At 42.6% G+C, this 144179-nt stretch overlaps 1 protein-coding gene and 1 non-coding gene across 2 annotated transcripts; one reads left to right on the forward strand and one right to left on the reverse strand.

Annotated features, from left to right (window-relative positions):
• Positions 1-955: 955 nt before the first annotated feature.
• PDCD6IP (programmed cell death 6 interacting protein) lies at positions 956-71284 on the forward strand. Its single transcript, XM_061127707.1, has 18 exons — positions 956-1312; positions 16067-16121; positions 17462-17531; positions 26567-26694; positions 28938-29091; positions 30274-30374; positions 32666-32782; positions 40258-40480; positions 41777-41900; positions 47662-47839; positions 53078-53189; positions 54029-54198; positions 58344-58592; positions 58956-59090; positions 60176-60270; positions 65321-65444; positions 66590-66798; positions 67772-71284. The coding sequence occupies exons 1-18, from the start codon at positions 1104-1106 to the stop codon at positions 67944-67946; spliced, it is 2628 nt and encodes an 875-aa protein (XP_060983690.1). The 5' UTR covers positions 956-1103; the 3' UTR covers positions 67947-71284.
• On the reverse strand, positions 37847-37919 carry TRNAE-UUC (transfer RNA glutamic acid (anticodon UUC)). Its single transcript has one exon. It is a non-coding gene; the product is annotated as a tRNA-Glu (tRNA).
• Positions 71285-144179: the final 72895 nt, after the last annotated feature.

A 144179-nucleotide genomic window follows, 5' to 3' on the forward strand; every position in this document is an offset into this window, starting at 1 on the left:
TCCAATTTAATTTCAACCAATCTCTACTTGCTTTTTAAAATTTTTGCCAGGCTGCTTCCACTCCCTGAACATGGGAAGTGAAAGTGCTTGCCTTCTAGGGCCTTTGCCCCTTGGTCTGGGAGACTCTCCCCAGCCACTGCTTTCTCTGCTTCTCTTCCTTTCTCTTAAGGTCAAGCATCTTATCAGACTACAGGCCTTTTTTTTTTTTTTTAAATGTACTTTATGTAACTATTATTAACTTTTTTTGCCACTTGGCTTGGCATCTTCCATCCAACCTGAGCCCTCTGCAGTGGAAGCATGCAGTCTTAGCCACTGGCCCACCAGGGAAGTCCCTCAAACTGCAGGTCTTTTAAAGTTCACTTCCTCAGAAAAGCTGTCTCTATTTAATAATTGTAATTATTTAAACTAGCTTCGCTGGAGGGACCCTCATACCCTACATCCCAAGCACCCTGCTTTTTGTACCAAGATACTTGTTTCGCATTGGCAGGTGATTCTTTGCCACTAGCGCCACCTGGGAAGACCCCCAAGATGCTTTTTTGGTCCACCTTAGCATCTGTGTCCATACCTGACAGTAAGCGGCACAAGAGCAAGGGCCTGGTGTGTTCGACTCACTGTGAACACAGCATTTGTGCACAGCACCCCGCCGAATCAATCACCACAGGTCACAATAACCCTGAAGCATCCAAGTCTTGGGCAGGTGGCTGCTACCTCGCGCCAGTGCCAGTGACAGGAGTACCTCCCTGGGACATTGTTCAAGTGCAGGAAGTTATTTTTACGCAAGTGCTCGGCCCAACTGCCGAAGCAGTAGAAGGAAAAGAGAAAATTCCACACAGTGGAGCTGGCTAGCACCTCAAGGTTTAGCCCAGGATGAATGGGGCCCAGGTGAGCAGCGCCGGCTCCCTGACTCCCTCACGTGACCGCGGGCGGCGCGCCGAGTGCGCCTGCGCCGGGGCTCCCGGAAGTGGCCGGACCCGAAGCGCAAGCGGAGCGCACGTCCGTCAGCCCCTCAGTCCGCCCGTCCGCCGGCCCGGTACTCTGCGCGCCTCGGCCCTCGTCGCCGTCCCGTGGTGTCTTTGGCCCGAAGGGAGGCCGAGGCGCTCGCCATGGCGGCGTTCATCTCAGTACAGCTGAAAAAGACCTCGGAGGTGGACCTGGCCAAGCCGCTGGTGAAGTTCATCCAGCAGACGTACCCGAGCGGCGGGGAGGAGCAGGCCCAGTACTGCCGCGCGGCGGAGGAGCTCAGCAAGCTGCGGCGCGCCGCGCTCGGCCGCCCGCTGGACAAGCACGAGGGCGCGCTCGAGACGCTGCTGAGGTGGGCCTGGGGCCGGGTAGGGGGAGGCTGGCGGCGGCCTGCCGCTTGCCTTGCTTCCTTCTCCCTTCCTGACTCCTTCCCACCCACGGCCGGGCCGGCCGCCCCACCCCGGCTTGGCCCGGCGCGTAGGTGTGGCCTGCATTCCTTCCTGCGGCAGGCCCCGGTGACCCTACCCGCTTCCCCTGGCTGCCCGCCGCCGTCCTCCGGGCCCGGTCGACCGGCCACCTGGGAGGAACGGTCCACCACGTATTCGATCTCTTACCTCATTTACCCAGAACTAGTTTTCTTCACTTTTTTTTTTTTTTGAGGGGCGGGGGGCGGTCTGTGAGACTCCTCCCTTCTTCCATTTTTGCATCACCGCAAAACTTTGTTGGCCAGGTTGGGATTTCATAGTAGAAATTGCTTGAGGGAAGTGGCAGAATTGGGGCCCTGGAACTCATGTTTCTTACTTACTCCATACCGTCCACTTTGAAAGGAGCCGTTTTCCTAAGTTCATCGCAACCTAAAGACAGGTGGAGAATTCCATTGGTTTAGGAGCTGCCATTATTTAAAATTAAACTTGAGTGACAGAACGTTCCAGATAGGTTGCTTTTAATCAGTTTGTTTGCAAACAGGTATGTACATAATGGAGTAAATTTGTTGTCTTAGTAAATGTTTATTGAACTCAGGATGTATTTAATGAGAGTTTCTTCTGTAGTACTTTCCAGTTAGGATGGCAGGACATTTTTATAGCACTTTATAGTTAAAAAAAATTCTTTCGCCCACCTTTTAAATCACATTTCCTGTGTCTAACGTAGTCTCGTTTCACAGGAAAAACACAGCTATATTAGGACACAAGTAGGAGCCGCTCAGGTTAAACTCAGTAACTGAAAAGGCAATGAATATTGCTTCTTTAACTTTAGGCATTTCTGGAGATGATTCTGCCTTCAGGATGTTTCCATTTTAGGAGAGCTTTGTTCCTGTAATCGGGAGAGATGGCCACTGGCTCTCCTGTAATTACAGTGGTCTTAACAGTCAGGATCTTACACAAGAGTGCTTTCCTCTTGCGCCCTGGCAAAAGTCCATGGAAGCCTCTGTTTGGATTGGCCTGTGCCCATGTGCAGTGGTGAGAAATGGCCTAATTGCCCTCCTCTGAGTCACTCTGCTGGTTTAACTTTCCCGTGCAGCATGGATTAAAGTAGTATTAGTATGGAATCAGTTTTCCAGAAGGAGGGTACTCAATAGATCGCTTAGATTATGACCCCTTGGTGTAAATTTTAAAGATAAGACTTGGGTTTCGAAGATCATTAGGTTGATACTTAGTATAAGCTTTTTAAAAAGTTAACCTATGAATACTTAGACATTCTTTAGAATTAACGTACTTAAAATTATTTCCAAAGCAATTCTTACGTAGACCTGAGTAGCGTTCAGTGAGGATTTTTCACTAGTATTAAAAAAGCATGGGTTATGGTATAATGAATACAAGAATACATTAGGTTTGGTCTCAACACTTAAGGAGCATTGGAGGCTTGAGACTTGGAAGAATAATGAATATCGGTAATGTGAGGTTTAAAACTTTTTTCATTTGTTCATTGTTTTAGTAGTTTCCCAGGCGTAAATGTGAGAACTGTTCTTAGGTTTTAGGGTTCTTTGAGAGATAGTTTCTTTGAAACTGTTTCTTTAGGCATCTCTGCATTATCCTCACGTTAGCATATTATTGCCTTTGGAGTTAGGGTAAGCTGATAGTAGTACATTTTATAATGTATAATTACATTATAATTACATTTTATAATTACATTTTAATACATAATTACATTATAATTACATTTTATAATGGAGGTGTGTACAAAAGTATCTTTGGTATGCCTCTTGTTATGGGGGGTTCATTCAATTATGCAGAATATTTTACTTTTAATAATTATATTTCTGTAATTGTATAAACTGAACATTAATTTACATATTTTAACTTAATGAACTTTTTGAAAAAGAAGATTTAAGTTAATTCCTAAAGAATAGAAACTAGCTTGATAAGTACTGGCACACAGCTCTGCATACATAGGTCCAGTGATGGACTTGCTTTTTTGTTTTTAGACGAACTCTTAAAATTTCCTAAAATACACATTTATGTGTTGTAATATTAAAAGTGAATGTTATCCTTTGTAAAGTGACTTTAAGTACAAATTGGTTAGGAGAGCCTCAGTAAGTATTGAATCTTACACTAGGTGATCAGATGGGATGGTTTTTTGGGCAGGGAAGCTCCAGATAACCAGGTTATACCAGTCTTTTGTGGTGATTAATTTCTTTGTAGAGAAAGCTTACAGTCTCCTTCCATGAAAAAGCCTGGTTGTCAGCTTTCTGAAATTTGATAGAAAAAATGGAGGGTGAGCAGTATTCATGTATGGAGTTTTCTATATCAGCCTATTTTAGCTTTAATATCATCTGTGTTGCTGTATGAGGGTTGAATTCAGCTGTATGTGGGAGATCTCAGTTTATCAGTGAGTTAAGTTATGATTTTAGTCTTGTGTAAAAAGTTGGTAGAGGGGTAGTTTAGATAGCTTAGGGATGGTATGGGCTTCCCGGGTAGTTCAGCAATGCAGGAGACCCCGGTTTGATTCCTGGGTTGGGAAGATCCCCTGGAGAAGGGATCGGCTACCCACTCCAGTATTCTTGGGCTTCCCAGGTGGCTCAGACAATACAGAATCCACCTGCAATGCAGGAGACTTGGTTTTGATCCTTGGGTTGGGAAGATCCCGCGGAGGAGGGCATGGCAACCTACTCCAGTATTCTTGCGTGGAGAATCCCCAAGAACAGAAGAGCCTGGCAGACTACAGTCCATGCGGTCACAAAGAGTCGGACACAACTGAACTGACTAAGTACAGCACAGCAAAGGAATGGCGCTGTGAAATTCATCAGGCTCAGGCTCCTTTCAGCTATCTGCTCTGTAAAAGCTAGAGTCCTCGTTCCCAGGGTCCAGATAGCAGTTAAACTCAACTTTTAGACAGGATGGAGGGAGGGAGACGAGAGGTAGAAGGCTTAGCCTTTAGGATGTTACCTGAAAACGGCCCCACAACACCCTGCTCATGTTATTAGCCATTATGTATGTCCACATCTCAGAAGGGTAGGAGAGGTAAAGGAATTTTTATTAAGGGCATGCATATACCCAGCTAAAATACGTGATTTTCTTAGGGAGGAGAGGTAATGATGTGGGTGATTAGCACCATCAGTAGGCTCTCTGGTGGCTTAGCTGGTAAAGAATCTGCCTGCAACATGGGAGACCTGGGTTCAGTCTGTGGGTCAGGAAGATCCCCTGGAGAAGGGAATGGCAACCCACTCCAGTATTCTTGCCTGGAGGATCCCATGGACAGAGAACCTAAGAGTTAGACATTTCTGAGAAACTAACTCTTTGACTTCACTTTCAGTAGGCTCTCAGTTCCCTTTGTCCCCACTCAGCTGTGCTCATTGCCCACCTGTGCTTGCTGTCCTGAACATTTTCCTGAGGGTGAGCCTGTCCTCATAGTGGAGGATCTGGGAGCCCCAAAATTTCTTCCAAAGGTCTTCAAATGACCAGGGATGGAACCCACATCCCCTGCAGTGGAGGCAAAGTCTTAACCACTGGACCACCAGGGAAGTCCCCTCAAGTTTCCTGTCTGGCTTCTTTGTGCAGTTTGCCTGCTTTCTCTCTAGTCAGTTAGATTTTCACCTTTTTCTGCTTCATTTATTCACTTTTCTTTCACCTTTTAGAAACTTTCATTGGAACTTCTTGTATGCTGTTGTGCTCTTTCCCATTCTTTTTGTCCTAGGGCAGTTATATCTTTTTAATTTTTATTGTCTTTCCAGTGGAAGTTTGAGAGGGAGCAGAGAAGAAGGTTGTTTATTCAGATCTCTTTGTTTAACAAATAGGGTATTTGCATTTTCAGCTTTCTTCTGTTTTTATATCAATTTGCATTCTCTTTGGCAAGTAATTTTTTTTTCCTCCACATCCTCAGAAATACTCACTGATTAATAATTTCAATAAGTTGCTCTTTGCTGAATGGATGGGTGCAAGATGGTACCCAGTTTTAGGTTGCATTGCCTTGATATCTCTGAGGTCCAGCATTTTTTGTTTGCTGGCTGGCCACTTTCTTTTTGTGTAAATTGCATGGCCTTTTTTTTTTGCCTATTTTCTACATTGTGTTTTCCTTACTGATTTTTAAGAGTTCCGTACATTTTCTGGCAATTTATCCTTTTTTCTGTTATTTATAGTACAAATATCATCTTTAAATCTGTTTTTTGTCTCTTATGTTTATGGTATGTTTTGTCACACAAAACTCCTTGCAATTTTTTTTTTTCTTTGGTTTTGCCTCCTGTCACGTGGGATCTTAGTTCCCCAAACTGGGATCAACCCTCACCCACTGCAGTGGAAGCTCAGAGTTTTAACGAGTGATGAAATCTCGGAAAGTGTTTTATTCTCAAAATCTGTTGTTACAATTTTTTTCTTATTTCTGATGTTGCATATGATTACCCCCCACCCCCCAACCAGATCTCTTGAAAGTTCAGAGCCATCTTTTTTTTTTTTTTAAAACCAAGTCTGCTTAATTTTTTGGTTTTCTGCTGCCATTCACTTGTTTCTTTTTCCTCTTTTTGTACAGAATGATTAGCTTCTCATCTTTTTTTGTTTTTCTAATACATTTATTTTAGGACTATGTTTTCTCTGAATTTGCTTTCAGTTGCATCCAACTGGTTTTGGTATTTGGTATGTAGTATTCTTGTTGAGATTTTAAAAATAATTTGTAATTTCAGTTTTCTTTAACATGAGTCTTTAATATAGATTTTGTAAAATTTCTAAATTTGTGTGTCACTTTTTTGTTGGTTAATATTTAGTTTGCTGCATTATGGTACTGTCTTTTTCTTTGTAAAATAAAGTTGATGGAACTAGTTTCATAATTTCTGGAAATTTTCCCAAGCACTAGTGTTTTATAAATCAAGAAAGAAAATATTGCTGTTCCATTTACTTCTCAGCTGTTGCTTACATTCTGATTGGTGGTGAAGATATTGAGATAATATTAGCCTTAATGACATTGCTACAATTTGTTAATCAAAAGAGTATGGTGGATATAAAGATAATTAATACTTGACCTTTGATCTCAAGGCGTACCTGTAGTTGCCAGACCTTAGTTTGGCTGAGTTAATTTTATTTATTCTACATAAATGAATAAACAAATTTAACAGGAAGAGTTAAAATCTTTGTTTGATAAATAAAATGACTTGTCAGGACTTGTCAGGTCTTCATTCTTTGTAATCCTAGAGGGAATTTGCTGCCATACTCTACTGCAGCACTGCTTCTGTGAGTGATTCTTCATGAGATAGATTGGGCAAAGAAGAAAGTGTGAAAATCAGGTGCAGGAGGCATCTACTGACTAATCAATATCTGGCCCAGCTCTCTGGTCTACTGTGTCTCTGGTTGGTGGGCTTGGAGTTGACCAGCTCTAGTACTGACTGGAACTGGATGGCTTATGTGAGTTTGTGTTGCAGTATCACTCTCCTAATGTGGATTGGTTGTTCTTGGTCTCCATACCATCCCCCTAAAAATTTTTTTTTAATTAGAATTTTTGGAGAAGACTCTTGAGAGTCCCTTGGCCTGCAAGGAGATCCAACCAGTCCATCCTAAAGGAGATCAGTCCTGGGTGTTCATTGGAAGGACTGATGTTGAAGCTGAAACTCCAATACTTTGGCCATCTGATGTGAAGAGCTGACTCATTGGAAAAGACCCTGATGCTAGCAAATTGAAGGCAGGAGGAGAAGGGGAATAACAGATGAGATGGTTGGATGGCATCACTGACTCAATGGACATGAGTTTGAGTAAACTCTGGAAGTTGGTGATGGACAGGGAGGCCTGGTGTGCTGCAGTCAATGGGGTCGCAAAGAGTCGGACACGACTGAGCGACTGAACTGAACTGAATGGAAATTTGTTTTATCTTTGGTATATTAAAAGAAATATATTCGTTTGCTATTTTTTTTCCCCCATGAGATTTAAAAAGTTGAGTTCTTAGATATTTGTTCTAAGCCATTGAGTTTTTAAAGTCCTGGAGAATATAAAAACACTTCTGCATGTTTGCAAAATAAGAATCCGTAGCTCCCGTTTTTCCAACATGTGCTGTGTGTCTGGAACCGTTTGTCTCAGGCTGGGACTGGAACCCGTGTGCTCGGCCTTGAACCCAGCCAGAACCCACACTGCCTGGTGTCAGTGCCTGTTGAAGCTGAGAGAATACAGTGAGAGACAGAGTGATCGGTAAGAGATGGACTCACTGGGATTCAGAGAGAAACACGCTCCACAGACAGAGTGTGGGCCATGGATGAGAGCAAGTGCTGCAAAATGTGGCGTGGTTAGTTTTTATAGGCTGGGTGATTTCATATCCTAAAAGATGATGCTGTCAAAGTGCTGCACTCAATATGCCAGCAAATTTGGAAAACTCAGCAGTGGCCACAGGACTGGAAAAGGTCAGTTTTCATTTCAATCCCAAAGAAAGGCAATGCTAAAGAATGCTCAAACTAACACACATTTGCACTCATCTCATACGCTAGCAAAGTAACACTCAAAATTCTCCAAGTGAGGCTCCAGCAATACGTGAACTGAGAACTTCCAGACATTCAAGTTGAATTTAGAAAAGGCAGAGGAAGCAGAGATCAAATTGCCAACATCCATTGGATCATAGAAGAAGCAAAGGAATTCCAAAAAAACATGTACTTCTGTGTTATTGACTACACCAAAACTTTTGTGTGGAGCACAACAAACTGTGGAAAATTCTGAAAGAGATGGGAATACCAGGCCACGTTACCTGCCTCCTGAGAAATCTGTAGTCAGGTCAAGAAGCAACAGTTAGAACTAGACATGGAACAACAGTCTGGTTCCAAATAGGGAAAGGAATACATCAAGGCTGTATATTGTCACCCTGCTTATCTAACTTATATGCAGAGTACATCATGAGAAATGCTCAACTGAATGAAGCACAAGCTGGAATCAAGATTGCTGGGAGAAATCAGTAACCTCAGATATGCACATGACACCACCCTTATGGCAGAAAGTGAAGAAAAACTTTAGAGCCTCTTGATGAAAATGAATGGGGAGAGTGAAAAAGTTGGCTTGAAACTCAACATTCAGAAAACTAAGATCATGGCTTCCAGTCCCATCACTTCATGGCAAATAGATGGGGAAACAATGGAAACAGAGATTTTATTTTTTTGGGCTCCAAATCACTGCAGATGGTGACTGCAGCCATGAAATTAAAAGACACTTGCACCTTGGAAGAAAAGTTATGACCAACCTAGATAGCATATTAGAAAGCAGAGACATTACTTTGCCAACAAAGGTCCATCTAGTCAAAGCTATGGTTTTTCCACTAGTCATGGATGGATGTGAGAGTTGGACCATAAAGAAAGCTGAGCGTCGAAGAATTGATGCTTTTGAGCTGTGGTGTTGGACAAGACTCTTGAGAGTCCCTTGGACTGCAAGGAGATCCAAGCAGTCCATCCTAAAGGAAATCAGTCCTGAATATTCATTTGAAGGACTGATTTTGAGCTGAAACTCCAATAGTTTGGCCACCTGATGTGAAGAACTGACTCATTTGAATAGACCCTGATGTTGGGAGGGATTGAAGGCGGAGGAGAAGGGGATAACAGAGGATGAGATGGTTGGATGGCATCACCAAGTCAATGGACATGAGTGTGAGTAAGCTCCGGGCTTTGGTGATGGACAGGGAAGCCTGGCGTGCTGCAGTCCTTGGGGTCCCAAAGAGTCGGACTGAGCAACTGAACTGAACCTGTGGTTAGCAATGTCTCCTTTCTTTTGAAAAGAGTTTCTTTGTGTAGTTTACTCCATACTATAAAATCAGGTATTAATGATTTCCAGTGAGTACTGTACTTATGTTTCATTTTTTCATACTTATATTTCATGTTACCTAACCTATCCTAAAGTGAAAGTTGCTCAGTCATGTCCGACTCTTTGTGACCCCATGGACTATACAGTCCATGGAATTCTCCAGGCCAGAATACTGAAGTGGGTAGATCTCCAGGGGATCTCCCCAACCCAGGGATCGAACCCAGGTCTCCGCATTACAGGTGGATTCTTTATCGGCTGAGCCACTAGGGAAGCCCTTCCTCCCTTGCCAGAGAGTCCAGCCATCTCAACCTGGACAGCTGGCAGGAGATAAGGCAACTTTCTGAGTCACCAATTCCTGGTTTGTGTCAGGGCCATGTCACTCTTTGTGACACCATGGACTGTATCTCGCCAGGCTCCTCTGTCCGTGGAATTCTCTAAACAAGAAAACTGGAATGGATTGCCATTTCCTTCTCCCGGGGATCTTCCCGACCCGAGGATCGAACCTGGGTCTCCTGTATTGCAGGCAGATTTCTTTACCGTCTCAATCACAAAGGAAGCCAACCTATCCTAAGACACTTACTTTACTTTGAGAATTGCATCACGTAGCTTTTAGACATTTAAATGTAGGATATAAATGTACTGTTACCCACACAAATCAAATTTTGAGAGTTAACCCCAAAAGCTTTGGAGTAAATAGGATAGATATAAAAAAATTTGGTACGTTCTGTATACCCTTTCTTTTTTCCTTGATCCATTTTCAGAGCGAGTATTTTCATCTCCTACTTCCTTCCGGTTTAAAGCAGAGGTCAGCAAACGAAGGCCTGCCTAGCTGCCTGTTTCTGTATGGTCTGGGGCACTCTCTAGCGGGTTGGCGCTGGGAGCCTTGGAGAGCTGGCTAGGGTGCTTCCCTCTGCCCCGTCTTCCCTTTTATCTTCTGTGTCTGCCTCCCTGGCCGGTAGCCAGGCCTCACTGCTGCCCAGGACTTGCTTAGGTGTCTCTACACATTGGGTGTTCTGCTTGCCAGTGACTTGGCAGTGAACGATATAATCTGGAACCAGGAACTGGTGACTCAGCAAGTCGCCTTATCTCTTGCCAGCTGTCCAGGTTGAGATGGCTGGACTCTCTGGCAAGGGAGGAAGGTGTGCCGGAATTTGAGCGTCACTGGGGCAGAGAGCGAAACTGACTGCATTGACCACCGCCCACCTCTGCCTCTTGGGCTTCTCACCGCCTGACTGAATAGTCTTCCTTCAGAGAACTTCAGCTGATGGTAGTTAGATAACTGTCCCTAGAGTTCACATCATCTGAGGTGGCCCAAACAGGTAAGAAGGGTGCAGGGCAGGGCAGATGTTTTCTCTTTTGTTAGGCTATAAGAGGTACTTGCATGTTATCCTTGATTTTTGCCTTTTTCTGGCAAGGCCTAGGATGTGCTCAGTCATGTCCAACTCTTTGCAACCCTGTGGACTGTAGCCCGCCACATTCCTCTGTGGAATTCTCCAGGCAAGAATACCAGAGAGGGTTGCCATTTCCTCCTCCAGGGGATCTTCCCGACCCAGGGATTGAACCCATGTCTCCTGCACTGGCAGGTAGATTCTTCACTACTGAGCCACCTGGGAAGCCCAAAGGCCAAGTGTGGGAATCCCAGCTCTGTAGCCCTGTGACCCCCTTGCTATGCTGGCTTGCCCTTAGGGGCTGTGTGGCCTCAGAGTCTCTCTACTTGCTTGTCTCTCTTTATGGACACTTTCTTTAGTAGTTCGTATTTGTTCTCAAAACAGAATCTCAGGTTTTACTTTTCAGAGATAAAAAAGCTGCTTTTTAAAAACTTTGCATTTTGCTGATTCGTTTGTTTGGAGCTAGCAGTGAATTTTAGCATATAAGACCCAGTTCCTGCTCTCAGGGAGTTTAGAACCAGCTAATACATGACTGACTGTGGTAAGTTGTGAAGGGAAAATCAGGGGCCTAAGAGATTGTAATGGAGAGGCATTTAGAAAAGGCATAACACTGCCTCTGCTGTAACTTGTGCCACCACCGTGCAGCACCTCCAGACTGGATCCGTGTAGTAGCTTTCGGACTTCTCTGGACTTCTGCCCTTTGCACACCTGTGAGTCAGTTTTCTACAGAGCATCCGGGGTGACTCTGAAAATAGATTTGCTCGTGTTAATCTTGTCCAGACCCTTTGGTGGTTCCTCCTTTTGCCCAGTAGTAGAAGCCGCAAGTGTTACAGATTGCACTTGAGGCATCATTACTTCTTTGATTTCATCTCCTGCTGTTTTCTCCTATGCTTGCCCTCCAGCCATATCCTCCTTATTGTGCAGAGGTATTTTCAGGCATACATTTGTCTCGGATTCCTGGCACTTGTTCTCCCCTTGACTGGTGATGCTTTTCCCCACATCCCATCACTTCCTTCATGCTCTCTCTATTATATATGACATTAAATTTTTGTTGTTGTTGTCTTACTTTCATGTAGTCCAATGACCATGTTATTAAAAAAAAAAAAACTATGCCTTTTCACATCACCCTATACACATGACCTTATCCCTCTCACCTCTATTTTCCCCATTGCATTTAGCAGTATCTCCTATTCTGCATTTTTACTTAATTTTGTTTTGCCTCTACCTCTAAAAGTAAGCTTGACAAGGGTGCAGATTTTTAAATATTTATATACTGCTGAATTCCTGTGTTGTAGAACTGTGTTTGTTGCATAGCAGACTGTTAGTATGGGCTTCCCAGGTAGTGCTAGTGGTAAAGAACCTGCTTGCCAATACAGGTGTCATAAGAGACTCAGGTTTGGTCCCTGGGTTGGGAAGATCCCCTGGAGGAGGGCATGGCAATCCACTCGAGGAAGAGTTGGACACAACTCAAGCGACTTAGCATGCATGCAAACCATTAGTATGTCTTTGTTGAAAGAGTAAATGAATATGGCCCAGCAATCCCACTCCTGGGCATACACACTGAGGAAACCAGATCTGAAAGAGACATGTGTACCCCAGTGTTCGTTGCAGCACTGTTTATAATAGCCAGGACATGGGAGCAACCTAGATGCCCATCTGCAGACGAATGGCTAAGAAAGCTGTGGTACATATACACAATGGAATATTACTCACATTAAAAAGAATTCATTTGAATCAGTTCTAATGAGGTGGATGAAACGAATCCATTATACAGAGTGAAGTAAGCCAGAAAGAAAAACACCAATACAGTATACTAATGCACGTATATGGAATTTAGAAAGATGGTAACAATAACCCTATATGCAAGACAGAAAAAGAGACACAGATGTACAGAACAGACTTTTGGACTCTGGGAGAACGCGAGGGTGGGATGATCTGAGAGAACAGCATTGAAACATGTATATTATCAAGTGTGAAACAGATCACAAGTCTAGGTTGGATGCATGAGACAAGTGCTCGGGCCTGGTGCACTGGGAAGACCCAGAGGGATGGGGTGGGGGTGGGGGGGAGGTGGGAGGGGGGATCAGGATGGGGAACACATGTAAATCCATGGCTGATTCATGTCAATGTATGACAAAAACCACTACAGTATTGTAAAGTAATTAGCCTCCAACTAATAAAAATAATTGGGGAAAAAAAAATCAGTACATACATTAAAAAAAAAGGTAAGGAAAATAAAAAAGAGTAAATGAATGAGGACAAGAAATATGGGAAATTTTGATGGGAAAGTTTCTGGGTGAAGGAGAAAAAAATGGGTGAATGCCCTGAGCCAGGAGAGAGCACAGAATCTTAATGCCTACAGTGTGTAGTGAATATTCTTAGTTGAGGCTGGAGAATTGGGTAATGAATGATACCACAATTTTTGAATGGAATTATAAGTATAGTGGGAATCCAAGAATACGCACCTATATAACCACAGTACAGCTTTCAAAGTCAGGAAATTGACATTGATTGAATAATACCAGTTAATCTGTTGTACTCATTCAAATTTTGCTGACTTTCCCATTAATGTTTACAAGTCCAGTATCTAATCCCAGATCTTGCATTGCATTTAATTGCCTTTTTAGTCTCCTTCAATCTGGAACAGTTCATCAAATTTTCCTTGTTTTTCAAGATGGCAGTTTTGAAGAGTAGGTACAAGCTGCTTACTTTGTAGAATGTCCCTTAGTAAAAGGGCTTGCCTCTATTTTCTTGGATTTTATGCATCTTGGGGCTGTAGTACGAACCCAAGTGATGCTGTGTTCTTTTTAATGCACATTAAGAAAAACATGAGGTTGATTTGTCCCATTGCTGGTAATGTTTGATGTTTATCACTTTGTTAAGATGGTGTCTGCCAAAGTTTTTGACCTTACAGTTAATAAGTTATACTAAGTAGTAAGTATTTTGTGGGGAGATACTTTGAGATTCTGTAATATCCTGTTTCCATCAAACTTATGTTTTAGCTTCTGTTAATGATTTTACCTGAATCAGATACTATATTATGAAAGGGGCCACGTCGTGATTTTCCTCACTTCATTGTTTCTTCTAGATTCATTAGTTGGCATCATGTCTTAGGGTAGAGTTTTCCCTGTTAGCTCGTTTTGTTTTGTTTACTTTAGAATGATCTTACTTTCCTCAGTGGATTATGATTTGCTATTTATTTGAATTATTCTGGACTTGGCTAGTGGGAGCTGCTTTCAGCTAGTTCCTGTATACTTTTGACATTTCCTCTTCATGTTTTAAGTACTTCCTTAACTTTCTGGGATAGCTGGACGTTTAGGCTTGACTTGAATTTTCACATTGTCAGCCGTGGGGTCCGTCATTTCTCTAAGGAACACTGACTCTGTTTATTTATTATTAATTAATTCATTTATTTATTGGCTATACCACACAGCTTATGGGATGTTAGTTCCTGGACCAGAGATGGAAACCGTGCCCCTGCAGTTTCGTGCAGAGTCCTAACCACTGGCCCACCAGGGAAGTCCCAACACTGGCTCCATTTAATGCAGAGCATTATTTATCTGGACTCTAGGTGTGCTTTTTGCTACTTAGTATTATTGTTGCTAGAACTTCTCAGCATATACATTTAGGAAATACGCATGCACATTTATACCACTTTTTGTATCTATATTACACTGTGTTAAAAATGAGTTCACACTGATACCTCCAGTTCCAGTCCAAAGCCAGTTTCTTCTAGCTGTCCACCATCCCATATTTGTAACTCTTTTTCCAAGATAGTTAGAAACCTGACTCCCATTATCTTCAGTGTATTTATTTAATTGTTCTGTTCTTCCTGTTTGTAACCAAACTTGTAGCCATGGCAGCCATAAACTTGATCTCTGATTTGTCCTGTTGCGCCCACCCCTCCTTCTGAAACTAGGCTTCGGAAATAACAATTGCAATTAGCCCTGATGACTCATGGGAGGGGATGGGCAGGGAGGTGATAAAGGGAGGAAGAAAGATTAGAGGCCAGTTAGAAGCCTTGTCCTTGGACACCCCCTAACCCCCACCTTGCTCGCTCAAAGGTCAGCGTGATAGGGGAGGGCTGCGTCACATTTCATGGTCATTCTGGCTGCTGTATGGAGAACAGATTGAAGAGAATGAGAAAGAAGAGACAGGGTGACCGGTTGGGGAACTTGTGGAGTAGTCTGCTTTCAGGGGAGAGGGGGGATGTTGACAACTGTGTAGCATTGGTGGAAATGGACATACTGAAATCACATTTGAAAGCTGGGAAGCCTGTTTTTAATCAGTAGTTTACCAGAGGTGTTAATTTGTCCAGTGGATGTAAACAATTACCGTAATAAGAAATAGTATTTTAAGAAATGCATTGGTTACCCAGGCAGAGGTTAGTTTGCTTTTAGCCAATAATAGTAGACAAATATTTTTCTTTGGTGCTAAGAGTTCTTTGTTAACAGTTTTTTCATTGCATGCATTTTAGCTACAGGTTTACACATTTAAAAGACTTGATTAATTTTAAAACGGTTGATTGAAATCTAATTTGTGGGCCACTCAAAATAAGCATGCATAATTTTAAGTATACTCTTAAGCCAGTTGTATTTATATAAATGTGTGTAATATTTAGCTTTGGTAATTTTAGGTTTTGACTGGTTTTTGTATGGATCAATTATTTTTTATCATTCCTTTTTTCCCCTGATTTATGGAGATGTAATTGACACTTAGCTCTGTATAAGTTTAAGGTGTAGTACAGCATAAGGATTTGATTTAAGTCATGAACTGGTGAGTACTGTAAGTTTAGTGAATATCCATCTTTTATAGACACAAAGTTACAGATGTAGAAAAGAAATCTTTTTCCTTGTGGTGAGAACGCTTAAGATTTACTGTCTTAACAACTTTCATATATAATATAATGCAGTGTTAATTATATGTATCATATTGTGTTTGACAGCCTGGTATCAGTACTTAGTTACCTTATGACTAGAAGTTTGCACCTTTTGACTGCCTTCATCCAGTTCTTCCTCCCCCCAGGTCCCCACCTCTGGTAACCGAAAATTGGATCTCCTTTTCTGTGTTTGTTTTTGAAGTAGAGTTGGCCCACAACACTGTTAGTTTCTGTCACACAGCACAGTGACGCAGTGTTTCTGTACATGTCAAAGTCATCCCAGTACGTGGAGATGCCATTCGTCACCATGCAAAGATGCTACATAACTATTGACCACATTGCCCACACTGTGCATTCCATATCTGTGGCTCATCTATTTCCTGTTAGACATTTGTACGCCTAATCTCCTATACAATAGGGAAAAGACAGCTTCTAAAGTAAATGGTGTTGGGAAAACTGGCCTACTTCTCACACCATGAACAAAAATAAATTCAAAATGGATTAAAGGCTTTCAGATGTAAGACCTGAAGCCATAAAACTTGTAGAAGAAAACAAAATACACTTGTTTGATATGAGTCTTAGTAATATCTTTTTATGTCTCCTCAGTCAAGGGAAACAAAAGCAAAAATAAACAAATTTGCTCTCTTTTTCAGATACTATGATCAGATCTGTTCCATTGAACCCAAATTTCCATTTTCTGAAAACCAGGTAAGTCATTAATTTTAAGTTGTTTTAAAGTTACAAGTGATAATGGTAAATCACCCATTTCCTTTTACCCATGGTATTTTATTAAAATAAATGGTGTCTCTTCACTATCTCTAGGTTTTTGTAATACTTTTAAAATGAGAAACTTTGAAACCCATCTGCTATGAACCTGTGCTGCTTTGAAGTGTCTGTTGGAAATTCTGTTCATGCCGTTCCTCAGTCACTTCTGTGATCATGTAGTGCATTGGATTGCATTTTTCTTCCTGCGTTTTTTATCTGTAGGAAGTATTGACCAAGATAATCTGTGATGTCCTTTCCTTTGGGTTTTACAAAATAAAGTAGGTAACTATATAATTCAGGATGTGTTTAGTTTCAGTTTATGTGCTTTAAAAATTATTTGCCCAAGTTGCATTTGCATATAAATTTTGCAAATACTGTTATAATTAGGTGTTACACTGTAAGAATGTCATTCTTTCTCTTAAAAGATAGATACTGAAAGTGGTGATGATTTCTTGCAGACTTGTTAAAAGTTTTTAATTTGTGTGACATTTCTAAATTTTAAAATAGTTTATACAAAATACTTTAAGCATAAAGTTTTTACAAGTCAAGTAATGTGGTGAGACTTGCTTTAAAATACTCCAGGAGAAAAAGTATGTGTGTGTTGGTGTTTAGGTTGGAAAGTGTGGGTAGATGAATGGAGGAGGGAGTGTGTGTATGGAAGTTCCTTGTGTTATTGTCTCTACTTTGAGGAGTATTGAAAATTTCTCTCAGCCATAGTTGAAAAGTTTTGTATTGGATTGCAATACATAATTTAAAAGAGGCTAAGTTCTTTTTAACCTTCACACTGTGGAATATTTTAGAGTGAGATGCAGTTTTTAATAAAGTAAACTTTTTATTCGTGTATAACACACACACAGAACAGTTAACAAACGGTGTATAGCTTGATTCATCACAAAGTGAATATACATGTCTAGCCATCACCCAAATCAAGAAATAAAATTTTATCTTGTCCTGGAAATTCTTCTACTTAAGTGCCTATTCTATTCAGGTCATTGTGTATTTGTAAAGATGAGCAAGACCATGTTTTCTGAAGAAGATAATATGTGTGTAATTACCGAGGAAGGAATGACATTGGAAGAATCCTAGTGCCAGTATTTTACTTTCAGAAAAGAAAATTTTATGGTTCACTAAAAGGAAAAGGAGTTGGTTGGTTAGAGAAGATAGTGTTTTAGACAGATTGACACTTTTGTCCTTTCCTTCACTGTGGATTTTTCTTTGAAAGACACTTAATGAGATTCAGGAAGGTAACATAATTTTCTTTTTTCCCCCGTCTTTCTATCAAGATCTGCTTGACATTTACCTGGAAGGATGCTTTTGATAAAGGTTCACTCTTTGGAGGATCTGTAAAATTGGGTATGTAATTTTTAAATAAAAATGACAGGAAATTTGTTCTAACTGTTTTGTATTGTTTAGTCTCCAAAATTGCTCTCCTAATGACTCTTTGTAAATAATGAAGATTTTTATGTTTCGTTTTCTTTTTCACTTCAACTTTTAATGCAATTTCCAAATACTTGTAGAGAGCCTACGTCTTGCCAGGCACTGTCCTAGTTTTAAAACTGAACAAGATAGTTGTGTTCAGTCTGGTTGTAAGATAACTGATCATTTTAAAGTATAGTGGGAAGTATATTAATCTCTGAAGAAACATATGGGCACTTAGACAAGGAAGTAGTTAATTCTGCTCTTGAATGCATGTGATGTTTGAATGAATCCTTGAAGGATGAATTTCGTTTTTCCAGGTAGAAAGTAATGTTACAGGTAGAATATCATAACCAAAAGTCAGAAGAGTGAAGGCTTTTTTAATTTACCAGCTCATCACGTTAACCTTTGTGTGTGTTAATTTTCTCATCTCTGAAGTAGGATTAGTACTATCAAGTTCTGTTTATTTCATTGGTTTCTTGTGTGGATTAAATGAGTGGAATACATGTAAAGTCCTTAGAACAAGGCTCAATAAATATTAGCTGCAATGAATAATATTACTATTACATATAACTATAATATATAATGTTTATGCATTATAGGATATATACTATATAATATTATATAACAGTGTCATATAGTATAAGTTACTATACTAATACATATTAATATGATTATTGGTAAGAGTTGAAACTGTGGGTGATTTGGGGATTTTGGAGGGTGAAGACATTGGAGAGCAGCTTGTGAAAAGTTGCAAGTGTGCTATCAATTTGTGTTCTTCCCTCATAGCTTATTCCACCTGGGTGCTGTGAAAGGGCTTTACACATATTATCTAACTAAATTCCCTCCTAGCACGGTGAGAAAAGGCATTCTTACTAAAACTGTTTTAGAAAGATAAGTGACTTTCTAAGATTAAATGAAACTGGATATGACTCAAAAAGCCTAAATCCAGAGACTAGAGAGAAACAGACCTGTTAAACTGGTGAGAGATGAAGAGATTAGAGCAAGTATCCTGTCTGTGGGTTGGGGAAAGGATGGTTTTGAGAGAGGATTCAGAGATGAAACTGATGGATCTGCTGGCTCTCTATCAGAAGGAGGAGTAGGAGTTGATGATTGACTTTAAGATTTGTAACTTGGTTTGACCTGTGGATAATTATTCCTTTCAACAGATAGGTCAAGTTTGACTTTTCTGTGTTATATCTAGGTAGAAATTTCTCTTTGGCATTTAGATGTAATGTATTTAAAGCTTAAAAGAGGTGGATACATAGATTTAGGAACAGTTTCCTTAAAAGATAATAAATTTATCTCCTCTGGTAGACTGTAGGTTGGGAAAAGTATGAAAGCCAAACTAGGGAGTATAACTCTCAGGGGAGATAAGAGGAAGAGTTTCCTGGGAATGAGGTTGAGAAAAGGCTTTCAGATCTCCAAAGAACCGGGGGAAAATAGAGATGGGATTGAATGCCAGAAGCGTTTCAGAGGTTGTGCAGAAGGGTTTCAGAGGTTGTGCAGTCCAGTGGTTCCCAAACCTGGCTGCACGTTGTAGTTACCTGGGGAAAACGTTAGAAATACTGATTGTATTTACAGACAAGGATACAGTATGCCAGATGTGAAAGGAGGACATCGCAGGGTGGGCCACTGGAATTCATCTCTTTGCCTGCATGTGACTGTGATGTTGGAACTTCGTTGACAGAGTCATTGTGGCAGAGGTCAAAGAAGGTTGTAAAGTTCGCCAGATTCCCGATAGCTCAGTTGATAAAGAATCCACCTTCAATGCTGGAGACCTGGGTTCGATCTCTGGGTTGGGAAGATCCCCTGGAGGAGGGCATGGCAACCCACTCCAGTATTCTTGCTTAGAGAATCCCCATGGACAGAGGAGCTTGGCGGGCTCCGGTCCATGGGATCACAAAGAGTCGGACATGACTGAGCGACTAAGCACAGCACAACACAGGAGGAGAAAGAAGTTTCCCTAGGGCAGGCTGAAGTCAGGTGGTGTTGGGTTGAGGAGTGGACCGTAAGTTAGGAAATGCAAATAGCACGTGTGGGTGCTGCGCAGCTCAGTTCAGAAAATATGCAGTGACGATTTGGGGACAAAGGGATCGTTATGCTGAGAGAGAGGCAAGATCAAGAAAAGGACTTCAGTGCTGCTGTGACAAGCAGATTCTGTGGCTAAGAATAAGGAGCAGGTATCGATAGAACCAGGAGACACTTAAGTGAGATAGGTAAAGTTGATGAACCGAGATCCTAGAGGAACTGGGACGGAAAAGAATTGGGCGCATATATAAAACAGGAGGTAGAAATCATCAAGGCATTTCTAATAGCAGTTATGGGGGATTAAATGTCCGTCAGTAATATTTAGGGTAAGTGAAGCATAGGCTGCCCGTTCCTTAGAATACTGTGTAATTTAAAGTATTAAGAATGATAATACAAATATCTATTTCTTGACATGTAGACCTGTGTCCACTGAATATCCAATAAAAGACATGTTACAGGTGAGAGCTGCTATATAATTTGGGGCCCCACCTTTTGTATAAAACCCAAGGTGATTGCTACTTCCTTGATGAGAAATATGTCAAAATAAAATGGCAGACTACAACCTGGGGGTGATAATGTTTATGGGAAATATAATAGGCTGGGATATATATTTTGTATATAAAAAGTTTACTTTTATCTGTTGCTTGGAGTGTATTTCATTTTTCTTGAAGTCTACTGACTATCATATATTGGATGAGCTGTTTTCATATTTACATTGTCACTTTCTTGTATGGCTCTGTGTGTGCGTTTACAAGTTTAATTGCTCCACCAACACATACATTCTGTGCTTTTATCATATTCTCAAGATTTTCCAAACTCTCAGTCTTATTATTTATCTCTCTCCACTCCCCTTTTCCCGAGTGACTCTTCTGTTCCCTTTGGCCTCTTCTGTTTCTTGAGTCTGAGCTGTTTGCTGTCTAAAGCTGCTCCATGACTATTATCCTTTAGGTTAGAATCATTGTTTTCTGAATATTGTGTGTTCCTCCTTCACTGGAATATATCTTTTTTTTTTTTAATTTTATTTTTAGTTTTGACTGCTGAGTCTTGCTGTGTGCGGGCTTTTTATAGTGTGGTGAGTGGGGCTACTCTCTAGTTGCCGTGCGCAGGCTTCTTGCTGTGGCTTCTCTCATTGTGGAGCACAGGTTCTAAGGGGTGCAGGCTGTAAGTAGTTGTGGCCCATGGGCTTAGTTGCCCCGTGGCAAGTGGGATCTTCCCAGACCAGGGATCAAACCCGTGTCCTTGGCACTGGCCGGTGGATTCCTAACCAGTGGACCACCAGGGAAGTCCCTGGAATATATTCTTAGACTAACTGTCCTAGAAAAGGTCAAATTTCTGCATCTCTTCTTGGGTGAAAATGTCTGTGGTTTGTTCTCACATGAATTTGGTTTGAAATCCTGGCACCTAGTGCTTAGGTCAAGAATCTTGGCATCATTCTTGATATTGTTTCACTTCATTCTGCACAGTCAGTGAATTCATCAGCAGATCCTATCAGATTTTCTATGACAGTTATTCAGAATACAGTCACTTCCCAGCACTTCTGCTGTTGCCCTGTGGTCAGAGCCACCATCACCCCTTGCCGCAGCTGACTGTCCTCATTTCTGGCTTCCACTGGTGCTGCTTCCTACAGCCTGCTGTCCCCTGGGCGGGCTGAGTGCATCTCTCTTCAAAAGTGTTTATTTACTTCCCGCCTCACTCAGAGTAAATGCTAAATCATTACAGCAAAAGTTGATTCTCTCACCTCCCTGGCAACATTGCCTGCCATTTTGTCCCTTGTTTCCCCTTTTTTCAGCTATACTGGCTTGATTACATATTAATATTTGTTGAATTAATTAGAATTATGTTTCTTCTTTGATAATCTCTTCATCTTTTCTTCTCTTCTCTTTGGAATACTGAATTAACCGAGCCTGCTTTTCTGAGCTACTCACTCAAAGCTTTCACATTTTCCCTTTCTTTCCCTCTTTATGGGCTGCCTAGATATTTTCTAACCTTTCTTTTGAAAAACTTTTAGTAATCAAATTTTCATTTCCAGGGACTTTTTCTTACTCATGGATTGTTCTTTTATAATAACATCCTGTACTTGTTTTATGGATGTACTATCTTTGCGTCTCTTTTAAGGATGCTCATGAGGATCTTGGAAATGTTGCTTTCTATTAATGGAATTGTTTTTGTTTATTCTTGGTTCAGATTTTCAGTTCACCTTGATCTTTATTTTTTTGCATGTTCTACTCCTGTTTATTGTAGATTGTTAATACATTTATTTAAGAAAGTAGGTTAGAGTATTCTTTAGTAATCTTGCCTTGAGAACCCCATGAACAGTATGAGAAGGCAAAAAAAAAAATGACACTGAAAGATGAACTCCTCAGGTCGTCAGGTGCCCAGTATGCTACTGGAGAAGAGTGGAGAAGTAACTCCAGAAAGAATGAAGAGACGGAGCTAAAGTGAAAAAAAAAAAAAAAAAACGCCCAGTTGTGGATGAGAGTGGTGATGGAAGTAAAGTCCAATGCTGTAAAGAACAATATTGCATAGGAACCTGGAATGTTAGGTCCATGAATCAAAGCAAATGGGAAGTGGTCAGACAGGAGATAGCAAGAGTAAATGTCGACATTCTAGGAATCAGCGAACTAAAATGGACTGGAATGGGAGAATTTAATTCAAATGACCGTTATATCTACTACTGTGGGCAAGAATCCCTTAGAAGAAATGAAGTAGCCCTCGTAGTCAATAAGAGTCCAAAATGCAGTACTTGGGTGCAGTCTCAAAAATGACAGAATGATCTCTGTTTGTTTTCAAGGCAAGCCATTCAATATCACAGTAATCCAAGTCTATGCCCCAACCACTAGTGGCAAGGAAGCTGAAGTTGAGTGGTTCTGTGAAGACCTACAAGATTTTCTAGAACTAACTCCCCAAAAAGATGTCCTTTTCATCATAGGGGACTGGAATGCAAAAGTAGAAAGTCAAGAGATACCTGGAGTAACAGGCAAGTTTGACCTTGGAGTACAAAATGGAGCAGGGAAAGGCTAACAGAGTTTTGCTGAGAGAATGCATGGGTCATAGCAAGCACCCTCTTCCAACAACACAGAAGAAGACTCTACACATGGACATCACCAGATGGTCAACACCGAAATCAGATTGATTATATTCTTTGAAGCCAAAAGATGGAGAAGCTCTATATGGTAAGCAAAAACAAGACTGGGAGCTGACTGTGACTCAGATCATGAACTCCTTATTGCCAAATTCAGACTTAAATTGAAGAAGGTAGGGAAAACCACTAAACCATTCAGATATGACCTAAAGCAAATCCCTTACAATTATACAGTGGAAGTGAGAAATAGATTCAAGGGATTAGATCTGATGGACAGAGTGCCTGAAGAACTATGGATGGAGGTTCGTGACACTGTACAGGAGACAGTGATCGAGACCATCCCCACAAAAAAGAAATGCAGAAAGGCAAAATGGTTGTCTGAGTAGGCCTTACAAATAGCTGAGAAAAGAAGAAAAGCTAAAGGCAAAGGAGAAAAGGAAAGATATACTTATCTGAATGCAGGGTTCCAGAGAATAGCAAGGAGAGATAAGAAAGCCTTTTTAAGTGAACAGTGCAAAGAAATAGAGGAAAGCAATAGAATGGGAAAGACTAGAGATCTCTTCAAGAAAATTAGAGATACCAAGGGAACATTTCATGTAAAGATGGGTACAATAAGGACAGAAGTGGTAGGGACCGAACAGAAGCAGAAGATTATTAAGAAGAGATGGCAAGAATACACAGAACTATACAAAAAAGATCTTCATGACCCAGATAACCACGTAATGGTGTGATCATTCACGTAGAGCCAGACATCCTGGAATGTGAAGTCAAGTGGGCCTTAGGAAGCATCACTATGAACAAAGCTAGTGGAGGTGATGGAATTCCAGTTGAGCTATTTCAAATCCTAAAAGTTGATGCTGTGAAAGTGCTGCACTCAATATGCCAGCAAATTTGGAAAACTCAGCAGTGGCGACAGGACTGGAAAAGGTCAGTTTTCATTCCGGTTCCAAAGAAAGGCAATGCCAAAGAATGCTCAAACTATCGCACAATTGCACTCATCTCACACACTAAGCAAAGTAATGTTCAGAATTCTCCAAGCCAGGCTTCAACAATACGTGAACTGTGAACTTGCAGATGTTCAAGCTGGATTTAGAAAAGGCAGAGGAACCAGAGATCAAATTGCCAACATCTGTTGAATCATCAAAAAAGTGAGAGAGTTCTAGAAAAACATCTATTTCTGTTTTATTGACTATGCCAAAGCCTTTGAATGTGTGAATCACAACAAACTGTGGCAGATTCTTAAAGAGATGGGAATACCAGACCACCTTACCTGCCTCCTGAGAAATCTGTATGCAGGTCAAGACGCTTGCTCCTTGGAAGAAGCGCTATGACCAACCTAGATAGCGTATTAAAAAGCAGAGACATTACCTTGCTGACAAAGGTCTGTCTAGTCAAAGGTATGGTTTTTCCAGTAGTCATGTCTGGATGTGAAAGTTGGACTATAAAGAAAGCCGAGTGTCGAAGAATTGATGCTTTTGAACTGTGGTGTTGGAGAAGACTTTTGAGAGCCCCTTGGACTGCAAGAAGATCCAACCAGTCCATCCTAAAGGAGATCAGTCCTGGGTGTTCATTGGAAGGACTGGTGCTGAAGCTGAAGCTCCAATACTTTGGCCACCTGATGCGAAGAACTGACTCATTGGAAAAGACCCTGATGCCGGGAAAGATTGAAGGTGAGAGGAGAAGGGGACGACAGAGGATGAGATGGTTGGATGGCAGCACTGACTCGATGGACATGGGTTTGAGTAAGCTCCAGGAGTTGGTGATCGACAGGAAAGTCTGGCGTGCTGCAGTCCGTGGGGTCCCAAAGAGTGGCCATGACTGAGCAACGGAACTGAACTGAGGTTAGAGTAGCTGGTGTGTATGTCTGCTTTATGCTGCAGAGGCTAAAATTAGGTTGGAGGCAAGCTAAAAGCTGGCTATAATTATAGGGGAGACTACTAAAGTGCTACGTAACCACGAGTGTTTTACTTTATGACACTTCTGTATGGCACAGACACACAGCTGCAATGTTCTTCTGATTTTCCTAGATGGTTTGTTCAGTGGTTTTGTCAGAAGCCTAATGATTATTTTGTTTGGTTTTCAATATCTGGCACATTATGTGAGATCTTGAATGTCATTATGATTGAATTTGTTCTTCTGTGTGTGTGTGTGTGTGTGTGTGTGTGTGTGTGTGTGTATGCATGTTTAAAAAAACCCGTAACATAAAATATACTATGTTAACCAATTAATAAAAAAAAATTTTTTCCCCACATTGCGTGGCTTGTGGGATCTTAGTTCCCTAGCTAGGGGCTGACTCTGGGCCCCAGCAGTGAAAGCACTGAGTCATAACCACTGGACTACCAGGGAATCCCCTGTCTTAATCAATGTTGAGTGTATAGTTCAGAGGTATGAGGTGTATTCACATTGTGAAACATCTCCTGAACCTTACTGATCTTGCAAATCTGAAACTTTATGCCCTTTAAATAACAACTTCCCTTTTCACCCTTTTCGCAGTACTTGGTGACCACCATTCTACCTCTGTTTCTGGAAGTTTGACTGCTTTAGACACCTCACATGGGTGGGATCATAGAGTGTTTGTCTTTTTATGACTAGCATGTTTTGCTTAGTTTAATGTCCTCAAGGTTCATCCATCTTATGGTATGTGATCGGATTTCTCTACTTTTTAAGCTGAATAATACTCCATTGTAAGTTTATACCATGTTTTGTTTCCGTTAATGAATCAGTGAATGGGTGAGTTGCTTCTACCTTTTGGCTACTGTGAATCATTCTGATATGAACATGGATGTACAGATATCCCTGAGACTAAACCCTCCTGCTTTCATTTCTTCTGGGTTTATACTCAGAAGTGGAATTGTTGGATTATGCAGTAATTTTATTTCTAATTTTTGGAGGGATCTTCATAGTGTTTTCCACATGGCTGCAACATTTTACATCTCCACCAACAGTACACAATGGCCCTGGTCTCTCCACATGCCTGCCGACAAATGTTACATTCAGTTTTGTTTCTCTTTACTTAATTTTGGTTGTGCTGGGTCTTTGTTGCCCAGAGAGGGCTTTCAGTAGTTGGGGCGAGTGGGGGCTACTCTGCATTGCAGTGAGTGGGCTTCTCGTCGCGGGGGCTTCTCTTGTGGGGCACAGGCTCCAGGTGCGTGGGCTTCAGGCGCCGCAGCCCTCAGGCTCAGTGGTGGTGGCTCATGGGCTTCGTTGCTCCACGCATGGCATGTGGAATCTTTCCGGACCAGGGATTGAACCTGTGTATTCTCTGCATTGGCAGGCGGATTCTTATCCACTGTACCGCTAGGGAAGTCCTCTATTTTGTTTGATAGTAGCTATCACAATTGATGTGAGAGGTGTAGATTTTTAGTCAGAGTTGTATTTTAACCAGATAGTCTTCTAGTCCTCTGAGAGATACATTATTGACATAAGGACGTGAGACACAGAAGGCCAGGTGGGAGGTACTTCAAATTGCCATAGGTTTGTAGCAAGTGAGAAACTGGTTTGAATGTCATGGGAAGGTATCATTTTGAGAGAGCTGATGGAAAAGTGGGAAGAATTTATTTGAATTGAATTTGAAGTGACTTGAGAATGACTTTTCATTTTGAATCTAATAGTGTGGATGTAAAGGGAAGGAAAGATGAATTTACTGATCCTTGAGTGTCAGGTGATGAGAATATTGTTGTGGGAATAGATGCCTGGCAGCGCAGCTAGAAATATGGGAGCAGATCATGGGTGAGAAAACAGGTCTGGAAATTTGTTTTTGTGAGAGCCAGTGGGATAGAGGTCATAGTATTTCTCTTTGAAACATTCATTTTCTTTAGAAAAATAATCTGATGAATTTTTCCTTCTCAATCTTTTACAGCTCTTGCAAGCTTAGGATATGAAAAGAGCTGTGTGTTGTTCAATTGTGCAGCCTTAGCTAGCCAGATTGCAGCAGAACAGAACCTGGATAATGATGAAGGATTGAAAATCGCTGCTAAACATTATCAGGTACGCAGAACGGTAGTCACTACCTAACTGTCCACACTGAGTTGGAGTGAATTGAAAATGATTTGCGTGTAGGGTTTATAAATGTTTCTTTACACACAGATGCTTCCTTGAAAAGGAATGTACTTTTTAATGAATTGATACGTCTTTTTGAAGTCCTGAGATAAAAGAACATACTTGTAAACCCAGCTCTTGTTTTTCCTCACCATTGTACACCCAGCACCTAGCACAGTGCCTGGCACATGATAAAGGCTCAATAAACGTTGGGAGAAAAAATGATTGAGATAAAATCTTTGGCGAGTCCCTTTTAAATGCATGACCTCATTTAAAATATTTGTACATTATTTTTTCATAATTTTTCTTAGCGAGATATAGTTAAAATTTCACCAGTGTCACAAAAATTAAGACCTTTGGCAAGAAAATTTTACCTCTGAGACTTGTGAAGAGGTCATAGTTAAATGTGGTCAGATACGTAATGTTCTTAACTAAATGTAGGTCTTACATTCAGTTGGTTACTAATATGGCATATTATTTGGTGATAGTGTATTGTTGACTCAGCTTCTTTTGCTTCAACTTAAGGAAAAATAAGTGAGAGTTGTTAAGTGGTAATCTATAATTATGTTTTCATGTTTTATATTGCTTTATCATTTACAGGGTACGTTCATGTTCTCTTGAAAACTTGGTGATGCATGCTGCATAATGTATTCTCGTTTTCCAGACAAGGGGACTAGAGGGCAGAAGTGTTAATACAGTGGTCCCCTGGGGTTTCAGGTCTTCTAAGTTTTAGGGACTCCCAAATGGTCCTTGCACTGTCTCTCATGCATGGTTCTGAAATTTGCTTGTTTCAGAGGTGGAGCTCGGTCTTTCCCATTGTTTAAGATGAGGGGAGTTGAGGAACGCTGTTCTGAGAAAGTGAGAGGAAAATGACTTGAAGCACACCGCATGCTCCCAGTTTTGGATGGGCACAGATGGCAGTCCTGATGCATAGACCTTTGCTTTATGAGGCTATAAGTGGCAAGTTTTTTAAAATGTGAAAATGAATTAAAATTTTATTTAGTTTCCTATGCATTGTAAACTCCAGTTGTTGGCATGTGAGATCTTAGAGGGCATCCTGAGTTATTGAGGACACATTCCACTCTTACTCACAGCAAGGTTCCTAGTGTGAGGGGAAGAGATTCTCAGTCTCTTTCCAAGCCACGTGCTGCCAAGACACTCTGTGCCCTTGGGTAAGTGCTTTAATCTCTGTAGCTGTTCAGTCCTTTTTTGTGAATGGGAGACCAGATCCCTTGCGTTTGTAGTGTGTGATTCTGTTAGTCTACTGAGCGTGTCAGCTGATCACTCCTTGGAGACATTCATCTAGTTTTATGGTGCTTTCTGGCTGCAGCAAATGTGATGTTCACTCCAGTACAGTTTAACCCTGAGTTAGCTCTCTGTAGCTTAACTACATAACCCAGAGCTCCTTTTGATCCCAGATCTGTCTTTTTCCCTGGGTTGGTTGTTTCATAAAAGCCAAGTTATTTTAGTGTTAGCCTCAGTGCAGTGCTTGGTTGTGTCTGACTCTGTGACCCCGTGGCCTGCAGCCCACCAGGCTCCTCTCTCTGTGGGATTCCCAGGCAAGAACACTGGAGCACGTAGCCATTTCCTTCTCCGGGGGATCTTCTGACCCAGGGGTGGGACCCAGGTGTCTTGTGCCTCCTGCATTGGCAGGTGGATTCTTTACCACTGTGCCACCTGGGAAGCTAAGCAAAATATAATTGAGAAGGAGAATCTGATGGGAAACGTTTTACCAGGGAGCTCCGAAAGCCAAATAAAAAATCCTTGGCCATGGATCATCCTGCTGTTCCCCAGAGGACTAGGTATCAGTACTCTTTAATTATTTGAGAGATGAATTTGGGACTGAAGCAAGAACACTTTAGGACTAAAAACATTTTAATACTATCCCTGCCTCTCTTCACATGTTGGATTTTGAGGAAGTATTTGCAAAAGTTGAATCAATTTGTCACATCAGTTTATTTTGTTGCTGTTGAATGTCGAATGCATGTTAAATCTTATTCTGTAGTGTTTTTAGAAAAATATTCTTACCGTTGGTAGGTGAGATGTCTTGGGTCTGTTTTTCATAATATAAAAACTTAAGTAGAGTAACTTGAACTGAGTTAACATTTAAAGTGCTTTTGTGTGTAATGGTAAAAAATTGTCTTGCTGAGTTCTTACAGATTTTAATGAAATTCTCCTTTTCCTCCCTCTAGTTTGCTAGTGGTGCCTTTTTACACATTAAAGAGACCGTTTTATCTGCCTTGAATAGAGAGCCCACTGTGGACATATCTCCAGACACTGTTGGGACCCTCAGCCTTATCATGCTGGCCCAGGCCCAAGAAGTGTTTTTTTTAAAAGCCACAAGAGGTAATTCCACTTTGTTCTCCATTTTGTTGCATGGGAAAAGAAGTGACAGGCTTTTAAAATAAGGTGATTATAATATGTTCAGTGTAGAACTTTCATCTTTGCATCTTTGACCTGTGGTTCATGGAAAAATTTCAACTTTCCTTTTCTGACCTTCAGGTGCTACAAACACACAGTTCAGAATGTAGGCTGTTTTTGAAGTCTTTTATGACTTGAAAAGTCATAAGATGTGTGTTATCATCTTAAAACACCAAACCCTGGAGTAGTAGTTATGTAGGTTTGTAACATCTAAAGTTCATTCATTCATGAAATATTGTAATTACTGGGTACAGCTGTATGTCGGTCCCTGTGATAGGCTCTAGATGGAGTCAGCAGACAGAGGAGATTTCTGTTTTTAGGAAGCTTGCAGTTTATTGTGGGGGAGATGATAAACAAGAAATTAAGTAGCCAAGGTAATTTTAGAGAGAGATAATTGCTATATGCAAAATAAGATGTGATGATGACTGGTGGTCTGGCTGTGGGATAAGGATGTAGGGGGAGTCATGATGTTTTTACATTCTTCAGTCAAGAAGAATTTCCTTGAAGAGGTCTTGTTTAAACTAGACTTATAACTAACAAGGAGGTGCCATCCCAGCAGAGTCCCTGGCCCTGTGAATGAGGGAATAAGGACACTTGTTCTAAGGCATGTAAGTTAGAATGAGAGATAAGAACAAGGACTGAATGTACAAGTATAGAGGAATTGAATATGAGAGCAGTCCAGCAGGTGGAAGCTGAACGAACTGGAAAAGTTTTTCTTTGAAAATAACAGCTTATACTGAGATAGAATTCGTATACAATAACATTTACGCTTTTAGCATATACAGTTCATTGGTTTTTAGTATATTCAGAGTTTGGCAACCATCCCTAACTATCTTATTTTAGAACATTGTCACCCCGGAAGAGATGCCACAGCTACTGTCAGTCACTCTCCACTCTGGCTTCTGACAACTGCTAGTTTATTCTAACTCTCTGGATCTGCCCATGGAATAGTTAAGTTGTACGCAGGAGAATCAGTTTTGTCAACAAGGATTTTGTAAGACAGATGTATAAACTTGTGATCTTCATGTCTTCACTGAGTTACCATGACATATCAGATTATTTTATATTTATTTTCATTAAAATGATCAATTTAATATTTTATTCCAGATAAAATGAAAGATGCCATCATAGCTAAATTGGCTAATCAGGCTGCAGATTATTTTGGTGATGCTTTTAAACAGTGTCAATACAAAGATACTCTCCCCAAGGTCAGTTATTGTTTTTTGTAAATACTTGGGTTGTTTTGCATGTGGAACTATTCGGACATTTTTGTGTCTTAAGCAAGTTGAAAATTATGATTTCTAAAGAAATTTGAAATTTAAGGGGAGGCATTTGAAGAGTATGTTTATAGAAATAGTTTTTAATTTAAGATGCATGACACTTTCTCTTTCTTATTTAGCAAATGCCTTTGCTTCTGTTCTTTACTAAATTTATTTTTCCAAGCTAAAACTCTTTCTGGAAAATTGTGAATATCTGTCTCCAGTAATTTTATCAGACCAGGGCATTGTTTTGAATCATTGGTCATTTGGTACAGCATGATACTTGAGCATGTTGATTATTCACCCTTTTAATTATTGTCCTGTTTTCTTAAAGATGAATCTTAAAGCACAAAAACAGACATAAAGACAAAAGGAAAAGGAAACTTAACAAATTCACCCCGTACTTTGATTAGAATTGAGTTTTGCCAACAGGGATAGAAACTTGGGCTGCTGTTGTACAGCTGAGGAAAACAGCCGTCTAAAACCACGTGTCACAGGAAGTATTAACTGTTTTAATGTTAACCTTTCTGAAGCAGCATTTGAAGAGACTAGTCAGTGATGAGCATTTGTAAATGATAAAGCAGATGATTAGACTGAGAAGTAAATTCAGTATGCTTAAAAACAGAAGCTTACAGATTGAAATGTCGTACGAGTCAACTGCTCTCTTTCAGAAATGTTCAAGGAATTCATTTTGTCTGTATGCTAGCAAATGGTATTTGTTACATGCTTTCTTTAAGGGAAAATGATTTATAAGTTTAGGAATCTTTATAAATTATGAAATTGCAGATAATTTTGTGGCAAAATAAAAAAGCATGAAAATACATCAACACATGAGTGTTGAGAATGAGCAGAATATGAGCACCAAGGAATTCGAAGTTTGCTGGAGATTAAAAATTCACCAAGAGATCAGTAGAAGAATTTGCCTAGGACTCTTGGGTAGTAATAAATAGTGTTGCTGTTAAGAGACTTGGGATCTCCTCTCACCTTTTTTTCATCTGAAAGACCTCGTGATCAGCTGCACAGTGTACTGTTAAATCCTGTGGGGCCGTTAGTTCAGTCCTGTCCTGGCGAGAAGACAGTGTCACCTACAAAGACTTGGAAACTACCTCTGCACCACTCCTGGTATTCCTTGAAAAGTCTCCTGTTTAAGTACTCAGTTGCTCCAGACTTAACCTTGAGAACTGGCATGAGTGCACTTTGAGAGTTTTAGATGTCTTTTACTTTTGCCTTTTGACTAATAAAGCTCATCAGGTATTTTCATATTCTAGTTATAAAACTGGAATATCTGCAAGTAGTGACCCAGGAAGCTAGGAAATTATTCCCTGGGAGACAGGAAAGCACACAAGGTAGTGATTCAGTTTTCATTTCTCTCATTATTATTTTTTTTGTCTAGACAGTGATTGTCTAGTATATTCCTTGGATATTATATGGCATGTACTTCCTAAAAACATTGAGCTTATAGGATAGGATTTGATATTTTGGAAGACCCTCTACTGCTTTTTTGGTTCATGTTTTTGGATCTTCTAAAATCAGTTTTGGCTGGAATTTTTTTCAAAACAAATTAGGGCAAAGTAACACTTTATCATATTAGTTATTAGCTCAGTGCCTTTGTCTGTCTGCTGTGTGTTTTTGAGTGTATGGTATTGAAATGTTAGTCTTTATGTGATGCTGGGTAATTTTTATATGGCTTAAAATCATTGTTATTAAAAGTCTCTTAGATTGTGAATTTAAGTGGGAACTTACTTCACTGTCTTTTGTCTTTTAAACATGATGAAACAGTCAGCTATAGAGCAGTTTCATTAGTATATGTGAGTAATGGTGTCCTAGTTAACTGAGAGCTGGGTAAGGGCTCACAAGAAAGCTGCTAAAGCCCGTGCTTGATGTTCCTCTGTGAATGTCCATTCTACTTCTCTTTCTAATGCATGCTTTCCTTTTTTCTTGGTAAACAAAATGTTGACTTCATGGCTTAAAGACAATTGTAAAAACTTAAATTGGCTACATTTAACAGTTAAAAAACCCAATTGTTAATTCTAATTGGAAGAAAAAACCCCTGAATTCATTGAATCCAGTCCACGCAAAATCATGTGGTCTTCTCTGTTTACACCTAATGACTAACCTATCTCTAAACTATTAATGGGGTGATTCTAATTTCTGTCTCCTTTTCCTTTTTCTTCCTGCATCCCATGTTGTCTGGTGGTTTGTGTGGTTGGACTCTCCCTGGTCAGTATTTTTATTTCCAGGAGGTGTTCCCTGTCTTGGCTGCAAAGCACTGTATCATGCAAGCCTATGCTGAGTACCACCAGTCTATCCTGGCAAAACAGCAGAAGAAATTTGGAGAAGAGATTGCACGGCTACAGGTGAGTTCCTGAGAAATAAATATTTAAGTCACTTCTTGAATACTTGGATTTCCTTTTTCTTCTTTTTTTTTAGTGAGATTCCAAAGTTTGCTCATAAAAAGCTTTCCCATTCATTTCACCTGTCCGTGAAGATGGGTGATTGTTTTTATTTTTTAGACTATGAAGGAAATGGCAACCCACTCCAGTGCTCTTGCCTGGGAAATCCCGTGGACAGAGGAGGCTGGTGGGCTGCAGTACATTGCGTCACAGAGTCTGATGTGACAGAGCGACTGAGCACAGGACAGCATACCTACTGTGTGCTTTTTGAAGTTTCCTATTGTATCTAAAAATTTCACGTTAACTTTGCATTCAGTTCTCTTTTATTTACTCATGTTTATTTTAGTATAAAATACTCTAAATTAATTTTCATGCTCCAGAAAGGATGTGGAGTGCTTAACTTGTGGCATAGCCTTGGTTGATATTGGGTCATAAATTCCATAGTTTGAGAAGTACAATGGTAATCTATGTAAATAGATCTTGTAATCAGCAGACTACCTTCTATGCTGTTGTATTTGCCCTAGGCATACGAGTAACTTGCTATGACATCTGGGACAGCTTTGCAGCAGGGGTGAGCGCTGTTATATGAATTGTTTGTATTTTGAGAGTTGGTCAGCAGATGGTAGGAAGAGGACTGTTAAGGAAATTTAAGTATGGACTAGTATTAGAAGATACAATGCAACTGTTACTTAGGAAGTTCAGTGTAATTAGTCTTTTCATGAGAAGAGAAACCCAAGTTTTATTGAAAAATAAAATACATGCTTGTGTTATACTCCACACTGACAAAATCAGAGAAAGGCACACTCAGATTATCAAACATTTATTTGTCCAGGGATTCACTTTGATTGTAGTAACTTAGCATCATATGAAAGCAGATGAAAACATATGCTTCTGAGAAAGGGGTTTCTGGGGGAAAGTTTTTTTCAGGGTAGTGTATTTAAAGTCTCAGGAGCATTGACTGAAAGAAAAGCACATAGCATAAGAGTTGGAGTGTAAGTTTGATTCAGGGACTTTACTGAGGACTGTGGCCTGAGGGGTGGCCTTTCAGTAGCTCCGAGGAACCCTTTCTGAAGAGGTAGGGGAGAAACCAGCTTATATTTGATTTTGATGAGACAGTACTGTCAGTCAGGCATACCTTTCAGTAAAAGATGACTGCTAGTCACAAAGAACAGATATCCCAGGTTAATGATTTTAATGCTTTTCTGTGTATGGGAAGATACAGGAATCTGGATTCATTAAAATTCTTCCTGAGATAGACATCTGTCTGAGGGGCCTGTTTTTCCAGAGTGTGAGGAGTGTCTCATCTTGTTTTTCATCCTGAATTCCTCTCAGGGTCCACTGTTGGTCAGCCACTTCAGTGGGTATTGACTAGATGGTAAATTGGTCTTTGTTTTACAGAAGTGTAGCTTCTTTATTTTGGGGGAATTCTGGAACTTTTATATTCAAAGGAGTATTCTCTATAAACCAGTTATGTAAGATCTCCTTTTGAAATGTTAATCTAATTTTTAAAACCTCTTTGGAAAAAGGAAGCTATTTCAGATTCACACAGGAGATAAGGACTTCTTTCACTTTTAGACACTTTTTTCAGCTATACACCTGAAGAGTATATAGCTTCAATTACACAGCTTTAGTCATAGGTCGGAAGTTAACAACATAAATACGTACTGATTCATGTCTCCAGGGGCTGTTCCTCTTTCCATTAGGCATGAGATATATTTTTTTACTTGATTTGAGCTCAGACATAGGCAAACAGAACAAAACAGACAAAAAAGATGAATGGTAAGTCATATTCTATGCAGTCTTTTGCTCAGAATGCCCCATGTTCCTGATGGTTGCACCGTTCAGTCAGTTTTGCAATCATTGTTAACAGTAATGGAGGAAAGCTTATTAGTCATGAGCAAGCCAGAAGTAAAAAACAAAATCACAGGACTCAGGAATATCACAGTAATTGGTAAGATAGCAAAGGGAAAATTGCTGTGGGTGATTCACTTCTGGGGCTCACACAGCTCATGAAGTGCATTTCTTGGACGATGTAGTTATTAGGCTCCAGGAGGTGGGTCTACTTGATCGTCCCAGCAAGTCTCTAAAGCTACCAAGGCTCAATTTTAAAAAAGACTTAAAGATACAGTTGACCCTTGAAGAACACAGATTTGAACTGTCCAAGTCAACTTATATGCAGGTGTATTTCAATGAATAAGTACTTGGCTCTCCATACTGGCAGCTTCTGAATTTGTGGATTCAGCCAACTGCTGGTCGTGTACTGTGTTTAATCTGCAGACACAGAATCTGTAGGTACGGAGGGCCAGCTGTAGGACTGGAGCTTTCAGATTTTAGTACCTGTGAGGAGTCCTGGAACTGATCCCCCACAGATACTAAGGGATGCCTCTATATAGATATAAAATTATGACTCAGATAAAATGGATACATACCAGATATTTGTTTAATTCATTAATGAGGAGTCTAATAGGGTGATAAAACTGATTTTATGAAAGTGTTGCCTTTTTCTTTGTTAGATACTAGTTTGTAGGTATTAAGGAGAGTGTCCTCATTAGATACGTGCTGAGATATTTAGGGATGAAGGGTTGTGATGTCTGAACTTCAGTTTCAAATAGTTATGTAAAAAGAAAAGGTCTGTGTATATGTGGGAAAGAGAGCAAATATGACAAAATTGGTAACAGTTGTTAAACTTACCAGAGGAGGTGTTTTTTCTCAATTGTTCTGTTCTTTTAATTTTTCTATGAACTTGAAAATTTTCAATATAAGATTTGGGGAAAACAGGTATACACTTAGCCGATCTCTACCTTTTCTCTTCTGTTTTATTCCCCATATCCTTTTCCCCCACTGCCTCATAAGTAATTTTCATTTATTTCTTGTTTAATCCTTTCAGTGTTTTTTTTTTTTTTTAAATTCTGTTTGAAAATATAAGCAGACGTGTACACACGTGCACGCACACTTGATGCACGTTCTCAACTTTCCTGTTCTTTATGAGAGCTCACATGCCTTGGGTGGCACACTGGTAAAGAACCCACCTGCCAGTGCAGGAGACACAAGAATCGCGGGTTTGATCTCTGGGTCGGGAAGATCCCTTGGAGTAGGAAATGCCAACCCACTCCAGCATTCTTGCCTGGGAAATCCCATGGACAGAGGAGCCTGGCAGGCTGAGTCAGACATGACTGAGCACATACATGCTATGTGCAGTGTTGTGCATCTTATTTTTCTCATATAGCATATTGAAGCCCTCTCCATTTTATACAGCAGCAAAGAGATCTTTCTCATTTCTCTTTAGAGCTGCATTGTACTTCATTATATAAACCACACGTTATTGCTGGATATTTGCGTGTTTCCGAGATTTGTTATTGCAAACCACACCGCAGTGATTAATTATGTGAATGTGGCATTTTGTACTTCAGTAGTTGTCTTTGCTCAGGCTTCCATAACAAAATACCATAGATTGGGTGGTTTAAACAACAGAAATTTATTTTCTCATAGTTCAGGAGGCTGGAATTCTGAGGGTGTCAGGATGGTTGGCTTACATGCTGCTAGCCTGACTTCTCGCTGTGTACTTTTATGGTAGGGAGAGACGGCATGCTTTCTGGGGTCTCTTCTTACAAGGGCACTAATCCCCACCCTCGTGACTTCTCTGTGATCTCCCAAAGGCTCCATGTCCAAGTACCATCTCTTGGGAAGTTAGAGCATCAACATATAAAATTTTGAGGGCGTGGGGCTGGGGACACAGTTCAGTCCATAGCAGCAGGTATATCTTAAATTCCTAGAAATGGGATTGCTGATATCAGAGTATAAGTACATCTGTAATTCATTGTATATTATATTCAGTGGATCAATCTTTGATCCACTTGGAGTTTATCCTGATAGCTGATGTGAAGGATGGATCCAATTTTAACTTTTTCAAATGGCTACCCAGTTGTCTTCAGATCATTTACTGCAATGACTTTCTTTACCTCATTGCATTGAGATTTTGACTTTATCACTTACTAAATCCTTCATATGTATTTGGGTCTATTTTGGAGCTTTTTATTCTGCTACATTGGCCTGTTTTATCTGTTCATGTTCCAGCTATACCATTTGAATATTGACACTTTAGAATGTTTTAATACCTAATTGGTATTGATCATCTCTCATTTCCTTAATTTTCTTGATTGTTCCTGCTTTTGCATCTGTATTAATTTTATTTAAGTATTATGGAAAGCTTCAAACATATATGTGTGTGTATATATATATATATGTATATAAATAAGAATCATCAAATATATATTACCCAGTTTCAATGATTATCAATATTTTCTGTGTCTCATCTGTTCCCCCTTCCTCTTATTTTTTTGATGTATTTACAGCTATCTCACGTATCATTTCATCCTTAATTTACTTCAGTATATGCCTCTAATAGATAAGACTTAAAGAAATTAAAACCATGGTGTCATCTTATCTAGTACAGTTAATACCAGTTCATAAGTTAGTAACCTAATATTACCCAGACCTAGTTTAGTTTGCTTTAATTTTTTCTAAAATGTGCTTTTTTTTTTATAGTTTGTTCAAATAAGGATTCATGTACCGTCCTCACATTGCATTTGGTTGATTTGTCTCTTGAATTTTCAGTTTGTAATGGCCTCTGCTCCCCAGCTGCCATGTTGAATTGTCCTTACTTTTTCTTGTTTTGTATGTTTCTTACAGTGGTTTCTGTGATACCTATTATCCCTTTCATGTTCCTTGCATAAATATTTCAGTCTTTTCTTAAATGATTCACATTTTTCTTCACTGAGTTCTTCGGGTCTCGTTTCACATTCTGTTGCTATCAGAATATCACCGACTGTTACCTGAGTTTTACCTGCTGTTATCTTGCTATCTGAATATCATCTCTATTCATATTTTGTGTCCTTTTGGTACTGTGATTGCATCCTTACATCTTTTAGCTTATTTTACCTTTTTTTAGTAGGCTGTGTTCTTTCGTTTGTGGCAACATTTCTTTTTCTTTTTTCTTTTGGCTGTGCCGCACGGCTTTCGTGATCTTAGTTCCCTGACCAGGGATTGAACCTGGGGCCACAGCAGTGAAAGTGCAGAGTCCTAACCACTGGACCACCAATGATTCCCTGTGGCAACATTTTCTTTGGTGAATTTTTGTTATCTGTTGAAAAGTTAAACTGCTCATTTTCACCCTCTTCCTTGTGGTTTCTTTGTGTTGAGGCAGATGGAATGCCTTTTCGGTTACTTGTATTTGAATGAGCTTGATTTTAGTCGAAGAGATTCCTGGGTAGGGGAACACCGGGTATCTTTCCAAGTCTTCTTGTGTATGGCCCCTCCCCTCTGGTTCTCAAAGCCTGGTGTAGGAAGGATTCCACTTTTGTGCCTATATTTCCCAGACTTCCACCCAGCTTTTGCTTTTCCAGGTGGTTTATCTGCTGTAACAGTTTGTATTTTGTGGGCGTTTTCTGAGTGCTCATCCCTTTTCCTCCTCCCCACTTTTCTGCTTACCCAGTATCCCTGCTCTTGTCATTATCTGCCTTGTTGGGACGTGGCCCCTCAGTATTCCGGTTTTTCCTTTGACCCTTGCGTGGCTCCAGGAGGCCATTTGGCTTTTCCTTTATCATCAGCTGGCAGCTGTCACCTCATTGCATTTCATTGTTTTCAGATTTGCTTAACTAAGCATGTTCCCCTCAGGGTGGGCCCTTAGCCTTCCCTTGTTTCTCCTGCTCTGTTCAGCATTTCTTTTGCACCTAATACCAATTTTGCTATTTAGGAGAATGTTTGATCACATTTACAAGTCAAATTTGATGTACAAATTTAACAAGTGGTTTAAATTTGTGTGTTTTCCCATCTCCTAGTTTACACTAAAGATGTAGCTTTTGTTTGTTTTGGTTATCCTGATTTCTATTTCATATTATTCTTGCACAAATATTTCAAAATTTCTTTTTTTCTTTCCTGTTGCTAGTAACTGGATTTTTTTTGGGGGGGTATCTTTTCAGATTGGTGGTGGTTTATCTGTATTTTCTATGTTGATTTTGTATCTAAGTGACCTCCTAAATAGTTGGTTCTTTTAGATTTTTCTGGTATGCAAATAAATATATCACCTGTAAATAATAAATTGTTCCTTTGCTAAACTTTATACCTCTAATTTCATTCTTTTGTCTGGTTATTTTTACATGGTCAATGTTCATGATGATCCTGGTGATCTTTGTTTTATTTCAGCTCTAGGAATATTTTATTTTTCTGCTAAGCATGATATCAGCATTGAGGGTTAAGATTTTAACATATTAAGGATCTGGATATTTATTTTTATTTTACTAAGATTTAAGAAATGTCAAGAGTGAATATTTTATCAAATGATTTTGGCAGCATCTATGAGATAATTTGATTTTTTTAAACTTAAATTTATTATTTGGATAATTATATAAATAGGTTTTCTAACATTAAGCCATTCTTATAATCTTGTAATTTTGATGTTTTTATCTTTTGGTGTTTTTGCTTTATGTCTTCATGTGATCACTACAGATGTTCTTTATAAGCCTGAGACTATTTTGTATTCTCTAATTGTGGAGTCCAGGGTTCTCCAAGTCTGGTAAATCAAACTCATTAATTGTGTTGTTCAGAACTTCTGTAATCTTAAACATTTTTGGTTTACTTGGTCCATTTATTGCTGAGACAAAGAGTGTTAAAATCATCCACTCTAATGATAATAAAATGGATAGATTTATCAGTTTTTTATTATAATTGTTTATATAGATAAAGGCTTTCAAATACAACATTTGTGAAGTTTATATCTTTCTGGCAAATTGTCAAATGTTTTTACTGAATTTATCCTCAATATTTTTTGACTTATCTATTTTATTTGGCATTACTGTACCTAAGTAAATTTGAGCCTAAATTTTTTATGTTCATCTTTTGTATCACAAGGGCAACTTTTAAAGGAGAAATTCTGATTGTTGCTGACATGACATGCTTCCTTGTTGTTTTTCTGTGTTGCAGTTTTTTTCTGACCCACCATTTTCATTCCACAGGTAGCCCTTTGAGGTTTCTGTCTTCAAGTGGGGTTGGGGTGGTGAAGGGGGATGTTTCTTCTTTCTAGTTTATTGTCTTAGGTAGTTTCAAGACCCCTGTCTAAAGTCTCCCTGAGGGCTTTTAATGCATTTTAATTGCTAGTCCTTTGGATACAGAAATACCCAACAGCCAGAGACAGCTTTCCTCAGTTTATAGTTTTGATTTCTTTTACTCTTTTGGTAATTCACTCATGTCTTAGAGGGGTGTCTGCTATGTATTCTACATTTTTGATATTTTGGTATTTTTTGATAAGAGAATTTCTAGGTTGTTCTGTTGATCACAATGCTAGTAATGCTAGTCTTGAAAGATTTTTTTAAAAATCCAAAGCTTTGGTATTTGTTGGAAAAAAAGAAAACTTTTTTTTTTCTTTTTTAACATTTTCTTGCTAGCATGCAGCAGAATTGATAAAAACAGTGGCATCTCGCTATGATGAATATGTCAATGTGAAGGAATTTTCTGACAGAATCAACCGTGCCCTTACTGCAGCAAAGAAGGACAATGACTTCATCTATCATGATCGAGTGCCAGACCTTAAAGATCTAGACCCTATTGGCAAAGCCACACTTGTGAAATCTACTCCAGTCAATGTACCCATCAGCCAGAAATTCACCGGTATGGCAGCTATTCAGAGGCACTTTAGTGTTATTTATTTTTTCTCCAGTTTAATCTATTTTTTGTAGCTAAAATCACATAGTTGCAGTTGTGTGCTTTGTATATAATTTTATTCATGTTCAAAATGAATTTTATTCATGTTAACAGTGAAATTTTAAGATGGACAGTAAATGGTAGTAAAGCATAAAGTATACAACAGAGTCAGAAAACTTGAAACTGAGTAATTATAAAGACTTAAATGAACACTTGTCTTTTTGTTAACATTTGTTATTTAAGATTCTGGTATTAAAAATAAATACATATAAGTATGACCTTAAACATATAAGCTTCTGGAGTCATGGTTGTATCAGATAAAAATGTCATAATATCCTTGACTATTGTAGGTCTGTGCAATACATGGTAGGTGAGACCCTGGGGACCTAATATTTCTAAGTTATTGGATGGTTATTTTATAGTTGGCCGTCTGTATCTGTGGTTCCGCAGCCCTGAATTCAAAGCAACTGCTGACTGAAAATATTGACAGAAAAAAATTTCCAGAAAGTGCCCAAAAGAGCAAAACTTGAATTTGCAATACTCTGGCAATGGTTCACATAGCATTTATATTGTGTTAAGTATTATAAATAAGTTAGAAATGTTTTAAAGTATATGAGAGAATATGTGTAAGTTATATGCAAACACTATGCCATTTCATGTAAGAGACTTGAGCATCATTGGAGTTTGGTACCCACTGAGGGTCCTGGAACCAGTCCCCTGAGGATACCATGGGACTACTGTACTTATTTCTGTTTAACAAGCTCAAAGTGTTTACCATGTGCCAGAAATTCTTTTAAGCACTTTAAAATATTAGTTCATTTACTTCTCACAGCAGCTACATGAGACAGGTATGGTTATTACCCTCATTTGACTGCTGAGTATACTGATGCAGAGTGGTTAAGTCATTTGCTCAAGGCTGCAGAGCCAGGAAATGATAGAGCTGCAAACCATGGTACTGTGGTCAGTTTTATCAATGAATGAGTATTTTCTCTTGTGTATATCTTCTTCACCAAAGATCCCTTAAACTTAATGATAAATACATCTTTAAGAAAATTAAGTTCAGAGGAAAAGTCTTCATTATCATTGCCCGTGAATACAGTGATCTAAAAATTCTCTTTATCATTGTCTTTTCAATAGATTTAGTTTTGTTCTTTAAATGTTTGAAGACTTTTAATGTGAATATTGGGAAGGAGATATGAATAGTCACTTTACAGTTTTGAGTTTTTCTCTTAAAATTTTATTGAAATTGATTCCTCATTTTAGATCTGTTTGAGAAGATGGTTCCTGTGTCAGTGCAGCAGTCTTTGGCTGCCTATAATCAGAGGAAAGCTGATTTAGTCAACAGATCAATTGCTCAGATGAGAGAAGCCACCACTTTGGCAAATGGGTAAGTAGGGCTTAACTTTCATAAATTTATCTGAATTCCTGATGTTTCCTGATGGATTATTTATGAACATTGTACTTTGCTGAGCTTAGAACTGAATGTTAAGGATATTTGAAATAGCAAATATAGACACACATACTTTTCTTGGGGACACTATATTTATTGAACCCCAACAACAAGGCAGATATAATTAGAAGAAATTTAATTACAGAAACAAAGTGAAAATTTGTGGCCACTGATTTGTATTTTGGGGATATTTATTTGAGGGAAATGAGAAGTAGAAATGATCTTTAAAGTTCAGATAAATGTACACTCAGTATTCTGAACAAGTTCTTCTTTTTGGTGTACTGAAGACAAAATAATTTATCGTTTTAAAAAAATATATTAAGTGTAATTTTACACAACAAAATAAATCCATTTTAAGTGTATAGTCGTTTTTGATAAATGTGTGTGGCCATGTAACTACCGTCCATGACCAAGATAGAGAACATTTCTATTACCTGAGAAAAATTCCCTCATGCCTTTCCGTTCAGTGTCTTCTCGACCCTCTAGCCACGTCTGATCTGCTCCCTGTCACCATAGGTTAGTTTTACCTTTTATATAATTTTAGTATAAATGTAATCGGTATAGTGTATGCAATATGTAGATTTTATAGTGTTTTGTATACAGTAAATAGTACATTGCATATATATAATGTTATATACAGTGTATGGTATTGTTATAGTAATGTATAATGTATAGTATAGTATGTACAGCATGTAACAGTATATATTAAAGATATCTTGGGCTTCTTTCACTTGGTATAATCATGGTTTATGTATCAGTTCGATCCTTTTTATTACTTAGTAGTATTCCTTTTTATGGTCACATAGTCTGTTACTTTTACCTATTGATGGACATTTTGGTTGTTATGAGCATTGGTGTCCACATCTTTGTGTGGACAGGTTTTATTTCTCATGAGCAAATAACCTAGGATTACAGAATTGTTGAATTGTGTGGTTAGTGTATGTTTACTTCTCATGAAATGGCCAGATGGTTTTCCAGAGCCGTCGTTCCTGCGCTGGTTGAGAAGTGCACTTTCCCGGCACTTCGTCAGAACTTAGCATTGGCAGTCTCTCTAATTTTAGCTGTTTTAGTGTGTTTGTGTAGCAGTGTCTCATTGTGGTTTAGTTTGCATTCCCCCTGGTGACTAATGATGTTGAGCAACTCTTCATGTGCTTATTAGCCATGTCTTTTGTGAAGTGTTGAAATCTATTGCTCATTTTTCTTCTTAATAATCTTTAAAGAGTTCTTTAGATATTCTAGAGGTAAATCCTTTGTCAGATATGTTACTGAGTTTTTCTTTCCCCCTAGTCTTGTTTGCTTTTTCACGTTTTTAATTTTGATGAATGAGTAAGTTTTGACTTCATTATTCTTTTTCCAGCAGGAAGGCAGCATAAGTTTACCCTAATATTCCTCCCATTATGTAAATGAAATAATAGAATAATAGTTATTGTGCCACAAAACAAATGGAAATTCTGTATTAATATGTACATCAACTATGTCCTCTTGACAGTATGCCTAGATGATGTGAAATTCGGTGTTCTAGAAGGTCTTGTAGGTCTTCATAGAACTGTTCAACTTCAGCTTCTTTAGCATTAGTGGTCAGGGCATAGACTTGGATTACTGTGATATTGAATGGTTTGCCTTGGAAATGAACCGAGATCATTCTCTCGTTTTTGAGATTGTATCCAAGTAGTGCATTTCAGACTCTTTTGTTTACTATGAGGGCTACTCCATTTTTTCTAAGGGATTCTTGTCCACAGTAGTAGATATAAGGTCATCTGAGTTAAATTCACCCATTCCAGTCCATCTTAGTTCACTGGTTCCTAAAATGTTGATGTTCACTCTTGTCATCTCCTGTTTGACCACTTGCAATTTGCCTTGGTTCATGGACGTAACATTCAAGGTTCCTACGCAGTATTGCTCTTTACAGCATCAGGCTTTACTTTCATCACCGGTCACATCCACAGCTGGGTGTTGTTTTTGCTTTGGCTCTGTCTCTTCATTGTTTCTGGAGTTACTTCTCTACCAATCTCCAGTAGCATACTGGGCACCTGAACTGGGAAGTTCATATTTCAGTGTCCTGTCTTTTTGCCTTTTCATATTGTTCTTGGGGTTCTCAGGGCAAGAATACTGAAGTGGTTTGCTATTCCCTTCTCCAGTGGACCACATTTAGTCAGAACTCTCCATCATGTCTTGGGTGGCCCTACATGGCATGGCTCATAGTTTCATTGAGTTAAACAACTCTGTGGTCCATGTGATCAGTTTGGTTAGTCTTCTGTGATTGTGGTTTTCATTCTGTCTGCTCTCTGATGGAGAAGGACAAGAGGCTTATGAAAGCTTCCTGATGGGAGAGACTGAGGGGGAAACTGGGTCTTGTTCTGATGGATGGGGCCATGCCCAGTAAATCTTTAATCCAATTTTCTGTTGATGGATGGGGCTGTCCCTCCCTGTTGTTTGACCTGAGGCCAAACTATGGTAGAGGTAATGAAAATAATGGTGACCTCCTCAAAAGGTCCCCTGCATGCACTGCGACGCTCAGCGCCTCCAACCCTGCAGCGGCTACTGCTGACCCACGCCTCCACTGGCGACGGCTCCTGGACACTCGTGGGCAAGTCTGGGTCAGTCTCTCTTGGGGCCACTGGCCCTTTCTCCTGAGTCCTGGTGTGTACAGGGTTTTGTTACACCCTCCAAGAGTCTGTTTCCCCAGGCCTGTTTAAGTTCGGGTGTAAGTCTCTGGGTCCTGGTGCGCACAGGGTTGGTTTGAGCCCTCCGAGTGTGTCTGGTGGGTATCGGGTTTCATTCTAGACGTGATTTTGCCCCTCCTACCGTCCTGCTGGGGCTTCTCCTTTGCCCTTAGACGTGGGGTATCTTTTTTGGTGGGCTCTTAACATTCTCCTTTCGACGGTTGTTCAGCAGCAAGTTGTAATTTTGGAGTTCTTGCAGGAGAAGATGAGCCTCTTTTCATTATAGGGGACTGGAATATAAAAGTAGGAAATCAAGAGATACCTGGAGTAACAGGAAAATTTGGCTTTGCAGTACAAAATGAAGCAGGTCAAAGGTTAACAGAGTTTTGCCAAGAGAACGCATTGGTCATAGCAAACACCCTCTTCCAACAACAAAAGAGAAGACTACACATGGACATCACCAGATGGTCAATACCAAAATCAAATTCATTATATCCTTTGCAGCCAAAGATGGAGAAGCTCTATATAGTCAGTAAAAACAAGATTGGGAGCTGACTGTGGCTCAGATCATGAATTCCTTATTGCCAAATTTAGACTTAAAGTGAAGAAAGTAGGGAAAACCACCAGACCATTCAGTCATGACCTAAAACAAATCCCTTATGACTATACAGTGGAAGTGAGAAATAGATTTAAGGGACTTGATCTGATAGACAGAGAGCCTGAAGAACTGTGGACGGAGTTCGTGACATTGTACAGGAGGCAGTGATCAAGACCATCCCACAAAATAAAATGCAAAAAGGCAAAATGGTTGTCTGAATAGGCCTTACAAATAGCTGAGAAAAGAAGAGAAGTGAAAGGCAAAGGAGAAAAGGAAAGATATACCCCTTTGAATGCAGAGTTTCAGAGAATAGCAAGGAGCGATAAAAAAGCCTTCCTCAGTGATCAGTGCAAAGAAATAGAGGAAAACAATAGAATGGGAAAGACTAGAGATCTGTTCAAGAAAATGAGAGATACCAAGGGAACATTTCATGTAAAGATGGGTACAATAAGGACAGAAGTGGTAGGGACCTAACAGAAGCAGAAGATATTAAGAAGAGGTGGCAAGAATACACAGAAGAACTGTACAAAAAAGATCTTCATGACCCAGATAATCACAGTGGTGTGATCACTAACCTAGAGCCAGACATCCTGGAATGTGAAGTCAAGTGGGCCTTAGGAAGCAACACTATGAATAAAGCTAGTGGAGGTGATGGAATTCCAGTTGAGCTATTTCAAATCCTAAAAGTTGATCTGTGAAAAGTGCTGCACTCAATATGCCAGCAAATTTGGAAAACTCAGCAGTGGCGACAGGACTGGAAAAGGTCAGTTTTCATTCCAATCTCAAAGGCAATGCCAAAGAATGTTCAAACTACCACACAATTGCACTCATCTCACATGCTAGCAAAGTAATGCTCAGAATTCTCCAAGCCAGGCTTCAACAGTACGTGAACTGTGAACTTCCAGATGTTCAAGCTGGATTTAGAAAAGGCAGAGGAACCAGAGATCAAATTGCCAACATCCACTGGATCATCGACAAAGCAAGAGAGTTCTAGAGGAACATCTATTTCTGCTTTATTGACTATGCCAAAGCCTTTGACTGTGTGGATCACAACAAACTATGGAAAATTCTTAAAGAGATGGGAATGTCAGACCATCTGACCTGCCTCCTGAGAAATCTGTATGCAGGTCAGGAAGCAACAGTTAGAACTGGACATGGAACAATACTGGTTCCAAATAGGGAAAGGAATACATCAAGCCTATATATTGTCACTGTGCTTATTTAACTTACATGCAGAGTATATCGGGAGAAAAGCTGGGCTGGATGAAGCACAAGCTGGAATCAAGATTGCCGGGAGAAATATCAATAACCTCAGATATGCAGAAAGCAAAGAAGATCTAAAGATCCTTTGGATTCAAGTGAAAGACGAGAGTGAAAAAACTAGCTTAAAACTCAACATTTAGAAAACTAAGATCATGGCATCACTTCATGGGAAATAGATGGAGAAACAGTGGAAACAGTGGCTGACTTTATTTTTCTGGGCTCCAAAATCACTGTGGATGGTGACTGCAGCCATGAAATTAAAAGACACTTGCTCCTTGGAAGGAAAGCTGTGATCAACCTAGACAGCTTATTAAAAAGCAGAAACATTACTTTGCCAACAAAGATCTGTCTAGTCAAAGCCATGGTTTTTCCAGTAGTCATGTATGGATGTGAGAGTTGGACTGTAAAGAAAGCTGAGTGTTGAAGAATTGATGCTTTTGAACTGTGGTGTTGGAGAAGACTCTTGAGAGTGTCCCTTGGACTACAAGGAGATCCAACCAGTCAGTCCTGAGTATTTATTGGAAGGACTGATGCTGGAGTTGAAACTCCAAAACTCTGGCCACCTGATGTGAAGAACTGACTCATTAGAAAAGAACCTGTTGCTGGGAAAGATTGAAGGCAGGAGGAGAGGGGACGACAGAGGATGAGATGGTTGGATAGCATCACCGACTCGATGGCCATGAGTTTGAGTAAGCTCCGGGAGTTGGTGATGGACAGGGAAGCCTGTCGTGCTGCAGTGCATGGGGTCACAGAGTCGGACACGTGAGCGACTGACTGATGTGAAATTATAACTATTTTGTGTATTATTTCTCTTTTGTCATTGACAGTATAACAATCAGGAGTGTGATAAAAGATCGCATTTTTAAAATAGAATTTTTGACTTTTAATTACTTAGAGTGAAAGAAGTAAAGTTTAACCGGTGAGCCAAAGGTATCTAGTATTTTTTAAGGTAACTTTTTTACTTTTTGGCTCTCGGTTCTGAACTGTGAACCTAATTTAATCCTCTAATGAGTTTTTGTTTAATTTTATCAATTCCTGATTTTCTGTTTTTCCTTTGGGTTTGCTTTATGTTTCCATTTGCAGTGCTTATCCACTTCTTTGGAGTGATAAGTCTGCTGCTAGTGTTTGAAAGATGGATTAGACCTTTAGATGACATAGTATCTCATTTTTTCAGGGTGTTAGCTTCCCTTAATCTTCCAGCAGCAATTGAAGATATATCTGGAGATACCGTACCTCAGTCTATATTGACCAAGTCCACATCTGTGATTGAACAGGGAGGCATCCAGACTGTTGATCAGTTGATCAAAGAGCTACCTGAACTTCTGCAAAGAAATAGAGAAATCCTCGATGAGGTACGTTTTAAGAGATTTGCTTTTCAGGTAAATAAAATACTCTTTGGCCCCTTGGTGTCCAGCAGGGATTGGGACAGGAGCCTGTGGTTCCACAAGGTAGCGCTCATCATTCAGGTGAATTTGTTGTGGCCCATAGTCTGCCCTTTGGCGTCAAGAGGAATTCTGAGTGAAAATGGGTTCATATGTCTTAAGGGTATGTAAGTGCGCATTAATGAAACTCACATGACCATTGTGTGAAACTGGTATACTGTGAGAAATTACTGTCACAGACTGTTCAGACTTTTTCATTATTAAGGACTTTTTTTTCTTGTGAAAGATTCAGTCTCTGGTGAACAAGGAATCAGACTGAGGAAGTTGGCCATCATATGTTTTCTAAGCCCACCATACTCATCTTTAGGTGGAAAGGGCATTTTATCAATAGGAATGTAGCACTAAAGTTTGTTAGCTAAAGTCAACTATTTGCCAGTGTTATGTTGCTTTTAAGGTGCTTTCACCTCTTTCTACTAATTGATTCATTTGTTTCTTTAAATGTATTCAGACTGGTTATTTTGGTTTTTGACAGTTTGGGAGTCTTTTAGGTGACTTCTGTTATCAATGCTTAATCCATGGTGTTTCAGTCTTTCAGTTAACTATATCAGAGGAAGTTGTATTTACACTGTTTCCAAATACTTTGGGGCAAAGACAGAGTACTTATATAGTATGACAGTGTGAACCTTGGGAATGAGAATATATACCTTCCAGGGTTACTTAAGGGCTTAACTAAAATAAAACAAATATTAATGTGAAAAAAGTTCATCTCATAATTAAGGAAAAACTGGCTTTATTAGTGTGTATGGTATGTCTGTTGTCTGCCTCTCTTATGAGGTATTTTTATTTATTTTATCTTCCTAACAGCCTTATGAGTTAGACTCATTATTCTCTTGGATGTATTTGTAGTCTCATTTTAAGTAAGTTATTAAGTTGTGAAGCTGATACTATTTTTGAGTGTTTATGTCTCTGGTAGCAAATTTAATTCTAGTCTTGGTTTTCAGATAATTTGAAGTGTCCACTAATTTATTTTTTAAATGATAAATTTATCTTGTTTGGTATCTTTTGGACCCTTTCCATCTTAGATTCATGGGCTCTATTTCTTCAGTTATTCTTTTTTCTCCATTCTCTCCTGATGAATTCCTGTTAGATGGATGGTGGTGCTTTTGAGTCAGTTCTTCGCATCTCTTAACATTTCTGCTACTTTTTCTCTATGTGGGAGACTGTCTGAGGCTAGCCTTCCAGCTCATTAATTGGCTATTTAGCTCTGCCTTTTGTGTTCTTCAGCCTTTCTATTGCATTCCCCCCCATACTTTTCATTTCCAGAATAAGGATGTTTAATTGGTTCTTTTCATAAATCACCTACATTTATCTTACGTGTGTCTTTTTTTCTTTTTTTTGAGGTAAAATTCACATAACATAAAATTTCACCATTTTGACCTCTTTTAAGTGGACACCAGTGGTTTTTAGCACATGCACAATATTGCATGAGCACCAACACAGTCTAATTCTGGGACATTTTCATCACCTCCAAAAGAAAGCCTGTACTGGTTAACAGTCACTCCTCTTTCTCCCGTTCCCCTTGTTCTTGGCAACTACAAATCTGACTTCTGTTTGTGTAGATTTATTCATTCTGGACATTGCAGATAAGTGGAGTCATGCCTTTGAAGTTTGCCTTTCTCACTGAGCAACTTTTCAAGGTTCATTCATGCCACAGCATGTGTCAGTACTTCATTTCTTTCTGTGGCTAAATATTCCATTGTGTGGATGTATCATTAAGTATTTTATTTACCCATTCATCAGGGATAGACACTTGGGATGTTTCCACTTTTTCCTTATTCAGAATAATGCTGTTATTTGTGAACAGGCTATGTTTGAACTCCTGTTTTCAGTTCTCTTGGGTTATATACACAGGAGTGAAATTGCTGGGTTGTACAGTAATATTGTGTTAACTTTTTGAGGAACTGTGAAACTGGTTTGCAAAGGTAGCTGTGCCCTTTTATGTTTTTTACCAACAGTGTATGAAGGTTCCAAATTTCTCCACATCCTTGCTAACCCTTATAATTGTCTTTAAAAAAAAAAAAGCCATCCTTGTGGCTATGAAGTGATATCTTACTATGATTTGATTTGACCTTATATGTAGAAAATCCTAAAATTAGTAAGACTTTAAAGAGGATTGTATTGAATGTTTAGATCAATTTGAGGAATATTTTGCTGATCTTTAACAGTATTACAACTTCCAGTCTATGGACGGAGGCTGTCTTTCCATTTCTTTCAGCAGTGTTTTACACTTTTCACTGTACAAGTATTTTACTTCCTTGATGAAACTGATTCTTATTTTCTTTTTGATGCTACTATAATGGAATTATCTTAATTTCCTATTTGGATTCTTAATTGCTAGAGTATAGAAACACAGCTGATTTTGTGTGTTGATATTGTGTTTTTTGCAACTCTACTAAATTTGTTTATTATCTCTAGTAGTTATGTTATGGATTGCTTAGGATTTTTCATATAAAAAGTCATATCATTTGAACCTAGAGGTAGTTCTTCCTTTGTACTTTTGGATGCCCTTTATTTCTTACTCTAATTGCACCACCCAGTTCAATCCTGGTTTGAAGCAGTGAGAAACCACAACTTTTCTTGATCGTTATCTTAGGGGAAACCTTCCAGTTTTTCCCGTTAAGCTGTTAAGTTTTTCATAGATGGCTGTTCTCAGATTGAGGAAGTTCCTTTCCGTTCTTAATTTGTTGAGTGCTTTTATCATAAAAGGGTGTTAGATTTTGTCAAATATTTTTCTGTATCTCAAGATAATCACATGGACTTTCTCCCTTCATTCTACTAATACGGAGCATTACATTAACTGATTCTTCAGTGTGAACCACCCTTGCATTCCTAGGTTATCCCACTTTGTCATGGTATAGAATTCTTTTAATGTGCTGCTAGATTTGGTTTGGTAGTATTTTGTTGAGCATTTTGCAGTTATCTTCATAAGGGATACTGGTCTATAATTTTCTTGTGTGTTTGCCTGTCAACTTGTGTGTTTTTGTGATTGTGTCTTTTGTAAATAGCATATGGTAATAAGATTTTTCCTTTGCTTTTAGCTTGACAATATCTCTTTGTGGAGGGCTAAATCCATATATATTAGCTGTCATTATTCATATATTTGGAACCATATTTTTCTACAAGACTTGTCTTACTGTTTTGACTTCTCTCTGTTTTCTTTCTTTGGGTCCTCCTCACCCTCACTTTTTATGGTTTTATTGAGTTCCCTCCATTTTTTATTTTTTCCCCTTTTTAACAGCATGAAAGTTGTATACTTACTTTTCTTTTTTATAATTTATTATGATGTGTCTGGGTATGGGTTTTCTTTCATTTAAGTTGCTTGATATTCCATTGTATTCAGTGAATTTGAGAAATTGTGTCTTTGATCCAACCTGGAAAGTTCTTAGTTTTCCCTTCTTTGAATATTGCTTTTTCCCAATTTTCATTATTACGTCTTTCTCCATCTTTGATGTTGTGTCTTCTCGGTTTATTTTCTGGGTCTTCCAGCTGCTTGTGTTTTCTGTTGCTCTGTGCTTCCTTGTGCCTGATTTCTTCTGGTCTGTCTTCCAGTTCACTAGTTCTCTTCAGTTATATACCAGCAGTGTTTTAACTATCCATTAGCTTCCTAATTTTATAATTTCTTTCATTTCCACAAATTTTATCTGGCTCTTTTTCAGTTCTTCTCATTTTCTTTCTCCTGTCATTCTTTTACTCTAAAACATATTAAATATGTTTAGTTTATGTTATTTATCTTACCTCAGGGTCAGTAGTCTTTGTGGTTTGGTTCTGTGATTTGTTGTTTTTTCCTGATTTTTTTTCTCATACCGGTTTGTTTCCTTTTATTTCGGTGTTTTTGTTTGTGTGTTTCCTGTATTTTAAAACTTTTTTGGAGGGTTTTTGTGTGTATGTATATTGTGGTTAATCTTTTATTCTAAAGTTCATTTTAGGAGTTTGTGTCATACAGGTAGTCATTTTCAGTCCTAACTTCAGGCTTTTGGTAGGAATCTTAAGGTGATACTTCTTTTCTTTTCCATATAGAGCCAGGGTTCAGATGGGCAAATTCCCTTCAGTTGGTCAGTTTCCCTTTAAATACTCAACCACTGAGTGTCATCCATTTGGAAGCCCCCGTTTCAGGGAACATAGTGCCTTTGATCTGATCTCCTACTCATATGGGCCCTGCCTGTGTTTCTCGTCTCCCGTTAAATGCACATTCTGAGCCGCTAGAGAATGTGTAGTTGGTGAACTGTGGACAGTAGGCCAGCTCCACCTTGTGGCCTGTTTTATATGGTTCACTAATTAAAGATGATTTTTACCACTTTTAGAAAATTGTTATTAAAAAAAAAAAAGAATATGTGAGACTGTAGTCCACAAGCCTAAAATATTTACTCTGACATTTGACACAAAGTTTGTAGATCTCTGCTCTAAACTGTCAGGCATTAACAGGTACCATTGACTCTAGCACTTGAGTCCATTGGTGGATTAGCACTTTCTTACGTTTCTGCCTCTACTATCTTGTCTTCTCAGCTCTGCGTTCGAAAGGCTTTTTTTTTTTAATGTTAATTTTCAGTTTGTTGTATTGGGTTGATGTCTAAATCTTTTATTTGTATGAGTTAATCAGTTTTTTCTTTTTTTTTTTAAATGGCTTCAAAGTTCTAAAGGCTTTCTGTTTATTTAATCTTAAAAAAAAAATCTTCGTTTAAAAGTAGTTTTGGTGTATGGATGTACATAATCTCTTAGTCATCTTAATTTTACTGAGTAAGGTAATGGCTAATTTAGCCTTAAATTTTACAAGATGTTTTGTTAAGTATATCATGACTTGGATTTCTGCAGTGGAAATTATTGTGCTAATTTATATTCTAACCAGTACTGTAGGAATAGTCCCAGCTCACTAATTCTCACCTATATTGAGTATGATCATTTTAAAAATGTTTTAAAGTTTTTTATACCAGAAATGATATTTCACTGTTGCTTTGATGTTTTGTTAAGTATATCATGACTTGGATTTCTGCAGTGGAAATTATTGTGCTAATTTATATTCTAACCAGTACTGTAGGAATAGTCCCAGCTCACTAATTCTCACCTATATTGAGTATGATCATTTTAAAAATGTTTTAAAGTTTTTTATACCAGAAATGATATTTCACTGTTGCTTTGCCTCCTTTTTAAAAGTCATTAAGGTTGTTGGATGAAGAAGAAGCGACTGACAATGATTTAAGGGCAAAATTCAAGGAGCGTTGGCAAAGGACGCCATCCAATGAACTTTATAAACCTTTAAGAACAGGTAAAAATGTCCCTAAATGACTTTCACTTGAGTAAGTTCTCATTTTGTATCCACAATTTTTGCTTGATTGAATTAGGCTACATATGACCAGGTGTTTTTCTTCAGTTTCATGTAAGATAAAAAATAAGGATGTTCATTATGGTAAGTTCAGGTTCTTAAGAAAGTGAAAATTAAAATGATCCTGTAACTCTTACTTCCTGTTCCAAGTTTTCTGCATATTGTAAAAAAAGATAAATGAGATATTGTATAAGTATATGGAATTGTGATTTCATTTCATTTAGTAGTGATACTACCAGGTAGTAAAAGATGAGTTTTAACATTTACCTGAAGCCAAATTAAAATAAGACTTTGATTATAAAGATTTTGTGCTTGTTCAGATAAACAATATCTAGACTTGCTTTATTTCTCTGTAAAAAGTATTTGATACTATTGTGATTTTTCTAAAAATTTATCTGCTTTTCTTATAAGTCAAATTTAAAGAGTGATCCTTTGAGACAGGGACATTTTTGAAGTAAGTTGTAACAGTTTTTGGAGTGGATGTTATCTGTCTGTCTTCATGAGTTGTAGAAGAAGGTTAATGTCAGTTGGCTTTTATTTAGTGAACTGTAACCACAGAGGTGTTTAAAGTTATAACTGCTTTGCTTTACAGTCGATTCTGTCATTTTTCTGCCACTGGTGATGTCACGGCCGACAGGGGCTCAGTTTCTGGCATCTCGTGCTTTGGGGCTGGCAGGGAGACAAGTGAAATTGGAGAGCAAAATGGAGAGTACAGCCAGCTTGTGTACTTTACCGTTAAAATCATTGTTGCGCCCTGGTAACGTTCCTTTCTTCTTCCACAGAGGGGAACAACTTCAGAACTGTTCTGGATAAAGCTGTGCAAGCAGATGGACAGGTGAAAGAGCGTTACCAGGCTCACCGAGACACCATCGCGCTTCTGTGTAAGCCGGAGCCGGAGCTGAACGCCGCCATCCCTTCTGCTAACCCGGCGAAGACAATGCAGGGCAGTGAGGTGAGGATGTGCGTTTTGATGTGGGTGGTCAGCCGCTTCTGAAAACTATTACATAGAATGAATTGCCCAGTTTTTTTCTTACTTTTTTTTTTTTTAAATGATGATATATATTGAGGGTGGTTGTGTTTAGAGCAACATGATATATATGCACTGTGTAAATGTTATATTACTATCCATTTATTGAATGCTTTCTCTATGAACTCGGTACTGTATATATTCAGTCTTTAATTCAAATTTGATAAGAGGGAGCAGCTTGGAAGTAAAGGCACTTCCTTAAGGTGAAAGGAGTGGATTGGCGAGATACTCCTCTGACCACAGATTCTTTGTTTCTTACACCTTTCTATATGCCACCTTATATCATATTCCCCTGGGACTACCTCTGAAGGGAGGGTTGTCAAGGTGTGCATGTTAATAAGTGGATCACATTGGCATGATGTTTCTACTGGTTACAGGCTCATGGGAGCGTGATTGGCTGAGACCCTAAGGGGATGGGTGTGACTGATCACTGTGAGGTGAGATGGGGGCCCTGAAGTACACAGGAAAGTAAGCCAAAGGGCAAGAGATACTTCTTGAAAAGGTGTATTTCCTGTGACGATAGTTCTCAGAAGTTATCATTGTCGTTTCTTATTTGTCTTTGCTGAGAAGCATTTCATGTATTCAGGTTCAGCCAGGACTTAATGGATAGGTATCTACTGTGTAAGGCACTGTGTTCGGTACACACGATGGCCAGCCCTTCCTCTCCACTCACAAGCAGGTGAAGAGGAGACGTACACAAAGATAACTGGAATACCTGGTAGGAACTGAGAAGTGTGAGGGCTTTAGGTGACAGAATACTGAACGTTCCAGCATTTGGAGCCCGTCGCCTAGGAGGCTTCTTAGGACATTGACACGTTATGAGAACAGTGGACAGGCAGAATGGTGAACAGGAGTAGGATCTGAGAATATTGAGTATGTGTGTGCAGAGCAGCTACCAGAGGTTGAGTGGAAACCGGCCCCTGCAGTGAAGGGAGAGCGGCGTCGGGATTTGCACAGGACCTACATCTCTGGTTGGGGGCCAGGGAGAGCGACGGCTGTCCAGTCAGATGCTCTGAGGACGTCAGGGAGAAAAGGAAGGTGGTTGAAAGGTTAACTTGCAAAGAGGAGACTGCACACCCACAGAACAGCAGCATGTTCTGGCCTCTTGATTTTAGGAGAACTCTTTAATGTCCCCCCTTGTTTCTTTTTAGTGTCACATACATGGCTCAGAACTTACATGGCTTTCGTTCTTTGATTCTGCTTTCTATAGAAAAGCAAACTTGTTTTTTTTTTTTTAAATTTGTAATAGCTGCTCTGTTAATCCAGAACAGTATTACATAGGGGAAGAAAAGTTTGACAGTCAATATGAAGTTATTTTATTGAAACTAGATTTTCTGCATGGAGGTAACCAAGAATTTTCAGTGCTCTATATATTCATTCATCATGTGTCTTTATCAGAAAAGGCAAGCATCATTTGTTTATTAAAGCTCCTTCAGAGAGTTGTCCCCATAGTTGATGACACATTAGCCAGAGTTTTTATGAGAAACACCCAGCCATTTGGATTGCTGATTATTAATGTGATACAAAGAACATGTTTTATTAAGAGGCATAATGGGTAGGGCTGTTTTTTCATTCTGAAGAGGCTGACTGTCTAGTTATTTATCTTTGTTTGGGCAGCTGTTTTTAGGTACTGAGAAGATGTTAGTTTCTATACTATATAAGACAGCCTATTTCAAGATATTCCTGACTTTCAGCTTTGTTTACTAGACTATTTTTAAAAAAATTAATTCTGCATATTCCTATTTCTCCCCTAGCTTTATTTCACTTGGCTTCTATAAAATTTTCGAACTTCTGTTAGGCATAACATACGTATAGAAGAAAATGACGTTTCTTACTTTCCTAATGGCCAAGCAACCTTCACATAGGGTTAAAGTCAAAGTTGAGGTTCCATTATCAATGTAAATTTACCAACAGGTAAAGCTATCAAAACCTTTTTGAATTTATATGCTGCTGTATCCCCCAACACAAACTGTGTTACATGATTATTGAAATCCTTATAACTCAGCAGAATAAAGGATACTTTAATTCTTTGTCTGTTCCTCATTTTTCCTCTGTTCTTGTCTGAGTGTTTACATGCTTAAGCCTCTTTAGTCCACAGTGCCTGCAAAGTAGAGAGTTAAACCGTGAGATATAACCAACAGTTAATAATAATGGCTCCTACTTATGGAGCACTTAGCCTGTGTTAGAAATTACGTTGAGCACTTACATGGACTTACTTCAATCTTTACAACGGTCCTGACATACAGGACAAGACTATTATTCTTGTTTTGCAGATGAGTTTTCCAGGTAAACCGCCCTTGGTTACACAGTAACTAAGCCCATGATATTCACTAAGGGAGTATAATCAGAGTTGAAATATTTATTTTATGTTATCATGTTTGACTTTGCTGGACAGCTAGATTCCTTCGTTTCTGTGTTGAAGTTTTGATTTAATTTTGTGTTTTGGAGGGGCGGAAGAATGTTGATGGTTCAGAGGGTTCTGCAGAGAACTCTCAGCCCTGTTTCCACCTTGTTCCCGTCTGCTCCGTGTGCGTTACAGTGTTCGTTAGTGTCTGCTCTGTGCTTAGTGCTTTTGTTCCTGTGAGAAATACATATGCACACAGATATACGTAATACATTATGTGTGGGTATAGCTTTATATTCTGATTTCCCTTCTCATTCAAAATGCGACATACAATGTATGTGCTTGTGCTTTTGCACCTTTTTTCATTTAACAGTATGTCCTGGAAGTCATTTGCAAGCGAGACTGACTTGCTTTGTCTAGTGTCAGACTCTACTGGACCCCTTTAATAGACTTTGCTGTGTCCATCCAGCCGTGATTCTTTGTCCTCTTCCTCCTTTTAGAGTGTCTGTGGTTTGATGCTTCTTGGACCTCTGGGAGTCATGTTAGAACATGTTAAGAGACTCTGCATTTAAGCTAGGATGCCTAGGAGATACGGTGGTTACCAGAGGCTGAAATGTAGAAGAAACTTGAGGCTTTTCCTCAGGTTTTGGTTTTCACATGGGAAGCTTGCTCTGGACCCTCTTGTCAAGGAGCTGATAACTAAGGCCATGGGATGCAGAGCAGGACAGAGCTTCTTAGGCGTGGGCAGTAGGTGAGGAGATCTTTGGAACGGAAACTGCTGCTGGTAAGAAGCGAGTCAGGAGTGGAGATGGGGTTCTTGGACTGTCCCTTCTTTGCCCACTTTCTTGCTCTGAGCATTCTTGGTCAGGCAGAATGGGGGCTTGGGGTTGCCCAGGTGAAGTGTGAAGAGCTGTGAGCGAAAGGGAGCAGCCCACAAGTGGTCTTAGCGGGCACTTGAACCCTGAAACACTACTACTGCATAGGGGTGTTAGGCACTTGTGAATCATGTGGCTGTTAGGCAGAGACTGCCTGGACTGAGTGAGAGGCGGAGCTCATGCTGTGAAGAGAGAGAGGACCTACCCCTTCTTTCTCTCCCAGGGTTTAAAACCAGCGTGTGACTTAGAGCTTTCCGTCTGTCTCCCTTGAGCGCTGTCTCCGTGTATGTCTCTCTGTTTTTGTCTCCATGTCTCCCTCTCTCAGTCTCCCTATGTTGGCAAAATAGGGCATCTCTTGACAAAACGCACCTTCCTCTCCATCATCGTGAGGACGCAGTAAGGTGTACGTGTGGTTAGAGAGTGGTTTGGAGCCAGGCAGACTTAGGTTTCAGGTTTCACCTCTGCTCCTTTAGTAGCTGTGCAACCTCAGGTAGGCTACTTAATTTTTCTGAGACTCAGTTTCTCCATCTGTGGAATAGAGGTAATAAATATATACTCTATGGGATATTCTAAGGAGTACATTAAATTAAATCTGTGAAGTGTTTAGGACCGTGCCTGGCACATGATAAATGTTCAGTAAATCTGTTTTCATTATTGCTGCTGGCATTGCAGGCTGAATCCACTCAAGGTACAGCAGTGTCTGTATCTAAGTAAACCTGATGTCTGAATTATACTTGGCTCTCTGAGAAATCATCTCTCCCTGACCCTGGTGAACCTTTGTATAATTCCCTTCTGGTAATTGTCTTTTGCTTTTTGGGCAATTCAGCTAAAATTTTTTTAAAATTGTTTAGGTGGTGAATGTCTTAAAATCCTTATTGACAAATCTTGATGAAGTAAAGAAGGAAAGAGAGGGGCTGGAGAATGACCTGAAATCAGTGAATTTTGACATGACGAGCAAGTTTCTGACTGCTCTGGCTCAAGATGGTGTGATAAATGAAGAAGCTATTTCCGTTACTGAACTGGATCGAATCTATGGGGGTCTCACAACTAAAGTCCAGGAATCGCTAAAGAAACAGGAAGGACTTCTTAAAAATATTCAGGTAAAGTTTATATACTTCAGTAAGATTATTTAAAAAATTACAGAAGGGATAATCTGTATACAGGAGGGATAATCTGGACTAAATCTATCCATTTAGGATTGTGTTTTTGGCAAGTATTCCATATTGATAGAAACCTGTAAACTATTGGTTATATTTTCATGCCCACTAAATTTGCGATAATTTTACTAATGGAAAGCTATAGAGTACTGTGCTACTCCAAAGGGAATATATTAGGTAAATGTCTAGTAATAACTCAATGTAATCATAGATGATTTTCATAGTTGGGAAAGTATCAATAAAAATGTCATGAACAATATTAATTTAATAAATACATGTGATTGCATAAATTTTTCTTTTCATAAGGTCTCACACCAGGAATTTTCAAAAATGAAACAATCTAACAATGAAGCCAATTTGAGAGAAGAAGTCTTGAAGAATTTAGCTGCTGCGTATGACAACTTTGTTGAACTTGTGGCTAATTTGAAGGAGGGCACAAAGGTATGAAGCACACAAAAAACAAGAGCTAACTGACCAGTGTGGACATGAGGATATAGTTTGAGAAGTTAATTGGTATTTCCAAATGGACCAAATCATTCTTCATCTTGAATTCCTTAGCTTTCATGACTTTGGTCCCGAGAGCTTTGTTATAAGTGGAAGAAAGCTTAATGAAGGTGGTGGATTTCATGGGAACTTTGTAGAATGAGTATGCGTAGACATTCATTTCAGGTAGCAGGAATTAGCAAAAATCAGCAATACTTTGTTACATGATAGAAAGTCGGCCAATGTGAGTGAATTCTGAGGGATAGGAGCAGTAGGCAGAGCTGATAGGTGATGGGGAACGGGGTTGGTTTGGCTTTCGTAGTCTCTGCTGGTGGTCTAGATGATGATAGATTTGTGGTGTGCTTGTGTCTTAGAGTGCTTACCGAATATGTTTCAGTATTTCCTAGCCTTTCCTTTAAGTATTTTTGGGGAAATGCTTATATTTGGTTTGACCAATTTTGGGGAACAAGTGATTTCTTGTTTTTCAAATACGTAATTCCTTTTGGTACTTTAACTCCACCATGATGACTGAATAAAGTTATCTTGATGTTAATACAGTAGGTATAATGTAAAACCCTCTAAAGAGAGCATAGAAATACTGCCAAAACCTTCCAAAGAGAGGATAGTAAAATGCCATTTTAATTTGGTTTAAATGCTTTGTTGAAATAGGTAAGCTGAGAAAACTCTCCAGAGTGCTTTTGGAAATTCTTTGAAAAGTTTCTGAAATGATGCTTGCATTTCTGAAGTGAGCATGCAAATCTAATGCTTCCACTTAAAATAGGTTGTTTTTATTAAGTAGTTGATTTTTCTCTAGGAATTGGGAACTTGTTCATGATCATGAAACTTGGCACTGAATTTTTGGTGACAGCACTTTTTAACGATTTTATTTATTTTTTTAGAGAATTTTAGGTCATATTTATGACTGTCTCTCATGCAGAGGGTTTTAGTTCTTTAACTGTTATTGACAAACGAGCTTTAAATGGTGTTCCTCTTAGATTAAAAATTGTTCTGGTTTATCACTGATGTTTGTTTTTTGCTTGTAGTTTTACAATGAGCTGACTGAAATACTTGTCAGGTTCCAGAACAAATGCAGTGATATAGTGTTTGCACGGAAGACAGAAAGGGATGAACTCTTAAAGTAAGTTTATTTTCTGTATCATATTGTACTTTTGAAGTGTTTTTCTTTAAAAAAAATCATATGCTTGCTTCCTCTTTTAGAAAAATCACATGTGGCTACTCTTGTGGTGGGTTGGCAGTGTGAGTTGGCAGATTCCTTCATTTCCTCTGTGGTGGTTTACAAAGCAACAAGCAGCCGGCTGTGTGATTCAAGAGCAGCAGGATGTGAAGGAGCAGACTCCAGATGGAGGGAGAATAGTGATGTCACAGAAGTGATGGCAGCACAGCGCGTGGAGACAGAGCTCAGGAAACGCCGAGACACACGAGCAGGTTACCTTGAAGTGGCAGATGGGTTCCTTAAATGAAACTGCAGGCACAGAGCATGAGGAGAGAGGATTTATAGCTCGGAAGATGTCAGCACAGTCACTTTCTATAGGGGCCTACTGGGCAAGCTACAGAGGACTTACTCTGTGGGGAGTAATGGAGAGCTGACTCAGCACTGATACCCATTAAGATGAGAAAGAGAACAGAATTTAACAAAACTAATAGATGAAGAACATTCACCAGAATAACATTGTCACAGAACAGGTGAAAATTTTACTGTGAGTTAAACGGTTAGGGAACAATCACTAAGGATTACCACAAACAAAGCCGGTACTCAGGGAAGATGGTAGGAAAACAAGAGGTCGTAAAAGGTGAAGTGTCAGGATTTAGGACACAAGTGGAAGAGACAAAGCCATCACAGATTAAGATGAAATGAGGAGCCAAAGCAAGAAAAGACAGTGAAGAAAACACAGGAGCAAAGAGTGGCAAAGAGGAAATCAAAGAAAGTGAAACCAAAGCAAGGAACAGGATTAAGTAGAGAAGGTGGGCAAAGAAGATCTAACACATGTAAAACTGAATTCCCTTCAAAGAAGAAAATCCCAAACATTGAACAGAAGAAACTTAATGATATTACTCAAGAATATTCTTAGAATAAGTCCTGTTGAAAGGGTGTATATACATCATTTGGTCAGGAAAAACGAGCAAGGACTGTTAACACTTATTTGTATTGCGGCATGTACATTATTAGCCTTCGAAGATAATGACATAACTTCCCTGGTGGCCCAGCGGTCAATACCCTGTGCTCCCAACACGGGGGGGAGTGGGTTTGATCCCTGGTTGGGGATCTAAGATCTCACATGCACATGGTGTGGCCAAATAAATATTCTTTAAAAAAGAAAATGGCAGAATCCTATTAAAGGCAGTCAGGAAGACAGATCAGCTCGGTTTATGAAAAGGTGAAAAACACTTAGGCTGGCAGCACTGCATGCTGGAAGAGAATGGAATGATTGCTGTTGAAACTCAGGGAAAGCAATTATAAGACAAAGATCTTATATCCAGCCAGCCTGTCCTTCAGGTATATTCAAAGTCAGGTGGTCGTTAGTGATGAATATGAAGAACCCAGAGACTGTTATACTCAGGAGCCTTTCTTGAGCCCCTCAGATGACCTGACCATTATTCTCATCTGTCCATGCTTAAACAGTTTCCTGTAGAAGAATGGGGAGAAGTTAAGAACTACTTCCTTCCAGCCCCAAGATAGAGCAGGGCCATTTGTTACTAGTTTTTCTACTAAACCTTTAAAAAGCAAATAATTAAAATCTTTTGAAAATGGTTTTAGACGTTAAAAACAAAACCAAATTAGTTTTACTAGTAAGTAAATTTGAAAAGATTAAAACAGAGCAGTCTTCGGACCAGTTTTATTTATGAATATGGATGTGAAAGTTCTAAATAAAATGCTTGCTGTTCATATTCTCCAGTATATTAATAAAGGAACATGACCATGACCAAGGATAAGTGGGTGGTTATTCCATAAATACAGTGATTGGTTTAGCATTTTTACATCTAAGGAGAAAAAGATGATCTTCACAGATGAGGAAAAAGCATGAGAAAGTTAATGGAGAAACTCTATAAACATTCCCCCTAAAGACAAGTGCCAGCTGTCAGTGCTGTTATTCAGTATTATATTGGCAGCCAGCACCGTTAGATAAAAGGCAATTAGAGGTACAAAAATTGTAAACTGTCACTACTTACAGACTTTATGATTGTACATCTTGGAAACCTAAAAGAATCAGCAGCCAAACTCTGCAAATAATAAAAGAATTGGTGATTATAAAAATAATTTATAGCAATCAAGAGCTTTCATACAAATAAAGACAGAGAAGATACAATGGAAGAAAAGACCTCAGTTAAATAGACACGAGAAAGTAAAATACATAAGAATAAATTTGTCATATATGAGACCTGTATGAAGAAAGCTTTGAAACACTATTCAAGGACACGAGAGGATTTGAGCAAGTTATAAGACATGTCATGTCCTTAGATAGGATGAGACAGCTTCATGAAGATGTCAGTTCTAAATAAATTTATGCATTCAACATAATTTTGATTAAAAAACAACAGATTTTCATCTAAAAGTAGACAAGTTGTTCTAAAGCTCAAGGTGAAAAAAGTTAAGCAAGACTAGCCAGAAAAACTGCATAAAAATAACAGTAATGGAAACTAATTTACCAGATTTTAATATATGTAATATTGTCTCTAATTAAAACACAGTGGTACCAGCACATGATTAGACCAAAGACAGAAGATAGGAATAGATTTAAATCCTTATGTGAATTTAGTGTTGAAAGAAAAAAAATATCCTAAATCAGAGAAGTTAAGAGACAAGTGCCTAGTCATTTAGGAAACAAAAGTTATTTTTACAGCAGAGTAAGTTCCAAACAGATCATACTTGAAATATATAAAATGAAATGAAAAGAAAAATGAGAGAAATTTTTAGTAAAGCCGAAATAGGAAAGGTCTTTGTAATTCTAACTTAAAATCCAGAAGCCATTAAAGAAAAAAGAGTAAGTTCATCATAACATGATCAGCAGAGTCAAAATGTAATAAGCTGGTGGAAACTGTTTGAAACTTATTCCTGGGACAAAAGGCAAATTGACCAAATTTATAAAGAACTCTGAGATACTAATGAAGAGGAAAAAAAACCCAATAGAAAAATTGGCAAAGGATGTGAACAGAAATTCTGCAGATGAAATAAAAGTGACTGTTAAGCATATGAAAAAATACCTCCCCTCATTCAATATAAATATGAGTTAAAATTACTCTGAAATGGGGTTTTTCAGATTGTCAAGTTTGGAAGTTTGATAACGTGCTTTATCAGCACACTCTGGGGAGCATGTCTCATCTGCTGCAAGAGTGCACAGTGGGGCAGTCCTTTGTGGGACCAGAAAGATCTGAACTGCAGATCCGTACGTTATTTAGTCCAGCTTTTTTTTTTTTTTTTCAAGGATGTTTTCTATTTACCAATATACAAAAATCTCTAAGATGAATAATTTATGGTAAAAAAAAAAAATAAGGTTACAGACGAGTGTAAAGTATGCTTTTTGTGTAAAAAGGGAGAAAATAAAAATGAACATTTGGATTGGTTTATTTCTGATCCGGAAGCTCTGGACAGGTTCATAAGAAAGAAGAGTATAAAAAAAAAAAAAGAAGAGTATAGTGTCTGTGTGTTTGTGGGAGTGAATGGTGGAATGAGAATTTGTAGATCGTGGTCTGTCAGTTTTTGAATCAAGTGAATATATTTCCATTTTGTAAAATTATGTCAAATTTAAATAATTATGGAGATTCTGAATGTTTTTTATAGTCACTATTATATAGTCTATAATTCAAATTGTGTTCCCATCCTTGGCGCCCCAAGGATGTTGAACCTTTGTTCAAATTCAGTCTTGTAGAGAAGCCTAGTTCATGAAACAGATAAAAATGGATCTGTGATTTAATAGCTTTGTTTTATATAATGGCTAGGAAATTTATATAGTGGCTAGGAAATTCTCATTTGTCATATAAATATGTTATTTACTGCAACTGTGTCTGGTTTTTCAAAGGAAAGAAAGATGTTTTATATCTATATTCATGTTAGATATTGTATTTATGATTAAATATACTCAACTAAATAAAGATAATTATTGATGAGTAAAATACTTAAAATATTAAATGTATTATATTTACTGTATATGGGATACATATACACACACGCATGTACTAAATGTTTCAGAATCTGACCTTTTAAAATTTTAATATGGGCTAAAAACTTGTGGTTTATATTGTAAGCATTTATTACGGATTTATAAACATTTAAGAAGTATTTTTGATTTCTTGATGAATGTGTGTTTGTTCTCTTTATATATGGAGTGTCTAATTTATCTTTGAACCGTGATTGTTTTTGAGAGTGAAAGTGTGGTCTGGGGAAACTTGCTGGAATCGTTCCATCAGGACAGCAGGGCCTGCCGCAGACACTTGAGGGCATGTAGTGTTTATTGTTCTGTGCTTGTGAATCAGCACAGTGAGAAGTTGATCAGTACCAAATACTTCATAAGAGTGTGTTTTACTTTAGGGTTTTGTTTAGCGGGATTTTGGGGTAGATTCCAATTTACTGTCAGAGGAGTCTTTAAATTGTTTTTTAACAATTTTGATCTGTATTTCAGTGGTGCTTTCAACATCTGTCTTTAATGAGATTACCTTATGTGAGGTATCTTTTAACATAAAATATCTCAGTGCCATCTTTTGGATATCTTCAGAAAATTTTCATCAAATTTCCATTGTTTTCTGATATACAGTGATTAAGATATTAGGTAGGTGACTATGAACAGTTGTAATTTTCTGGTCATTTTTAGATTTTTATGTTAGTTTCTCGTCTAGGGGCTGACCTCTTACTAGAGAGAGGGCAGTTTCTTAGGACCACTTGCTCAGTTTAACATGTTCCTTACTCTGGCTATAATTATGGTCTCTGGAAAAGTTTACCTTTTCCCCTTGTTTGCAGAAATAGAATAAAAAGTAACTTTATTTTATTCAGTAGTAGGAAGAAAGCTGATTTCAGTTCTTGCTGAGAACAGAAATATATAGTATATTTTAAAATACTATCACTGTTTTGACTATTTTCTGTGTTTCATACATGAAGAAAAAAAAAAATACCTGGTATTTTGCAGGTGTTGGTGTTCAAAATTGTGCTGATTTCTAATGCTTCTGTCTTTAATAAGGGACTTGCAGCAAAGCATTGCCAGAGAGCCTAGTGCTCCTTCAATCCCAACGCCCACATACCAGTCCTCTCCAGCCGGGGGGCCCGCACCAGCGCCGCCAACTCCAGCGCCGAGAACCATGCCGGTCAGTGAGCAGCCACACCTTTAAGATTGAAGTTTCATGGGTTTGTGACCCTTCGCTAGCTGTAAAGGGTAACACAGACTTTACATTGTAGAGGTCTGGTGGTCAGGCGACCAACTGTCTGATGTTTTGCAGTATAAAGAATACGCATTCTTTATTCATGGATCACTTGTGGATTTTTGCTAAAAAATGTTTACCTTGAGTCTAATGAAGTCTTTGGAACCAACTTCCAGTTTATAGCAAAGACAGTGATAAAACCATAAATCGTGCTGTTAGGATACACTTGGACAACCTAGAACAGGAATATTCTTTGAGTCACTTGGCTTGGTTTTCTAAAGGCAAATGTTATAGAAAGAGAAAAGCTAGATGGAGAGGGCATGTTCTAGATTAAAAGAGAGGAAAGACTCATAAAAATCAAATGCAGTACATGAGCCTCGACTGGATCTTGGTTCATAAAAACTCTTACAGGTGTTTTTATGAAAAATAAGGACACTTGAATGTAGGATGGGTACTCAGTGATACTAGGGAATAATTCTTAATTTTGGAGTAACTATTAATTTTCTCAGGGTGAAATGGTATTGTGATTATGTAGGAGAATATTAGGACTTATATACTGAAATCTTTAAGGTCAGTGTCCTTAAGTTTGCAGCTTAACTTTCAAATGGTTCTGCAAATATGTAGAGATAAATATAAGAATATAATTACAGATAAAGCAAAAGTGGCCAGATGTTAATAATCGATTAATTTAATTGGTAAATATGTGATTATTTATGATAGTACTCTTTTAAGTTTTCTGGTGTTTGAAATTTTAATATGAAAAATCATGGGGCCAGGAGGAGGTAAGAGATAAAAACACTATCTGACCTGTTCCTTCCTCCTACCTCAAATGTCTGACCACAGATGGGAGCAGTAAATGATTAAATATTGGGCATCAGGAAGAGAGCAGTGCTATGGAATATCCACAAATTGGAGAATTATTTTTCAACTACGGTACATTCCTGGAGTGGTGAGCCCACATTTAAGAATGGGAATTAGAAATACATTCGGTTGGATTCTGGAGTTTCTCATATGCTCTCATTCATTTTAATTGATAGCAATTTGACAGAACCCTGACATGTGTTGTAGTCAGTGCCGACTTTTTCTTACAGCCTGCTAAGCCCCAGCCCCCAGCCCGGCCTCCACCTCCTGTGCTGCCAGCAAATCGAACTCCTGCTTCAGCTCCAGCTGCGGCTCCAGCTCCAGCTCCGGCTCCAGCAGGCACTGGGCCCACTGTACCAGCTCCATCGCAGACTCCCGGTTCAGCTCCCCTGCCACAGGCCCAGGGACCCCCGTACCCCACCTATCCAGGGTATCCCGGGTAAGGCTGAGACTCTGTATGTCCCAATGAACTGGCTGATGTTTCTAACTCTGGTTAGTCTTTTAAAAGCACGGTCACCCATTCTCTGAATGGGGGTTTCATACAGGCTGCATTGTCAGCTCACATAGAAATAGAGTAAGTTATAGTCACTTGGAGCGGTTGAATAGCCATTTCCCATGTTTATTTAATTTGTTTTTAGCTTTTACATGTTGCGTTTATACATACCTTCTGTATGGAATTCAGAATGTGTTTCCTTGGTCATCTTTATTTAGGTGATAAACAGGTAGGTACCTTTTCTGAACTTAGCAAGACTGATAAGGCCTTCTTCACATGTCTGTACTGACGTTTTGACATTCCGATCAACTCTTGAACCAGGAATCTATCTAATTATGGCATATACTTAAAGATCAGCTGTCTTTGTTATTTTTTTAATCTTAAAAATCCAGACATTTAACTACCTTTTAAGATGTCTTCTAAACTTAGTAAGTACATTTTATCTTCCAAATGTTAAAACTGTGAAAACAGTATAAATCTATGAGCATTACAGTAAACATTGAATCTTGTAGTATATGTGCTGCCGAAGCAAGCACTAAACATTGAATCTTGTAAAACAGAAATGTACATAGATCGCCACAGTAAAATGAAGAGTCTCTGTTTTTTTTTTGAGTCTCTGTGTTTATTCTTGGTTATGGTTGAATATTTAATCTTATTTCCTTCAAGAATCTTTATTTTCTGGGTAGTATTAAATACTTTTTTGTTTCATTTCAATTAATAACAGGATAGAACTCTTCTCTAGCAGGTACCTTGTAATAGCTGTTTTTTCTCTCTCCACTGTTCTGTAATAGACTGAGAAATAGAGGAACATGTGGTTTTCTTGAAAAAAAACTTCATTTTAGAATAATTACTGTATGGTTCATTTTCTAGTATTTGATTTACCAATCTAGCTTTTTTTTTTTGTTCTTCTTCCCATCAGGTATTGCCAAATGCCCATGCCCATGGGCTACAATCCTTATGCGTATGGCCAGTATAATATGCCGTATCCACCCGTGTATCACCAGAGCCCTGGGCAGGCTCCGTACCCAGGACCCCAGCAGCCTTCATACCCCTTCCCTCAGCCCCCGCAGCAGTCTTACTATCCACAGCAGTAATATGTCAGCTCAGAAGCTCAGCTGGTTCAGTTCAAAGGGAAAGAAATACCAACCCTGCAATAAGTGTACTAAACTCTACGCTCTGGTTACTATAACGTCCTCTACTGTACTGAATGCAGTGTATAATTTCTGTTTGCAGCTAGAAGCTGTGCCCCAGTTCCACACTTGATTGTACTTGGGCGATTTGCTGCTGTTGCAGTGTAAACACTAAGTATAATAGAATTTGAAGTAAATTGCATTACAGTTCATAAAAGTTGAAAATGAGAAACCCACCAGTGAAACGTTTGAAATTATTACACTTAAGTCTCATGATTGGAACATCAGATGCTTACAACGATGGTTTAAGTGCGGATATACAAGAAAACTAAGTTATCTTTCTCTTTTGGTTTATTGATTTGGTTTGATTTTCCTTACGCTATTTTGCATAATGAAAACATTGTAAATCTTTTAATTTAAAAATAAATTCCTTAAGAACAGTTGTCATTGTTACGTTTTGTCATTGATTCTCATTGCTGTCTAATTTCTTCTTGGTACTAGCCTCGTTTTATGTGTACATAAGTTAAGCAGATCCTGTGTTAAGTGCATGATTAATGCAAGTTAATAGTCAGGTTCAGTATATCTTATAGGAAAACCAAAAGGATAATAACCATAATTTATCTTTCATATGCTGATTAGTAAATTAATTTTGACATTTATTTTGAAAAATCTTATAATGTGGAAGAAACACAATTGCTACCAAAGATTCTTCAAATATTCAAGTGAATATGTATATTTAATGTTTTATTACTAACTTCTCCAAGAAATCAATACAAATTCTGGTAATAATTTTTTTCTTTTTTTCATAATCTGGTTAAAATAAATACATGTCATTAATAGTACTGTCTAATGTAATGGAATTGTTCAAAGAAAATTTACTGTACCCTTCTGTTCCTTTTTTTCACCTTACTGTCTTAACCTAGTAACATTGAATGCGCAATGTGTATGAATAGATATGATAAGCCCTTTCATTTTTATGCTCCTGAAAGATTGGACTATTTTATAATTCAGGGAGTGCACAAAACAATTATTGGGAGCATCTGCCAATTCTGGAATAGGCTGTGTATTTAATACTAGTCTGTGCTGTTCGGATAACTAAGCACTGTATAAACCTCAGTGAGACTTGCCTGGTGGGATGCATAGACGTGCATCGTGGAATGAGAAAGTGAGAAGGGAATGAGTTGTCTGATATCCCAGTGGGGTCTGTTCTGTGTGAGGCTCATATCTGAACATACCAGACATCATCCGAGCAGAATTCCAATGACTGTGTTTATGCTTACTTTCAAAGTTTTAATGCTAACCTTTTCCTGAATCGTTGTTTCATTTCAGTGATACTGTCAGTTGCTCCATTGTTGTTTCCATTTGACAGTTTGAGTTTATATTTTTAAATGCGGGGCTGAAAGTGTGATTGTAAAGGGAGCTAATTGGTTTAAAATATATGTATATTTTAAAAAATCCTACTTTGTTGTTGTATGTAGAAAACATGAAGGCATGTTACTTCAGTATAAATGACTTTTGTATGCAATACTGAAATTGCTTTAAAGTTCGGTAGTTGAAACCTTGGCAAAAATAGTTTTTTACATATCATAGCTGACTTCTATTAATATGGAATCATCAGAATATGACATGGACTTGTTTGACTCTTGTGTAAATGGCACTTAAGTTCCTCCTCCTCGTTATTCAAGGTACCATCACCAACAGAAGATACTCAGTGAGATTAGGGGTATCCCAAATTGCTAGTTTATAATTCTCACCAATGCAGAAAAAAAACAAAATTGGCCTGAATATTCTCTTGGGGACAGAAGGCACTATTAGAAAAGTGCGTCAGAGGGCCAAAAGATAAGTTAGAAGGCTGTTTAGCTCATTTCCTGTGCTAGGCTAGCTAGCCTTGTTCTCAGAGCCCCGGGAAGACGGTTCAGAAACTTTAGGAAAGGAGCCTCCGTAGAGCCTCGAGGCAGCCTCCCCGGCTCCCTCAGCTCTGTTAGCAAACCCAAGGCCATTCCCTCTTGTCTGTTCCCTCATCCTTGAGAGGGTACAGGATGCTTTCTTTAGGTCACCTGTGTCCACAGATGACCAAGTTTTCACAGGCCGTCATTGCTGGATGTGTCTTCATGGGGCTGTCTAGTTCCACTAAGGTGACACATGGAAAGGTTTTCTTTCGTCTGTTTTGCATCCTAACAAACAAGAAGGAAGCCCTCACTGGAATTATTTTTGTTGCCAAACTTTTTTTATCCTTTGCTTTCTGTGTTCCAGAAAATACCCTACAAAGTTATGGCTAATGCTTTTTATTTAGAGGAAGGAGAGTGTCACTCTGGTTCAGGTATGTTGTACCTATGTTTATGGTTAGGCTATTTGATTTCCTAAAGCACACTATTCCTGCTTTATTTCTTTATATTGGGCTTTAGAATGCTATTTTAAAATGGACTAAGTAATGATCTGAAAAGCTGGTCTGAAGTGGGGGAAAAAACTAACATTTCTTACTCTTAGTTTGAGACAGATGGCTTGATTTCTGAGTCTGGTGTCAAATAATGGTGTACTCCTGTGCCCCTCCGTCTTTATTCTCATTTAAGAATAATAGTCATATGCCATTGCAAGCCAGTCAGTCTTTGTGAGATCTGTGTACCCAACTTCTTTGCAATTTATAGTCTCCCTCTCCCCAAATCTAAGTAGTTAGAGAAAAAGAGTTACTGATTTTCTATGCCAGTCAGCAACCTTTCTAGTCAGATTTAAAAAATGTTTTCCATTAGAGCTTTACAGTTGCAAAAGTGCATTGTACACAATTTCTAGTTTCATAAACATGGCAACATGCACTTCGTTACGTAGGTTTCAGTTTGTTAATGGGGAGCTTTTTTTTTTTTTTTAAATGATCAGTATGTTTTAGAAGAATCTGGCTACAACCTGGTGCCATCTCCCTTTTTTTTTTGGACACTTCTGCAATTATTAGTTGCTTCACAGTACAGAACAGGATACAAAGTAGGAGAAAAACTGCATTTTAATTACAAGTTTAAAAATAGACTTTAGAACTAATGGTTGATTATAAGATTTACATGGAATGGCAAAGAAGGAAAAATTATATTTTTAAAGAAAAAGAGAATATTCAGGCTTTATTTCTGGTATGAAGTTTATATTTTTAAAAAAAATCCTATATTATCACGCCAGAGATTTTAGATTCTTTTCTGGTTACAAACATTGCTGGTAGTTGGATTATATTTTTTATTGTATTCATTTCTCTTAGGGGGAAAATTGTAAAGAAAAGGGTCCAGATGAAATGTATCCTAGAAATAAAAGTTGAAAGATTTTTACTTCCTTGTAGTATGAATTCTTATTTAAAATATTTATCCTTCAGCTTTTATATTTCTCCTAATTTCTTCATTGAACAGTGGGTTGGGAAATTAAAAAATAACCCACTTGAACTAACTGCATGAGACTTATAAAAATAAGACGACAGTGTTTTTAAGTGTTTTCTTACAGCTATCAACCTTGCAGATGATCGTGGTTTTCAAACGTCCCTTCTGATTGAACCCAGATCTTTCAGATGAGTAATCTCTTCTTCGGGCTTCCCTGGTAGCTCAGCTGGTAAAGAATCCTCCTGCAAATGCGGGAGACCTGGGTTCGATCCCGGGGTTGGGAAGATCCCCCGGAGGAGGGCATGGCAGCCCACTCCAGCATTCTTGCCTGGAGAATCCCCGTAGACAGGAACCTGACGTGCTGCAGTCCGTGGGGCTGCAAAGAGTCAGACATTACTGAGCGACTAAGCACAGCATAGCACAATCTCTTCCTCAGGTGTCATTTGGGGGGTTAATTTTCGGAATTGTTTGGCAAGATTACCACGGTCAATTGGTCAGGGAAAAGGGGATGGTGAAATGTGTTCATCTTTTAAAACATTTACATTTTCTTACTTTCTTCCTGCTTCTTCCCTCTTTCGAGATCAGATGCAGATGTTTTATTATGTAGCTCAGAATACGCAGTTTATCAGAGGATGTGTTGATTCTGTATGTCTCTCAAGTATGTTGGAGTTGAACAAACTACCTCCAGGAATGAGTTGAGAGTCTGAATCCCTAATATGTTTAAAATCTTTGTTGGTTGGTTTTCACTTTACCTGGCATCTAGGTTGGAGACCATATATGGAGTTCTCACTGAGGGGCTTGGGAACCTAGATGTGTGGGGTGGGAGGACAATGGGGATCTAACGGACCCTCCCTGGAGCTGGGGTTCACCTGCAGCTGAAGGACAGCAGCTCTGCGCTGGGGCTGTTAACTGCAGGATGGGTGGGCTTGGCCTGAGCACTGCCTGTGCTCAGACGTGAACTTTCCTGGAGCCAGTGCCCCAGAGAGCTCCTGGCCCCTGCTAATGAGGGTCCTCATCCACTGACTGATGTTGCCTTTGTAGTTAACTATCCATCTGGGTCACATCCAAGTCGTCTGCCTTAGCACTCTGCCCACGAGGGACCCTGGCTTGTGTCAGCTCTGTGTCTCCTGAAAGCTTTCCTTATCGCTTCAAAGTTGCTTATGTCCTTTTTAACCAATGACACCAAGTGAAGCAGGTAAATAGGTCAAGTCTATTACCTTTGTGTTTCTTTTTAAGTTTTCCTGTATTTATAACTGTTTTAGTCTCTACACATTTTTAAGCCATGTAATTTCATGTGTAATGACTGTTTTCCATTTTCATTTCTTAATATATTTTACTGTTAATACCACTGTTTTTTTCTTTCTGGATGTATTATGTTTTTTGTTTTTGTAATCCAAGAGGAAAGTTTAAACTAATTTACAGCTTGGTTAAAGTTATTAATATAGTTATGTGATCTGACATTTTGTGTGTTTGGAGTAAGTATTTTGTCTTTTCTGTTTCCTTTTCCTATCTTTCATTGGATTATGTTTTCTTTTTTCTAGTAATTTGGAACACCACTACTATTATTTTCTTCCCTCCCATCCCCAGCCAGATTTTTTTTTTAAAATATACGTTTGTAAACAGTGTTTGGACTTAGTGTTAATGTAGTAGTATTCTTATATTATGACCTTTGGGTTGTTAGCTTGGTTGCTTCTGGTTTTTGACGGTGATGAATAAAGCTGTTTTGTGCTCGTTTGTTTTCCTCCCAGATTTTGGCTCCAGTGGCTTCTGCTCCCAGTAACCTGTGATGCTGTGTCTTCACCTGTGTCTCCAGTTGAGGGAATTCTGTCCCGTGATTTCAAATCTCGTCGTTTCTATCTGAAGCACTCTTTAGTAATTCACCTTTCTGTCTCTAGTCCACCGCTGCTGTGTTCCATCGATGTCATGGTTGCCGCCTCTTATTTCATATATCAACTTGGTCAGCATCAGCTATGTGCATACTGGTTCTAAGGACTGTACTGAGTCTTTAAATAAGAATTCATTTGTTGCAGAAGACCCCCATGAAATTGGTATTTTTTATTCATACTCCCTCTACATAGAGACGTCAACTTGGAGAAGTTGGGCAACTTGTCTGTGGTGACATGGCTGCCGAGTGGCTGAGCTGGGCTCTTTCAGCAGCCGCCTGTGATCTGAACAACTAACGACAGCCTCTTCCTTTGTGCTGTCACTACTGCTAAAAAGAGCCCACGTCCACTGAGTGCTCGCCACGTTCCAGGTCCTCCTCTAAGCATTTCAAATCCACCAGCTTCTTCTAGTTGAGCAGTCAGTACTGAGGTGGCCCCTGGTTTCATTTTGCAGGACAGGAGGAAACAGCACAGAAGGACTGATTCCTGGGGCTGGCTGGTGATGGAGCCGGGATCTCACCGAGATGAAAAGTTAAAGGCCAAAAAAAACCCAAAAAACAAAACCAAACAAACCCAAAGCAACTCACAAAAAAGGACAGGGTCATATTCCATTGTATATGTGCCACATTTTTATCCGTTCCTCTGTTGATGGATGTTTAGGTTGCTGCCACGTCCTGGCTGTTGTAAATAGTGTTGCTGTGAACATTGGGTTTCCTGTATCTTTTTGAATTAGGGTTTTCTTTAGGTAAACGCCCAGGAGTGGGTTTACTGGGTCACAGTAGAAACCAGCATAACATTGTAAAGCAACTATATACTTCAATAAGAATCTGAAAAAAACCCGAAAAGTTAAAGGCTTTCTAGAGTTCTTCCTGTCCCTTGGAGTATTTTTGTTTTTAAATTTCTTTATTTGACTGCACTGGGTCTCAGTTGTGGCACTCAGGATCTTCAGTCTTTGTTGCGGGATATAGTTCCCTAACCAGGGATGGAACCCGGGTCCCCTGCATCGGAGGAGCTCAGAGTCTCAGCCACAGGACCATCAGGGAAGTCTGGCATCTTTGTTTTATAGGGCATTTGCTCTCATTTCTTACATCCATCTATCCATTCACCTATTCATTTTTTTCTCCCCAATAATTAAAAATTAAATACCAAAAGGCTATTGACTATTCTAGGTGCTGTGAATACAGCTGTGCCCTCAAGGAATTTATATCCCAGGAAAGAGTGAACTGGGAACAATGATAGGTTTCAGTGTGAATTTGTGGGAATTCTCCCATTTCCTTCCTCCTTTCCGTGCCTACAAGGTAGCTTAAACACTTTGCATGTTTCTGACCCAGGGGTTGTTTGCTGGGTGGGGCGGATAGCATCTTTAGAAGGGTCCCAGCGGGCCCAGAGGGTATCATGCTCTAGATGAGGCGAAGCTTCTGTATCTGAAGGGACCGTGAGGCTGGACGGCATGGAATGGTAACCCAGGACCTGCCACTACCTTGGGTGTTAGTGTGGGAAGTCAGGAATGACTTAAGAGTGAACTTCTCATCACCTTGCGGGATGGGCCTCAGAGTAGGAAATGAATGACTTCAATCAATAAATAGGTATCTCTTCTCTACCTGTGCTGCTCAGCTTCAACTCATAGCTGCCTGCTGCATTTGGGCCATCTCTGGAGAGCAAAGGATGTTGATGCCACTCGTACCCACGGTCTGAGTGTCCAGGTTTGTGAAGTCTAGAACTCTAGGAAAGGCCCTTCTGATAACACTGCATTCGTCTGGTTGGAGCAGCTGAGGCCCCACTGGAGAACTGGTGAGCAGAAACAGCAGGGCTCCTGGAAGCTTCTTGTTCAATCGTGTCTGACTCTTTGAGACCCCCTGGACTGTAGCCCACCAGGTTCCTCTGTTCATGGGGTTCTCCAGGCAAGAATACTGGAGTGGGAAAAAAAAAGAATACTGTAGTGGGTTTGCCATTTCCTCCTCCAGGGGATCTTCCTGACCCAGGAATCGAACCCGCATCTCCTGCATTGGCAGGCAGGTTCTTTACCTCTGAGTCACCAGGCAAGTCCCTGGAAGCCTCTATTAGTCTTCGAAAGAGTGATCTGAAAAGAGTGATCTGAAAGTGAGTGACCTGCTGGTCAGGTATGCGGTTGGCAGGATGGAGAGAGGGTAAAGCACCCCTTGAGACAGTGCTGAGGAGATTCATGTTTCTCTGCTTGAACCCTAAAGTGGTCCCAGCCCAGTCATGCCATGTAAGGCCCAGGCCAAGGGGTTGCCCCAGTTGTCGGGAAGCCTGTCATGCTGTGGTGGAAATGAGCCCACTAGAAGCTGTGGATGTTGAAGGATGAAGCTCCAACTTGGTCCCAGGAGAAGAGTCTGCATCTCCTTGTGGCTCATTCCTGTGAGGCAGCAGGTTGGTGGCTGAGAAACCACAGGCTTGAATGAAATCCCAGGGCCCCCAGGGCTGTGCTCTCTGAACAAAGGCGGCTCAGTGGGTGAGGCGGACTCCCCATCAGCTTCCAGGGGCTGCACCCTTGTAAACACAGCGGGCTGCTGGAAAGGGTCAGCACCCACCGGTCAGGAGAGGTCAGAAGGGCCTTCCCCAGAGAGTTCTGGACTTCACAGACAAACCTGGACACTCGGAACAGGTGCTGACAGACGTGAGCGGCACCTCGCATCCCAAGCCTTGTGTGACCCACCCTCACCCTCACCCCTTCTCCAAGCACCGATGCTGTAAAAGCTGGTACTAGTGAGTGAGGGGAACCAGGCTCTGCCACTGAGGCCAACACACGGGGATATGTTTTCAGACCCTCGGGAAATGGGATGGAGCCTGCATCCCAAGTGTAAGGGTGACCCTCGGTCCACCCTCATGGGGTGGCCTGGGCACCCTGGGGAGAGACCTGCTTAGGATGGACAGTAAGGTGCGGCAGGTAAGGGACACCCTGCTTCAGAAAGAGTGTCCTGACCAGTCCACTGCATGCTGTGGGGGAGACCTGGGACATTAAGCAGGTTTTCAGCCGTAGAGAGAGCTTGCGGTTGGTGAGAAGGCCGAGGAGGGCTTGGGATGGGTCAAGAATCCAGGAGGAGCCTGCAGAGCCGAGGCAATAAGACACCACTGCTGGTTCTTCCCACTGTGATCATCCGAGATCTCGGCTCAGATCTTGACCATCATTGCTCTGAACTCTGTCGGGTAGATTGCCTGTCTCCACCTCACTTAGTTCTTCTTCTGGGGTTTTATCCCGTGCCTTTGTCAGGAACATATTTCGTGGCGGTGTCTTGCTTCACTTCTGTGTTTGTGGCCTCTGGTCTGCAGGACACGCCCGATGGTATCTCCTCTCGCCCCGGGGACTACCCCGGGTGGATGGGCGTGGCCCGGGGCTCCCGCAGACTTCCGGGTGGGCGGGGCCGGGACCTCAGATGTGTTTGCTTAGAGAGGGCTGCGGGGTCAGGACGAGACTTTAGGCAGGCTGTCTGCTGACGGATGGAGCTGCGTTCCCGTCCTGGGAATGTTGGGCCTGAGGGGTCCGGCACCGGAGCCTAAGTAGGGGCTGTGGGTGGGTGCCCGCGAGGTCGCAGCGCCAACACGGCGGCCTGCGGAGAGCTCACGCTGAGGAAGCTTCCCTGTGCCTCCACCACCCGTGTCTGCTCGCGCCTTCCCGGGAGACCCTCCAAGACCTGAGGTAGGTGCGGCCCAGGCTCCTGTGGAGTCGCTGCTTTTGCCCTGAGTCCCAACGCACAAGACGCCTCGTATGCCCTCCAAATGTGGAGTCTCTGGGGACTTCCCTGGCGGTCCTGTGGTTAGGGCTTCTTGCTTCCACTGTAGGGGTTGTGGGTTCAATCCCTTGGTTGCCCTGGTCGTCAGGGAACTAAAAATCTCACAAGCCAGGCAGTGTGGCAAAAAACATACAAACAAACCCCATAAAAAGCAAAACCAAAAAAAACCCCACAAAAAACCAGTGAAGTCTCTCAACCTGCTTCCCCTCGCCCTGTGTGGCACTCAAGCCGCACTGGCCTTCAGAGTCAGATGTTCTCGGGGTTCCTCCTCCCGAGGCCAGACCCCCCAGGTCCCTGGAGCATGACACGGGGCTCAGGACTCTCACTCTTGTGGGAGAACCTAGGCGACAGAATTCTTTTCCAGTTTGCAGGTCACCCATCCAGTGGGTGTGGGATTTGATTGCGTTGTGAAAGCACCCCTTCTACTGTCTCACTGTGGCTTTGCCTTTGGAGTTAGGGGATCTTTTATGGTAGGTTCCAGTCTTTTTGTCTGTGGTTGTTCTGCAGTTAGTTGTGACTTGGGGGTTTTCTGAGAGGAGATGAGCTCAAGTCTTGCTCTCAGCCATTTTGTCTCCTCCACCCCTTCCGGCTGTGTCTAGATGGCCAAGGGAGACCCCTCTTCACCTGTGTGTGTGTAGCAGGGAGGCAGTGGCAGGGCCAATTGGGCAGTGAAGTGTTTATTTATTCATTTTTTGATCACTGTGGCTTGCAGGATCTTAGTTCTCCCACCAGGGATCGAACCCATGACCTCTGCAATGAAAGCCTGGATTCTTTTTTTTTTTTGGATATTCTTTATTTCCTTCTGAATTATATTATTCGTCACAATTCTTTTGTTCTTTTATTCTCTTTTCTTTTTGATTTTGGCTGCGCTGGGTCTTCATTGCTGCATGCGGACTTTTTCTAGTTGCAGTGAGAGGGGACGGCTGTTTGTTGTGCTCTTCAGGCTTCTCACTATGGTGGCCTCTCATGTTGCAGATCACTGGCTCTAGGCACCCTGGATCACTAGGCGTGGCTTGCAGGCTTTAGAGCATGGGCTCAGTACTTGTGGCTCACGGAAAGCCCGGATTCTTAACCGCTAGAGCGCCAGAGAAGTCCCAACAGTGAAGTGTTTAGACAGAGGCCATGTGTGGGGAGTCCAGGGATGTGAAAGGGTGGCAGCGAAAGAGCCCTGCTGGCAACAGAGGTCCCAAGAGGGTTTGGGTAGGAAAGGTGCAGCCCCGTGAGGTTTGGGGAGCCCAGCAGGGAGAAGGGACGCATCTGGACATGCTGCGGAACTGCTTGGTAGATGAGAGGCTTGTGGAGAGTGGGTCGGACACTCCGGACTAGGGGTCCTTTCTTGTCACGTTCTTGGGTCGGTCTCCACGACTAGGGGCGGGGTGGTCCTTGGCTAACCCCTACGTCCTGCTCACAGCTGCCCTTCCCAGAGGACAGGCTTCCCCTTCAACTTTTCATTCCAAGTTGGGGGTTCACTGGGGTCTCCTGGGGTCAGGGGCCCTCCCACAGTGGCTGTTGATTTCACCCCGAAAGTCCCCAATTTACAAACCACCGGCGGCACTGAGCGGAGGTTGGAGACTGGTTGGCAGAAGCAGCCTGACCTGGGCTGGGTCCTGTGTGATTCTGTAAGCCTCCCTGATGGCAGGAAAGGAGCAGCGTCCCCAGCGCCTGCTCCGGTAGGTGCTCAGGGCTGCTGGCTGTTGTAATGGTTTCGAACACAAACTCCATCACTTGGGGAGAATTTGGTGAAAGTGTTGGTACTTCTGTGACTTCAAGCTTATTTCTATTTGGCTGTAATTCGCTTCCATTTCTGGCGTGTTTAGCCGGGATGCAACAGGAAGCTGGTGTCCTGCTTTTCAGAGTAGTGTTATTTCAGTTTTGGACTGGCCATTTCATTCAGATTCCTCAGTTCTCACACCCTGGAGCTAACACTAGCATTTCCCCCCTGCAATACTACAAAACTGGTAAACTCCATGCCTCCTGAGGGTAAACTGCTCCATGAATAGATTAAGGTAGATAAACTAGTTGGGCCCCATAACCCCGAAGGGTCCTCAAGGGGATGGAATTCAGGAAGTCTAATCCTCTACTAGAATGAGAAAAATTTGGAGCTTTGTGTTTACTAAGCTCTCACTGAAATATGGCTTCCTAGGTGGCTCTATAGTAAAGAACCCACCTGCCCATGCAGGAGATGCAGGAGATGGGGTTTGATCCCAGGATTGGCAAGTTCCCCTGGAGAAGGGAATGGCAGCCCACTCCAGTATTCTTGCTTGGAGAACCCTGTGGACAGTGGAGCCTGGCGGCTACAGTCCATAAGATAGCAAAGAGTTGGACACGACTGAGTGACCGAGCATGCACACAACTGAAATACAGAGTTTGCTTCAATTATAAATGACAACAATAGGTCAAATCCTGACGGGTGTGGTGTTACTGGAAATCCTGGGTATTTGTATATCATACTACAGTTGCCACTGATTTTTCAAAATGTCATTTATACTCATCACTACTTTGCATTTATGATAAATAGACCTGCCATGAGGTCTTGTTATTTACTGTCAAAAAAGCACATATTAGCATAGACCCCACTTGTTTATAATAATTGGAAAATAAATCTAAATATCATTGGTTCCCTTTGTAATTCTATATATTTTACTTTATGAATTTAGGAAGAGGTCCATAGGCTTTACCTGACTGCCCGTTTGGTTCACAGCAGCACAAAAAGATGTATTAACCTCTAGACACTGGAAAACTTTCTGGGTAAGAGCGGCAATTTCCACTTAGACCACAGGAGGGAACTATTTCCCAACTAATGCTTTAAAAGATCACAGCAGGGATTTTTCTTATTCCTCTTCTAACTCTTGTTCTAAAATTGGTTCCAGTTTTTTTTCGTTGATGTTAACAATGTAATTGAGGCCCCGTGATGAGGCTCTGAAGCTGATATCCCGCCATGGGCTGAGGCATCTACATGTTGTGAGTCTAGGAAGATGTGATAAGAAAAACCAAGCCTGCTAGACACCGGATGAGAACTTGTTTAGTGCCCACAGCTCGTTCTCTGTCTCCCCCTATTCCCAACCCTGCAAACAAAACAAAACAAAACACACAACCAAATTTGTGAAGCAGAGAGTATACTTGTCTTGTTCTGGCAGAACAGACCCTCCATTAGAATAGAAACAAAGCTGAAGGGTTTTCAGGAAGTCAGCGGCTGTCGGAAGTGGCTGCACTTGTGTGGGAGAGGGGAAAGGGCAGAGGCGGGAGATGGAGTGGGAGGGAGGGACTTTATTATTTATTCTTTTAAACTTTTTATTTTATATTGGAGTATAGCTGATGAGCAATGCTGAGATAGTTTCAGGTGCACATCAGAGCAACTCAGCCACCACGTAAACGTGTGTCCATTTTCCCCCAGACTCTGGGAGGGCCTTTATAAAACCGGAACTTTATGGGCACAGAGAGACTGTGATTCCATAACAAATCCGAGGACCCAGCCAGGCCTGCAACTTGCTGACATGGTGGTTACCCCAGGGCTGATTTTAATGGGGACAATCTTATACTACGTCCTTTGACCACACACGTCAGCACATAGGTCACTGTGTGTATTTAAGGGCTCAGAGTGGAGGTCTGAGAGTGTCTCACTGCAAAGGGCAGCAGCCACTTTTACAAATGAGCCTGGGTCAGAGGAACAGCTTTGCGAACCCTCACTTGCCTCCACATGGAAGCAGGATGGGACTGGAGGAAAATGAAGTGGTGGGTAGGGGGTGCCTACTGCAGAGGCTGGTTCTGGGTTCCAAACGCCTGCCACAGTGACTCTAAAATTAACGTGTGTTTACTCTCCCTGCTCTTCTGGCCTTTAAGGATTGTTGGCTGTTATTACATTTTTAAATGATAAAATATTACTGTTCTGTGCTAAGTCACTTCAGTCGTGTCCAACTCCTTGCAACCCTGCATGGACTGTAGCCCACCAGGCTCCTCTGTCCATGCAATTCTCCAGGCAAGAATACAGGAGTGGGTGGCCTTTCCCTTCTCCAGGGAATCTTCCCAACCCAGGGATCGAACCCAGGTCTCCCCACATTGCAGGCGGATTCTTTACTATCTGAGCCACTAGGGAAGCCCTATAAAATATTAGCTTTATTTAATATCACGATATTGAATAATCTCTAGGAATATGTGTACTCCATCCTTTTTGGTTCAATCTCAGCATGATTTTTAAAGAAGAATTTTTGGAGTATAGTTGATTTACAACTTTGTGTTAGTTTCAGGTCTACAGCAAAGTGAATTAGTTATACATTTACACATAACCACTCTTAAGATTCTTTTTCCATAAATGTCATTACAGAGTATTAAGTGGAATGCTATACAATAGGTCCTTATTAGTTACCTATTTTATTTATAGCAGTGCGTATATGTCAACCCCAATCTCTCAATTCATCCCTCACCTTCATTTCCTCCATGGTCACCATAAGACTGTTTTCTACACCTGTAACTGTTTCTGTTTTGTAAACAAGTTCATTTGTACCATTTTTTTGGGGGTTCTGCATATGTGATACCATATGATATTTGGCTTTCTCTGACTTCACTCAGTGTGACAATCTCTAGATTCATCCATGTCATTGCAAATGGCATTATTATTTTTTATAGCTGAGTAATATTCTATTGTCTATACATATCACACCTTCTTTATCCATTCCTCTGTCTGTGGACATTTGGGTTGCTTCCATGTCCTGGGTGTTCATTGCAGACACTGGGGTGCATGTGTCATTTTGAATTATGGTTTTCTCTGGGTATATTTGGCTGTTATTTTAGTTACGAGCACCACCATTTCTTTCAGTCATTCCTTCCTTCAGGCATGCATGGGGTGTCTTCATCTACCCAGCTGACCTTTCAGGCGCCATCCTGGGTGCTGAGACCACAGCAGAGACCCAAGGGCTGTGGCTTCTAGTTTCTTTTTTTTTTTTTTTTTTTGCTTCTAGTTTCTTATAGAACTCTGCACACTGGGCCCAGGCGACCACTCTGAACATGGTTCTTTCAGATGGTTCTTTCATGCCAGTCAGACAGGTTGTAGATTTGCTCCGAGCCTCAGTTTCCTCTTGTGTACAATGAGAAAGATATTATACCTACCTCAGGAGATTCTTGTGAGAATGAAGAAAACCAAGGGTGTACAGGGCCAGCACCATGCCTGGCTGTTATCACTGAGGACCATAGCCTTGTCCTCGGGGTGAGCACATAGCCCAGAGTATGAACGGCTGCAGCTTCAGCTGGGCTTTCTGGCCCGGGTACCCTGTAACCCGGGGAACTTAACCAGCGCCCTTCACTACTGTGCCCTGCATTTATTTTGTGAGGTAACAGTGTAACACGGTGGTCATGGGCTCTGGGTGGGTCTCACACTTATTAGCTGTGGGACTTGAAGCAAATCACTTGGCCTCTGTGATTCAGCTCCCCCAGGGGGAAAATAGGTGCAGTAACACTTCCTGCATGAAGTGATTATGAGCTGACGCACGAACAGCTCTTAGAATGGTCTCTGGTACGCAGTGAGCACTCAGAAGTATGGGCTATTATGATTATTACTGTTATTGCCCTAGGCCACTTGCTAAGTGTTCTCTGATGATGAATATAAAGGTTTGCCTGGATTTCTTGGACAGTCTAGACCAGTCGTCTCAGCTCCGTGGACCCTGCCTCCTCCCTTGCAGGGTGACCTGAGAACTGCCACCCCCTCCTGTCCTCCCCTGTCCTTGGGATGTACCTTCCGCCCCGCCCATGGCCCCACAGTGGACCCAGTTTCAAGGACACAGCCTTGAGAGAGAGGAAGGTATTGGGATCATCTGGACGGTGTATGTGACTGAACCCAGTTAAGGCCTCTGTAACTTGGAAGATTCTGGCAGGTGGGTGGGGGGATGCCCAGACCAACCTCGTGTGTAAGTTCCTGGCTTGTCACACCCGCCTCCTCCCCAGCTGGACTGGCTGCCTCTTTGCTTGGTCTTTCTCTGCCCTCTGTGTATAGGGTTAGTTTTCGAAACAGGGAGACTGGCCTAGGACTCTGCTGCAGTGCTCGCACCCAGTCGGGCTTCCCAGGTGGCCCAGTGATAAAGAATCTGCCTAAGACTATGGTTTTTCCAGTGGTCATGTATGGATGTGAGAGTTGGACTGTGAAGAAAGCTGAGCACCGAAGAATTGAGGCTTTTGAACTGTGGTGTTGGAGAAGACTCTTGAGAGTCCCTTGGACTGCAAGGAGATCCAACCAGTCCATCTTAAGGGAGATCAGTCCTGGGTGTTCATTGGAAGGACTGATGCTGAAGCTGAAACCCCAATACTTTGGCCACCTGATGCGAAGAGCTGACTCATTTGAAAAGACCCTGGTGCTGGGAAAGATTGGGGGCAGGAGGAGAAGGGGACGACAGAGGATGAGATGGTTGGATGGCATCACCGACTCAATGGACATGGACTCCGGGAGTTGGCAATGGACAGGGAGGCCTGGCGTGCTGTGGTTCATGGGGTCGCAAAGAGTCGGACACGACTGAGCGACGGAACTGAACTGAACAAATGCAGCAAGATGCGGGTTTGGTCCCTGGATCAGGAAGTTCACCTGGAGGAGGAAATGGCAACTCACTGCAGTATTCTTTCTTGGGATACCCCATGGCCAGAGCAGCCTGGAGGGCTATAGTCCATGGGGTTGCAAAGAGTTGGACATGACTGAGTGCACATGCACATTTGTACCTGGTCACACCTCTCCTCCAGCATCAAAATACAAAGAAACTATATGGGGCTAAAAACAACTGTGTTGCACATGCAGGTAGGGAAAATTCTGGATAAAAGATACAAAGAGACTAAAAAACCCAATTGCCACTTTTGAAGAGCCCGGAGCAAAAGCAGGTACTGTGCATGCCCCCTGCACACACCACCTAAGGGGTGGGCAAACCATCTAAGCACCCCTCTGGTCTGACCCCTGGGCACACCCCTACCCTCACTCCATGTAAGGAATGAGCTCGCCTCTCCCCGCCACCCCACTGCCCCCCCAAGGGAGTGAGAGAGCAAGGGACTGCTGTTTGTTCTTGCCCCACCTCTTCTGCAGCAGGGGCCGGCGTAGAACCTTGCCTGAATTTCTTGTCTGGCCTCCGATCAGTTTCTATTGATCGAGGAAGGCCACGAACCCTGGTTGGTAACGCTAGCACGTGCTCGTGGGGGTGGGAGGGTGATGGTCTGGTGGGTGGTGATGAGTATGGGTTGAGTGATGGAGGTCTAGGCGGGGAATGGTGATGAGTAGCTGGTGGTGGTGGGGCGATGGGTTGGCAGCGATGGTGCTCGGGCTCCAGGAGGACCGGGTGGTGGGATGGGAGGACCGACCCTTCCCTCTGACTCCCTGGAGGCCCTCCACGCTGTGAGATAAAACAGGGCCAAGTTCAGGAGCCAGGTGTGTCCCCGTTTCCAGTGCAGGTCAGGTGCAGAGAACCTGGGCAGTTTCCGCTCAGGAGCCCAGGTGTTCTCCCCGCCACCATCAGTCCTGGCCGGGTTGGCATTCTGAGCAGCAAGGCGAGTTGTGGTTTGAGGGCTAAGACTTGTTTCATTCACTGTTGGACATGCCTACACTGTATTTCACAGTCTCACCTCATACTCAGTTTTTTTTTTTCCCTCTGAGAAATCACCGGGACTTTAAAAGATATTGTATGAATGTTTCTTATAACATCCCTTTGATGTGAAGGTCAGATAAGAGAATCCCACTTTCCAGGTGACAAAATTGAGGTGATTCTACAGGTCACATGTTTCTTAAACTATTGAGAACCGGCGTCTGGTTTACAACCCTTCCTGTGGCTGCGGAATTAATTTTTGTTGGAAAAAAAGAAAGGGGCCATTTTGTTCTATTTCAACCTCCCCTCAACTATGGCAAAAGAGATGACAAGAAAAAGTCTCTTCTCTTCCAGAGAGTCCTGCTGGGCCCCTTCTCTCCTGTGTGTGTCTGTGACCCCATTTCCTTTCTGATGAGAGCGAGGCACTGGGGTGTGGGGCCTGATATTGTACGAGGGAGTGGGGAAATGGGAGCAGAGAAGACATTTTGTTTTTTTTAAAAAAGATTTTATTGAGGTGTAGCCGATTTACAAGGTTGTGTTAATTTCAGGCATGCAGCAAGGTGATTCAGTTATATGTATATATACATATTCTTTTTCATACTCTTTCCCTTTATAGGTTATTATGAGATCTTGAGTAGAGTTCTCTGTGCTATACTGTAGGTCTTTGTTGATTATCTATTTTATATATATTAGTGTGTATCTGTTGATCCTAACCTCTTAATTTATCTCTCTCCTACTCCCTTTCACCTTTGGTAACCACAGTCCATTCTCTATGTCTGTGAGTCTCTTTCTGTTTTGTATATAAGCTCGTTTGTATCACCCTTTTAAGATCCCACTTATATGCAGTGTCATAGGATATTTGTCTCTCTGTCTGACTTAAGAAGGTTTCATTTTTAAATTTTGGTGAGTGAGTGGTGTTTGTACTACCCTTGTCATCTAGGGAACCATTTCAGAGAGGGAAAAAAAAAACCCCTGCCTAAGCTGTCTTTGAAAAAAATATTTGCTCCACATTCCATAAGGCTGAGCAAAATCACATTTTCCTTGTGAAAGCAGTTGCAGTTTTGTGCAGAGAACCTTGTAAGATGGACTGTGGCCGCCTTTCCTGGCAGTGTCCTGTCGAGCCAGGGCCGGGAGAAGTGAAGCTGGCCTTCACGCCCGTGTGTTTAAACTGGAAAAGAAATAGAAAGTTGCACTTCAGCAAATGCTGCTCTCCAAAAGCCTGCTTCCAAGAACTGCTACTTGCACATGTTCAACCTCAACCCTAGGCTGCCAGCAGCCCCTCTGATGCTTCTTTGCAGACATTTTATGGATGTGATTTAAACCTCAGGACTCTTCCTTTCTTTCCTCTGCTAAAGGAGCTCGGTGCTCTCGACTCATTAACTTGTGCTCCTGTTATTTGCCTGCCGTTGCAGTCCTCTTCTTGCAATAACGTGGTATCTCGCTGTCAGGGGAGATTCCAGTCACAGAGGTGGCCTCGACAAGCCATCGGCAGTGATGGCAACGTTGCAAATTTCAGAACAGCGCATACGGCAAAAATGAGAAGCAGCAGGGCAAGTGCTGATGAAGAAAGAGTTTCTAATATTCCCGTCCTGTGGTTCCACGTGATGTGTGCGCCGGGAAGGGGGAAGGAGTTAGGAACATTTTGGTGTTTAGGGTTGAGATTCTCAGAGGCCTAGCCATGCTGCTTTGTGATGTGGGGTCTTTTAAAAGAATATTTATTAAGAAAACTTTTTTTGGCCATGCTGTGGCGCTTGTGAGGTGTTGGTTCCCTGACCAGGGATTGAACCTGGGCCACTGCTTTGAAAGTGCTAAGTCCTGACCACTAGGCTGCCAGGGAACTCCCAGTGGTGGTTGGTCTTGGGGCATTTGTTCCAAAGACACCCAAGGGACCTGTTCAGTGCAGAGGGAGACGTGGACCGCATCACGAGGGTATGAGCAGGCTTTTGGGAGAGAGGTTGCAAGACAGAGGAACCAAGGAGAAGTGTGTTACAGCAGAGTGTTCCAGATAGTAGATGTCCATGGGAGGGGAGATTAGCTCTGCTGGATTGGAGCAGATCAAAGAGGAAGAGATTGTCACCAACCACTTGCCAAGGGCACCAGGAATGCACACGGAGTTGGACTTGGGTTTGTAAGCTGCTACGTGAAGAGAGAACACGCACCTGGGGGAACCATGCAGGGCTGGGTAAGAACGGCTCGGAGGGGCTTCGCAGTGGCTTTGGGCTTGTGTTTGGCGATTTGAGTACAAGGAAGTGGGGTCTATTTTGGGATAGTGTTGTTAGAAAGGGCCTTTTGATGACTGGGCATCTTAATACCTTTCGTCTAGGAGTTGGGAGGAATGGAGTGGGGGAATAGAGACGTTCTTGAAAGAGATGCCGTGGCAGCTCTCTGCAGCCCCAGGAGGGGAGATGTGGTCCTTTTCCTGGTTTCACAGTGTCTGTTTCTCTCTGTTCAGGTATGATATCCATGTGGTGTCATTGTCAGAGTTCTCGACTGGCGTTGATATTCTGTGAAATTGTTTATCGAGGGAGCATCACAACCTAGCTGGTAGCAGCTGGGCCAGTGGCTAGCTGCAGGCTCCCAGGGCTGCTTTTATTTTTCTAAGAATACTTGATCTGGGCCCTGAAGGGTGGATAGGAGTTTTCCAGGTCAAAAAGGACAGCCATCTCCTACAGGGAGAGGGTGGAGCTGGATGAGAGAGAGGGCAGTGTGGAGTATCACAAGAGGCTGAGGACGCTGTGGGTGGCTTGGGAACCAGATGTGAGGATGTGTGTGGGAAACAGGGGAAGAAAGGCCCCAAGTCTAAGCCGGCCAGGTGGGAAGGGCTTTGGGCCCAGCTACAGAGCTTCGACTTCTCTTTTGGCCATCTTCATCAGAGTGCTCAACTCAGAGTGGCTGGCGGACAGGTGTTCATGACTTAGGATGACCTTCATTCTTTCTGCACATGGTTCTTTCCTTCACACCCTGTACAGCCATCAAAGCCAAAAACGAACGCTACCCAAAGCAGGGATATCCTTCTAGGAGTTCAGGTATGCTCTCTTGCAGTAACTCCTGGGCCCCCAAAGGCGCTGAGCTGAAAGGCTTCTCCCCGCACATTTGGTCTGCTCCTCTCTTTCACCGAGGGGAGCCTGAAGCCACGCATGGCAGCGTACTGGCTCGAGATTCCTTAGTGAATCGTGAAAGGATGAAGACTCGACCTCACGTCTCCTGCTGGCTTGTCTCTGCCCTTTCAGAATGTCCCTGAGTTGATGCTTATTCACCAGAGTAAATACTGGGGCTCCACCTGGCTGGGTCACTGCAGAGACACTCTTCCCCCCACTATCCACAATGATAAAATGCAGCAGCCAGGGGTAATTGAGAAGGAATTCCACTGTGACGGGACCCTGCTGGCGACCTTTCAGGGGCTGTGATTCCTAAGCTCTAATAACACTTCCAAAGGCCTTTTCCTCTCACATGATCTCTGTGCCATCACCTCCCTGGCTCCCTCATCACAGTTCTGGGTTGGGTCTTCTCCTGCTCCTTCCTTCCTCCCATCTACTTCTTTCTGAAATGCACTGGCCTGGCCTTTCTGTCCAAACCCCCTCATCCCATCCTCCTGTTTCTCAGCACCCCTCCCACCTTTATATCAGTCATGATTGTGTCTGGTTACATATTGCAGAAACCTCACCCTGGTGGCTAAAACAAGCACAAGGTTTCTTTTTCTCCCTCCAGAAAAGTCCATCGCAAGGTGTTCCAGCGGCTGGAGCAGCAGCTCTTCCTGCTTTTCTGCTCTGCCATTGAGGCCGTGTAGCTTGCGTCATTCTCACAGATGGACGCCGCACCTCTAGGCATCATATTTGCATTCCAGGCCAGAAGAGGGGAAATGGCCGACGGCAGAAGACATATGCCTGATGAATGATTTCTTTATTAATTTTTTTTAAATTGACGCATAATTGGTTACAGTGTTGCATTAGTTTCTGGTATACAGCAGAGTGATTCAGACACACACACACACACACAAGCACACACGCTCACACACACATGCGCGCACACACATACGCACACACACGCACACACATACAGAGAGAGCGTCCCAGGTGGCTCAGTGATAAAGAATCCGGCTGCCAGCATAGGAGATGCAGGAGACCTGGGTTTGATCCCTGGCTTGGGAAGATGTCCTGGAGGAGGAAATGGCAACCCACTCCAATATTCTTGCCTGGAGAATCACATGGACAGAGGAGCCTGGGGGGCTACAGTCCATAGGGTCGCAGAGTTGGACACGACTGAGCAATTAAACATGCTTATATATAAATAAGAATACATAAACATATAAATATATATATATACATGTAAGAATAAGTGTGTGTGTGTATATATATGCATACATATATATACATACATATATATACACACACATATATATATACAGACACACACACACTCACACACTCTTCCATTATGGTTTATTACAGGCTAATTACCTACTAATTCCAAATTCCTCCTAATTTATTGCTGTCCAACCTCCTTTCTTCTTTGGTAACCATGTTTTTTACCTACCTCAGTGAATCTGTTTCTGTTTTGTTCCCAGATGGCGCTAGTGGTAAAGAACCCATTCCCAATGCAGGAGGCATAAGAGATGTGGGTTTGATCCCTGGGTTGGAAGGATCCCTCTGGAGGAGGACACAGCAACCCACTCTAGTGTTCCTGCCTGGAGAATCCCATGGACAGAGGAGTCTGGTGGGCTACAGTCCATAGTGTTGCAAAGAGTCAGACTCAACTGAAGTGACTTAGCTCGTAGCATTATATTTTAGATTCCACCTAAAAGTGGTATTATATGATATTTGTCTTTCTCTGTCTGACTTCTTCACTTAGGATGATCATCTCTAGGTCCATCCATGTCGATGCAGATGGCATTGTTTTGTTCTTTTTGATGGTTGAGTAATATTCCATTGTATGTATGTACTACATCTTCTTTATTTGAATTGTTTTTTTACATCAGGAAAACAATTACTTTCCCAGAAGCCCCACACGTTAGATTGCCACTTGCATCTCATTAGCCAGAAATGGTCACATGGCCGTCACTAGTAGCAAGGGATCCTGGGGAAGTAAGTTGTCACCTTACAACCCTGAGAAAAAAAATCAGGGTCATGTTAATAAAGACAGATAAAATAGATATTGTATAAGAATTTGGCAATGTCTGGTACACACATCCTCTAGATTTTGTATCACAAGAATTTGGGTGTCTAGTTTGGCAGAAACAAGGCTCTTGTCCATGTTGGGTTGGGGGAGAGAAGCTGATGGAGCAAAGTTAACCCACATATGAATTAGTATTTACTTAAACAAGCATGATTCATTCTAGAACACATTGATTTGTTCTTATTTTGTAGCTTCTTAACCTTTTAAAAAACCACTTTATTTTTTTAAAATTTTTTAAAGAGAGCTTGAGAATAGGCTATTTAATTAATTAGTTTATCATAGCTATGCCCTGCGGCATATGGGATCTTATGCCCCCACCAAGGATTGAACCTGCACCCCGTGCTTTGGAAGCAGAAAGCCTTAACCATTGGACTGCTAGGGAAGTCCCCTTTAAAAATAAGTTAGAAATCTAAATAGACATTTAGCATATGTCACCTATAAGAAATGAAATATTTCTTCTTAATGCATTCTACCCAACATCAGGGCTTTGCTCTGAGATAATGCAATTCCAAGAAGACAAGTTGCCAAATGTATTCTACTTAGAGTTGCTTTTCTCTTATTATGCACTAAAATAAAATAATTATAGAGAACAAAAACACCCAGCTCTTGGTACTATAATATCGATTCTCTGTTTTTGTTGTTGTGCACATTGGCATTTGATGTTATTACAATGGGTGCAGACCAGTTGGCAGTGATCTGTTCTTTTCCATTTAATATTGTCTTATTGACAGGGCTTTATAGAGTGACAGTTCATATGATTATTTTTAGTGACAGTGTAATATTCTGATATGCTAGAGCTCATTTAGTCATTCCCCTTTGATCAGATGTTATTTGAAAAATATTTAACAACTGATACTTCATTGATATCATTTAGTCAGGACAGACTAGGCTGTAGAAAGAGAGTATGTACTTAAGACCCCTCTGGGCCTGGCATTCGCCCTTGTTGCTGGTTTGTAGAGTAGCCAGGGGTCTCTGTGCTGCTGGTGGGGGATCTGGTATGAATATTTAGTAACTGATATAGAAGGATGCCAGCAATTCAATGCTGTGCTTAGTCGCTCAGTTGTGTCTGACTCTTGTGATCCCATGGACTGTAGCCTGCCAGGTTCCTCTGTTTATGGGGATTCTCCAGGCAAGAATACTGCAGTGGGTTGCCCTGTTGCCATGCCTTCCTCTGGGGGATCTTCCCAACCCAGGGATCAGACCCAGGTCTCCCGCATCGCAGGCGGACTGTTTACTGTCTGAGCCACCAGGAGAGCCCAACAATTCAATAACCAGGTATCAATGGGCTTTTTTCTTGGCTACACTAGGTCTTCATTGCAGTCTGCTTCTCTTGTGGTGAGAGGGCTTCTTGTTGCAGTGCTCGGGCCCTAGAGTTCAGGCTCAGACTGTGGCTCTCACTCTCTCTAGTTGCGGTGCATGAGATTAGCTGCACCGGGATCGTGGTTAAGAATCTGCCTTGCAATGCAGGGGGCCAGAGAAGTCCCCTGTAAATTAGCTTTACGTGTGTAGTAAGCCATTCCAAAGCATAGTGACTTAAAAAAAATACATCCCAACACATTAAGCTCATGATTCTGTGGTTCTGCAATTTGTGCTGGGGTTTGAGCGGTTCTGCTGATCCTGACTAGGGTCAGTCATGTGCTTGTGGTTTGCTGCCGGTCAGTTAGACCATCTGCTTCTGGGTGTTGCAGGTCCCCTTGGGTGATAGAGGTGACTTGACTGTATGTATTTCATCTTCCAGAAGGCTAGATGGAACTTTCCACATGGCTGGATGAGCATTCCATAAAAAAGGAGCAAAAAAAAAACACCCAAGGACTCCTGAGGCCCAGGCTTGGAATGGGAACAGTGTCAATTCTGCCACACTTAATTGGCCAAAGCAATTCCCAAGGTCAGCCTCAAGGACAAAGAAATACTCTCCGCCTCTGGAAGGAAGATGCTGCACAGTCACACTGAAAAGAGGTATGGATATGGGGAGGAGCACACTCGGGCCATTTTTGCAAAAACCAACAGGCTGTTGTGTAGCAGAATGGCAGACTAAGTGTCACCCTGTTAGAAACGAAGCATTTATAGTATGTATTATTCTGGACATTACATATATTACTGCTGTGAACATCACATTCTTCCTGATGATTTTAGCATTCTTGACATTAGAAGAATGCTTGTAAAGGGGAGCAGGGTTGGAAGACCTTCACTCATTCTGGAATCATTCATTCGGCATCTCTGTGCAAAAGGTCGGGGGAGGGCGGAAGCATTGGGCACATTTGTCTGGCGTTCACCAGGGAGGATTCACAGCAGAGGACAGCCCAGTGTGGACTGAGGTTTCTGCTCTGGCAGTGATAAGTGTGGAGGGTCTGGGGCACCTGCGTGTGGCCCAGGGGGAGGGATGTGGGTGGAGCGTGTGTGTGTGTGTGTGTCTTGTGTAAGGCAAGGCATCCCAGGCATAGGTAATGACTGACTTTATTTTATTTATTTCTTTTTATTTCTGACTGATTGATTGTGACTGATTGATTGGCCGAGTCATGAGCCTTGTGGGATCTCAGTTCCCTGACCAGGGATCGAACCTGTGCCTCCTGTAGTGACAGCACGGAGTCCTCACCACAGAACCACCAGGGAGTTTCCTGTAATGACTGGCTTTAGATTTGAAAAATGAGTCAGCCAGACGAGGAATGTGGTGAAGAGTGAATTCTAGTACGCACAAGGTGTTTATTTCATCCAGATAATCAGTGAGGGCACTCTGGGGCAGGGAGTGAGCCAGAGGGGGATTGCACTGAAAAGCCAGGCCAGGTCCCAAGTGCCTTCAGCCTGCCTTTGACCTTCATCTTGTAGGCAGAGCAGGGCCGCTGGTGACTGCACGTTTTACTGTGAGGGTTCTTCGGACTGGAGCTGAAGAAGTGACTTTGACCAGTGCAGGCTATTTTATTCCCTGCGTTTGGGAGCTAGCTCTTGTCCTAGAAGCAAAGGAAGAATCACTTTTTTTTTCTTTTGCTTTTTTTTGTGGCCATGCCTTGAGGCATGAAGGATCTTAGTTACCCCACCATAGATTGAACCCGTGTCTGCTGCAGTTCTGCAGTGGAAACATGGAGTTCTAACCACTAGACCGCCAGGGAATTCCCTAGACTCACTTTTCTTCTCTGAACACACCTTGGTTCTCTGAGAAATCACACCAGGAGAAATAAACTTGGCCTCACTCTCACATCTTCCATCAAGATAAGATCTAGATGGAACAGCAATTTAAGTATTAAAAAAATAAGGTCATAAAGTATTAGTAGGAAATATGAAAATGGTTTTAATCTCAAAGTGGACAAGACTTTCCCAGAAGTCATAATAAAAGAGATGGATGTATTTAACTACATAAAGCAAAAATAGAAATATAAAAAAAATCTGTATTGCAAAAAAACACCATATGCAAAGTTAAAAAAAAAACACCAGCAAATTAGGAAAAAATATTTGCAATGTGGCAGCCCTGCTATCTGGTAGTTTAATTTTTCCTTCCTGGGTCATGAAGATCTCTGGAGTAAAAAATGGCAACCCACTCCAGTATTCTTGCCTGTAGAATCTCATGGACAGAGGAGCCTGGTGTGCTACATACAGTCCATGGGGTCACAAAGAGTTGGACATGATTGGGCAACTAACATGTAACATTATTTTGTTGAAAAAAATTTTTTCTTACTGTTTCAAAATATCTTTATTGTATGTTAAATGTTTATTTGTGAATCTTTTGGGGAGGGGGCTTTAAATTCTGTTCCTTTAATCTATCTGTCTATCCTTTCATGTGCCAGCACCACATTAACTTAATCATTGTAGTATTGTGTGTGTGTGTGTTTGCTCAGTCATGTCCAGCTTCTTGTGGCTCCATGGACTATAGCCCACCATGCTCCTTTGTCCATTTGGAATTTTCCAGGTTAGAATATTGGAATGGATTGCCATTTTCTGCTCCAAGGGATCTTTCTGACCCAGGGATTGAACCCAGGTTTCTTGCAACTCCTGCATTGGTGGGCAGATTCTTTACCACTAGCACGACCTGGGAAGCCCCATAGTATTATAATGTATCTTAATATCTGGCAGTCCTCTCACATTACTTTCATTTTTTATTGAAGTGCAGTTGATTTACAGTGTTGTGTTAATTTTAGGTGTACAGTGCAGTGATGCAGTTAAACATTTATACATATACGTGTATGTGTGTGTATGTGTGTTTCTTATAGGTTACTGCAAAATATTGAGTATAGTTCCCTGTGCTATACAGTAAGTCCTTGTTGGTTATCTGTTTTATATATAGCAGTGAGTGTATATTAATCCCCAAATCCTAATTTATCCCTCTCCCCTCTTTCCCCTTTGGTGACCCTAAGTTCGTTTTCTGTGTCTGTGGATCTAATTCTCTTTTCACATGCTTTTAAAAAATTTTTAGATTATTTTTGGTCGCACATGTGCTTTCTCTGGTTGTGCCGAGCGAGGGCTACGCTTTGTTGTGGGGCACGGGCTTCTCATTGCAGTGGCTTGTCTTGTTGCAGAGCATGGGCCCTAGCACATGGGCTCAGTAGTTGTGGCTCACCAGCTTAGTTACTCCGAGTCATGTGGGATCCTCCTGAACCAGGCATCGAACCCGTGGTCCCTGCGTTGCAAGGCAGACTCTTAATCACTGGACCACCAGGGAAGTCTTTTCAAATATCTACTTTTCAAAAGTCTTTTCAAAAGTCTACCTGTAAAAGTAGACTTTTCTTAAAAACTTTGCTTGGATTTTGTTTTTGTATTTTTGCATATGAGGGATTTCCTGTTTGAGAATATGGTACACCTTCTCATCAGTGCAAGTCCTTTTTTGGTGTGCATCCCTCAGGGGCAATTTAAATTTTTTTTCACATCAACTTTGCACATTTAGGTTATTTCTGTATATTTTATCCTTTTTGGTTGTTACAAATGAGATTTTCTTCCTTAGTAATCTAACTGGCTGTTAAATTCTTTATATTAATTTTGTAGTCATCCAACCTACAAAAAATTTGTATTGCTTGGGGCTTTTATTAGTTAGTAATCATACCAACTACAAAGACAAATAACTTTGCTTCCACTTTTAAATTCTTTTTACTTTATATTTCTGTTTAATTGATTGCATTGGTTAGTATTTTCAGAACCATTGTAAGGGCTTCCCAGGTTTGATCCCTGGGTCAGGACGATCCCTTAGAGGAGGGCACGGCAACCCACTCCAGTATTCTAGACTGGAGAATCCCATAGACAGAGGAGCCTGGAGGGTTACAGCCCAGGGGTCACAAAGAGTTAGAAACCAGTAATCGACCTAGCACGCATGTACTGTGGTGGATGTTCTTGTTTTGTCCCTGGCTTTCTTGGAGTGCTTTTTGTTTTTTTCCCATTAAACATGAGGCTGGTTTAAAAATTTAAATAGATATATATCTATTATAACACACTAGGGAAGCATCCATCATTAATAGCCTTTGGTATAGCCAACTCCTTCGGCTAGTCAAGTATCTGTATACCTTTTTCCCTATATAGAGCCTCCCCACCCCTTAACTGGGGGCAGAGTCCCATTTGGTTCTGCTTCTGTGTGAAAGGCCAGGATCTCTGGGTGAGGCATGGTCCTGCCCATCAGATCAAGACAGTCTTCCCTGGGGACTTCCCTTGTGGTCCAATGGCTAAGACTCTGTACTCCCAATGCAGGGGTCCCGGGTTCAACCCCTGGTCAGGGAACTGATTTGCATGCAGCAACTGAAGACCCGGTGTGCTACAACTAAGCCCCGGAGCAACCAAATAAATAAATATTAAAAAAGAAAAGATAGGCTTCTCCTTATTTGTTTTTCAGAAATTGTCAGATAGTCTGATCTTCATTTTATAAGAGATTGTTTTTTCAATCCGCAATATAAGATCAAGTTTAGAATCATAATTTATTTTGTCAAATTTCTGTCTTTTTTTAAATAAAATTATTATTGAGGCTAGTTGTGTCAGAGAGGTAACAATATACACTAGGAGTGAAAATAATGAAGAACTTTAAACTTTTTACAAATAAAATATTCAGCTCTTTATTGAAGAGCTTTGGCTCTGAATGTCACAGCACGAATCATACAGACTCACTTGGTGGAGATATCTGAGGACCAACAGAAAACAGGCTGTTTCTTCAGAGCATCTCCCCCCACCCCAGCAAAAAAAGAGATAGTCTTCCTAGATCTGGTGGTCTTTAAACTAAAAGGGAAGTGAGCTAATCACAGCATGGCTAATATGTAGTAACTCAGTGGACACAAGTTAATCACAACGTGAACCCCATGTTGGAAAGGGAAAATGGGGAATATGATAGACATTGGTCCGTGGCAGAGATTACACTGGACTTCAGGCTTCCCAGGCTTCCCAGCTTCCCAGGCTCAGGGGTAAAGAACCTGTTTGCCAGTGCAGGCCTTGTAAGAGACTTGAGTTCCATCCCTGGGTTGGGAAGATCCCCTGGAGAAGGGAATGGCTATGTACCCCGGTATTCTTGCCTGGAGAATCCCCATGGACAGAGGAGCCTGGTGGGCTACAGTCCATAGGGTCACAGAGAGTCGGACTTGACTGAGTGACTTAGCATGGTGAATGATCTCTTTGCTGTCTGTAGAACACATTTCATTGGTGAGTCCATTTGGACCACCTTTTTCTGCTTTCTGGAAAAATTCATTTTCCTCTGAAATTCCCACTTCTGCCTAGGGAAACTTTCTTTCTTGTCTTTTATTCTTCAAGGTCATAAAAGTACTGACTTCCAGTCAACTTAGATTGCTGGCCACAGACAAAAAGTCCCTCTCCTAGCAGAATTATATCCCCTTCCATCTGTGTTTGTGACTGGCTGGCTCTCTACTGAGTTAATCACTCTTGTAACATTGGGTGGAAGGAAAGAAAAAGACAGCATTCCCCCCCACCCCCGCCCCCGCCATAGTTTGTATATTAATACATATATATGGAATCTGCAAAGATAGTTCTGATGAGTCTATATGCAGGGCAGCAAAGGAAACACAGACATAAAGAACAGACTTTTGGACACAGTGAAGGAAGGAGAGGGTGGGATGATTTGAGAGAATATCATTGAAACATACCCATTACCATCTGTAAAATAGATAGACAGGGGGAGTTTGCAGAGTGATGCAAGGAGCCCAAAACCAGTGCTCTGTGATAACCTAGAGGAGTGGGAGGGTGAGGGAGGTGGGAAGGGGTACAAGAGGGAGGGGACATATGTATACCTGTGGCTGATTCCTGTTGCTATTGGCAAAAACCATCACAATATTCTAAAGTATTACAAACTAAAGATAAAATATAAATTTTATACAAAGGTAATAAATACTCAAAAAAAAATTGGAATTTTCCCCAGTGCTTCACTGGCAGGTTGTCTGTCTTCCAAGAAACCACCAGTGATGGTTTAATGAAGAGCTTTGCGTGGAATAGCAAGGGACCAGATGCCCAGCTTGTGAGGCCATATTTTATGCGAGATCTTCATCATTGCTGGGTACCTCTTTAACTCAACAGTGTTAAAATGTAAAATATGACACATAGCAATTGTAATGTGCCCTCATGGTAAGATGAAAATCAATTTCAGAGGTGTTAAAATGGGCAAAAAAAAAATGTGCACCATAGATGTGATAAGATACCGCTTCTGCACCTTTTTAAAAAAATTATTTATTAAAAGAAATCCATTTGTTTATTTGGCTGTGTCAGGCATTAGTTGTCGCACGTGGACCTTCGTTGGATCATGCGGGCCTCGCTGGTGCACGCCCTCTCTAGTTGTGGTGCGTAGCCTCCATAGTTGTGACGTGAGGGCTTGGCTGTCCTGTGGCACATGGACTCTTCCCAGACCAGTAATTGACCCCGCAAGGCGGATTCTTAACTACTAGCCCACCGGGGAAATCCCTCAGGTCTGCACCTTTGCCGTGGGCTGTCCCACCAGCTCCGCTTGGACAACATCTCATTTACGCTCTGCTGCCTGAGGCTCCCCGCCTGCGGGTACCAGTTTTTGTTTCAGCTAGGGTGAATTGTTGCTGTTCTGTCATCTTCTAAGTTCCTTTTCCACTTGTGTCCCAGGTGGCTGCTCCGGCACCGGGAGCCATGACCACTGCTCTAGTAGCAGGAAGGAGGGAGGGGGATATACAGGACATACTCCTTCCCTGTAAATGTATGTCCAGGAAGTTGTTCAGACCATTTCTGCTTTATATCCCACTGTGTGCGACTTCGTTACACACTCACCTGGGAGAATGTCATTTCGTTCTAGGTTGCCAAGTCCCCGGCTAATATTCAGGTATTTGATCACTATAGAAGGAAAGGATGAAACCTGGGGACAACTATTTCTTATGGTGTATTTTATCATTGACCTTGTTTATTCTTTTATTTTTGACTGTGGAGCACAACTTGTGTGTTCTTAGTTTCCCCGACCAGGGATCGAACTTGGGATTCCCTCAGTGAGAGCACCGAATTCCAACCAGTGGATAGCCAGGGAAGTCTCTCAACCGTTTCTAAAGGTTTATAAGGTAGTCTATGAAAAAGTTCCTCTCTTTATTAAGAATGAAATCATCCTAAAAATGTACGAGTGTGTGTGTGATTAGTCACTCAGGTGTGTCCCACTCTTTGTGATCCTTTGGACTCCAGCCTGCGGTGCTCCTCTATGCATGGAATTTTTCAGGCAATAATACCGGAGTGGGTTGCCATTTCCTCCTCCAGGGGATCTTCCCAACCCTGGGATTGAACCTGCGCCTCCCATGCCTCCTGCATTGTAGGCAGATTCTTTACCTGCTGAACCATCATTAAATGCCTTTTAAGCGTCTCTGGAGATGGTTAGCCCCCAGCCCCCAACTCAGTCTGAGCCCCTTCTCCACAGGACATGGGCTGTCACTCTGAAGTCTGTAGCAGCTTTGCACAGCAGGATCAAGCATTCATTTCTGTGATTCCTTAATTCAAATCTGGCCCCAGGAGCAGCAGATCCCACCAGGGTGACCACCGGGAGTCTAGCACCTAACTCGGAACCTGATACACAGTGGGCGCTCAGTAAATATCCAAAGAACACCCGAGTGAACGAGCAGTCTGTGTTTTGTGTGAGGTTTTTTAGGAAAATAGCGAATCTTTCTCTGCCCTCTTCCACCCGGCCCCTGGCTCCCTCCCATATGCAGCAGCTTGGATGAAGCAGTTAACAGGATGGGTGGGCAGCTTCTGGTGTGAAGCCTGCAACTTCTCGGCCCACCTCCTGAAGTCTGTGTGGACGCGAGGAGCTTTGCATTAACGGTGGGCTTTGCAGACAGCTCTGGGTCAGGGAGCCCATAGAGCTGCCGGCGGGGCCAGGCTGGGGGCCGTTAGCACCGGGGACAGGGCCAGCTCGAGCGCTCTCACCAGTTATGGCCAGTGCAGATGGTGGAGGGGGTGCGCCCAGGTTCACACGAGTCCCAGGTGGCTGGCGTGTTAGCTCCTGCCGGTGGGGCAGAGAGGGGCTGTTTAGCATTTTTTGATGCTGGTGGGAGCAGCAACCCGAGCTGAGACATCTTTTCTTGCCAACTCATTAAGGATGGGGCTGGAGCCGCAGGAAACCTGCAAACTCAGGCCACTTAGCAGGAGAGAGGCCCCGAGGCGTGTCCTCACCTGCTGGTACTGTCACTTCTCCATGGCCTCCTTCTCGTTCTCTGGGGGTTGGGGTGGTGATGCCAGGGGTTACTGGGGGAAAGAAGGTGGGTGGCAGGGAGAAGGTGGCACCCACCCAGGCTGCCTGCCTCCTTGAAGCCTCAGTGACTCCCTGCCTTTCTCAGAGACCCTCAGATCCGAGGGGCTGCAGATCTGCAGCTGTAGACCTCCTATCAACCCAGAATGTTCTCTGCCCAAGTTGGTTCAGTGTCACCAGCATTTTTTTTTTTTTAGATCTTTAAAAAACATTTAGAATTTTCTATACGGCTGCACGGAGTCTTGGTCGCTGCACGCGGGCTTTCTCTAGTTGTGGCAAGCAGGAGCTACTCTTCATTGTGGTGCACGGGCTTCTCATTGCAGTGGCTTCTCTTGTTGTGGAGTATACAGGCTTAGCTGCCCTGAAGCACGTGGGATCTTCCCTGACTGAGGATGGAACCCATGTCCCCTGTATTGGCAGGCAGATTCTTAACCTGTGGACCACCTGGGAAATTCACCAGCAGTTATGGAACATCTGCTCCATTCTAGGACCTGCGTGTGGAGATCAGAGATGTAAGCAGATGCTCTGAATGTGAAGAGACCCGGGCAGTGATAGAAGCGAATCCTTGACAGCAGATGTGCCCAGCAGAGGGTGCTTGGGCCAAGACATGTATCTGGGAAACTTCTAGGGGTAACAGGGGCTTGCACAGGCTTCACAGATGAGTGATGCTTGACAAATGGACAAGGGTTTCTGAACAGAAAAGTCACAGGGCAGCCAAGCAGCGTAGCACAGTTTGAGAGCTTCCATCCCTCACGCTACTCCTGCTTAAAGCATGCTGCTCACTTATCAAGCTCCAGGGAAGGTTCTCGGTATTTTCAGTGGTCTGTCTTAGTCCTCAGAGAATCTCTGAGAATGAAGAACCAGTGTCCCATCTCACAGTTCAGGGCCTGGGGCACTGGGAGTTCAAATGACATATCCAGGATTCACCTAAGTAGGTGAATATGTAATTAAGGGACTTAACTATCTAAGAAGTTAGTAAGTAGTTTAGAGACTTCCCCAGCAGTCCAGTGGTTAAAGCTCTGTGCTTCCAGTGCAGGGAGTGCGGATTTGGTCCCTGGTCAGCAAACTTAAGATCCCACATGCCAAACAGTGCAGCCAAAAAAAAAATTGCAAAAATATTAAATAAATAAAACAGCTTGAAATGGATATGAATATTCTAAAAAAGTAGTTAATAAGCAGTGGACCAGGCTTGTTGAATCTAAAGCTCACAGTGATGATGATGATGATGATAGCAAGAATTAATCATCCCACTCACTGCATCCTCACTGGTGCCAGATACTGTGCGAGGCATTATTTCAGTTAGTTTTCAACAGAGGCAAGTCTGCCCTGTTTTATCCCCACCTCATGGATGAGGACACTGGGAAATGGTTAAGTGACTTGTCCTGGAAGAAACGCCCTTGACCAGTGGATGAAGATTTGCTCCCAGGCAGCCTTAAGGCAAAGCGCATGCTCCTAATCATGGTCCTTTTCTGATTTCTTTTCCTGGAAGGGTGGAGTGAGGGAAGGCGGGTGGAGTGAGGGAAGGCGTGTGGAGCCGCAGGCAGAGGCCCCAGACCCTGGCATACCCAGGCCCGCGGCCACGAGGCGGGGCAGTAACAGCGCTGGGCTGCCCGCTGCAGGAGCTGCAGTGGGGCCTGCTTTGGAAGGGGGACCCCAGGGTCTCCTCCGTGAGTGCAGCTGGAATCCATTCTCCTTGAGTTCCATTTTCCTCCCCTCACTGGACTGTCTGAATCTCACAAGGTGGGGGCTGAACCATCCGCCTCTCCAGGGTGTCTTCAGTGGCATCACATCACGATCCGATGGTAGAATGACGGCAGGGGTGGGAGGAGCCAGTCTCACTGCTCAGGCGTCCCTGGGTGGCCTTGGTCCCACCCGCAGAAGCCTCTGTCCAGTGAACCTCGTGCTTCCTGAGTGTGGCACCTTAGCCCACAAGCCTGCCCCTCTCAGCCTCCCCGTCTCAGTAACTGGCAGTACCAGTGCCATGGTTAAGTTTTGACCTGACCACAGGGCACCCAGATATTTGGCCAGTCATTTCTCTGGATGTTTCTGCAAGAGTGTTTTTGGATGAAGTGAACATTTTCCTTGGTAAAGCCGATCCCCCTCGTAATGTGGGTGGCCCCATCCTACCCGTTGAAGGTCCAGGGAATAAAAAGGATGGGTGTGTCCCCTGAGTAAATAAAATTCTCCGGCAGATGGCTTTGGACTTCACTGCACTGTCAGCTCTCCTGGGTCTCAGGTCTGCCTGACCACACTGCAGATCTGTACTGCAGTCCTCATAATTTCATGCTCCAGTTCCTTATAGTAAATTTCTTTCTCTCTCTCTCTATATATATATACACGTTCTGTTAATTCTGTTTCTCCAGAGAAGCCTGACTAATACAGTTGCCTTCCTAGCTGCTCAAGAAGAGATGGAGGTGTCATCGCCTCTCATTACCCCCATTATTGAATCAGCCACCAAATCCTTGGATATCACTTCCTGAAGCACTCTTGTGTCCATTCTCTTCCCATCACATCACCACCACCTCCTAGGTTAGGGGGTCATCCCCACCCGCCCCAGGTGGCAGCAGCACCCACTAACTGGTCTCTGAGCTGGTCCTGCCCCTTCTCGACCCGTTGTTCACACAGCCGCCAGAGGAGTTCTTACAAAGGCACATCTCACCCTGGCACTCAGCTATTAGGTCTCTTCAGAGGTGTCCCTTGGTTCTCAGGAGAAAGCCATGATATCACTTAGATTTTGCTGCCTAACAAATGATGCCAAACGTAGTGGCTGTAACTAACAGGCATTTATGGCTTATGATCGGTAACTTGGTTTGGACTCACTTGAGTGGTTCTTCTGGACTTGTCTGGGCTTACTCATAATTCTGGGGTCAGCTGCTGGGTCAGCTTGGAAGGGGCTGGTCTAGGCGGGAGTCAGCTTGGATGGCTGGACTTTGCTCTACATAAGATCTCATGCTGCAGGAGCTGGGAAGGGTTCCAAAAGAGAAAGAAGCGGGGGTGGCGGGAGAGGGGGAGAGAGACACAGAGAGAGAAAGAGAGGAAAGAGGCTCAAGGCATCTAGAAGTCCGGGCTCAGATTAGCGTATGGCTTCCTCTGCATTCTTTAGACTCAGGCAAGAGAAAAGTGCAGATCAGAGTCAAGGGGTGGGGGAGTGGGTTCTACTTCTTGATGGGAGGAACCACAAAACCACATAGTGGTGGGGCTAGATCCGTGTCGGGGAATAACTGAGACCACTTACATTTTGTTTGGTTGGTTGGTTGGTTGTCCCAGGTGTTACTTACAGCATGAGCGATCTTTCGTTGCAGCATGTGAACGCTTTAGTTTTGGCATGTGGGATCTGTTAATAGTTCTCCCACCAGAGATCGAACCTGGGCCTCCTGTGGTGGGAGCACGGAGTCTTAGCTACTGGACCACCATGGAAGTTTTTTTTTTTTTTTTCACCATGGAAGTTTTGTAGCCACTTTTGCAATCGACCACAGCCCCAGGCCCTTACCCTGACCCGTGCCGTTCTTTGTAATTTGGTTCTGTCCTCTCCTTCTTGGCATTCTAGCCCCAAAGGCCTGCTTTCCATCCCTGAATCTGCCCAGCTCTTCCTGCTCCAGAGACTCCCCACATGCCGATCGTTTTGCCTAAATGCTGTTTCTTCATTCAGCTGGACAGTTGGTCTTCATTTTTCAAGTCTCAGCTCAAATGTTGCTTTTTGGGGAAAATCTTTACTGACTCATCTGGACTGACTAGATGAGACGCTTCAGTTATAAACGTTCACAATGCACATCATTCTTTACTCAGTCCCCCTTAACAACAACTAGAATTAAATCATTATTATTTTGAATGTTTATGTCGTATCTGTTTTCTCGTAGCCTGTAGACTCCATGGACTTGAGTTAACTCATCTACTTACCAAATGTTTATTGAATGCCAGTTCTGTGCTAGGCATTGTGCTGGGGATATGGGCAGTGATAAACACAGACCCAGTTCCTTTCTCAGGGAGCTTATGATCAGTTGGGGGCACCAACATTAAGAAATAACTACTGGTTTTTCCCTGGCAGTCCAGTGGTTTGGACTTTGTGCATTTCCACTGCAGGGGGTGCCCGTTCGGTCCCTGGATGGGGAACTAAGAGACAACATCCTGCATGGTACAGAAAAAAAAAAAAAAAACCAAGTAATTACAAAGCAAAAGTAAAATTGCCGTAGAGGTAGTTCTAAAAGGAAGGTTATATGATGCTGTGGGGGATTTGATAGGTAGGGAGGGCAAGGAAGGCTTTGCTGAGGGCTGAGATGTGAAAACTCAATGTCAGCTAGGCAGAGGCTGAGAGTGCAGGGGTGGACCCTCTGTGACCAGACGTCTGGTGGCAGGGAGAAGGTGGGGTATGGATGACTGGCAAGGAAGGCTAGAGGGCAGGGAGAGAGCGGTTCGACTCTGTTACAGCACAAGCTTGGGGAGTTAACACTGAGGGTTCTCTGCTGAGTGGGGGCCTGCCTTGAAAAAAAATCAGTTGATTTATTTTTGGCTTTGCTGGGCCTTCGTTGAGGTTTGAGGGCTTCTCATTTTGGTGACTTCTCTTGTTGAGGAGCACAGTCTCTCAGGCACTTGTTCAGTAATAGTTGCGGTTCCTGAGCCTTAGAGCACAGTGGCACACGGGCTTAGTTGCTCTGCAGGATGTGGAATCTTCTTGGATCAGGGATCAAACCCGTGTCCCCTGAATTGGCAGGCCGATTCTTATCCACTGTGCCACCAGGGAAGTCCTGGGGGCCACTGGAACTTGGCATTGAACATGGTGAGTTTAGGGTAACTTGGAGACGTTCAGAGTGTCTCTTGAGCAGGTGTTTTTTCAGGTTTGGCATTCAGAGGAGGGGTCTGAGCTAAAGACCTGTGTGAGATGGTGGTAACTAAAGCCAAGGTCATACGTTAGTCCCCCAAGGGTGGCAGCTCTTCATTTTCTGTGTGCCTTGGATTCCTTTGGCAGTCTGGGTATGCCTATGATTTTAAATGTGTGACATAACATGTAGAAAGTAACAACGGAAACCAATTATGTTGAAACACAGCTATCAAAATAACTAAAAATAAGTTTGTGATTTAGAAGTATGGATGCTTCTTTATTAACTCATTAAATAATGATACCCAGTGGCAGTTCTAATAATTGCTCTAATTGCAGAGTAGTGATGGATGCAGATTTTCAGACAACCGCAACAACTGTTGTGTGGGATGAAGATCCCTGGGATTTTTCTTGGGGATGAGGTGACAGGTCCTGCTAATTTGCATTCAGAATTGAAAGAATTGCTAACTTTCAGTAAGAGGAGAGTGAAAAGGAAGATGCAGTTTTTTTCACATTCAGGTTCACTGACCCCCCTGCAAGGGGCTTGGGGACCTGAGGGCAAGACACTAGGTCTAGAGCTAGAGGCAGAGAGTCTGTAGAATGTTAGGGTAGTGTCTTGGGCTACACAAAGAAGGAAAAGGCTGAAAAGGCCTAGAAGGGAGTCCTGGGAGGTAGGGGAAAAGTTTTGTCTGTAAAAATCTATGGAAAACCAGTGATCTATGAAAGGGCTGGTCAGTTGCATCAAATGCTGAGAAGCTCTGTGACATGAGGACTGATAAGTGTCTGTTGGATTTGGTGGCTTTGCAAAGAATATTTGTCTCGTTTGTGGCTTAATTCCTGGCATATGTCAGGGTGCGTGGTGGGCATTCAGCCTCTATTGAAGGAGGGAAGGAGTCCCTCCTCGTCATATCCCGTGGAAACTTGTCTGCCTGGTGAGAACAGCAGTGGAGCCTGCAGACACTTGCTGCCATTGGCCTCCTGGCCAAGGGCTCCATAATCTTCAGAGACTCTGTAGGGATCAATGGACCCCCCAGAGTTTTGGAGGCTCTCATTGGTGCACCGTGCCCTTGGGATGGAAGGTACAGTGGCCCCGCCCCCTCCAGGAGTGTTGGCTTTGAGGCTCTGGACCTCAGGATGGTGTTCACCCTGCCCACCCCCAGGCACTGGGGTCCTCCCACCAGTACTTGATACTCAGAACTGAATGGGTCCCACTGGTGGTGACTTCCTCTGGATCTCACCTGAGTCTCTGTGTTCTCCGCTAGTGCCTGGCGGCAGTGGGGTGAACCCCTGCATTTGAGAGGTGCTCTGTGTTTGTGGGGAGGTCTGGATTGTCACTGCAGATCTCAAGGCACTTGCCCAAGTCTCCCCACTCGACAGCAGCTTCCTGTGAAGTGGGTCCCTTCTGCTCCAGTGCCGTGGGCTGATGGACCCTCACTGAGTCGTGGGGGGGTCATCTACAGTGAAGTGATCGTTATGAATTTTTGTCAGGAAGGTCTCACTACTGTATGTCTGACCTGTTTAAAACAGTGAGACAGCCTGTGATGGTGGCTGAGCTGATGGAAGCAAGAACTTGGCAATGACAACAACATAGCTTGGGATTCAGTGAGGATTGAATACTCTCAGTTCAGGGGGTTTCAGCCTGTGTTTCTTTGATCCCAAAGGCTCCAACATGGAGGAAAGAGGCCCACCAGGTGGGACTCAGGACCTACACCACCCCCTGGAGCATCTCCCTTATATATCGGAGCATCTCTTCTGTGCCCTGAGCCCCTCTGCAATATCGTTGGTCTGAAGAAGGAATTCTGCTGCTTGAAATTTTGCAAGTCACTGATTTAGCCCAACTCTGTTATTTGATACAAATAAACTTGAAGAGGTAGAAAGCTGAGCCCAAGGGAGTGTAGATAGTTGGTAGCATAACTAACATTGGAACTCAGATCACACAGATAGTCTTTTTTTGTGATTTGATTACAGAAATTCTTATGAAGTCATGCATATTACTGTTTCTTTGTGTATGTAGTCACCATGCTTCTGCTTGACGTGTGCACTGTTTCTCCTAATTGCGCATCCCCATGGTGAGTTTGTTTGCTTTGAAAGGTGTTTGGGGAAGGGTGTGCTTAGGATTCTTAAAATCCGGTAGGTGGGGTTTTGTTTTTTTTTCAATTATTTTATTTGGCTGCACCGAGTCTTAGTTGCAGCATGTGGAATCTTTATTTGCAGCATGTGAACTCTTAATTGTGGCATGTAGGATCTAGTTCCCCTGCATCGAGAGCTCGGCCCCCTGCATCGAGAGCTCGGAGTCTTAGCCACTGGCCACCAGGTAGGTCCCTGGAAGCTCTTTTTGACCTTTCTGGCTGAAGAAGCGTGGGTAAATTGAGCAGATCAATGAAAATGTCAAGTGTTTTCCAAATACAGAGAAACCTCCCCCCCCCCCCCCCAAAATAGTCTAACTGGGTTAATAAAAGTCCAGCATTCCTTGGGGACCTTGGAAATTAATCTGACAGCCAAAACCTCAGAGAAATGAATGAAAATTGTGAAGCAACAGCTCTGAATATTGAAAAGTCTATAAACAGCTCCTGAGACACCTCCTGAAGCTGTGACAGTCTCCATGCTAACTTCAGCTGCTTTGCGCCAGGCCGGCCCAACCTGGATTTCTTCCAGCTTATATCCAGAAAAGCCCTGCAGTGGCCTCAGCCATGACCAAGAGTGGGGGGTGGGGGCAGGCACTAAATGAAAGGTGCCTGGTTGTGAATTATGCACCAAATCCCCTCCCACAGTGAGGGATGTGTGTCTGTGAGAGAGAGAGAAAGAGAGAGAGAATGTTTCATGTGTGTGGCGTCTCAGTTGGATTGGAGCATACAGGCATCCTGAGTCTTACAATGTTTTTCTTTTGTAATAGGATTTGGAGTAATAGCACATAGTAGGCTCATTTATAAGCCTAGGGTTTGTCTTGTTCAAGTCCCTCACTTTTCACACCAGGCCCTCTGTGGACCAGAGAGAGCTTACAGAGTTGGCCCCTTCCTGTCCTGCTCCAACAAAGCCCCATCTCAGCTGGTACTTGTCTATTTCCCCATGATCTTGATTGCAGTAACTCCTCTCATTTCACGTTTTTTCTTTTTCTTTTTTATTGGCGCTTAGTTGATTTGGAAAAAGTGGGAAGTATTAGTCTCTCAGTCATGTCCAGCTCTTTGCGACACCATGGACTGTAGCCCACCAGGCTCCTCTGTCCATGGAATTCTCCAGGCAAGAATACTGGAGTGGGTAGCCATTCCCATCTCCAGGGAATCTTCCAGACTCAGGGATTAAACCTGTGTCTCCTGCATCGCAGGCAGATTCTTTACTGTCTGAGCAACCAGGGCAGCCCAGTGGGTTAATTTCTGCTCTACAGCAAAGTGATTCAGTTATATATGTCTATATATTTAGTTTTATATGTCAATATATATGTATCTTCATTCGTTTTTACATTCTGTTCCCATATAGGTCATTACAGAATACTGAGTAGAGTTCCCTGTGCTATACAGTCGGTTCTTGTTAGTTATCTATTTTATATATAGTACTGTGTATATGTCAATCCCAGTCCCCCAATTTATCCTCTCCTACCTTCCCCCTTGGTAATCATAAATTTATCTTCTATATCTGACTCTATTGCTGTTTTGTAAATAGGTTCATTTGTACCAATTTTATAGATTCCACATTAAGTGATACCATATGATATTTGTTTTACTTTGACTTACTTCACTCAGTGTGACAATCTCTAGATCCATCCATGCTACTGCAAATGGCATTATTTTGTTCTTTTTTATAGGTGAGTAATATTCCATTGTCTCTATATACCACATCTTATTCATCCATTCATCTGTCGATGGACATTTAGGTTGCTTCCATGTCCTGGCTATTGCATTATAGTGCTGTAATGAACATTGAGGTACATGCATGTTTTTGAATTGTGGTTTTCTCTGGGTATATGCCCTGGAGTGGGATTGCTAAGTCATATGGCACTTCTATTTTTACTCTTTTAAGGAATCTCCATGCTCTTCTCCATAGTGACTGTTACCAATTTACATTTCCACCAACAGGATAGGAGGGTTCCCTTTGCTCCACACTTCTCCAGCATTTATTGTTTGTAGATTTTTTGATGATGGCCATTCTCATTGGTGTGAGCTGGTGCCTCATTGTAGTTTTGATTTGTATTTCTCTAATAATTGGTGATATGGAGCATTTTTTCATTGCTTATTGGTCATCTGTATGTCTTCTTTGGAGAAATGTCTATTAAGATCTTCTGCCCACTTTTTGATTGGATTGAGTCTCATTCAGCTTTCATGCCTGGTGCCTGGCAGAGGGTCTTGGCACACTGCAGGTGGTCAGGAAATTTTTGTTGATGGATTGATTGAATGAGTGAACGAACGAATGAGATTTCATAGGAGAAATCTTCTGAGTGAGATTTTCCATAAGGAGAGGCAAGAGGTCATGGGAAAAAATTCTGAGCAGAAGTCAAGCACTGTTTCCCCTTTCCAAGTTAAGAGATAACAAAGCTTTTCACTTTATGATTTCAGAAAATGTTCATTTGATCCTCATGATAACTTGTGAGAAATATTGGGAGGTGTTTGTTATTCATACTTTCCGATGAGGAAACTGAGGTCCTGGGAGGCTCAACACTTGCTCAAGGCCACGCAGCTACTGCGAGGCCAGGGTCAAGTCCTCTAGGCATCAGTTGGAGCCGTCTTCCTTATTCTAGAAGCAGGTGTCCTGTTGGACTGTCTTAGGAAAACCTTGCAGGAACCCTCTGAGTGAGAGAAATGATGGCTAGGCATTTGGTAAAAGAAAACCAGAGTCAGCATCTGTTTAGCTTTCCAGACCCTTTGATGTGCTTTTCTCACAAGTCATGTCATTGGTCCCCACTGCACCCCTGAGATGTGTCACTCACATTGCATAGACAAGGTGACAGGATCAAAGCCATTGATTTGCTTCTGTCCCCTTATTGATAAATGATGGGGTTGGAGCTGTGCCCAGGTCCAGTCACCTGAGTCCTAGCTCCAACAACTGTAGGCCAGGCATCAGCCCAGAGGTTGACAGGGCAGGTCTGAGAGCAAGAAGACCTCCTGTCTAAGGAACCTGGAGCCCATTTACAAGGTGGTGGACACTCCTGGTCTGACAGCTTGATGCTGAGAGACCGAGGGGCGGGTATAGAAGCTGAAGATAGAAGTTGAGAGAAGACAAATCCTGCAGATGATGGAAAAGCAAGCAAAACTGGAGGGACAGGAAGGAAATCAGTGATTTTTTTCAGCAGAGCATGGGTGGGAAAAGATGATGTAAGCTAAACATATGTAGAGAAACAGAACATATAGTTCTCCCTGTGAAATGCCTTTAAGTGGCAGAATGTAAAGAGATGTTATTTTTGTATTTGTGACATTTTAGGCTTCAGCTACTTGCAATTGAAAATGAAAAGAGAAAATCCCGAAGCGGCCTAACTTATTTGTTACCAAGTTAAGGAGAATGACAGAGGAAGGACACGATACTTAGCTGCTAATTACCGTTCTTTGACAACCCATGGAGACCATCCTTAGCTTATTTCAAATAAGCATTCTCAGCTAGTCATTTATATCACTGACATCACTGCTGAGGGGAAGGTGGTGAGAAAAGACCATGAAAACACATCAGGAACTATGAATCACAGCAAGTTGAGGAAAATTGGCAGTATGTCAGAGTGCCAGGCCTGGACCTAACGCACAGCTCAGAGCATCGATTCAGAGCCAGGCATGGGGCCTCGGTGGGCCTTCCTGGCCGTTGAGTCCCCTCCATCCCCAGGTGGGAAGCAGGGCGTCCTCCAGGCCTCAACCGTGCAATATAGTTCTTCTCTTTGTTTGAGTTTCTGACTGATCTCAGGTCTGATTTTGTCTTCTAGAACTTCCAATAGATCTCTGAGCAGGAAATAATACTTTTCTTTTTTTCCTTTTTCCTCTGTGAGAAGGAAGCAGGACCTTACAATAAATTTTTTTGTGAAAGAGGATGGAACCAGATGTTTGGGGGGGAGGAAGTAATCCAAAAGTGAAGTCGCTCAGTCGTGTCTGACTCTTTGTGACCCCATGGACTGTAGCCTACCAGGCTCCTCCACCCACAGGATTTTCCAGGCAAGAGTACTGGAGTGGGTTGCCATTTCCTTCTCCAGAGGATCTTCCTGACCCAGGGATCGAACCCAGGTCTCCCGCACTGTAGGCAGGCGCTTTACTGTCAGAGCCACCAGAAAAGGAATTAAAGGATGGTGGTAAATAAAATGAGCTTGGTAGCACCTAATGAGTGAATCTCAAACTATCATGAATAGCTGCTATGGTTAATTACTGTCCCCCCCACCCCCCAGTCATGCATTTCAGCTGCATCCCCACCAACTCCTCCTCCACCAAGAAATATTCCAGAATCCCTGGACTTCCCTGGTGGGCCAGTGGTTAAGATTGCACGGTTCAAATGCAGGTTTGATCTATAGTCAAGGAACTAAGACCCCAAATACCACGTGGTACAGCCAAAATAAGAAAAAAAAACAAAAGCAATATTCTCAGACATTCTCGTGAATGGGTTCAACTGCAGACTGAAATGTAAATGCTGTCTAATGCTATTGAATTTGTCAAATACATAATCTTCAAAATGCTACAAATGCCAGTCATACCAGTATAGAAGGAATATGTATCAAAGATTGATTGATTAATTAATAAGGGAATCGAAGGTTGTTAAGGATGCTTCCAAGAGAGGCTGATGATCTCGAGATCTACAGCTTCCTGAGGAAGGACCCTCCTTGGTGACAAGGCTCTGCAGTGTGGCCACAGCTTCTGTCTTTTGCTGTCTTGACCCCTGAGGAGGGGGCAGCTGGGTGAAGGCAGTACTCCCCCACCCCTTGCCCCTGGGTGCAGAGAGCTGCCGGCACCAGCTTTGTGTTGTTAGATTTGAAAGGAGTCCTGGCTTCCTCTTACAGCTCTGTACAGTTGTTACATACAAGATGTAACAAATTCTTCTGAGAGGCAGATGAGGCTGTTCTCTTGGGAAACTGAGTTGAATGGGATTGATTTTTAGGTGACAGCTCTTCCTCAGGTGGGTTGCAGATGAAAACAGTCAAGCAGTCAAGAGATGAGATTGTGAGTAAGCATTTCAAAGTCAGACTTGAGTGCCTTGCAAAGACTTTTAGACACTCACTTGATTCATCTGCACACATAGTAGGCATTCAGAACGTGCTGAATGAATCATTTCAAGACTGTCCCTCAGGGCAGCAAAGATCCCTTTGTTGGGAGGGGGTGCAGAAGGGCAGGGAGGAAATGGGGGAGACGTCATGCTCATTGTTTGAGCAATTCCTTGTCCTTTCACCCCCATTTCATATTCCACCTCTTTTAAGAAGATGGATTCGGGAGTATTTCCTCCTGTTTTCTTCTCTTTATGATGACATCACTGTCATGATCCCCATGGCTGGCAGTTCTCAGTGACTCACCACTTTGCTATTTTGGTAGCTGTACATTTCAGGGGATAATTGCCTCCCCCTCCTCTTGAGCACCACACCTGCTCACATTTGGAGGCTTCCAGAACAGCAGCGCAGTGCCAGGCAGCAGCTCCTGGAGCCTGGTGATGAAGGTGAGAGTGATTATGAATGAAGGAGGGAAGTGACACAGTGGGTGACAGGACAGGACTGCTCCCCCAGCCAGGACCTGTCAAGTCAGTCCCGACATCACCCCGAGGCTCAGCTCTTCTTAGACACGAGGACAAGAGGGAATCTGTTTGGGAATGAAGGCTGCTCCCCTGAAACTAAGCTTGGCGTGGGTGCTCCAAGTGTTGAAATTCTCACAGTGCTCCTGAGAGAGAGGGGGACCTCTGAGGGAAACTTCCAGAGCATGGTGTTCTGGAGTTTGGTGATGTCCTTAGTGGGAGAGAGGGTTCATTCCCTTTCTGGGAAATCCATCCACTTTCAAGGGAGCCCAGGTTTTTTGGTAGGCTGTGTTCAAGTTGACTTGGTGACCTGAGACTCTGGCTCAAATGTGTTTCCTTTCTGACCTGTCCTGCTTGAAGTGATACCAAGTGACCTGTTGCCTCCAACTCTCTTGTAATAACCTTCTCCAGAGGCCACAGAAGTAGATGTTTTTCTGGAATTCCCTTGCTTTTTCGATGACCCAACTAAATAACAACAAAGAGGCCACAGGGTAACTTGAAACATACCTGCTTATGGTATATCTTTTGTTGTTGTTGCTCAGTCGTGTCTGACTTTTTGCGATCTCATGGACTGAAGCATGCCAGGCTTCCCTGTCCTTTACTATCTCCCAGAGTTTGTTAAAAACTCATATCCATTGAGTCAGTAATGCCGTCTAACATCTTATCCTCTGTCGTCCCCTTTTCCTCCTGCTGTCAATATTTCCCAGTATCAGGGTCTCTTCCAATGAGTCAGTTCTTTGCATCAGGTGGTCAAAGTATTGGAGTTTCAGCTTCAATATCAGTCCTTCCAATGAATATACAGGGTTGATTTCCTTTAGGATGGACTGGTTGGATCTCCTTGCAGTCCAAGGGACTCTCAAGAGTCTTCTCCGGCACCACAATTCAAAAGCATCAATTCTTTGGTGCTTAGCCTTCTTTATGGTCCAACTCTCACATCCATGTATCTTTTATAATGATTTAAAATTCTCATTTATTTTCTTTTGCTGATTTAGAATATTGTGTTAGTTTCACATGTACAGCAGAGTGATTCAGTTACATATATGTATCTATTCTTTCTCAGACTCTTTTCCATTATAGGTTAGTACAAGATATTGAGTACAGTTCCCTGTGCTGGACAGTAGTCATTTCACTCAATACACTGAACTTTTGTGTGTCTTCCTTGTGCTGTTTCGGCAGCTGGACCGATGCACCAGTCCTGTCATATCTGTAAGCTGGCCAATGAGTAGGGATCGCTAATTCCATAACACAGGGATTTTGTCTTAGAGACTGAAAAATCTCCCTAGGTCACAAAGGGTGAAATCCTCTGTTATTAACTTTCCTGACATCTGTGACTTGTCTTCCAGGGAAAGCTATGTGAGTTTTGAAGCAGGGACAAAGCATTCTGGCTCATTGACTTCCTCGTGGCATGAGGCATCAGACTTTGCCCACAGGGAGCATTCTGTGATTCCTCAATGTGATTTGAAGGTTTAGGCTTGATCCTGAACCAACCTCACTAATACATTTATTCATTCATTCCACCCAAATTAATTCAGCGTCTACTAAGTACTGAGCATTGTTTTTTTTTTTTTTTTTGTATGGGCATCAGCTTTAATATGGGGCTGGCCTGTCTGAGGGCTAAGAGAGTCCACTTTGTTTTCTTGTTGGGAGCGGAATCTCAGGGAGATTGCCTAATTCCAAAATGAATTGTGAACTAGGGAGTCATTTCCATTCTCCCAGTCTCTGCTTGGCTGCTGACAGCTCGGGGAGCTCTTGCTGGACCTGCTGGCCATCCTGGCAGGTCCGTTCTAGCAGGATTGGGCCTCAGTGTATGGCCCCAGAGAGAGGGAGCGGGCAGAGCTCCGAGAGTCATCAACCCAGCAGGCACGTGACCCTCCTGAGCCACCACCCCCGAACGCTGACACAGAAGCAGAGAGGTCTTCACCCCCACATCTGCATGGAAAGTGGGCATGTCAGGGAGACAGATCAAGGTGAGGACCCCTTAAGCAAAGCCCCCGTGAGCTAATGAGAGCAGCATGAAGGAGGGAAAGGGCAGAGCGGGGAGGTCTGAGGTGCCTTCCACAGAAGACAGTGCTGTGGAGACACTGGCCTGCGGAGCCTCATGACCCAGGGCGGGCGATGTGACCAGCATCAGGAGTGTCGGTCCTGGCCACGGCCTGTGGGAAGCACAGCTTCAGAAGCTGCATTTGGCTGGAGGGTTTGAGTGTTGCCATTTAATTCAGAAATGAGAGCAGGACAGCCACTCTGTTAGCACCCGGCCTGCCTGGCCCGGCGCCCACCTCCTAGGAGCCCAGTCAGGGCTGGCCACACACCCAAACTCTGTGGACTCCAGTCCTCCGAAGTCCCCCAGAGTCCCATGCAAGAGGGCCGTGTTACAAGGTTGCCACCAGTAATATTCCTTTGTGTATATCTACCATGACTTTCTTATCCATTCGTCTGCCGATGGACATCTAGGTTGCTTCCATGTCCTAGCTATTGTAAACAGCATGGCAGCCTTTTTTTAAAAAAATTATTTTATCTAGGATTGACATTCAAATATAAACAAATTGAATGGAAAAGTCCTTGGGAAGATTCAAAGCAATGCAAATGTGTTACCTGTCTGCTTCTAAGGCTTTGACTCATGGCTCTTTCTCATGGCCGGTTATGGCTTCCAATAACAAAGGGATGTAGTAGGCAGGAAACACTTTCAAGCTTCCAGATGAGGAAGCTGGAATTAGGGATACTCTTGGTTTAACAAAGTTTGTGGTTTATATTGCTTTATGTGGGAATTGTGATGCAGGTTAGTCTGGTCAAAACAACCATCCTTTTTTGAAAAGCTTTTTTGGATGTGAACCATTTTTATCTTTTTAAAAATTTTTTTCCTTTTGGCCACTTGGCATTCAGGATCTTCCCCGAACAGGGATTGAACCCATGCCCCCTCCATTGGGATCACGAAGTGTTAACCACTGGACCGCCTGGGATGTCCCTGATTTGGACCATTTTAAAGTCTTTATTGAATTTGTTACAGTATTGCTTCTGTCTTATGTTTTTTATTTGGGTTACCGGGCATGTTGTATCTTAGCTCCCTTACCAAGGATTAAACCCGCACCCCTGGCATAGGAAGGAGAAATCTCAACCACTGGACCCTACCAGGGGAGTCTCTCAACGACCATCTTGAATAAGCACAGTCCCTAACTCTTCACACTCTCAGTCCCTTGGGGCCTCAGCCTGGGGCCTGAGAAGGATTGTCTGCCGCCCACCTCTGTCCTGCTACACCCTCTTCCCACTTGCTGTCCCCCCTCCACACCGTGGCATGAAGCCCCTGGGGCCGGGGGCTGGGTGCCTGCCTTTCTGTGCCCTGCATGCCTACAGGGTGGGAACAAGGCCGGCTGTGCAGAGATAAAAGCCACCAGCACCAAGGAGCAAGCTGGGGAGGGGGGTGCACGTGCGTGGCCTGCTGACAGCCCCTGAGCTGGGCCATCAGTTGTCGCCTTCCCTGGAGGGCCATTCACAACTGACAGAGCAGCTTCCAGAGGCTTTAGCAGAAATCAAAAGGCGGCAGCGGTTATTACCTCGCCTGCCTCTCACACCCCTTCTCCCACCGCCCAGCTTTTTTTAATATCAGGGTCTGTTGTTTGGTCTCTGGAAGCCCTCACCTATTCGAATACTCATCATCTCTTAGAGAACAAATAACAGTCCAGGGACAGCAGGAGAGGGAACTTGAGCCTTCCTGACAATGAACTTGGATAATATGGAGCCACTCATCACCCACCTTGGGGCGAATGATTGGTTTCTGCGTGTTCTCTCTGAGGAGTAGCACTGTCTTCATTTGATAGAGGAGAAAGCTGAGGACGAGAGAGGGTCAGCGTCTTTCCCCAAGGCCACACTGTAAGCAGTAAAGTCAGATCTAAACTTCAAGGTCAAGTATAGAACCAGCCCCCATATGGCCCTGGAGCAGGGGTTTCCGAGGGTGGGGTTGTGTGTGCAGCAGGCCTGGGCAATTCAGGAACAGAGCTGAGGACCAACTTAGCTGCTAATGTTTAATATCGATGAGTCCCTCCGGCGCCTCTAGCTCCTTGATATTCAGCCTGGTCTCTGGACCAACCACATCTGCATCACCTAGAAGCTTGTTAGCAGTGCAGAGTCTCAGGCCCCATTCCAGACCTGCTAGGTCAGAATCTGCATTTTCACAAGACCCTCCTGTGATTGGAGTGCATGTGAAAATCTGAGAAGTCCTGCTCCAGAGATGGCCAGGGGGCTTCTTCCAGAACGAAGCCTCAGACAGTGGTGACACCAAGTCCCATGCTGTGTGTCCCCACTGACAGAAATTCCCCTGCGGGTGGTGGACAAAGCCAAACTCACTCCTAGTATTTCTTATCAAGGGAATGAACAACACTGCTCAAGGAAATGCATTCAACGACTGCCTGAGAGTCGGGTGAATCCAACAGCCTGCGGACGCTAGGTGGCAGTGGATGGACAGACTTTGGCCATAAACGGGTACCGAGCCGTCACCGCCAAGGGTCAAGACGAAATGATAAAGGCGTGGGTGGGGGTGGCTGAGCACAGTTGGGTCGTGAAAGGAGATTGTTGGGATGATATTAAAGAAACTGAAACTTCACCAGCCAGTCTGGGAAAGGCTGTTTTGTGGAATGAGAGATTTGGGCAAGAGTAATTGCTTCTTTTTTGCCTCGAGCTATGTTAAACACACAATCTTCCCACAGGGGAGGGATGTCAGCATCTGGGTACCGTGAAGCCGAAGGGAATTAAGAGTGGGGAGAAAAGTTCCCAATCCGCTTCGTTCTGCTCGCTGAGGTCAGGGAGGCGGTGGTAGCCAGGCTGCAGCATGGGCTAGTCAGAGCCCGGCGGTGGGGAATGGGAGCATCCTTTCCCACCATGCACTGGGCTCGCAGGACAGGCCTGCCCGCTGCCCAGATGTTCTAATACCCTCTGGAGGCAACAGAGCGCAGATCTACTTCTTTCCAGTGTCTAGCTGTTTGGCTGAATCCAGACCGGAGAAAAGAATATACAGGGTTATTTTGGCTTCTAAGGTTCTTCATCCTCCATAGATCCTCTGGAACTAAAGTCTAGGGTGGAGACCTGTGACGCCCGTGTTCAAGGGACTGGAGTCGATCTTTGGTTTCTAAGAAAACAAGGGCAAAAGAAAGTTTCCTGAAATTCCCCAGATTGTGAGAACACTGTATAGACCCTATCTTTTTTTTTTTTTTTTTTCATCCTGTAGTGATTGGTTCCAGAGGAATTCTCATTTATTTGGTCTGTAGATCCCAAAGGTTGGAGCACTTTGTTGGGAATCCATTCAAGAGAGTCATGTTTTCCTGACTGTTTGGTGGGAGTGCCATCTGAAAATATCTTGAAGTTCTATCAGGTGGGTGGAAACACATTATTCTAAGAGATTTCAGGGTTTAAGTTCAGGGTCTGGACTTTTTCTAATTATCCTCTATCTCTAAGCAAAATGTAGGCTTAGCTGGAAAACTGACCCCTGCAAAAGTCTGCAAGCCTACTGGTAATAGGATTGTAGAATTATAGAATGGATGTTAGACATCATCCTGTCCCTGTCCTGTCATGTTCAGATGGGAAAACTGAGACCCAGAGGGTTCCATTTGGTTTCTTTTGGCAAACTTTAAATGAGGGCCCACTCTGTGCTGGAGACTGAGGCCAGACAAAGAACCTGACTCACGGTCTCTACCAGTTAATGGATCAACTTATGGCCCCTGTGCCGTGATGGTGAGCGGTGGATACAGGTAGGGAAGAATGGCTTCCTGTCTCCCTCCTCCCCTTCTTTTTTCCCCTTCATTATATTAGTTTCCCTTTCTCTTTCTCTCTTCCTCTTTTTTTGAATTGTGATGATTTTTTCAGCCCTCGGGGGCTTTGTATTTACCAGGCAGAAGTGAGCAGGCAGCAGTATTAGCAATTCCAAGGACATGTTTGATCATTTCTGTCCTTTCCAAAGGCCTGGATATAAGATGTAGTGCTTTCAGACCCGAGGAAGAAAATTTTTTTTTTTCCCGAGGAAGAAAATTTTATTTTTTTTATTTGTAGGAACTCGTCTTGAATTCTGAGGGGAGTGTGTGGAAATAAACCAAGCTAGTAAACTTAAAGACTTTTTTTTTTTTGCCTGAGGAAATACATCTTCTGTAATAGATAAACTCAAAAATATCGTCCGAGTGATACTGTCCCAATTATAATCCAGTCGCAGTTTATGGTAGGCTTCTCGAATTCTAAAAAAGGTGAGAACCTCTCCTTTTTTAAGGTTTATTTCTTGAATAGATTTTGTGGATAGAAAGAAGTGGTGAATTAAAAAATAAAGATGTTACCAACCATAGCTGGAAAAACGGCTAGGGAAAGTCTGTTCTATTACACAGTGATATTCAATGACATGAAAATTGCATGCAACTAGGCCCCTAGGCTTCCTCACTGTGGCCAAATCTAGTAAAGGCCAGTGTCTGGACATCTTGTGTCCTGGCTGACCAAGAGGAAGATTTTGAGTCTTAAACATCAGGCTCCTGAAGTTTGCATATAATTGAGCTTCCAGGTCTTTCAAAATCTTCCATTTGATTTACAAACTCAGGCATCTGCTACTAATTAAAGTATCAGGGTATAATTATACCCTTTCTTATTAGTAGATATGGAATCTGACAGTTGCTTAGATACAAAATAAGCAAGTGCAGATTGTGTTTCTGTGCCCTTCATGGGCTGGGGAGACAGAACAACAGAATTTTCAAAAGCTTGCCATAAAAGGGTCTCATTGCCCAGAAAACGTAAAGTTCTGAATTACTGTTGGTAGATTTGCCTGGGAACAGATGTTAATCCCATTGCAGGTCTGTGCTTGGAGTTGTAACATCATTTAGTGATTTCTCTGGCTTGGTCCCCTCACCTCTGTCCTGCACTCTAATCCCCCAACAAAAAGCACCCAACTCTCCCAGGGACAAAGCAGTCGCAGCTTCCTCAGGGAGTTCTGGGGCCAGAAGATCTAACTGGAACGGCAGGGCTGTGTCCTGCTCAATTTTGACTCCATGTTGGAAACTGTTCCTTTGACTTGTCTTTCTCTTTTTTTAGTGGTACCAGTTTATTGCTACCAACCCATCTCCTTCCACCCTCTTCATGCATGCGTCCTCAGTCATGTAACCCCTTGGACTGCAGCCCGCCAGGCTCCTCTGTCCATAGACTTTTCCAGGCAAGACTACTGGAATGGGCTGCCATTTTCTTCTCCCTTTGACTTGCTTTTCTTTGCTTTTGTTATTATAATCATACGTAATAGCCTGCCTCTGAGGACCCTGCTCCTCAACCTGACTGTAAACTGAAGTGCCTTTGTTCAGCTTGTAGAGAGAGAATCTGACCCTGTCCACCTGTAAATAGAAGAGATTAAAACACCACTTCTAAAGACTGATTCTTCCTGAAAATGTTTTGCAGGACTGAAAACATCTTTTTCTATTTACTTTCTCATTGTCTCTCCCTCTCTATTCTGCCTTTTGACTTCAGTTCCTCATTGCTGCTCTCTCTCTGACGCTATAAAAGAAACTGGCATCCAGACCCCGACAAGATGGTTACTTTGAGACATTAGTCTGCCATCTTCTCCATCAGCCAGATTTCCGAATAAAGTCATATTCCATGCTTCAACATCTTGTCACTCAGATTCACTGGCCTGTCATGTGGCGAGCAGAGCGAACTTCGACTCGGTAACAAGTTGACTTTGACTTCAAGGATTTGGCATCTGGGGGAGACTTCTGGTCATTTTAAGATATCCTCTCATCCTGCTCAGATATGTCTTCACAAAATACAGTTAGAGAAATTCCCTGCTGACCTGTCAGCTGCAGGAATTCAGGGATCAGGACTTGTTTGGAACACCCCTGTATCTCCAGGGTCCAGCATGGCTCTTGGCACTTAGAAGATGTTCAATACCTAGTTATTGGAAGGATAGATTCTGTTGACTCTTTTATATGCAGGTCCCCACTGGGGAGGTGTTACTTTCAACTTGTGCAATCATTTACTTCCCAGTGTGTATCACTCCACTGGTTCATGACTACTGCCGCCTCAGAGCTAAATGCTGCCTGCCAACCTGTTTCTCTGTGGCAAGTAAATTGAGAATGGTTTTGACATTTTTAAATGGTTGGTGAAAAATTAAAATAAGAATATTTCATGACACATGAAAATGATATGAAATGCAAATTTCAGGTCCATAAATAAAAGTGTTTTTGGAACACAATTATGCCGTATTGTCCTCGGCTACTTTTGATGTACTGCAGTGGCAGAGCTGGATTGTTGCAACAGAGACTCACAGTCTGGAAGGTCTAAAATATTCCGGAAAAAGTGAGTTGGTCCCTGGATCTGATCATTCTGGGAGTTTTAGCCTTTGATGTTGAGGGGAGTGGGATGCAGGAAAGAGGGTCTGTAGGGGTGAGTCAGGGAGGCAGGTTAACTGGGAGGAGAGAACAGCCTGGAAGTCTGGAATAGTACTTCTCCAGCTCCGGCTTTTCCACAGTGGAAGTTTCCAGTTCCTCATTGTAATTCTGATGAATGCCCTCAAGGAACACAGTGATAATCATTTCTCAGACTGCTGCACTGTTTGGATGGATGCAAAGATCTGTATCTTTCTGCTGTTTCTTGGTCGTTGTAAATCCCTAGTTCAGAAATGCTCCTCCTTAATCGAAGACATGAAATTTTGCTTCTCAGACAGTGTTTGGGTCATAAATCTGTATGTGTGAGCAAGTGTGAGCTGTAACTTGCCTTTCAAGGCAATTGTCTTTGGTTTTCAGCCTCCCAGCAGGCACCCCATGCAGCTGCACCTCATTTTAGCTTCCTGGAAGGCTTGAGCCCACCACTTCTGTTTCTAAACTCCTAGCAAGGGTGGAGCCCTTCCTTTCCAGAGAAGTGCCTTTGTGATTAAACTGGCAAGGATGCAATCAGCCTAGTTAAAGCCTTGATAATCCACTTGATCCGTCTCAGTTATCCTTCCAAATCCCAGAAGGCATCTTGTGGAACCTGAGCCTCGTTACTCTGGGGTTTACAAGAGCATCTCCTGGAGCAGATGGCATCAGACCATTCTCTTATTAGCCATCTAAATTCTGAATTAGAGTCTAATTTTTCCAAACCCTATGCTTTATTCGGAAAGAGGTTTCTTTTCTCTGGGCTAGTTCCAACCTCTGGCTTCCTGGAGGCCTGACTCATCTAGCTCTGGGCTTAATGCTCCATGTCTTCTGATGGTATATTTATGGATTGGAGGATAGATTTGCTTTCTGAGTGACAGTGATTAACACTGGCATTGTCTACCATAAGTAAACCTGGGTTTTGAAAATCATAGCCAATAAGAGGACTGCCATGTCTTTTTAAAGGGTTGACTACCAGGGCTTCCTGTAGGAAGCCTTATCTGATAAGTGTTTATTTATTAATTTAACTTAAATATAGTTGATTTATAATGTTGTGTCAATTTCTGCCCTACAGCAAAGTGATTCAGTTATATATTTATATAACCTTCCCAGGTGGCACTAGTGGTAAAGAACCTGCCTGTCAATGCATGTTAGACTTCAGATACGTGGGTTTGATCCCTGGATTGGGAAGATCTCCTGGAAGAGGAAATGGCAACCCACTCGTTTTCTTGCCTGGAGAGTCCCATGGACAGAGGAACCTGGCAGGCTGCAGTCCATAGGGTTGCACAGAGTCAGACATGGCTGAAGCAACTTAGCACACAGCATATTTATCTGTATATATATTCATTTTAAAAATATTATTTTCCATTATGGTTTATTACAGGATATTGAATATAGTTCTCTGTGCTATATAGTAAGGACGTGTTGTTTATTCACTGTATTGAAAAGGTTTATTTTTTTTTTTTAACTTTTTTTTTGGCTGAGCTGTGTGGTTTGTGAGATCTTTCAGTTCAGTTCAGTTCAGTCGCTCAGTTGTGTCTGACTCTTTGCGACCCCATAAACCGCAGCACGCCAGGCCTCCCTGTCCACACCAACTCCTGGAGTTCACCCAAACCCATGTCCATTGAGTCAGTGATGCCAACCAACCATCCCATTCTGTGTCGTCACCCTCTCCTCTTGCCCTCAATCCTTCCCAGCATCAGGGTCTTTTCAAGTGAGTCAGCTCTTCGCATCAAGTGGCCAAAGTATTGGGGTTTCAGCTTTAGCATCAGTCCTTTCAATGAATATTCAGGACTGATTTCCTTTAGAATTGACTGGTTGGATCTCCTTGCAGTCCAAGGGACTCTCAAGAGTCTTCTCCAACACCACAGTTCAAAAGCATCAATTCTTCTGCATTCAGCTTTCTTTATAGTCCAACTCTCACATCCATACATGACCACTGGAAAAACCATAGCCTTGACGAGACAGACCTTTGTTGACAAAGTAATGTCTCTGTTTTTCAATATGCTGCCTAGGTTGGTCATAACTTTCCTTCCAAGGAGCAAGCGTCTTCTAATTTCATGGCTGCAATCACCATCTGCAGTGATTTTGGAGCCCAGAAAAATAAAGTCAGACACTGTTTCCACTGTTTCCCCATCTATTTGCCATGAACTGTTGAGACTGGATGTCATGATCTTAGTTTTCTGAATGTTGAGCTTTAAGCCAACTTTTTCACTCTCCTCTTTCACCTTCATCAAGAGGCTCTTTAATTTTTCTTCACTTTCTGCCATAAGGGTGGTGTCATCTGCATATCTGAGGTTATTGATATTTCTCCCGGCAATCTTGATTCTAGCCTGTGCTTCCTCCAGTCCAGCGTTTCTCATGATGTATTCTGCATGTAAGTTAAATAAGCAGAGTGACAATATACAGCCTTGACGTACTCCTTTTCCTATTTGGAACCAGTCTGTTGTTCCTTGTCCAGTTCTAACTGTTGCTTCCTGACCTGCATACAGGTTTCTCAAGAGGCAGGTCAGGGGGCGGGGGGTTCAGGAAGGGGAACACATGTAAATCCATGGCTGATTCATGTCAATGTATGGCAAAAACCACGACAATATTGTAAAGTAACTAGCCTCCAACTAATAAAAGTAACTGGAGAAAAAAAAATTAAAAAAAAAAGAAAAAAAGAGGCAGGTCAGGTGGTCTGGTATTCCCATCTCTTTCAGAATTTTCCACAGTTTATTGTGATCCACACACTCAAAGGCTTTGGCATAGTCAATAAAGCAGAAATAGATGTTTTTCTGGAACTCTCTTGCTTTTTCAATGATCCAGCAGATATTGGCAATTTGATCTCTGGTTCCTCTGCCTTTTCTAAAACCAGCTAGAACATCTGGAAGTTCATGGTTCACATGTTGCTGAAGCCTGACTTGGAGAATTTTAAGCATTACTTTACTAGCGTGTGAGATGAGTGCAATTCTGTGGTAGTTTGAGCATTCTTTGGCATTGCCTTTCTTTGGGATTGGAATGAAAACTGACCTTTTCAGTCCTGTGGCCACTGCTGAGTTTTCCAAATTCGCTGACATATTGAGTGCAGCACTTTCATAGCATCATCTTTTAGGATTTGAAATAGCTCAACTGGAATTCCATCACCTCCACTAGCTTTGTTCGCAGTGATGCTTCCTAAGGCCCATTTGACTTCACATTCCAGGATGTCTGGCTCTAGGTGAGTGATCACACCATCATGATTATCTGGGTTGTGAAAATCTTTTTTGTACAGTTCTTCTGTGTATTCTTGCCACCTCTTCTTAATATCTCCTGCTTCTGTTATGTCCCTACCATTTCTGTCCTTAACTGAGCCCATCTTTGCATGAAATTTTCCCTTGGTATCTCTAATTTTCTTGAAGAGATCTCTAGTCTTTCCCATTCTGTTGCTTTCCTCCATTTCTTTGCATTCATCACTGAGGAAGGCTTTCTTATCTCTCCTTGCTATTTATTCTTTGGAACTCTGCATTCAAATGGGTATATCTTTCCTTTTCTCCTTTGCTTTTCACTTCTCCTCTTTTCACAGCTATTTGTAAGGCCTCCTCAGACAGCCATTTTGCTTTTTTGCATTTCTTTTTCTTGGGGATGGTCTTGAGACCTGTCTCCTGTACAGTGTCACGAACCTCCGTCCATAGTTCATCAGGCACTCTGTCTATCAGATCTAGTCCGTTAAATCTATTTCTCCCTTCTACTGTATAGTCATAAGGGATTTGATTTAGGTCATAACTGAATGGTCTAGTGGTTTTCTCCACTTTCTTCAATTTAAGTCTGAATTTGGCAATAAGGAGTTCATGATCTGAGCCACAGTCAGCTCCCGGTCTTGTTTTTGCTGACTGTGTAGAGCTTCTCCATCTTTGGCTACAAAGAATATAATCAATCTGATTTCGATGTTGGCCATCTGGTGATGTCCATGTGTAGAGTCTTCTCTTGTGTTGTTGGAAGAGGGTGTTTGCTATGACCAGTGCGTTCTCTTGACAAAACTCTATTAGCCTTTGCCCTGCTTCATTCCGTACTCCAAGGCCAAATTTGCCTGTTACTCCAGGTGTTTCTTGACTTCCTACTTTTGCATTCCAGTCACCTATAATGAAAAGGACATCTTTTTTGGGTGTTAGTTCCAGAAGGTCTTGTAGGTCTTCATAGAACTGTTCAACTTCAACTTCTTCAGCGTTACTGGTCGGGGCATAGACTTGGATTACTGTGATATCAAATGGTTTGCCTTGGAAACGAACAGAGATCATTCTGTCGTTTTTGAGATTGCATCCAAGTACTGCATTTCAGACTCTTTTGTTGACTATGATGGCTACTCCCTTTCTTCTAAGGGATTCCTGCTCACAGTAGTAGATATAATGGTCATCTGAGTTAAATTCACCCATTCCAGTCCATCTTAGTTCACTGATTCCTAGAATGTCAGTGTTCACTCTTGTCATCTCCTGTTTGACCACTTCCATTTTGCCTTGATTCATGGACCTCACATTCCAGGTTCCTGTGCAATATTGCTGTTTACAGCTTCAAACCTTGCTTCTATCACCAGTCCCATCCACAACTGGGTGTTGTTTTTGCTTTGGCTCCATCCCTTCATTCTTTCTGGAGTTATTTCTCCACTGATCTCCAGTAGCATATTGGGCACCTACCGACCTGGGGAGTTCCATCTTTCAGTGTCCTATCTTTTTGCCTTCTCATACTGTTCATGGGGTTCTCAAGGCAAGAATACTGAAGTGGTTTGCCATTCCCTTCTCCAGTGGACCGGACCACATTCTGTCAGAATGTGAGATCTTAGTTCCTCAACTAGGAATTGAATCTGGGCCCACAGCAATGAAAGTGCCGAGTCCTAACCATTGGACCTCCAGGGAAATTCCCCAAAAGTTTATTTTTAAAGTAACATAGAAAATGGTTTGTGAAAAGAAAAATCAAGTTTCAACTTTCTAAATAGTGCCATTTGTTTCATCTGTCATATGCCAGACATTTCTCTAGGTATTCTGTATTTATTTCCTCTAATTCTTACCCAAATCCTGCAGAATAGATGATACTGTCTGCATTTTTACAGAGGAAATTGGAACTTAAACAAGATGAGTGAGTTGCCTGAAATTCCAGACAGGAAATGTTACAACTAGGATTCGAACCCATGAAGGGGTGACCTCAGAGCGCATTGCATAACATCATGTGACACCAGCCCTCTAAAATGACACTTCAATCACTTCGTTCCTTAAGGACAGGCAGAATTAATTTCTAACCTCATAGCATTGTGATCGGAAAAGATGCTTGATATGATATCAATTTTCTTGAATTTACGAAGGCTTGCCTGTGGCCCAGCATGTGGTCAGTCCTGGAGAATGTTCCGTGTATACTTGAGAAGAATGTATACTCTGTTCCTTTTGGGTGACTGCCCCATAAATATCAATTAAGTCCAGCTGGTCTAAAGTATCATTTAAAACCTCTGTTTCCTTATTAATTTTCTGTCAGGATGATCTGTCCATTGATGAACGTGGGGTGTTAAAGTCCCCCACTATTATTGTGTTACTGTCGGGATTTCTCCCATTATGGTTCTTAGTATTTGCCTTACCTATTGAGGTGCTCCTAAGTTGGGGGAATATACATTTATAATTGTTGTATCTTCTTCTTGGACTGAACGCTTGATCATTATGTAGTAGGACAGGCAGACTTATAGAAAGAATCAAAATACAAAGAAGTTAGCAAGCTGGACTGCTGGAAATGCAGACTCAGCAAGCGTGTGGTTATTTATCTTAACTTGTGCAGGGATCATGAAGCCCCATATTTTCTTTAGTTAAATGTTTCCATCTCCTTCCTTACTGGACATTTAAAACAGAGCTTAAAAAAGACTTAGTTGAAGTTATTTATTTATTGTTTGAATAGATTTAAAATCCAAAAGGCATAAGAAGGCATAAGAAAAGTCCATCCCTCACCCCTCGGAGATTTCTCCCAGGCCTGATCCATATAGGAAAGTGATGGTAATATGGTGGATTGAAAAATGGCTGTGGTTCCTCTCCCTCCCTGTATTCACACCTCAATGCTTTGTGATCTTGAAGCTTCTTCCAGCAAGAGGTGGAGTGTATTTCCCCAGCCTTGACCCTGGGCTTGCCCTGTGACCTGCTGTGGTACGTGTGGCCCAGCGCCAGGCCCCAGCCTGGGCCTTGAGGGGCTTCCTTCATTTCCTCAGGAACTTGATGAGTTACCACGTAAGCAAGCTCTGGGTCAGCCTGCTGGAAGGGGAGGGATCCCTGGAATGATGAGGCATGCAGGAAGTGCAAAAGACAAGGAGCACCAAGGATGTTTGACATGTGTGGAGAGGGGTCAGGAGGCCAGGCTGAGGGGAGAGTGTTAAGAAATGATGTTGGAGCTTTGCCAGCTGTGATGAGGACTTTGAGTTTTATTCTTAGTGTGTGACAGTGTTACTGACCAGGGTTCTTGGCCTCCTAAATCAATAGAAATTGACTAGAGGCCAGACAAGAAATTCAGGCAAGGCTCTATTGGGGTCCCTGCTATAGCAGTGGGGAGCGAGACATACAGGTTCCCTTGCTTTCTTGATCCTGGAGGTAGAGGATGAGCTTGTTCTTTATATGGAGTGAGGATAGGGTTGTGTCCAAGGGTCGGGCTGGAGGGGTGGCTTGGGTGGTCTGCCCACCCCTCTGGTGGTATTGGGTGCAGGGGGCATGCTCAGAACACTCCTTTACTCCAGGCTCCTCAAAAATGGCAGTTGGGGTTTTTTGTTCTCTTTGTATCTTTTGTCTAGAATTTTCCCTAACTGTGCACATAGTTATTTTTAGCCCATACAGTTTTTTTGTATTTTATTGCTCAAGGAGAGGTGTGTCCAAGTGCAAGCACTGCCGCACTGCAGCAGAGGATCCCAGATCCCAGCGTGTCTCAATAGCAAGGAACGAGCAACTCAGTAAACAAGCAAAAGAATGCGGGAGTGAACAGTCAACCAGGGAAGGAGAAAGTGCACGGTCCCTGACAGGTGCAGTGAGCAGCACTGCCATGGACCTGTGGTCCGGGATTTGCAACTCAAAGGGCAAACCCTGAATTGTTCTGTAACAGGCTCAGCTCCCAGTGAGCAGGGCTGGGGCTCAAGTCCAGGGGGGCTCCTCTGGGCTTCCTGGAGCCTGACATCTGCCTGGGGAGGGGTCATGATTTCCTCCAGGGCCACCCCAGAATAGGTGTGCTCCATCTGCACTTCTGGGTAATTTGGATTTCTAAAAAGAGCTTCCAACATCATAAGTCAGACTGAGCTCCGTTCTCTGGACGGGCAGGAGATGGAAATGCCAGGGTCTTGTTGGCCAGGAGGAGCCCCACTGAGGATGGGGAGTACTTGACTTTGGCCTTCTGCCCCGAGAGGCCCACAGGTAGTAGCGTCTCCTCTGGAGTGAACTTGGGAGGATGCTCAGCTGCAGCCCAAACCCTCCATCTGCCCTTTCACCCAGGACTGCTCTACTCTTGGAGAGAAGGCACAGGCCGGAACAGGGTCCACAGAGGAGACTGCAGCCATCCGCATGATGGCCTCCGAGGGCTGCCTCCATCTCGCCTGTCCGTGCACTGGTACCCAGGGACACTGAGCACCAGTTGGCCCCAGAGCGTGGCCCTCAGCTGAGCGATGGCTCTGGCCCCTGCCTTCCCTCTGCCTGGCCGTGGGAGCTCGAGACCCAGCCTGCCTCTCACCTGTCTGCTTCCAGGACTCTTGGCTTCCCCTTCTAGTTGAGCGGTCTGTGAACACCTGATGGATACTGGGCTTACCTCCCTCCCTGGTTTTGGCAAAAGGTCCTGGGGGCAGCTCCGAGCTCCCTTCTTCTCCAGAGATGCTAGGTAGGGGAGAAAAGTGTCACATACTGTACAATGGGCTCTTCCGAGCCTTTCTGTTATCATTTGTGCTCATATTTTGAGGGTGAAGCAATGAAATGCCTTGAGGGTTCAGAAGGTGACAGAAATATGTGAACTAGGGCAGCTGTCATACCGTCAGGTGTGGTGGGACCTGGGGCGAAATGGAGACGGCATATTCTATCTAAAGGCCTTTAAGTCCAACATTAAACATCTCGAGCAAAACCTGCTCTTAGTCATGTCAACAGGCTGCCTCTTAGAGTCCCTCAAGAATTCTAATGAGTTTCACATGAAACCAGCCTGACTGGCTGAAAGAGACAATCATAAACTTCTTTTTTATTTGTATTTTTGGCTGTGGTGTGTGGCATGTGAGGTCTTGATTCCTTGACCAGGGATCAAATCCAAGCCCCCTGCATTGGAAGCTCGGAGTCTTAACCATGGGACTACCAGGGAAGTGCCACAACCATCAACTTGTTATTTTAGTAACCCCTTGTGAAATTCTTCAGTGGGTCCCTGAACTCCTTTCTCATTCTCCTTGGGATAGGGCTTTTGATTTTCTGCTCCCTGCTGAGAGTGGTTTTCAGGGACAACCCCTCAAGCAAATGCTGCTCACTGATGTTGGCCTCATTGGCTCCATATTTGCTGTTGGGTTGAGACAGATGTTGAGACGCAGGAAGAATTTGATATTCTACAATACCGTTTCCCCTCCAGGGATGGCACAGCTTTCTTCTTGGGGTTCAGAAGTGTATCCTTCATTCCTTGGCCTCATTTTGAACTTTCTTACAGATATCAATAAGCTCAAGGAAATTAGAGTGGATGAAGGCATTGGAAGTGGGAATGGAGAGCTGGTTGGATCTGAGAGATATTTAGGAATGAAAATGGACTTCGTTGTGTTGGATGTGGCGGAGAGTGAACTTTCTGGGCTGGTGCCCAGGTTTGTTTTGAGTCAGAAGATGGGTGGTGGTACCATTTTGTGAGAGGGGGCGCTTCTTAAAAATAGTGGATGGCCACAACTGCCTTGAGTGACTGTCTGTTCATAAGTCATTAACTATCTGGATACACTGTTTCCTCAAGAATAATCACATCAAATGGTCCTTGACAGGAACATACAGAGAAGGCTGGAAGCTCTAAGTATTCACAAACAGGAAATAATTTGGAACCTCCAAAGAAAGGCCGCTGGAATGCTAGGGCTGGCTTCTGTCCCCTACCCTGGGCTCTTGAGCTTAAGCCATGGAGACATCATTGATGTGAACAAACAAAGAATAAATTAACTTGCTTTGGAATGAGCGATTGGATCCTCCTCAAACTCGAGTGCTTGTGTTTCCTGAAAATTCAATTTAATTTTGGTCTGAGAGAGTGCCTTGCTTTGCAGCACTGATCTTCTCTAATGGCTGATGCCCAGGGGGTGAGGTGAAACCCTTCTGTCTCCAGAAAGAGGACAGGGGTGATACATGTTTGCCTGGGCCCAAATCTTAGAGCCTGAATTCAGTTCAGCCCTCCCCAGGCTTCCCCAGCAGCCAGCAGCACATAGAGTTCCTCCAGGCACCTGTGGGCAGCCTGTGAGGACACCTTTCTTTGGGCAAGATGTGGGAGAAGGCCCACCATCTTCACCTCCTATGGGCATGGCTACCTATGCTGAACATTTCAGGGCTGCGTGATGGTCTATGTGGAGAGAGAAGTTATCAGTGCAGAAAGAATTGATTTGGGCCCTAGCAGAAACCTAAGCTTCAATAGTACATGAACTATGAACTTCCAGATGTTCAAGCTGGATTTAGAAGAGGCAGAAGAACCAGAGATCAAATTGCCAACGTCCATTGGATCATCCAAAAAGCAAGAGAGTTCCAGAAAAGCATTTACTTCTGTTTTATTGACTACGCCAAAACCTTTGTCTGTGTGGGTCACAACAAACTGTGGAAAATTCTTAAAGGGATGAGAATCCCGGACCTCCTGACCTGCCTCCTGAGAAACCTGTATGCAGGTCGGGAAGCAACAGTTAGAACTGGACATGGAACAACAGACTGGTTCCAAATAGGAAAAGAAGTATGTCAAGGCTGTATATTGTCACCCTGCTTTTTTAACTTACATGCAGAGTACATCATGCAAAATGCCAGGCTGGATGAAGCACTGGCTCAAATCAAGATTGCGGGGAGAAATATCAATAACCTCAGATATGCAGATGACACCACCCTTATGGCAGAAAGTGAAGAAGAACTAAAGAGCCTCTTGATGAAAGTGAAAGAGGAGAGTGAAAAAGTTGGCTTAAAGCTCAACATTCAGAAAACTAAGATCATGGCATCCGGTCCCATCACTTCATGGCAAATAGATGGGGAAACAATGGAAACAGTGAGCGACTTTATTTTCTTGGGCGCCAAAATCAGTGCAGATGGTGACAGCAGCTATGAAATTAAAAGACATTTGCTCCTTAGAAGAAAAGCTATGACCAACCTAGACAGCATATTAAAAAGCAGAGACATTACTTTGGCAACAAAGGTCTGTTTAGTCAAAGCTATGGTTTTTCTAGTAGTCACATATGGATGTGAGAGTTGGACTATAAAGAAAGCTGAGGACTGAAGAATTGATGCTTTTGAACTGTGGTGTTGGAGAAGACTATTGAAAGTCCCTTGGACTGCAAGGAGATCCAACCAGTCCATCCTGAAGGAGATCAGTCCTGGGTGTTCATTGGAAGGACTGATGTTGAAGCTGAAACTCCAATACTTTGGCCACCTGATGCAAAGAACTGACTCATTGGAATAGACTCTGATGCTGGGAAAGGTTGAAGCAGGAGGAGAAGGGATGAGGATGAGGTGGTTGGATGGCATCCCAGACTCAATGGACATGAGTTTGAGTAAGCTGCAGGAGTTGGTGATGGATAGGGAAGCCTGGTGTGTTGCAGTTCATGGAGTCGCAAAGAGTCAGACACGACTGAGCAACTGAACTGAACTGAGAAGCAAGAGAGTTTGACATACATATGCTTCCCTCCCCTTAAATGAAGAAATTACTGTCAAGAAATGAGGTATTTTCAGATAAATGTGTATTTTCTAGAGTATCTCTTTTAAAGTACCTCCTTACATTGTTGGATTAGTTTTTGAAAAGAATGGTTTTAAAATGTATGTTGTGATTTCAACCTTTTTAAAGCAGAGTACCTTAAGAGCAGTTCAGTCTTAAAATACCCTTTTTTTTTTTTTGCTATACCACATGGTTTATGGGATGTCAGCCCCTGGACCAGGGATTGAACTGGGGCCATGGCAGTGAAAGCCTGGAGTCCTAACCACTGTGCTACCAAGGAGCTCCCCATAAAATATCTTTTTTTATTATAGGAAAATTCAAGCATGTATTAATACAAAAGTGAAAGAATCATATAATAAATCATATGTACCCAATAGCCAGCCTCAGCAATGATCAGTTCATGATCTTTATTTTGTCTATGTTTTCCACTTCTCTCTACCCCAGATTATTTAAATTCACCCTGTTTGTGGTGACCTCAGGTAATCATTAGGACAGAATACTGTGGTCCATGTAGCGCACATCCCCTTCCCTATATTTCTTATGTCTGTATCCTTGCCTTTGTGAGGACTCTCTCTAGTTTGGCTCCTGTCATCTAGTCTGGAAAGGAATAGAGCCGAGGGAGTTAAAGTTCTATGTTAAATAAGCACGTAGGATTTGAGAGAGTCCATCCTACCTGGCTTTCAGTACTGGGTTTATCTTGGGTGTTCACAGGCTGTTACTGGAAGATTGAGGTTTCGGACCTTTTGTCTCTTAAAAAGAGAAGTGGTTTGTTGTGCTGTCCTTTTTTTCCCCCTTGAAAATGAAGTAATTATTAGTAGATGCAAAGAAATGGGGAAATATTTATTTTTTGAAAGGTTTTGAGACCTCAGTGAGGAATTCAGTGTATATGCAATAGATCATATGTTGCATGGATATGATGGAGCTGGTCTTATTGTGAGGTCCAGCACCATCTCTTGGGGCCTCAGTTGGGAGCCATTTTGAGGAATTGCTCTCAGTTTTGCCCCAGATGCCTCCAAACTGCTGTGCTTTCTGTCACCCCTTGCTTTCTATTTGCTGTCTTTTAAAAAATTATTTATTTGCTTAGAAAGTGCTGTGCAGCATATGGGATCTTAGTTCTCTGACCAGGAATCAAACCTGTGACCCTTGCATTCGGAGCACAGAGTGTTAATCACTGAACCGCCAGGGAAGTTTTCTATTTATTTTTAAAAATTTTTATTGGAGTATAGTTGATTTACAATGTTATATTATTTTCTGCTGTATAGCCAGTGAATCAGTTATGTATATGCACATATCCACTCCTTTTTAGATTTGTTTCCCATATAAGTCATTGTCGAGTATTGAGTAGAGTTCCCTGTGCTATACAGTAGGTCTTTAATAGTTATATTTTCTTATATAAAGAAGTGTGTGTATGTCAGCCCTGATCTCCCAATTTATCCTTCTCCCCCTCCCCCCTGGTAGCCATAAAATTGACTTCTACAATCTATTACTGTTTTGTGGATAAGTTCATTTGTACCATTTCTTTAGATTCCACATGTAAGTGATATCGTGTGATATTTGTCCTCTCTCTCTGGCTCACCTCACTTAATATGAGCATCTCCAGGTCCATCCGTGTTGCTGCAAGTGGTGCTGTCTTTTTAGATTACTTGGCTGCTCGCTGTCACCACTTTCAGCAGCGCTTCTGCTTGTATAGCAGGGGACCTGAAGGTTGATAGGTTGACCAGATAGCCACACCTGTCACAGCTTCAGTCTATCAATGTATGTGAGATTGAATCCTTAAACCACTCTTTGCCAAAAAAAAATAGTGCATGAGAACTTTTCTGAGCTCAGAGCTGTGTCCCCAGTGACAGGCTCTGAGGACAAAGGTGCAGGTAAGGTTTAAGCAGCCGTGGTGTGGTGGGGGTAGTTCAGTAAAGTGGGGTCATGAAGATGGGAAGCAGAAAGCTTGAGAGTCCTCCAGAAACTCTTGATGCCTTGCAGTCAACAGGGGCTAATCCCACCTTCCAGCACCCTCTGCACAGGTGTTACCCCCTGGAGTGTGTGGAGAGCAAGTCTGGGCATCCAAAGGTATGAGCATTCCAGCCATTTGGGGGGATGTTTCCAGCATCTTTAATGGAAAAAACCAGAATGCAGAAGCTGCTTTCTTCATCTTCTCTCCTTTGTTTCCTCTTAATCTCTGCCTTCAGCATTTTCCCCTTTTTTTAATCTGCCTTTCACAAATGTTTGGCAAAAACTTTTCTTTCAGGAGGAAAACCTGAAGGCATGCCATGAACCATTGGACCCGGAGGGTGCTCAGATAGGTTTTTCCGGGAAACAAAACCTTTCTTAGGTTATGTAATTATCTGCCATTCATAGGGAACAGAGCTGGTGGAGGGGAAGTTCTGGCAAAAGGTGGAGCAAGTATCATAGCAGACACCTCTGTGGGTGCAGCTTTATGAAATGCTTTCTGTCACATTGGGATGGGGTGGCAGGTGGGCACCCCATTTTTCAGATGAAGAGTATGAGGGAGAGATTCAGGAGTTTGATCTGGGCATTTCCCATCTTAAGGTTTATCTGTTGTCTTCCTTCCCTAACCAATCCTGGGCCCCCAGAATTCTTACTCTCCCTGAACACCCCCTCTCCAATTCCTTTCCCCCCTTTATTTTTTACTGCATCACGCAGCATGCAGGGTCTTAGTTCCCCCACCAGGGATTGAACCTGTGCCCTCTGCAGTAGAAACTCGGATTCTTAACTACTGGGTCACCACGGAAGTCTCCCAATTCCTTTCCTGTGATCCTTCACTCTCTAGACTTCACCTTCCCATGCTGGACTCAGCTTCCTATCACAAACCCACTGTGTGCAGATCTCAGTCTTCTTCAGAGCTCATCCAGCAAACTTTCAGGTTCCAACCCTCTGTTTTTCAGGTTGAGAACAAGAGAATTTTATCTAGGTAGCAGCCTTGTGCCCGGAAAAGAGCAAGAGGGGAAATATCTTGGCTCTTTCAGCGCCATCTTGACTGAAAATAGAACTGAGTTCATCAGAACGTGCCAACACAGGGTCTGGAAACCACCAGGTGTCCTGACTACAGAGGTGTCCACTTGCCCGGGCTCCGTGGATGGGCTTGTGGCGGTGGAGGTGGGGCGAGCAGAGAGCGTGGCTGAGGGAGCCACCCGGGTCTGAGAGCAGGCCTGGCCTTGGGCCCCCCCTGGGCAGGACGGTCAGGCTGGGGCTCTGAATGGCAGCCGGTAGGAGCCGCCGAGTGAGGATGGGGTAACAGCACAAAGTGGGCAGGGCTTTTCTCCCTCCTTCCTGTTTCTAATCCTGGAGGAAAATAGATCTTGATCATCCAAAAGCCAGGGGCAGAGACTTCCATGGCAATCCAGTGGTTAAGACTCTGTGCTTCCAATGCAAAGGGAACTAAGATTCCACTTGTGGGGCGGCAGGGCCAAAAGATGAAAAAAAAAAAAAAAAGAAAGATCCAGGGACATCCTGACCCAGCCCTGAGACTGAGGAACGTCCCCATGCTGCCCTCAGAAGGCAATAACAAAAGAGCCAAGCATGGGGCTGTTGTGTTGTCACTGGGAGACAGTGGTGATTCTGAGCTGAGAGCAGCGCTCCGGATCCTTTGAACTCCTTATTTATCTGCGTGTTTATCTCTCATGGGCTTCTTTTTTATTTATTTATTTTTGGCTGCGCTGGGTCTTCGTTGCTTTGTGTAGGCTTCCTCCAGTTGCGGCGAGTGGGGCTACTCTCTAGCTGCGGTGCACGGGCTTATCACTGTGGTTTCTCTTGTTGTGGCTTCCCGGCTCTAGGGTGCATGAGCTTCAGTAGTTGTGGTGCATGGGCTTAGTTGCTCCATGGCATGTGACCAGGTATAGAACCCATGTCCCCTGCATTGGCAGGTTGGGTTCTTATCTAATATACCAACAGGGAAGTCCTTGTCGTTTTTAGCATTTACATTGTCCAGTATCATGCAACTGCAGGCACTAGGGCGTATTGGACTTCTGAGTAGTCATCACGTGCTGGGCTCACATGATGCCTGGGCCTTACACACATGACCCATTTAGTTCTCCAAACAAGCCTGTGCTGAGGACTGTAATAACCTCCACTTTGTTGCCATTGTTCAGTTGCTAAGTCATGTCCTTCTCTTACCAACCCCGTGGACTGCAGCACCCCAGGCTTCCCTGTCCTTCACTGCCTCCCAGAGTTTGCTCAAACTCATGTCCATTGAGTTGGTGATGCTATCAAACCATCTCATTCTTTGCTGTCCCCTTCGCCTTTTGCCTTCAGTCTGTCCCAGCCTCAGGGTCTTTCTCAGTGAGTTGGCTTTTTACTTCAGGTGGCCAAAGTATTGGAGCTTCAGCTTCAGTATTAGTCCTTCCAATGAATATTCAGGTTGATTTTCTTTAGGATTGACCAGTTTGACTTCCTTGCAGTCCAAGGGACTCTCACGAGTCTTCTCCAACACCACAATTTGAAAGCATCAATTCTTTGATTCTCAGCCTTCTTTATGATCCAGTTCTCACCTCTGTACATGACTACTGGAAAAACCACAGCTTTGACTATATGGACCTTTGTCGGCAAAGTGATGTCTCTCCTCTTTAATATACTTCCTAAGTTTGTCATGGCTTTCCTTTCAAGGAGCTAACGTCTTTTAATTTCATGGCTGAGGTCACTGTCTTTGGAGCCCAAGAAAATGAAATCTGTCACTGCTCCCACTTCGCCCTCTTCTATTTAAGATGGGTAAACCCAGGCCTGGAACTGCACCATTTCATGTTACCCAAGTGCTGAGTGCCAGAGCTGAGATTCCAGCTTCTGGGCCCAGGATCTGGAGCAGCTCTTGCCACAGTCCCATTTCTGAAGCCAGGGCTGGGCCTGGGACAGGCAGGAAGCTGGGTTTAAGGCTCAGAGTCAAGATCAACAATGCCATGGGGGCCTGTGTGTTTTCTTTTTTTCTTTCCTGTTGCCCCTGCTCTGTGGTCCCCCGATCCCTCAGTTCGTTTCGGAGGTGAGCCCCTCTTCTCAGACAAGACTGTCTGTCCCCACAGTTCAGTTTGGTTCAGTGACTTCATAAGCACAAGCTTGTGAGGCACAATTGAGGTTGTATCAGCCACGGTTGTGGGTCATGTCCTTGCATCCGTATGGGAACATGACACATGTGTCCAACTCTGTGACCTTAAAGACTGTAGCCCACCAGGCTCCTCTGTCGATGGGGATTCTCCAGGCAAGAATACTGGAGTGGGCTTCTGTGCCCTCCTCCAGGGGATCTTCCCAAACCAGGGATCGAACTATGGTCTTCCTGCATGGCCAGTGGATTCTTCACCATCTGAGCTACCAGGGAAGCCCCCGTAGCTGTGCTTATCAGAAACTTGTGAAACTTGGCAAAAGAACTGGGGGAGGCCCTCTTGTGGCCCCTCTCCCACTGACAGCCCAGGGTGTGGTTGGGACAACCAGCTATGTGGCTTCTTTAGGACCAGGGGAGGAAGGCTTTGGGGAAAACTGAGTTTGTGAGTTGGAGCTATTGGAGGCCTTCACTTAGGTTCCCTGTGGGAGCTCTGGACCAGGAAGACCTGCTAGAGGGGATGTTCTCTGGATGGGAGGCTGGCAGGGCTGGATGGTTTATGAGTGTGAGTGAGTGTATGTGTGTGTGTCTGTGTGCATGTGCCTGTCTAAGGGGATGGCTGACCTTAGTCACCTGACTGACTTCAGTACCTGCAGGTCGAGAACCCCTGGCTATCAGGGGATGGTGCCCTGCATCAGTGGCTTTGTGAATACAGGCAGGGGCTCCCCAGGGCCAGGTTTCTGGCAAGTGTCTAGTCCACAGCTGCGTGCTCCGTTGGCCTAAAGAACAAAATCATCTTCATTTTTGAAAGCCTAGCCAGTTACATCCGCATGTCCCAGACCCAGTGCTGTGGCTGTTCTGTCACCTTAGACGTGTCCGACTCTTTGCAGCCCTATGGATTGCAGCCTTCCAGGCTCCTTCTGCCCCCGGGGTACTCTAGGCAAGAATACTGGACTGGATTGCCATGCCTTCCTCCAGGGGATCTTCCCAACCCAGGGATTGAACCTGGGTCTTCTGTATTGCTGGCAGATTATTTACTGCTCAGCTATCAGGGAAGCCCCCCCCAGACCCAATGCTCAGAGAGAAACGGTGGCAAATTTATTAAGAAATGCCCTATGACTTAAGCACTTTAAGCAATTAACATCAATCTGGTAACATTTTCACATGTGAAACCTTTGCTCTTGTTTAGGTGTTTGAATCAACTTCACCCCAAAGGGTTAAAAGAGCCCCTCTTTCAAACAGGACAGCCTTCCTCTTCTCTTCTTCATCCCTTCCCTTGGAATCTGGCCTCTTTCTCTGTGTGAAGCAATTGAGAATGCATTTGATAGCCAAGATTTTTTCTTGTCCCTCAAAGGAAAGAATCCTGTGCACACACTCACAGTTAAAAGGATAAAGACTCCAAATTTTGGTTCAAAGCAGAAACATGGATCCTGCTGAACAAGATACTCCCAGTAATGGAGACCCGAAGATGGACTGCATTTGCACTGGAACTGGATTCTCAGATATTAACTGCCTATGTAAGAGTCCCACCCCCAGCCTGCCATCTCCTTAGTTTAGCTTACTTCATGCCTATTGTAACCTTTTAGCAAGTAAGACAATTTTGAACTAAACAATTACGTAGCAATAACAATTTTTGAGACACAAGACAAGTCATTTTTGGACCAAGTTTGGATTATCCAAGTCAGTGCTTCTCCTCCATCACAGTTTGCAAACTTGGTTTCTAGTAGCTCAGAGGAATGGGATAAGTTATTATTTCTCTAACGTGTGGACCCATTAACTTAAGCCCATCATCTGATCACATAGCCTCATGCTGACTGGTCATCTCCCACCACCTACCTATTCATCCACCCATCTATCCATCCATCCATTCCTCCATCCGCTTATACGTCAATCCATCCAGCAACCATCTGAGGGCCCCATAAAGAGCTGGGAGTTCATGGTCTGGCTGAGGAGCCAACAGTCCCCTAGGGTTGAGAAGTTAATTTTCAGCAAACTGCTGGGAGGTTGGGACAGTTTGGTAGGTTGGAAGATATTAATTCAAGTTAAATGACACCATGAATGAATTTCAGAAGTTTTTAAAATTTGAGGTTTAATTTCCATGCAGTAAAATGAACAAATCTTAAGTGTCCAGCTTGATGACTTTTTACAAGGCGTGCGACCACTAGAACATTTCTGTCACCTCAGAGAAATTCCAGTCAATACCCCGCTCCAGAGATCACCACTCTCGTGACATGTGACCAAAATCAATTTTGACTGATCTTGTACTTCATAGAAATGGTATCAGACAGTCTGTGCTTTTTTGGATCTGGCTTCTTTCTCTCCACATGATGTCTGTGAGGATCATCCACATTGTCGCATATGTCAGCAGCTTGTCGTGTTTCATTGAAGAGCAGTATTCCATTGTACGAATACACCACCGCCTGTTTATCCCATCTCTTGTTGACGGACGCTTGGGTTGTTTCTAGTTTAGGGCTGTTTTGAATAAAAGATGCAATGAGCATCCCTGTGCAAGTCTTTCTGGGGACATGAGCACTCATTTTCAAGTGAATAAAACATAGGACGATGAAGAGAGTCAACAGATTTTCAGTTATTTAATGTGCTGAAACCCTTTATAACAGAGAGAGACTTCCAAGGCTGATTGCATTTCAAGACAGGCTAAATATGTCATCTCAGAGATACATGCACTTACTTGATTGTGTTCCTTCAGCTTGTGTGAGGAAATGGCCTAATCAGGGTGCCTTCCGCTTAGTGACAGAGTTCCCTGCAACAATGGGGGCCTCCAGTGGACCCCACCTTCAACTGATTGGGGAATCAGAGACCCTTGGGAATAAGGCTAAGAGATCTCATATTGTGTTCTGAAGAGTGGACCACCTCCCCTCTCATTGTGTCCTGAGTCTTCCTGTTGGTCCGGATTCCAGTTTCCCAGTAATCATTAACTTCAAGGAGGAGATGGTGGGTCCTACTTATGGCTATTGTGGCTCCAAGTCAGCAGATCTGCCAGGGGTCAGGGGCTGGCATCTCCCCGGCGATTTGTCTGCAGCAACTGGGGAAGGCTGGCACCCCATGACAGACAGTTTAATCTCACCTGACTGCTGTGAGATATACTCACCATCCCAGAGAACTGCAAAGTATAAATTGTCTCTTAACACTGATAAACAGTCAGGAGGAGGACAAGCCTTGACAAAATATTACAACTTAATTGTATTTCTCAGCTGGGCTCAGGAAATCTGCTTCCTCCTTAGGCTAATGCTATTTACCAAGCCTCCCACCCTGCAATAATGATTTTTTTTTTTTTTTAACCCTTGGTGGGAAGCACCGTGGCGTGGGAAGGGTCCGCACTGCTGAGGCTTTCTGCCCAGGTGCTCAGGTATATGGGGGGCGCTGCCTTCTTTAAGTGCATGAGTTATTGCGCCTTCTGGCTTCTGGTTGGCTTCCAAGGGGGGCGTAGGAGGACAGGCCACCCCTGAGAAAAAGAGGCTTCTGGGGCCGGGGGTGGTGCCGAAGAGGCTAGACTTTCTGCTGGCCTGGTTTTCTAGTGCACAGGTGTCTGCAATTCTAAATAAATGTGCAATGTCAGGGCTCAGCAGTTCCTCAGCTGAGACTTGTAATGAGGGCTGAGCAGGGAAATAAGATGGGCCCTCTCTGGGCACCTGTCATTGTGTTGGATGAACCCCAATTCAGGCCTAATTAAGAAAAATGATAATCTGGGAGAACTGAGTTTGGGGGTGTGTGACAGACCAGGAGGGGGGGGCCACCTGTCAGAGACGCTGTGGCTCCTAAGATCCCCCTCCATGGAGCCTGGAGGCTCCCTACTGGGAGCACCGTTGCCTTTTCATTTTGAGAGGCGTCTTTGTGCTTTCTGGAAAGTTTTGAAAAACACTGTATTTTGAACGTTCATCCCCAAAGAGAGGCCAGGGGCTCAAGGTATTAACAGCAAAGCCTTTCGCCTTCACAGAGCGATGTCCACCGGTGACTTGTAAAGGCCGATCTGCTGGTTTTGGCGCACGGTGGCGGCTGCCTTCCCCTGGCTGACCATCCACTCTCACATTTGTCTGTTCGTTTGCTCGTTTCTTCGTTAGCTGCCGCCTCATGCCCAGTGCTCATTGTATTGTCGGGTTGAACAGTGTCTTCCCCAAACTGATGTCCTTTCCTGAAGGGGACCTGGTAACGGACTGTTAGGATGAGAGGAGGAGGAGGTGATGTTAAGGAAGGATCTGATATGCACAGACGAATGGATCATGGTACCACTGACAGAACCAAGGAACACTGGAGGGATGTATGTGCGTGTGTGGTAGTTTAGTCGCTAAGTCATGTCTAACTCTGCGACTCCTTGGACTGTAGCCCATCAGGCTCCTCTGTCCATGGGATTTCTTAGGCAAGAATACTGGAGTGGGTTGCCATTCCCTTCTCCAGGGGAATCTCCCTGACTCAGGGATTGAACCAGCATCTCCTGAATTGTAGATGGTCTCCCACATTGCAGGTGGGTGCTTCGCCACTGAGCCACCAGAGACGCCCACATGTGTGTGAGAGCAAGCCTCAAACCTGGCAGTTCCTGCAACCCTAGTGTGCTGTTCTGTCTGCATTCCAGCGGCCTCAGGGGAATGGAGGTGAAGTCTCATCAAGGGCTTGGATTCTGAGATGGCTTGTGCCCTTGTGGGAGGCTGGTATTCTCCGGTGAACCGTGGGTCTTGGAACGCAGACTCGCGGGTGTCCCCTCCCACGATAACATAGGACTTGGTCATGTGAGTTACTCTGGCCAGTGGGACAACAGAAGGCAGACAGAGGCTAGATAAACGCTAGCATTCTGAGGGCTGGCTCTCTTGGGAGCCTCTCTTGGCTGTCGGCCACCAGGCTGTGAAGAGGCTCCAGTAGATCACCCGATGACGAGATGCCGCATGTACCGACAGCCCTCGTGCTCAGAGACCATCTTGCAGGGCCTTCCCTGGTGGTCCAGTGGCTAAGACTCTGTGCTCCCAATGCAGGGGGCCTGAGTTCGATCCCTGGTTAGAGAACTCAATCCCACATGCTGAAACTAAAGATCCTCCATGCTGCAGCTAAAGACCCTACATGCCTCAATGAAGATCAACAATCCTGAGTGCTGTGATTAAGACCCAGCACAACCAAATAAAAAAAATACGTATTTTAAAAAGAGAGAGACCATCTTGGAAGTCCCAACCCAGCCGAGCACCCACATGAATGCAGCCAGAGATACCCAAAGAACCATGGAGAATAGATGGTTTGGGGTGGTTTGTGACACAGCCATGGATAATGGAAGAGACCTGTTTAGCCAGATGACGTGTGGAGTTGGGCTGGGCTCTTCCAGGTGGAGAGCCTTGGAAACAGCCGTCTCTGGGCAGCTCCACCTGCCCGGTTTCTCCCGTGACCTCTTCCTTGACTTTGACTTTGGTCGGAGCCCACGGAGGGCAGTCTGTCTCAAGGATGATGGTGGCCTCGGGGGCGATGATGCTCGGGCTGACCTCTCTCGCCCTGTCTCTCTACTCCTGGGTTTTCTCCTTTACCATCCCTTCCCTGGTCCCTGTCTGTGCCTGGGTTTCCTCACTTCCTTCCAGACTCCTCCTTTCCCTACAGCTGTGGGGAGCCCCCAAGCACCAGAACATTCTGACACTTGGTTCAGGGTATGCCTCAGTGCCCACCTCCCTATTCTTTTTGTCTCCTGTCCCAGCACTGGAGCACAATTAGATCTCCTTTGTCTTTTTTTTTTTTTTTTTAATGAACAGGTTTAACCACTGTAAGCTGGCTATTATATTAGACTGAAGATACTGTTTGTAAGCCATAGTCGACCGAGACCCGGGACCAACTCTGACACCTCCTTAATTTTGTGCCATTAACGAGGTACACGCCTCAGTGAGGCGAGCACTGCGGAGTCGCTCCCGCTTCAATTCTGTGCCGTGTTATATGAAACGCTAATGAGTCCAGAATTCTCAAAGGTCATAATCTGAATACATTTCCTTTTCTTCTTTTGAGGGGAATGGGAATAGGATTCTAAACAATTAAAATGAGATTTACTTCATCATTTGGCTAACAACGTCCTCGACTGTACTAATTATGCTGAGGTGGGTATTCATTTGCTGGTCACTTGGATGGATCTGAGTGTGTCTGATTTCTTGGGAGGCCCCGTCTCTGAATTCTACACAGCATGGTTTTTTTTGGTTTTGTTTTGTTTTTTAAGCTGCTCACCCTATTGATTATGAGAAATAACTGGGAAAAAAAAAACCCACCAAAACCCGTACAGTATGGAAAGTGCAAATTTAGCAGAACCAGCATTGAATTTTCCAGGGAGTCATTTATCATCCTTACAAAGTTTTGGTTCTTTGCAAATAAAAAAGAGAAAGGAATGGTAATTGCTCTGCTCAGCTAATTGACAGAATTGTGTCAGAAAAGGGAGGCATTTCAACAGTGCCTCGGATGATGACATTTGAAGGTTGTTCCCATTCTCTCTTTGCTGCTAAATTAGGGAATCATTATTTCCCTGTGAATTTTATTCATCTAATGCTGGCTTCTCACCACCCGCCCCTCCTCCCCGCCCCCCAGAGTTGAGATTCAGACAGAAACGTGAACACGAAATGCCAAAAGTCACATGCTAGTGTGACCAGTTCAGGTTGTATTCCCCAGTTTTGGAGTTCAGGGCCTGAGTGGGCGAGGGCAAGGGGGGATCCATCTGTTAGAAAAGACCCTCTTGTTATGTGTGTGGGACCCAGGTTGAAGTCCCCACTGGTGGATTAGGAGAGCAGGTTAGTCCGCTGAGCGTGGTAGGATAGAGGCAGTTGGGACAGCGCTTCTCCAGCTTTTTAATCTGGTTAGGGGGTGGCTTCAGTGGGGGCAGAGGCTCTTCTATGTTCTTAGGGACAATGGCAATCTCCAATTTTTCCCTGAAAAAAGGGTACTCATCAGATACAGGGCTTACCATATGGCTTTTGAGGAGACAGAGATAATATTAATAACTGGCTTAGAACATCAATGCTTGGCCCTCACTAACTGTTATAACCAAAATGCCAATGTCTGATGGAAACAGGCAGAGTAGACAGTCTGGTAGCAAAACCAGCAATTCCTCAGGAGGACAGATTGATAGCAGTCCTGGATGATGCTTGAAAATCCTCTGTGATGATAAAGGCAAAATGTGAAGGTTATCTCAGCGATGGTGACATGTTGGTCGAAAATCCTACCCTCTGTAGAACAGGGAAGAACAGGGTTTCTTTTTCTTTTTGAATTGGAGTATAATTGCTGTACAATGTTGTATTAGCTTCTGCCGTCCGATGAAGTGAGTCAGCTCTGTGTACACATACACCCCCTCCCTCTTGGATCTCCCTGCTGCATCCCACTCCTCTAGGCCATCACAGAGCACCGAGCTGAGCTCCCTGTGTTGTTCAGCGGCTTCCCACTAGCTGTCTCTTTCAGACATAATTGTGTATATATGTCAGTGCTACGTTCCCAGTTTGTCCTACCCTTCTCTGCCCCCTGCGTCATCTGTACCATTTTTCTAGGTTTCATATATATATACGTTAATATACAATGTTTGTTTTTCTCCTTTTGATTTACTTCACTCTGTAATGATGGACTCCTTCTGCAGTTTCTGACTAGTTTGGGGTTATACCTCCTCATCCTGCCTAGCTGATCTTCCTGTCCCTGGGAATATTCTTTTGCCATCCCCAACTCATGACCTCTTGTCTTCCCCCCCCCTCTATAGTTGGGGCTCCTCAGGGCAGCCACTGGAAAGAGCAACACCCTACCTACCCAGATAGTAGAGCTGAATATATGTGACACTTGGGGCACGTTCTCAACTCCACCTTCTAGCTTCCCAAAGAACAGAGTTGATGGCTAGTGAATCCCTGTAGAATCAAAACGAATCGGGAAGACTAATAAATTACCTGTATTGACCTTTCAGAGGTTTCACATGTCTTGAACCAGCAGTTCTGAAAACTCTAAATCTTTATTTTAATAATCCTCTTAATTTGGTTGTTAATATTTACTGTTTTATTTGTTTTCTGGTTTTTAGTTTTAAAATTAAAAATCATTTTATTTTATTTGGCTGTGATGGGTCGTAGTTGTGGTAAGAAGGATCTTTAGTTGTAGCATGTGAGATCTAGTTCCCTGAG

The sequence above is a fragment of the Dama dama genome, chromosome 24 (assembly GCF_033118175.1).
Source record: "Dama dama isolate Ldn47 chromosome 24, ASM3311817v1, whole genome shotgun sequence".
In the NCBI taxonomy this organism is placed as follows: domain Eukaryota; kingdom Metazoa; phylum Chordata; class Mammalia; order Artiodactyla; family Cervidae; genus Dama; species Dama dama.

Bases quoted from the DNA above. Each gene is read 5' to 3' on its own strand.
- PDCD6IP (XM_061127707.1), top strand. From the start codon at position 1,104: ATGGCGGCGTTCATCTCAGTACAGCTGAAAAAGACCTCGGAGGTGGAC. The intron at 41,901-47,661 runs GTAAGTAGGGCT...TCATTTTTTCAG, and splicing joins GCCACCACTTTGGCAAATGG to GGTGTTAGCTTCCCTTAATC. The intron at 65,445-66,589 runs GTCAGTGAGCAG...TTTTTCTTACAG, and splicing joins CAGCGCCGAGAACCATGCCG to CCTGCTAAGCCCCAGCCCCC.